Source organism: Pelmatolapia mariae, linkage group LG14, assembly GCF_036321145.2.
Source record: "Pelmatolapia mariae isolate MD_Pm_ZW linkage group LG14, Pm_UMD_F_2, whole genome shotgun sequence".
In the NCBI taxonomy this organism is placed as follows: Eukaryota; Metazoa; Chordata; class Actinopteri; order Cichliformes; family Cichlidae; genus Pelmatolapia; species Pelmatolapia mariae.
The window spans coordinates 22,926,071-23,070,249 of NC_086239.1; the positions used below are offsets into that span (position 1 = coordinate 22,926,071).

The 144,179-nt window shown below is 39.7% G+C and overlaps 5 protein-coding genes and 1 non-coding gene across 8 annotated transcripts; all 6 read right to left on the reverse strand.

Moving 5' to 3' along the window:
• Nucleotides 1-29,929: 29,929 nt before the first annotated feature.
• On the reverse strand, nucleotides 29,930-33,659 carry mrpl28 (mitochondrial ribosomal protein L28). Of its 2 annotated transcripts, XM_063493546.1 has the most exons (6): nucleotides 33,547-33,659; nucleotides 32,777-33,082; nucleotides 31,345-31,497; nucleotides 31,129-31,263; nucleotides 30,942-31,028; nucleotides 29,930-30,341 (listed from the first exon to the last, which is right to left on the reverse strand). In XM_063493546.1, the coding sequence occupies exons 2-6, from the start codon at nucleotides 33,059-33,061 to the stop codon at nucleotides 30,246-30,248; spliced, it is 756 nt and encodes a 251-aa protein (XP_063349616.1). In that variant the 5' UTR covers nucleotides 33,062-33,082; nucleotides 33,547-33,659; the 3' UTR covers nucleotides 29,930-30,245. The 2 variants fall into 2 exon arrangements, with proteins under 2 accessions (XP_063349616.1, XP_063349617.1); XM_063493547.1 differs by lacking the exon at nucleotides 30,942-31,028.
• Nucleotides 33,660-34,574: 915 nt separating this feature from the next.
• On the reverse strand, nucleotides 34,575-34,661 carry trnastop-uca (transfer RNA opal suppressor (anticodon UCA)). Its single transcript has one exon. It is a non-coding gene; the product is annotated as a tRNA-Sec (tRNA).
• An 842-nt stretch (nucleotides 34,662-35,503) lies between these two features.
• Nucleotides 35,504-44,682, reverse strand: LOC134641357 (uncharacterized). Of its 2 annotated transcripts, none has more exons than XM_063493744.1 (6): nucleotides 44,592-44,682; nucleotides 39,705-40,316; nucleotides 38,553-38,834; nucleotides 38,165-38,442; nucleotides 36,514-36,701; nucleotides 35,504-36,078 (listed from the first exon to the last, which is right to left on the reverse strand). In XM_063493744.1, exons 2-6 carry the CDS (start codon nucleotides 40,312-40,314, stop codon nucleotides 35,775-35,777), a joined length of 1,662 nt encoding a protein of 553 aa, XP_063349814.1. In that variant the 5' UTR covers nucleotides 40,315-40,316; nucleotides 44,592-44,682; the 3' UTR covers nucleotides 35,504-35,774. The 2 variants fall into 2 exon arrangements, with proteins under 2 accessions (XP_063349814.1, XP_063349813.1); XM_063493743.1 differs by lacking the exon at nucleotides 44,592-44,682 and adding an exon at nucleotides 41,736-41,838.
• Nucleotides 44,683-44,845: 163 nt separating this feature from the next.
• On the reverse strand, nucleotides 44,846-99,793 carry ppp1r37 (protein phosphatase 1, regulatory subunit 37). Its single transcript, XM_063492714.1, has 13 exons — nucleotides 98,011-99,793; nucleotides 77,221-77,318; nucleotides 71,547-71,592; nucleotides 71,265-71,365; nucleotides 64,973-65,092; nucleotides 59,813-59,963; nucleotides 59,474-59,629; nucleotides 57,362-57,474; nucleotides 54,515-54,656; nucleotides 54,246-54,412; nucleotides 52,076-53,723; nucleotides 51,883-51,960; nucleotides 44,846-49,038 (listed from the first exon to the last, which is right to left on the reverse strand). Exons 1-12 carry the CDS (start codon nucleotides 98,744-98,746, stop codon nucleotides 51,884-51,886), a joined length of 3,555 nt encoding a protein of 1,184 aa, XP_063348784.1. The 5' UTR covers nucleotides 98,747-99,793; the 3' UTR covers nucleotides 44,846-49,038; nucleotide 51,883.
• A 1,206-nt stretch (nucleotides 99,794-100,999) lies between these two features.
• Nucleotides 101,000-101,416, reverse strand: LOC134641205 (late histone H2A.2.2-like). The gene has a single exon (XM_063493495.1). The coding sequence runs from the start codon at nucleotides 101,414-101,416 to the stop codon at nucleotides 101,000-101,002; it is 417 nt and encodes a 138-aa protein (XP_063349565.1).
• Nucleotides 101,417-124,211: 22,795 nt separating this feature from the next.
• Nucleotides 124,212-131,987, reverse strand: bmp16 (bone morphogenetic protein 16). Its single transcript, XM_063493412.1, has 3 exons — nucleotides 131,503-131,987; nucleotides 126,378-126,739; nucleotides 124,212-125,474 (listed from the first exon to the last, which is right to left on the reverse strand). Exons 2-3 carry the CDS (start codon nucleotides 126,730-126,732, stop codon nucleotides 124,411-124,413), a joined length of 1,419 nt encoding a protein of 472 aa, XP_063349482.1. The 5' UTR covers nucleotides 126,733-126,739; nucleotides 131,503-131,987; the 3' UTR covers nucleotides 124,212-124,410.
• Nucleotides 131,988-144,179: the final 12,192 nt, after the last annotated feature.

The window sequence follows — 144,179 nt, forward strand, 5'->3', positions numbered from 1 at the left end:
TTAAAAAAAAAAAAAAAAAAAAAAAAAAAACACACACTTGCTTTTGTTCTAAATTTGTCTCTCTCCCCTCCTCTCTTAATTTCACTTTCTCTTTATTCATAAAAAAGCTTCATTGTTCTACTGGATGGCACAAGAAGCCGGAAGCTGTGTGATCAATTGTGGTTGTTGACAATACCAGGGTTACTTTTTCTGATCACTTTTTCTCAGTTCAGCCCTATAGTAATGCTGCACATGACAACATTGGCATTAAAACATGTTATTTTCACACCAGTTGCTACTAAAAATTTAGATGTCTGTATCCATCGAGAACAAAAAAAAAATATTCCGATATATGTAGGCTTGTTTACAACCTTTTTTAAGAGGTTTTGAGTAGCCACGCTTTCATGCGTCACCTGCATTTTCCATGACGTTGATCCTCGCAAGACAGACTACTTAACTGTCTCGAAGTATGATGACACATACTTCATTGTCGGTAAGCATGAAGAAATTTCGTTCACTGTCTGGATTTATCTGAGGAAGTAAGTCAGACAGAAACAACTCTTTCCAACATTCTGTTTTTTTAGTCCAATTGTTCAGTCATTTGTCTCTGTGGCATTATTCACAGCCTTTACTTTCGCTTCCTCCTACATTTTTTTTTTTTTACCTTATTTTCAGCAGGGTTTGTTATTGGCTAATTGTCTGCCTATGACAACAATTTTTTTACATTTAGTTGAACTTGAGTAACTTGCATCATGAAAGCCTTGTTATTACTGAAAAATAAATCGAGGATTTGGAAGAACTTGCTGCCGTGCAGATGTTTTTTTTTTTTTCCACGTTAGACAATGCCCAGTTATTCTTTATAATAGATTACATGGTAGTAAAAGAGTACAAAGCTGGCTCGAGAACTATCACAGACTGAAAATGCGTAGGGCACAGCAAAATCAAAAAAAAGGAGTACAAAGGTATATGCGTTCTTGTCCCAGTCTTTTAGAACTGTTCAAGGTTTATGATTTCAAAATGTGCGAAAATGGCACCATTTCTTATTTTGATATCATTTCCGATTTACATTGTTAGTTTAGTATCTTGTTGAAGTTCTTTGCTTTCACACTGATACACACAAGATACCAAAAAGCTCTAACTGTTATTGAAGTTGTATAGTTAAGATCACCCTGTGGTGCCATGTCACATCAATTAGTAACTAACAGATAAATTGGATAAATATCAAAACAAACATGGAGATGGTGTTACCTGAGGCACAGAACCAGTGAGGCTTTTGATTTCTCTCACAGCACTGACTTTCCTTTGGATTGTAACATGATGACCCACAGAGATGTGTGTTTGGTTCAGTGCTGTGGATGTACAAAGACGGGCAAAAATAAACACACAAACTGTCCACATCACATGAACAAAACCACAAAGTCGAACACAATTAATAGTTTTTTGTTTGTTTTTTTAAACAGCATAGACTAATGTATGGCGCACAAATGTAAAATATGTATAGAGATTTCATTTAATAAAGTCAAACCGGAATAAATGCAAAGTGGAATGGTCCTTTTGTTTTTCGTATAAGGAGTTTGTGTGCATAAGATGCACACCTATCTATAGAGGTATGTGATACATCTTATATATCTATATCTGAAACCTATCGCAGCTATCATAGAGGCAAGCTACACCCTGGACAGATTGCCAGCCTGACGCAGGGCTAACGCCGAGAGACAGACAACCATTTGCATTTACTCGTACGGCCAATTTGGAATCACCAATCAACCTAACCCCACTAACTGCATTTCTTTGGACTGTGGGAGGAAGCCAGAGTACCCGAAGAAAACCAACACAGGCAAGGGGAGAACATGACAGAGAGAGAGAACTATATAAACATATAGATATGGATGTAAGTTACATGAATATAAATTCCCCTCTTGCCCCTGCTTACCCCTTCTTCAAGCTTGGGTCCTCTGCTTGTCTGCCACTACTGTGTCCGGTTCATAGCCATCACCAGTTTGTCTGTCTGTATCTGGAAGTCCCACAGGCTCTTAGTTTGGTCATTTACAACCACCCTAGGGGTGTGTGTCCTGTTTTGACCTCAGGACTTCCAGGCCATACTCTGCACAGATGTTCCTGTATGCTATGCTGGCGACTTGGTTATGGCGTCCCATGTATGCCCTGCCTGTAGGCATCTTGCACCCTACTGTTATGTGGTGGATTGTCTCAGGGGCATCTTTACACAGCCTGCACCTGGGGTCTTGCCTGGTGTGGTAGACTCCAGCTTCTATGGATCTTTTGCTCAGGGCTTGTTCCTGTACTGCCATGATTAGTGTCTCTGTGTTGTCTTTGGGACTTCCAGATACAGATGGGCAAACTGGTGATAGCTTACCAACCAGACATAACAAAGGTGAATAAGCAGAGAACAGTGCCGTGGTGATACAATTAGCTATAAGAAGCAAGATTAGGAAGAAGGACGCTTGAGAAATGCCAAGGGCTGACAAAGAGCTAGAATAATTGCAAAAAGTTCCTTTAACCTACCAGTTGGGTTGAAGCTCTGTCATCTGTAAAATAAAATGGGATGTAAAAATATTGTTTAAGAAAGGACCAATACAAACGTTAAAAAAAAAATTAATACTTTTTTTTTTAACAGTGTGCTTACCTGTTTTTCCGCACCTGTGGACAAAAAGCATAAAGATTTTTTAAATAAGAAGGAAAGATGCTTAATTTCAGCTTATATTTCAGTATACTGAAAAAAAAAAAAAAAAAAAAACAATTTCCACTTGAAAGGCCTGTAGAGGGAAAGACAAAGTCAACATACAGGCTTCACTCACAGTAATTAGCATAAACTTCCTTTAAACATCCAAAGAAAAATGGAAAAAGGGAAATTTGCAACAAGCAAACTAATCAAAAGCTGATTATTTTTTTTAGGCAAATGTAACCATTCAGACGCCTCAGTTTGACATACCTAAAGACTGATATGTAAAGTTGGATTCAAACTACAAAAAATGTCATGAAATCCATTCAGCAAAGAATGACATGCTATTATGTCCTGAGCTGACCTGGAGTGAAGTTCTTGACACAGCAGGGTGAATTCTTTGGTTGTATCTCCAACTTCTCCTCATTTGAACAGCAGCATTGAGTCTCAGTGTCATACTGGCTGTGACCACAGCACTCATGGTGACGGGAATTCCTCACCAGAATTGTCTTATTATCAGCTGGACCACAACACAACTGCTTGTCCTTATCAAAAACATCTGTTGAAAAGATCATTGTCATTTTTTTAAATTTTACTTCAACTATAACTCAACTGAGAAGCTGCTCCAATATCCTCAAAACTAATGAATGGAGTACATTTCACAGAAAAGTAATTTATTCTTCTTTTCCATCAGTGTGTCTGCTCACCTTTACCACAGCATTCCGTCATTGGTCCAGGTTTTGATATGATGGTTGATTGACAACATATTTCATTGACTGGGTTGTACACCTTTAGGTCACAGCACTTGGACACCTTTTCACTCAGACCCTGAGTAACACTGGCTGTAAAAACACGACACAATCACTAGAACCACAGTCTAAAATATGTACCAGGAAGTCCACAAATTTAAAGAGAACAAAAAAGTTCAGTCTAGTGTGGTATTTTCATTTTCAGTTGAGCAGCACTGAGTCACTGGAAACCTAGAACAAAATATGTGCTGGATGAGCTTTGATGTACACTCAAAAAGACTGGGGAAAATTATAAAAAGGGAGAGGTATATCCAATTTTGACCTCAGGACTTCCAGGCCATAATCAGCACAAATGTTTCTGTATACGTACTATGCCGGCCACTTGGTTATGGCATTCCACATACGCCCTGCTTGCTAGCATCTTGCACCCTGTTATGTGCTGATGGCTCAGAGGCATCTTTGCATATTCTGCATGTCTGCACCTGGGGTCTTGCCTGGTGTGGTAGATCCCAACCTACCAGGTTGGGGTTTACAAGACGCTAGTAGGAAGGGCTAGCATCTTGGAATGCCATAACCAGGTGACTAGCATAGTATACATATACAGGGACATGCAGTGATAGATGTACAGTGTAGCTGTAACAAATGTTGACAACATCAGGAAGAAACATGAGAAACTTGAGAAATACCAAGTTCTGAAAGAGGAGAGAAGACATGGAACCAAAACCCAGTTTACATGTTCTCCGGAGAACATAAAAATTCCACACAGAAAGGCCCTAGCCAGATGTTGGATGTTGGACCTTCTTACTCTTAGACAACAGTGCTAAACACTGTGCTATTGTGCTTCCTTTCAGTCTAAATCGGTACAATTCAACTCCAATTTCAGTTATGTAGCTAGTTCACAAATTATTACCTGTGAGATTGTGTTTACAACAAGTGGCTGTTTCAAGATTGTAAGGCTCATTTCCACAACAAGACAAACTTGCACCTGGGTGAAGTTTGTTTCCACAGCAAGTAGCCTCTTGGATGTCATACACTGTTCCATCACAGTCTTTTCTGAAAAGCAAAGATAACCAAACCCAGGATATCAACACTGACAGTCATTTCCACAAACATAAAAGTACACATATATATTAACTATAATCATCACATCATCCGAACAGTCAAATCTGTACAGATTTTGCTTTATTATACTGCCCTCTGATGGAAAACATGTTAATGTCTACATACAACTAGACCATCGGTGTGCATGTAGATGCACTGCTTAGCTATAATATGACTGAAGGGATCACGCTTTAACATCTCCCTGTCTGTGATTGGCTGGTTTTGTGGCACAAATATAACGGTGTACAGAAAGAGTTAACCGCGCACAGGCAGAAATGTTGAGAGCGCAAGCAACACATTGCGAGCAAGCGCAAATGCAGAAACTGAGCGAGAGGGGCTGCTTCCACCACGATAAAAATCACATGCACAGCTCTCTCTCTCTCTCTCTCTCTCTCTGTATACTTCAAGAACAGTTTCCAGTCTAAAAATCTGTTTTCTTCATTATTCGCTTGCGCACAAGTCTACCGTTGTTTACAGCGCTGTCGGCCGCTGTTTTTTTCCTTTTACTTACTTCCGAAAAGAAAGCCTCATTTCTGTTGTTCAATAGGCTACTGAACAAATGTAAACTTTTTAAAATTATGCAAAATTGCAAAACGCTTAGCTGTGTCTCTAATAAAACTTCTGTAACTTTGCTTAGCTTCACTTCAGCAGCATCGGGTAATGTTCATATGTTGATTAATGGTTTTCTTTCGTTTTTGATCTACTGCAGAATATTTTTATAAAATCCCAGGCCAGGAAAGTCGCCTTCATGTTTTTCTGTGTTTTATCCTCAGCTACTTTGATACAAAGGCATCTGCTGTGATGCTTACACCTTTGATAAAGTCTCGCAAGTGTCAGCCTTCTTTTTATAGATATATAAATATGGAAATGTACTGATGCATGATCTGAATTATAATATTTCTGACTGTCTGAGGCAAAATTTCCCCAAATCGAATGTGTTAATGCAATCTTATTTTAATAAACAACACTGCCATATGCAAAACTGGGGTGGCACGAGATCATTTTAGAGTGGCACTTGCCACCCCATGCCACCTTTCTAGATCCTCCCCTGAGGAGGATCAATACCTACACCCTTCCATACAACTAGACCCAGTGGCGGTCCTAGCCTGTTTGGCGCCCTGGGCGAACACTCCCATTAATATTAAAATCTGTAACATAATGTATCTTTTGCTCGTTTCTCCTCCTCTTCTTTTCTATTTTTTTTCTAAACTGAGCACCTGATGGCTTTGAACTTTTCTTGTCCGTCTTCCATTGGTTTTAATTTTGCACTCCAGTATGAACACCCAGCCCCCAACTCGAGGATCACCACAACGTAACCTAATAGACCTACACCTTAGTTCACAGATTCACTTTGTCTAGGGTTTATTTCTGGGATTTCGCACAACCCAGGATTCAAATCATGAATACATAATGGGCTTGATTTGACAATATTATGAATCAAATGTGCTCTATTTGGAAGCAGCCTCCCCCCTCCCCTTTCGACGGGTTGTGTGTGAGACTTTAAATCATTAAACTGTAAACTATAAATTTTAAATTGCTTTACCCCTAGTCCTAAAGTCCATATTTATTTTTCTTACTCTTCTTATATTTATTGTTTGTTTACATGCACTGCTGTAACTGGAGCCTCGTCGTCTCGTCTCTCTATATACTGGACTGTATGTAGCAGAGATGACAATAAAGTTTACTTTGACTTTAGCAGCAAGTAGGCGCACCGAGGGCTCTCGCGCTCACTTTATAGGATTTCGAAAAAACATCGGTGCAAATTATAAGTCTGTATCATAATGTCTGCTGTTTTCGCGTTTTTTTTTTTAAATTTTGTTTTATTTTGCGAGTTGGTTATCAGATGCTGCTCCAGCCAACCAGAGAATTCCCCGCCGCCCCGTCCTCTCCTCCCTGTGCCGCAAGTAGCAGGCGCACCTCGCAAACGGAGGGCGCCCTTACTCCCAGAAAGCCGATCGGTGCCTGGCATGACGTCGGGGCAGCATGAGTACGACCAATTTTTTTTAATTTTTTTAAAAAAAAAATTTTTTTTGGCCGATGCCCGCCCCCCACCACGATGCCGCCCAGGGTCAAAAACCGCTACTGACTAGACCAGGGGTCGGCAACCAGCGGCTCTTTAGTCCTTATAGTGCGGCTCCGCGTAGTTTGGGGAAAATAAATTAGAAGTATTTAGCTGAAGTGTATTTTATTTATATTAGTTATTTTTTTTAAACTTGTAGTTCTAAATTGGAAGATTATTGTGATGTTGAAATATAAAAATAAAATTATATTCTATTATTTTTTTCACCGCTCAAAATAAGAGTCACACTAGCCGGTATACCCGCCGAAACGCCGTGCATTTATCGAGACTTTCAACCCCATGTAGGCCAATTATGGCTCTTCGGATCCACATTATGTCAGCAGCTATTCTCCATTCTCCACCGTGAACTATGTTAAAATCAAACACCGCTCACCCCTCACAGATGACAGTTTACAGTCCTGCGTAAAGATGAAAGTGACTTCGTACAGCCCCGATTTGCAGACGCTGTGGGCAGAGGTTCAGGAGCAGAAGTCTCATTGTAAACATATCACGGCAGACCCGACGATGTTTCTTTATAGACCACTTTTCACACACGGTTGCTGTACGCATACAACCGGCTGTAGCTTTTCTGCTCACTGCCCGACACATACCAACACAACAGCACAGATAGCACAGACTTTAAGGCGGCGAGGCGTGATTGCGGGTGTCGCTCAGGTGCGTCCGCCTCCCCTGCAGCGGCGCTGCAGACCACGCCCCGCCACACACATTAACCAGGTAAAATACATATTTAGGCAGAATTTTGCAAATATCTATTTTTCATTTTTTAGCAGCATAGTGCTTTTTTCCCAGTTATTTTTTAAAAGTCAGGTCAAGGCTCCAAAAGCACAAAGGCGGTATGAGTGTGGCGGCTCACAACAGTTTTTGTTTGCTACATGGATCATTTTTGTTCAGCTGGGTGTCTTTCCTTTTGTTATATTTTTTTAAGAGTTCAAAATACGTTAATTACATAAATAAAATGTAATTTTCTCTGTAGCACTTCATGGATTTCATAAGCAACACACCTTAGTTGTTCACACAAAGCATAAAAGTAAAAAACAATATATACAGTGTTATCTTCATTTTAGATGTCAAAAAGTATTTGCGGCTCCCAGTGTTTTCTTTTGCGTGGAACCGGGTCCAAATGGCTCTTTGGGTGTTAAAGGTTGCTGAACCCTGGACTAGACCATCGGTGTGCGTGTAGATGCACTGCTTAGCTACAATATGACTGAAGGGATCACGTTTTAACATCTCCCTGTACTCAAAAATATCACGATGTCAAGAGTTGAAAAGTAGATTCTTAATAAATTATCTGCTTAGATTGGAAAGTTTCCTTTCACTTTGGAGGTCTTCGCACATAAGGTGAGGAAAGTCTGTCTCACCGGTAACAGTCGTTTCTAGAGGCTGCATCAGTATCTCCTGTGGGCTCTGTCAACAAGCACATATTTCAAGTAGTAGTTTAATCAATAAGAACTGAGTCCGTTTAGAAGAGAGAATCAGTCACACTGCCAGATTTCATTTTTCAACAACAAAATTGATGAGTGGACACGCAAGGCATGCAATAAATCTGGAGTCTGGCTGACGACAAGTGTTAAATTGTCCACTGAAAAAAATTAATTAATTTTAATCCAAAAAAATAACAAATCTGGCAATGTGAAATGTAGCATGCACATCAGTTTTTAGAAGAAAAATTAAACCCTAGTCTACTTACCGCAAGCGAAAACCACCAAAGCTGAAAAATGAGCAAAAAACATGATTATTCAATTTTCTAAAATTTTAACTTAAATTATTCGAAATATATCCCACAATTAAAATAAAAAAAAATAAATTAAAAAAACATACCAAATTGTAGAACCCAAAATAGGAGCATTTTGGACCACTTTAATTGAATCTGATTGCCCTGAAAGTGAAGACAGTGCAGACGGATGAGCCTATATATATCAGCCACACCCACCTGTCCGGTGCCAAGAAGGTGGGGTGCACACACGACTAATGTGCTTGCCTAAAAGTGACAACAACATTGGTTTCTAAGACTTGCATTTGTCATGTGGAATGTAGATACCGATTTCCAGCATACCACAGCCTTCAAATGTTTTGCTCCATTCAGATGCAACGTCACAAGAACTTAAAGCTGGATCCGTAAATTCCAGCACTATTTTCATGCCTGGAATAGTTAGCTCCTACCGAGATGAAGATTATGAACAAGATCATGAACCTCGTCTTTCTTTTCTTATTGTTGGATTCAAGAGTGATGTAATTCTTATTTTTTGGCGGAACGCTTTTGTATTTGTGAAAAGATCGTTATTCATGCAACTTGGTACATGTTTTGGTATATTGCAATATTTTCTTTTAATATCTCAGATGATTTGTTATCTCCCGAGAACTACCCAAAGTCTTAACAAATGATGCAAGAATTGCACCTGACGCCTACGCAACCGTCTCGACAGAGTTGCTCAAGATAGACATAGATCACATGACGAAAAATAATTTAAGGAGAAATTTCCAGTTGCAGCTATGTGCGCTCCAGTAAAGCCTACTTGGCCGTGTTCATGCTGACACACTTTTCTCTGGGAAATAACTATTACTGAGTTAATTGCACCTAAGAAGGTGCGTCATAACACACGTCTTTACTCTAATAATGCAATTCATCATGAAACGCATTTAAGACAAAATATCGTTTTATACATTCAACATCTGTTTGGAGCAGTGAATCGGCTAAAAAAAAATCGAAACAAAACAAAACACCGAAGCAAAAACGCAACAACCAGGTTTACACGTTTGTCCTAAAAACACATTCCTTATTCACCGTTTGCTGTATATCTGTGTGTTTCTGTGTTTAAAACAGCCTGGCTGATTGGCGGTTGGTGAACACCTGGATGTTGAAAGAAAGTGAACGTCACAAGCTTTATCCACACTGCCATTATTCCGGGAAATCGCTAGACAAGTCCCGCAGCACTGGAGAACTCTAGGTTTTTGTTAGTTAGTTAGTTAGTTAGTTAGTTAGTTAGTTAGTTTGTTTGTTTGTTTGTTTGTTTGGGGGGGGGGGGGTAAATAAACATATGACCCCTCTATGAGCAAGCACTTTTAAAGCATGTTGTCTGTGTGACACACTACTAAAAATATAGAAAAGGTACTTGGAGACGTAATAGTTTAACAACAAAAATATAGATATTTTGTCGTATGTGCATGTGCCCAAGGTAATAACTAGCTAGCTAACTGGATGCCCATTAACCTTATAACTCCTGGTGTGTGTGTGTGTGTGTGTGTGTGTACAGAGAGACAGCCAGGTTCATAATGGATATAAGGAAGTTTTTGTTTTTTTAAAAAAAAAAAAAAAAAGGAGCCACATTCAGGTGAAAGTGTAAGATCAAATGATCCGTCAATCAAGAATAATGTTGGATCAGTGTTTCAATATTTATAGCTTTTATTGGATATTCCTGTGGTTTGGTTATTTGCGTTTTGGTTGAAAGTACACTGAGAGAGGACTTTTTATTAGTGATCTTAATAATATTTTTTTCATATTAATATCATTTTTTCATCTAATTGAATACAATCTATTTGTGTATGACTGTCAGTCCAAAAAGGGAGAGAGGAAAGAGGGGAACGTGAGAAAGTACAAGGTCAGGAAGAACCAGGTAAGAATAGTGACAGGCAAAACAGAAACTAGTCTAAGGAGCTTGGAAAGAAAAGCATACAATCTGGAAGTTGTGTTCTCCCTATGTTAAGCTGCTATACAGAATCTGCAAAACAAACTGGGTTGAAACATTTTTGACCCTCTTTAAGAACATTCCAACATGACATTATCATTAGGGAGAATAAAATTAATGATATATTTTTTGGGGTTCAGCCACAACTCTACTAAAACCTCATTCAATAATAGGTAGGCCAAATTTTGGACCATCTAGTTGTCTGTATGTCTGCTGCAGTATATGCACCACATTTGCATATCAGAAAGTGCCAAACGATGTCCTGGTGGAGTGAGAGCTGTAAAGAGAAGCAGAGTGCTCTGTTTTATTCTAAAAATGTTTTAAGCTAGCTTGTTTCAAAGATTCTGTACAGCAGCTTTAAATGTTTTCCAAAAGCACACATACACGTACCTTATCATTGTTTCTCAGACTTTTTACAGTGTGTACCACCTGGGAGAAAGCATGAAAAGTCATACATCTTGGGATACATCTTAGAACACTTACTCATACATCTTACAACACTTACTCATACATCTTACAACACAAAATTCCAATCTGTTACTAAAATGAAAAGTCACATAGGTTAAAATAAAAGAAAAAATCTGCAGAGCCATAGTAGTATCTGCAGTAAAGATCTTTTCATACATTGTATACACTGGACTATAGGCAAAGTTGCCTACGTTTTTATAAAAAAAAAATTATTCATATTTTGTACATTTGTACCTTTCAAGGACTCTTCTGTTTTTGGAGTGTATTTTTTATGTATCTGTATTATATTATACATACATGTTAAAAGTGAATCTCTGGCCAAAAAATGCACTCAGTTTACTTTTTACTCACTATGAGCATCATTCATTATTCTCCCCCAGTAATCAAGGTTAGGATATGTATTTTTTTTTATTCCAATCCATTCTTCCTTTCCAGCATTTAAATAACCTTTATCAGATTTGATGGTTTTGTTACAGACTTTTCAAAAAAGTGTTTTGCTTTTCTTTCACAAATGTAGGGATTAAATTGTGTTAAAATGTACAAAACAGTGATGTCATGTTTTGTGACGAGGACCCAGGCACAGAGAGACTTGATGAATTTAAGAATCTTATGATTTAATAAAGAAATTTGCAGACTTGCACAGAGATGGTAAAATTATGATGACTGATAATGGAGACGAAGACAACAGACGACGAGGACAGGGAGGAACAGGGGTTTAAATGCACCAAGGAGACAGTTTGAGAGAACTCAGGACAACTTGAGACATTTAGGAATGCAGGGACTGACAGAGACAGGGAAGAAGTCTCATCGTGATGAGTAAAGTTTCTTGCCTGGCTGGTCAGCTTTCTGGGTGGTCAGAACCCCCAAAGCTCTGATCCTAGAATCGCCCCTGATAACAGATATGATACAATGCAGAGAGGTCTATTAACACATAGTGAGTCAGCAAGGTGACTGGAATGGAAAAACTCAATGCATCATGGGAATCTCCAGCAACCTACGTCTATTGCAGCATAACTGAGAGAGGATTCAGGGTCACCTGGTCCAGCCCTAACTATATGCTTTAGCTAAAAGGAAAGTTTTAAGCCTAATCTTAAAAGTAGAGATAGTGTCTGTTTCCCGAATCCAAACTGGAAGCTGGTTCCACAAAAGAGGGGCCTGAAAACTGAAGGCTCTCCCTCCCATTCTACTTTTAAATACTCTAGAAACAACAAGTAAGCCTGCAGTGCGAGAGCGAAGTGCTCTAATAGGGTGATATGGTACTACAAGGTCATTAAGATAAGATGGGGCCTGATTATTTAAGACCTTGTATGTGAGGAGCAGGATTTTGAATTCAATTCTGGATTTAACAGGAAGCCAATGAAGGGAAGCCAATACAGGAGAACTATGCTCTCTCTTTCTAGTCCCTGTCAGTACTCTTGCTGCAGCATTTTGGATTAACTGAAGGATTTTCAGGGGGTTGTTAGGACATCCTGATAATAATGAATTGCAGTAGTCCAGCCTGGAAGTAATAAATGCATGAACTAGTTTTTCAGCGTCACTCTGAGACAGGATATTTCTAATTTTAGAGATGTTGCGCAAATGGAAATAAAATCTGTTCGGACCTTATAGTATCTTATCATCCCATTAGAGCACTTTACTCTTAGACTGTGAGCTTACTTGTGGTTCCTACAGTATTTAAAAGTAGAATGTGAGGCAGAGCCTTACAGTGGTATTATACAGTGTTATTGTCCCATCAGCCAGCCACCAAGAAGAGCAATATTACAACATTCAGGAGAAATTACGTTTAAAAAAAACGAGTGTTAAAACAGTGAAGTGTTGAGTCACTGCAGCCCCTGTCTGTACTTGAAATACTTTTTTTTTTTTTTATCAGTTATGCTTTTGTTCCTTGTTTTTTGTTTTTTTAATGTCCTATTTATGGTAAGTCCTGCTACCATAGCAGATGAGAATGCTTTTGTTTGTTTGTTTTTCATTGCAGTGATTGTGGAAATGTGTCTGTTGTCAGTGCTTTGGGTCTTGGGTTCAGCTTGTGTGAAATTAGTAGGAAGTTGTCAGACCAGTTCCTTTCCTATTATTTAAGCTGATGAGTGAACTGACTGGATATTGCCATACTTCTGCTTTTTGTTGTTTGTTTGTTTTTCCTATGGTTACGTTTTGGTTTTTTTAAATTTCTATTTCCACTACTGGATGGAGCCACATAATTCATGGGACAAAAATTGTTCCAGTCAAGACCCGACTTACTATGAGTAGTCAAAACACGTACATGAACTATTACGTTGGTATTAGTGCTTGTAGGGTAGGTGCGCAGTGGCTTGTAGCCTATATAACCATTTCGACCAAGAAATTATATTGATCTCTCAGTCCACAAGTGTGTCAGCCCACTGAACTTGTCCAGCCCCTGAATGTAACATTGTCCAACAGAGCTCAAGACACCGCCGTGTCTAATTGCTTTGTATTCTTATAAAGATATACTTTTTAGCTTACAAAATACATTAGTCTTATTAATGTCGGACCCTATAATCTGAAAAAAAAAAAGTTTTTCTAGATAATTAGTGATCATTTTGGAGAAATGGACTGACTTTCTCATTTTATTTGCAGCACCACTGCTGTGTTATGCTGTTATTTTTTTTATATTAATTAAATATATTTTATTCTCTGATAATGACTTTAATACTGTCTCTTAGTGTAGGTGATGCTCAACTGATCCATTTTCTGCAAAAGAAGAGTCATTTGATGAATCAAGTAATCGTTTTGAACATACAAGGAGCCTATAGCAGAATTAACATTAACAAAACTGATAATCACTGTCATAGTAGTCTAAGGAGCTTAGAAAGTTCCATACGAGCCTACTGCTTTGGCTCTCGGAGGAGGCGGACGCATCAAAGAGTCTCTCAGTCTTGTTCTCTAAAACCTAAAGAATTATGGATTTGATCAACCGGTCCCGTAACAAAATTGACACCTTCCTGGGCTTAGGAGAGCCCGATTGTCCTGCGGAGACGTTTGCTGCCGGATACTCAATGGTCGGTTGCGTCTTGTGTCTGGCGACACTCTCGATGGAGGTCACTGAACGACATCTACCAATTCGGAACCATGATGACAGAGTTCTGGCTGGTTGGAGCTGGCTCGGACTTGGCCTATCAAAGAACAAAAAGCGGGTTCAGCTGTTCAAAATCCCAAAAGGCTGGCCAACATGACAGTGGATGGGCAGGGCTATGAGTACTCAGACTGTGTTTTGAACGCAATATGGATAAGATCTTGAAGAAGAAGAACAGAAATTGAGAGAATTGGTGACCAGTGATGGACATTAGACCAACTGTAAAAATTGGATGCAGTTGTTTGCGCTAAACCCAAACATTCATCATCTTCACTCTTGCGGCTATCCCACTAGTGTCAGCCGAAGGCCTGCCAAGGTCGAAGGTGACTGGAACAACAAAAATTCTGGGACACACATCACCCTCCCTCCCCCGAATCCAATGCCTTCTCCCATGCATACCTCCCATCCAATGTGGACAGCTGGAGACGCGATCGAAGATTGCAGCGGTCCCAGATCCAGCTGTACACACTGGAATATTCTCCCATGTTGCTTGTCTGTTTTATTGTGTTATGGTGTGTTGATATCTGTGAAGATTTATATGCTTATGTGCTGAAGTGTTTTTTACTGTCCTCAAACTGTTCTCCTGGTTGAAGCACAGTCTGAGTGGAATCTTTTTTTCCCTCTTGTTCCCGATGTTGTGTATTTTCATTATTTTTCCAATGCTACCTATTCTGACCTGTCTCCCCCAATTTGATGTTTTTGTAATGTATGTTTGGTTGAATGGGTCCAATTTTCGCTGCAGGCAATGCAGTGACAAATAAAGGCTTCTCATCATAACCAAATGACGGAGAGTCCCAGGTATTTAAAACCTAGTGGGACAACCCTGTCCTTTAAGAGGGTTCTTGACCCACTATTATAGCCACGATGTGACAAAAAAAGCTGTGGCTCATCACCAGAGGTTTTGGATGAAACCAAAGCAAGATCTTGTCTCACTGTATCATGTGAACTACTGAGATCAACTGATGCAGGATGTAAGTGGGAGTCTAAGTGCCTGGGAAGGGATCTCAAAACTGCGTTGTGGGTGGCAGACAGTTGGACCCACACTTTTTTCACATCTTGGCTCATGTGATGAGACACATGAATAATAGTGGGTCAAGGCATGCCCATACCAGAGTTTAAATCCCTGATCTCTCCACCGTTTGGTTTTAGAAATGGAGAAGCCGCTCGGATGAGAGGTGGAATGTCTTTATGAAACTTAAAGAAGTCCAGTCGCTTTCTTTCCTTGTTCCTTAAACTAGTGTGACCTGGATGACTGAGAACCCAAACACTGTCATGATACCATTATTTCCATTTAGGTTTAAAGTTTTATCAAACCTGTTAATGCAAAGAAAGTCTGATAATGTCAGATTAGCTTCACAGTGTACCCCTCTGAGATCCTTATAATAGTGATGTGTCAGTCGCGAACGAAATGGCTCTTAGAGCCGGATCTTTGAAGTGAACGACGCGAGCCGGCTCCTTATCGCGAGCCGTGGGGTTTTATTTTCTTTCTCTCACCCTCTTTCTCGCACTTTTTTTCACTTCGATTCCTGATATTTGCCTCCATGACTGTCATTGCACACTTCTTCTTTGCAGAATCCCGAGTCTTTATTTATTCAGATTTCGGTAAACCGACCTTCAATGGTTTGTTGTTTTGTTTTGTTTTTTAACAGTTCCAGGAAAAAAAAAATCTAATTTACACTTTGGTTTGTGACATCCTATTGTGAAGCCACAGCCTGAACATTTTCATTTCTTCTTGGTTTTAAGATGTTATGGGTGGAAACAAATTACTTAAAACCAGCAAATACAGCAACCACACATGACAGTGACAATCCTGTCGTACAGAGAGTAATCAACAATAAAGGAGGCTCATAGACAGTATAAGATTGTATTTAGACAGAAATCTGGTTTCTGCACAACCCCATTTACAGTTTGCTGGTTACCCAGCTGGTTATATTTTTACCCATATCACAATGTTACTGACATTCCTCTCAGTCTTAAATTAGTATAACATCTGCCCTTGATTGATAAACTTGGTCATTTCAAATTTCTGAATCTCAAATGAAAAGCAACACAACACATTTCTTTTAGATTTTATTTGTATGTATTTAAAATTTTCTGACTTGTGTGTGAAACTGTATTTTTCCATTGGAGTCAGTGCTAATGAAACACTAGCTCTTGGCTTCCCACACTCAAATGTCAGCTAATCTTTTGGGGATGTCTGTGATGTGGTTTATTCAGACTACACAAGTTGGCATAGTGTTACATTTAGAGTGACTGAAGAATACAAAGCACATTTGTATTCAGTACAAAGGTTATCTGACTTCCTATCAATTATTTTACCATAGCAATTTCATAAACATTAGACAAGGATCAATTATATTGCATGATGGTCCAGGAAAAATGTCAGTTATTTGCACTGTGTGTGTGTGTTTAATGCCCTTTATACTTTTGTGGTAAAGTAAGGTTACTGTAATAAACTGGTGAGCATGCCAGAAAGGATGTGGTTTTCATTGTCTTTCTATTTCCTTTCTATTTCCTTGTTACAGTAAATTCATATATATATATATATATATATATATATATATATATATATATATATATATATATATATATATATATATATATATATATATATATATAATTTGGGAAATGAGACTAAAAGAACATCAGCATCATTATTGTAAACTTACTGTAACAAGGAAATAGAAAGACAATGAAAACCACATCCTTTCTGGCATGCTCACCAGTTTATTACAGTAACCTTACTTTACCGCAAAAGTATAAAGGGCATTAAACACACACACACACACACACACACACATATATATATATCTATATATATATATATATATATATAGATATAGTCTGTTAACTACTATATTTTATAAACATTTTGCTCTTACTATTTATTTTTTTTACATACTATACTGCTGAGTGACTGTCTGCTGCTCGTAAAATACGTTTCATTGCAATGTTGACCCTGTGCTAACTTGCGTATGACAAATAAAACTGAAACTGAAACTGAAAACTGAAACTGAAGTGAAAGTGATACCACAGGGGAAGTAAAACTCTGAAAACACCACACTCTTCAAACTAAAACAGTAAACATGGAGAGATGTAGACATGACAACACAAGCTAGACAATTAGAACATAGAACATGCGGGGAGAAATGCACAAGCACAACAAAGTAAAACACTGAAGACAAGACAGACCACATAGAGGATAGTAAAAGACTCATAATTAAGGAGACATAGAAGAACATACACTAGACTAAAACTCAAGGCAAACTAATAATAATGCTAAAACTTAACATCCTTACAATATAACATTAGAAATAAAATAAAAAATACTCAAAATGCTGGGTCACGAACCGAGCCCCTGACAGAGTATTTGTTTTAATTTGTAGTTTTTTCTCTGCAAACTAATTTCCTACTCAGAGAGACATTGGGCAAAATGTATTTCAAGCAGATTAACCTGTACCATGCCCTTCTTTTAGTACTCGAGTGTTGTATTCATCCTTGAGGAAATGATGAAAGACACCAACAAGCACAGAAAAAAAATAAACATAGTGAAAACTACTTGTAGCAGATGGCTCATGTGGTGGTAGACCCACCACATACTAGTCTTATTTTACAGACATTCGCTGTCTTGTGAAAAGTGCAGATATGTGCAGGAGGGCAGCAAAAAAGATTTGATTTTCTCAAAATTGTTTGACAAAGCCTGTATGCAAGCCTTCATTTACCTGCACAGACCACTTTTCTTATGTTAAGCAAGCATAAATCGCAAACTTGGCCCAAATCTACCTACATATACAACTTCTCTTGTGTTATTAATCTCTGAAACAACAAATCCACAGTTGTCTCTACTGTAAAAGCACTAATACTAATTTGAAAATACCTCTGTGTAAGGAATAGATCCACAACACTGTCCAACACCTCCAATCATGGCTGTCAGTGTTCTTGCACAACACTTCATCTTTGGGTCACTGATGTTAAAGGCTTTGACTCCACAGCAGTGATTGTTTCCTGCTTTGTTATGTCTGAGCAGAGAAAGATGAGTCTCAGAATAAGATAAAGAAGGATTATAAATATATTGCTGCTGTTATTAAAAAACGATAGTACTTTGACTTGAATATTCATATACTGTAATAGTTGAAACAGCCAACATAATTCACAATTCATACCAGACAATTTGTTTTTTCACCTGCAAACAAAATTACCTGTGTCCATTGCAGCACTTTAGGCCGACAGTGGTACCGTAAAGTTCAAACATGCAATGAAGAACAACTTACAGTCTATTTGAGTGTTCTCTATCGTTTTTATTCATTTATGAACATTACACTTCCTGTTTTCTGTTTTTGCAAAGCACAAAACTCTAAAATATAATAAGCAACATTGTTTCCATTCTAGTGCAAAAGTGAAGACAAATGTAAACATTTCCATGTTGTATACTTGACACACATCATGTGTCTGCTTTATGTTAGTCTTATCAGCAGCACTCATTCAGCGTCATTTCGTTTACAAGATCAACTGAATGATAACTTTTTCTGTGCCTGAGATGAAGGTATTTGGTCAGCTGTTTGCAACTGATATGAATCAGTGCTGGTGTTTACATGCCAAGATCTGTGCTGAATCAATACATCATGGATTCCAAAGAAATACATTAATGTGATTGCAATATATTTTCCAGTAACAGTAACGCAGTTACTGGAAAATATTCGGTAAACACACATTATAGTTACAGTTATGTTGTTGCAGAGATTCTTCAATTTTCTCCACAAAAGGTGGATAGAGTAAGAAAACATCAGACAGGCTTTTTTTCTTAATGCGCACTTTCAGGAGGATAAAGGTAGTGGAACTGTCTACAACTTTTGATGAGTGGGGATGTGGGTATTGAAGAAGAAGAGTGTGACGATAAATTCAGGACGGATCCAGGACGGAAATAGTATTTATTATACTGCTAAACCAGCATTGGCTCTTTGGAAGCATCTGCACAGACAGCTTGTTGACACAGAGCTATTCAATTTAACTTTTACTGCAGCAATTTAGGATTATTAGCTAAAAACAGTCAGACCTAACAGTATGTTGGCTCCACCTAGTCTATTTGTTATAGTTGTATGAAATCTGAAAACCCTGACCTTTAGTACTTATATAAGATTATAAATGGCGACCTTCAGAACATGACTGAAATGATTTGATTGGTAATATGCCATTTTTGTCGCAGCAGAACTGAACTCCGTGGGAAAAGTAATAAAGATAAAATTTTATCTCACAACTTAGACATTAACATTACTCACACTCTCATAACACATACATATAGGATCTTGGGGGTGGGCTCACAACACGGACTCCAAATTACCATCAGGGTGTGCACCTCACCCCTGGCGTCGTTGCCCACCTCTCAATTTTAAATACACGTAGACATTGAGGGCTATCAGGAGGGGCTATGCGCTTACCTGCTGCTCTCTGGCAGGTAGCTCCATGCCCTCCTGGGTTTTAATTGCACCTTAGAACACATATACATCAACACTACATATGAGCGGGTAGAGGGAGGTTTGGAGTCTTCTCACACCCCCGGTCTCTGCGGCCTGCTGGAGCGGGGGGGCTAGGAGGAGGAGTTGGCCATCCGACTGGGGTCTGGTGTGTGGGGCCTCCCTGCTGCTGCGGAGTCGGGGCAGTCTGCTTCTCCCCACTGCAGGGAAAAGGGTAACACCACCTGGGTCTGGGTGCAGTTTCCCCCTCCAGGGGCAAGGGTACCTAGACCCGGTTCTTAGAGTACGCTTGGGTAGTGTGATTGTGTGTACAGCGTCTCTTTATGTCTGTCTCCACGTTGGTTGAGTGTGGAGTAATTGCCTATGAGAGCATGAGGGTGGGAATGGATGTTTGTATTTGAGTGTGCCTGTATGTCTGTGTCTATATGTCAGGTTGGGTATCAGACGCCACCTCTCTGGGGACATCTCAGGCCCTCCAAGGTTTGGAGGCCTATCTCCCCCCACCACTTCCCCTGCCGGTGGCAGACGCCCTCAGACATCGGTGCGTTGGTGGTTCTTTGTGTCCGGGGGTGGGCGTCCGGGTACACACCGGCTCACTCCTTGGTGGCTGCTTATCGGGGCCTGGAACCTGGGGCTCGCTCGGGCCACTTCGGGGGTGGGGTGCCCTCGGCCTCTCGGCCTGGGGCTCGGTCACTCAGGCACAGCTGGCTGCCGGCGGAGCTCACGGGCACGTCACTGCAACCCCCCCTGGCTTCTGCTCCGCGGCTGCTGAGTGATCCCTCATCTGGGACTCTCCTCAGCTCTTTCTGGGACAGTGGCGCGGCTGCCCCTCTGTTGGTCTTCCTTGGTCTTTTGTGTTCTGGGGGCCTCTGGATGTCTGGAGTTTTGATCTCCTCCATACCTGCTTCATGCCCTGGAGGATGGGACTGTGGCCCCCCACACCCTCTAGCAGATCATTACACTAAGGAACCTTTTAAATACAAGCGCGCTCATGCTCACAGGTGTACACACAGGTGATCACACACACAAACTACACCCTTTTTGGCTCCTACCTCAAAGCACACTGTGCGCTGTCGATCTCACGTGCTGCACAATAATGTTTAATATTAAGTATTTAGTGTTATATTCCCATATATCATTGTGATGTTGTTTATTCTATTACTCTCGTTTTCTTCTGCTTGTTTTCTTTTTTCTTTCTCAACAGGTGATCCAGGTGATTGATATATGTATTTTTTGTCTGCTTATTTTGTTGGTTTTTGTTTTTTGCCCTTTATCCCCGTCCCTCTTCTCCGCTGTTTTTTTTTTTCCCCCCTCTTTCTTTCTCCCTTTTCTTTTCCCCTGTCCCGTATCTAGCAAGTAAAAATAAAAAAAATAAAATAAAATAAACAATAAAAGGTAAATCAAATGGACCATTACGGCAAGGCTGGGATGGTCCATTTGGTAAAGTAAATCCGTTGGGCATCTTTCTTCGCCTTTAGACAATAATTCTGATGGCAAAAGAACCAAACGGGACAGGTTTAAAAAGAAAAAAAAAAAGGAAAAGTAATAAAGACACTCGCTCTTTTAAAGAATGCAATTCATTGGGATTATTAAGTTAGAGACTTTTAAGCACTCATTTTTGATTCATTTGTTAGTAGATTTCAAGAATAACAGCCATTTCTTTTAATGTGTAATGGTTGTTTTACAGGAAATGACTTTTATTTGTTTATTAAATATTGTTTGTTATGTATACTTTATTCATTTTCATCAAAACGGTTCCTTTTTCCTATTAGTTTTTTTAAATGTCCAGCTCCACCTACTTATGCCACAACCCTTGCTCTTGCTGATAACAGGTTTAACTTTAACATGTGAGTCACAGCATATTTCACTGACTCGACTGTAGGCCTCCTTTCCACAGTAAGCCAGCACACGTTGTTATTGAGTAACCAAAGCAAAGTCATTTATTAAAATTATAAATATATATTTTAACTCAAAAGTAGTTTTTAAATTTAATGTTGCTGAAACAACAAAATAATAAAAAAATTAAATCTATCTGATCGAGAAATCCCTCATCTTTGGAAAAGAGAGTTTATTACAGAGAAATGGCTCTTTCCAAAATAAAAGCTATACTATAGCTTCGTCTGGGGTATATTCTCAGCAGCATATTAAACATATCAGGTCCCCATAAGGAGAATCATGTGCTAACGGCTGTCTAAATGACTCGGGTAAAGTTTGTAGCATGCGTGCTTGTTGTTTTTGTCTGCTTCCACTTGTCTTTGCACTAGGATGACGTCGGAGTAAATGTGCAGTCATATTCGTGTGTGTAAAAAAGATTTGTATGTGTAAAAAAGATTTGTATGTGTAAAAAGAATTTGTGTGTGCGTAAAAAAGATTTGTATGTGTAAAAAAGATTTGTATGTGCGTAAAAAAGATTTGTATGTGTAAAAAAGATTTGTGTGTGTGTAAAAAAGATTTGTGTGTGGACTTAGCCAAAAAACCCCCTGCAAGTTACAAGTACGCATTTTGACCCTATTTTTCTTCCTTTCATCTGATTGGTCAATGTCATGTCAATCACAAATGTAACAATCCAATCAGAGAACAGATGGGTTTGCCTGTCGGAGGGGGACTTTTTTTTAACTGCAGGTCTTTGAAGGGAATAAATGCCCTTTTACATGCCAACCCAGCGTTTCCCTTCATCACCACGAAGGAAAACAGTCTGTGGTCGTCCGAGTTTGGTGATTTTTGTGTCACAGGTCTACGTGTTTAATACAGGGACTTCCACAGCCTTTTCAACAGCGCTGCGGACCGAGGGGGGGGGGCAGTGTTTTGGAAATGACAGTCTTCATTACAAAGCTTTCTTCGTTATGAATTAGCATACAGGTTTTTATTGAACATTTGAAGAACTAGCAAAAAAACCCAGAAACTCTTGTAGAGGACATAAAGTCAGAGATAGAAACGACAAGGAGCAGGTGCATCTAGTACAGGTAGAGCTGCTGCAAAAACTCACAGAGCCCAGCAGCCAGCGCAACAAATTCTGGATCCTTTGCTTTTAGTTAGCAGTTAGCATTAGCAGCACATCCTGCGTCCGATGTGAAAGGACTTTTATGCTGCGCACTGTGACTCACAGCAATGGTCCCGGGTCAGCCCTGACTTTGTGTTAAACTAATCCTAAAGTAATGATGGTATTTCTAACCACTGACATACCACAACTTTATCCTTTCAACAGCTGCTGAAAGTTAGCGGACCTAGCTGCTATCGGATATTTATATAGAGATCCTCCAGCTTCAAACTGTATTACCCTTCAAGGACCTGCAGTTCAAAAAAGTGCCCCTCCGACAGCCAAACCCATCTGTTCTCTGATTGGATTGTTACATTTGTGATTGACATGACATTGACCAATCAGATGAAAGGAAGAAAAATAGGGTCAAAATGCGTACTTGTAACTTGCAGGGGTTTTTTGGCTAAGTCCACACACAAATCTTTTTTACGCACACACAAATCTTTTTTACACACACACAAATCTTTTTTACACACACAAATCTTTTTTACGCACACACAAATTCTTTTTACACATACAAATCTTTTTTACGCACACACAAATTCTTTTTACACACACAAATCTTTTTTACGCACACACAAATTCTTTTTACACATACAAATCTTTTTTACACACACACAAATCTTTTTTACACATACAAATCTTTTTTACGCACACACAAATTCTTTTTACACATACAAATCTTTTTTACGCACACACAAATTCTTTTTACACATACAAATCTTTTTTACGCACACACAAATTCTTTTTACACACACAAATCTTTTTTACGCACACACAAATTCTTTTTACACATACAAATCTTTTTTACACACACACAAATCTTTTTTACACATACAAATCTTTTTTACGCACACACAAATTCTTTTTACACATACAAATCTTTTTTACGCACACACAAATTCTTTTTACACATACAAATCCTGATTTACAAGTACAAAACTGATTTACAAGTACAAAATATTTATGACCACATTTTGAGCCCATAGGCACGCAGCAGGAGGGAGGCAAAGAAGCCTCCCAGCCAGGCTGAGAGGATCCACAGAGCCCCAGCAGCCACGGTCGATCACAGCCCCGGTGCAGAGGGCCCCCTCCGAGGAAACACTGGAGATATGACCTAATAAGAATATAAACAGGATAAAGAGATAAAATAAATAAGAGTGGGATACAATATAAATATAAGTATAAACAGAGTAAGAAGATAAAAAATGAATAAGAATAAAATCAATAAATATTAGGTAAAACCTAAATTAATAATATAAATAGAATTACAGGATAGAATAAATAAGCATAAAATAAATAAACGTTAGATAAAAGCTAAATTAAAAAGGTGGGTCTTGAGCCTGTGCTTAAAAACATGTATGTTCTCTGCAGCCCTGAGCTCCTCCAGCAGGCTGTTCCACAGTCGAGGACCACACCACTGAAAAGCTGCCTCTCCATGAGTATGTGTCCTGACTTTAGGGACAATCAAAAGGCCAGTACCAGAGGACCTCAGGGTCCGCGAGGGTTCATATGGTAAAAGCAGATCTGAAAGATAAGAAGGCCCAAGACCATTAAGACATTTAAAAACCAATAAAAGAACTTTAAAATCGATCCTGAAACACACGGGGAGCCAATGCAGCGATTGTAAAACCGGTGTAATGTGGGCCCGCCCTCTGGTCTTCGTCAGCACACGAGCTGCAGAGTTTTGCAAAAGTTGCAAAGGTGAAATATTCTTTTTGGGGAGACCAGAGAGCAGGGCATTACAGTAATCAATGCGACTGGTAATAAAAGCATGCATCAGCATTTCCGTGTTGGCCCGAGAGAGAATAGGGCGGACTCTGGCTATATTTTTTAGATGATAAAATCCAATTTTGGTTACGTGTTTAATATGTGGGATAAAACCAAGCTCATAGTCAAAAATAACACCCAGGTTTTTCACTTGTAGTGAAGGGCATAGTGAAAATGCCTGTAATTTAGACAAGAGTTTCTCTCTCTGAGCCTCAGGACCAATGATTAAAACTTCAGTCTTGTCCTGGTTAAGCTGTAAAATGTTTTCTGCCATCCAAGATCTTATATCTAAAATACAGTTAAAAAGGGCATCCATTGGTCTGGTGTCATCAGGAGACACGGAGATGTACAGCTGCGTGTCATCAGCGTAACTGTGGAAGTTCACTCCATGCCTCCTGATGACATCGCCAAGAGGGAGCATATACAAATTAAAAAGTACAGGGCCTAAAACCGACCCTTGAGGCACACCACATGTCATTTTATGGATCTTAGAGGAGCATGTATCCATACACACCATAAAAGTTCTGTCTGAGAGATAGGAAGTGAACCAGTTGTGTACAGCACCAGAGAGGCCCACCATGTGTTTCAATCTGTTTAAAAGTATAGCGTGGTCTACTGTATCAAAGGCTGCGCTTAGATCCAGTAGCACCAGGACTGAGAGCTTTTGGGAGTCCCAGTTACATCTAAGATCATTTAAAACCTTTAGGAGAGCAGTCTCTGTGCTGTGGTTCACCCTAAATCCAGACTGAAATATCTCTAGGATCTGTTTATCAATCAAAAAATCATTAATCTGAGTAAAAACAAGTTTTTCTAAAATTTTACTTAAAAATGGTAAGTTGGATACAGGTCTGTAGTTATTAAAATCATTACAATCCAAATTGCTCTTCTTCAGAAGGGGCCTCACCACCGCCGTTTTAAAGGCAGCAGGGAAGACACCCAACTGAAGAGAGCAATTCATCATGTATAAAAGCTCAACTTCAAAAAATCCATAAAGTGTTTTAAAAAGTGGAGAGGGGATTGGATCTAAAAGACATGTGGTGGGTCTCACTGTGGAGAAAACTTTCTTAAGGTACTCAGCATTAACCAGGACAAAGCTGTCCAGTGTCTCCTCAGGTACAATCGAGCCCTCAGATGTGTTTAAAATCATATCACGAGAAGATAAAATATCACATCTGATGGTGTTGATTTTTCCCCTGAAGTGGTCTGCAAACTGCTCGCAGAGTGAGTCTGTGGGGGGTCTTTGGGAGCTGTTAAAATCAGGGTTAAATAAATGATCTATGGTGGAGAAGAGGACCTTGGGATTATTTTTGTTATTACTGATTATTTTGGCAAAGTATGAATTTCTTGAATTCCTTAGTGTATTATTGTAAATTTTAAGTTGCTCGCAAAGTATTTGATGGTTGATTGCATTTTTATTTTTCCTCCATCTCCTTTCTGCTGCCCTGCAATTTCTTTTGAGTGTTTTGACTTCTTCGTTTCTCCAGGGTGATACACGTTTTACGTTAATCTTTTTGGTGGTGAGTGGAGCAACGGAGTCAAGGCTTTTCTTCAGTTTGAGGTTAAAATGATTAAAAATAAAATCACAGGGTGCAGGTAAAATCACAGGGGGGCATTCGTCTAAAACCCTGGTAAAATTTGCAGCCACTTCAGAGGTTAGCGCTTCCTCACAGTTCGCACCGAGGTCCAATGACACATCTGCTTACCTGTATCTTTTGCTCGTTTCTCCTCCTCTTCTTTTCTCTTTTTTCTAAACGGAGCACCTGATGGCTTTGAACTTTTCTTGTCCATCTTCCATTGGTTTTAATTTTGCACTCCAGTATGAACACCCAGCCCCCAACTCGAGGATCGCCACAACATAACCTAATAGACCTACACCTTAGTTCACAGATTCACTTTGTCTAAGGTTTATTTCTGGGATTTCGCACAACCCAGGAACAAATCATGAATCCATAATGGGCTTGGATTTACAACATTATGAATGAAATGTGCTCTATTTGGAAGAAGCCGGCCCCCCTCCCCTTTCAACAGGTTGTGTGTGAGACTTTAAATTATCAAACTGTAAATTATAAGTTTTAAATTATTATTGATCCCTTTACCCCTGGTCCTAAAGTGTATATTTATTTTCTTACTCTTCTTATATTTATTGTTTGTTTACTTGCACTGCTGTAACTGGAGCCTCGTCGTCTCGTCTCTCTATATACTGGACTGTATGTAGCAGAGATGACAATAAAGTTTACTTTGACTTTAGCAGCAGGCGCACCGAGGGCTCTCGCGCTCACTTTTCGTGTATAGAATTTCGAAAAAACAAAAGTGTAAATTATAAGTCTGTATCATGATGTCTGGTGTTTTCGTGTTTGTTGTTTTGTTTTTATTTTGTTTTATTTTGCGAGTTGGTTATCAGATGCCGCTCCAGCCAGTCAGTGAATCCCCCGCCGCCCCGCCCTCTCCTCCCCGTGCCGCAAGCAGCAGGCGCACCTCGCAAACGGAGGGCGCCCTTACTCCCAGCAAATGGGCGATAGAAAACCGATCGGTGCCTATGCCATTCCCAATATGCGCTGGCTGACGTCGGGGCAGCACGAGTGCGAGCAATTTTTTTTTTTTTTTGCCGATGCCTGTGATGCCGCCCCCCATCACGATGCCGCCCCGGGCAACCGCCCGTGTCGCCCCTATCAAAAACCGCTACTGAGGGTGGGGGAGGTTCAATTTCGGGTAGCGTTGAGGCAGTTGCCATGTTGCAACGAGCTTAACTTCTGTCTCACTAGCTTGCACACTGCGCTCAGTGGATCTGCGCTCGACAGTGCAGCCTAGGCGGAGTAGTCGAACGCAGATCCACTGAGCTCTCAACACAGCATCGTCAGAAGAAAAGTTGATAAAACAAATTGAAAATTTTGTATTGTTCAATACATATGCATACCGAACCGAAAGCACTGTATCCAACGGTTCAATATCGATACGAGTATTGTTGCACCCCTAATATATACATATATATATATATATATATATATATATATATATATATATATATATATATATATATATAGTTATACAGTTCTTCTGGATGTTTCCATGGAAATTCCAGTTGCTGGTTGGTGTCTGATTCAGAGTCCTAACAACCCTCCATGACTGCGGCATGGAACAGATGTGGGTGTGTCCACTCACCTACAATGCAGTTTTGAAATCCCTCCCAGATGCTTCAACCCCCACTCATACAGTAATGACCCACACCTTTTTCACCCGTTAGTTCATGTGATGAAGCACATGATTAATAATGGGTCAACGACCAACCCCTGAGGCACACCCATGAATGATGGGAATAATGAGACTCTCCAACTTTTGGTTTTAGAACCCATTTTGATAAGAGGTGAAATGTCTTTGACAAAGTCTAAGGAGCTTGGAAAGAAAAGCGTCTGGACTTCTTGTCCATGGTGGAGAGTCCCAGAGCCCTGTCGGAGTGTCCCACCAAGAGGGACAATAGACCTCCTGATCCTATATAATGATCCTATACCTATCCTATACAATCAGCCAAGGTTTCAGGTGAGGTAATTGTGAAACCTTGCCCCACCCTATCATGTGATTTCCTGAGGTCAGATGGCCCAGGATGTGAGTGTGCATTAAGGCGTCTGGGAAGGGATCTCAGAACTGGATTATAGATGGCAGACAGTAGGTGTCATAAGCCACCGCCTTTGTTCAAAGATGATCGCTCACAGTGGACATAAATGGCTTCTTCCACTCCTCTTTCAAACCATCTGTCCCCTCTGTCCAAAATGTGAACATTGGCATCCATGAAAGAGCAACCTTTGTTTTTTAGATGCAGATGGACAGCCGAGTCTTGTCCCATGGAGGTTGCTGGTCTATGTTGTGCCATGCGTTTATGAAGTGGCTGTTTGGTTTCTCCAAAGTAGAGGTACAGCTACACTGTACAGAATACACTACATTAAGTTTGTGTTTAGAGGTTTTGCCTTCGGGATGAACCAGTTTTTGTCTCAGTGTGTTGCTGAGTCTGAAGTATAGTGGGATGTCGTTTTTCCAATACACCACCTACATAGGGGATGACAATGTTGTTACGTTTGTCTTTCTGATCCTCCGTAGTTGGTGTCTACCCGCCCCTATTTTAGAAGAGGTTCACAACTTTGTGGACAAGTCTCAGTGGGCCCAACACTCTAAAGGAAAGGAAAGACAACGCAGAGAATTCCACACTTTGCTATCAAAAACATTCACTTCTCAGTCAGAACCTCAAATACCAATACAATCAGTATTTAAGGTTTAACTCTCATCATCCACTGGAGCATAAACTGGGTGTCATCAGGACGCTACAACACAGAGCGAACACCATCCCCACAGACACAGCGGCCAGGGAGGCAGAAGAACAGCACACCAAGAAGGCCCTGAGTAAATGTGGTTATCCCACCTGGACTTTTGTCAAAGCTGGGAAGGCGCTAAAAGAAAGCTCCAGCCGATCCAGGAGAGAAGGACAACCGCTGCCTAAGCGAAAACCTGTAGTGATCCCATATGTGTCAGGAGTATCGGAACAGTTGAGATGCATTTTTTCTACACACCGTGTCTCTGTGGCTTTTAGACCCCAAAACACGCTGCGCCAAAAATTGGTCCACCCCAAGGATCGGGTCCCCCGACACAAACAGAGTAACATAGTGTACGCTGTTAAGTGCCAGGAGGATTGCCAGGATTTATACATCGGGGAAACCAAACAACCTCTGGCGAAGCGGATGGCACAACACAGAAGAGCTACCTCGTCAGGCCAGGACTCTGCAGTCTATTTACACCTACAGGCCAGTGGACACTCTTTCAATGATGAGGATGTACACATCCTGGACAGGGAGGAACGCTGGTTGAGTGGGGAGTCAAGGAGGCCATTTATGTGAAAAGGGAAAAAACATCTCTGAATCGAGGAGGGGGCCTAAGGGTACATCTTTCGCCATCATACAATGCTGTGATTGCAGCCATTCCCCAACTCTCTGTGAATGGGACTTATGGCCATTGATCAGTGGGCTTTGATCAGTGGGTTTTGGTCAGTGGTTGTTGATCGATGGTCATGAGAATTTGCATAATTATGATGAAGGAACTGACCTCCCAGCCCGTTGTTCCTTCAGTGGGCTGGTTTCAGTCATTATTCAAATATATTGTTTATAAGACTAAGGAAACCTGCAGTCAGCTAAGACTGATGAAGTCACTTGGATGAGTGACGAAACGTTTCTCCCACAAAACGCTACGTCCAGATGAACAGAATCAACTTTTGGAGTTAGTAACATAAATACAAATTACAGTATGTTTTTTTTCTCCATTTGTAGGAGCATTACTTTAATTTGTGTTATGCTTTTATAATAACAATAGTCTTGAATTTTGAAATCAACACACAAACTGATTTTTTTGTCAGTTGGAAGGGAAAAAAAGATCGGTAAATTTCTCGATATCTTTGCATGCACGGTAATATTAATTAGCAGATAATTTTTTCACTCTGAATTTTGCTACCAGTCTTTGTGCTTCACTGCTGTAACACCTCTGCTGCGACACTGGTGGATATTGTTCATTCAATAATATTCCGACTTACTCAAGACCCACTGTCACAGCCATGTCGATATCAGCACAGGTGGATGTATTTCAGTGTGGACAATGTACAGTGACATCTGTGGATAAGTAACACCTTAACAGCATGTTAACTGAAGGAAAAGGTCCATTTAAACATATATTTATATGGTTTGATTATAGAAGAAACTGTGTTTCCAAATTGAAGTTATTTAAAAAATAAACTCATTAAATATTCTTTAGAAAACAAACAAACAGAATCAAGTTTTAAGAGAAAAGGAATCTTTTATTTTCTATACATGTGCCTCAGATCAGAGCTGCTCAGGGAATATTTACACCATTGGAGGTTTGTCCCTTAATTCCTGAACTTCCTTATGCAAGGCTGTTAAATGCAAAGAGGAATAATCCATAAGTGAAATAAGATAAATAAGTATTAAACCAGCATGGCTTAGTTTCTTCTATCACTTTCACCTTTGCGCTCTTCCCGGTTGCATTCAGAAACAAGGATGTGGTGATTCAAACTCTCACCCAGATCCAGAGAAGCTTCACAGTTCAACCTAATAATTTTTTCCAGTTACACAAATGGTTCAAGATATCACTTCTTCTCTATGACGTGTGGCTCCAACAGTTTCTTCATGTGCAGCTCCTCCACCAGCTTATCCACACAGACCTTAAACAGAGGTTCAGGCTCCTGAAAGACAAGAATATAAACACAATCAGGACCTGCAAGATGGGCGCGGTACCCGCACACAATGAAAGACGAAATAACTAAAAATGTTGGTCTCATGTGTACGTCAGCTGCCTAATTACTTAAATTTAAAAGTCTTAAAAAGGATGGAAATTGAAGTTTTCTGTATCTGTAAAATTTTCTGCAATGGCTTCACCAGCTCAAAAACAAACATACAGAAAGAGACAAAAGGCCTCCTATTAATTTATTACTGCAACATAGATGAATAACTTAAAAATGTCAAAAATGCTTTAAATGTAGCAAAGAGAGATTTATCAAAAGATGTATCTCATGACCTTTAAATGATACAGCTCATTTTAATATAAAACAAAGAATAACATTGTCAGCTTTCATCTCACATGGTCCTGGAAGCACCAATGTGGTTTTAATAGGAAAAACTAAGCGTTCAAATCCATCAGTAAAGAGGCCTGTGGATAAGTAGAAAACAGTCTTCCTCCTGCAGGGTTTCACTTTTCTCACAACCTTTTTCTGTAAATGTGATGTCATATACCGACATATAACTCACTCTAGACACTCCAATTTAAAACTTAAATGACTCATTACTTTGTGCTCCAGCTGCCGCTGTTTCTCCACAGCCTCCTCCAGACTTAGACCAACCCACTCTACCTCTTCTTCTGGGATCTCAAACTGCTGCTCACAGAGAAAAAAGTGGGAGAAATTTTTTTTTTTTTTTTTTCCTTGTTGACTTTACTCACCGGGTCCTCAGTTGACTCAGACATATTGGACATACCTTGTATTTCTCGTAAACCTTTTCTTGTTTAACGGGGTCATTAGGGTAAAGCTCTGTGTTTTTGCGTGCCAAACGAAGCAGCATTGCCCTCTTCAGGTCCATCCCCAGTTTGGAGTTGAGGTCCTCCTTTGGTGTCTACAACCAGTCATTAGTTAGAGACACATGGAAAACACAATAAGAAAAAGTTCATGTTGAACCGGGGTAGTTTTATCTTACTTTGAGGATATAATAGTCGAAGCCGTAAGCAGCATCGATGAGGTCCAGAGTGCGAGCTGTGACCGGGATGGTGAACTTGTGGTCAAGGATCTCGCTGTAAAGTTCTCTCTTGAACACTTGTGGTTTCCAAGTTTTCCTCAAACGAGTGGACATCTAAACAAAGACAGTTTAGACAACTTTTAAACTATTTCAAAAACAAAACAAAAAAAACCACACACACACACACACGAAAAAGTACATTTGAGGAAGTAAAACGAGCACTTTTTTAATTTTCTCAGGTTAAATAATAAATAATATCACATGAGGTGGTTCACCACAAGTATTCTCATTGGCAATAGTCAAATATATCACTGAAAATAATCAGCTGCTTCTCCAGTAAGTCTGTCATTATTAAATGAACTGTAGCTCCACTATTTTAAACTACTACTGCAAGACAGCAGCAGTCAGAGTTCATCCCACAGCTCGTGGAGAAAAACAAACTCCTCAGAGACTTGCTCTTAAAGAAGAAATAGTGGTTCTGATCAAGACAAAAGCCTCGTGTGACGTGAAAGAGGAGCTGGCACATAAATCTGTCTTGGTATGATTCAAATAAGGAATTATTATCATTATTATTATTTGTAAGGAGATGTGTCCTCTTTTGGTTTAGGTGGCGTTCTACTACAGAACTAGGGTGAAGAGGCGCCTCACCTATTTTTAACACCATCTCTCACCTGTCGAACAGAGATATATGTGCAGGTGGAGGAGGTGGTTTGTAGGCTCACACGGGCCCGTGAGCGATTTAGAGATTACCTCTTGAGGCAGAATTGTGAACTTTTTTTAGTTGTTTACACTCTCCCCAACCTTGCTTGGATCTGCTGGTTGTTGTATTTGTGGTGCTCCCAACCCATGTTGCCAACAGGGAAGCTGCAGAGTGTCCTCTATTGGACAAACTACGCAACATCAGCACTCATAATATAGCTGAAGGACATTTCTCCCATCATCTTCACTTTTCTGACTTTCATTTATCAGCTGTTATAAATCCTGATACTGATCATGTAGAATTTTTCTCTCAGATTGATATATGTAAACACTGAACTTTCACAGCCAATAATACAGCAGGTGATGTTCTTCTTTAGCAATACAGTACTTTGCCATTTTTACTAAGCAGCAGTAAAGCTTTTAATTTTCACCCAACTCATATTTTCAAGATCACCTTACTTTTCTGAATGGTTCTCTGTAAAGACACAATGGCTTGATGCAAATCAAATGGAGCAAACTCAGGAACACAACTTCTAATGCTCTGTTCTTCAGAAGCTGCCCCCTGCTTTCATACAAGCATTTTATATAATATAATAATATTCTTATAGGAAATGATCAAAAGAGGAAATCAAAAGCACACAACAGCAGCACAAAAAAAGACAAAAAAAACCAAACTATTCTTCTACAGACTAACTTTGTCATTGTTGGCATATCTGTAGCCCGATATCCAGCCCTCTCCTCCCCACAGGCCGTCCTGGGACTCTGGAGGGTAGTAGATTGGGACTGGGACATCCTGCACCCGTTCCTTCAGCCCTGTGTTGGGGTTGGCTCGGTACTGGACTCCCAGAGGCCTCCAGTGGACAGGTGTGGGTTCCTTCAGTTCAAGGGACTTGAGGTAGTGCTTCGGGAGACGAGCATAGATGCCCTGTTTCATTTTAAGGGCCTCCCAAACTTTGGGGGAGTACTTCAGAAGAGGCATCTTTGCTTTTGACAGTCAAATCTGCAGCACAGAGGAGGGATAAAAGAACAAAACTTAGTGTTGCTTGTGTAGACCAATCAAAAAAAAAATCAACAGTGTTCCAGTGTTTGCAGGTGTTACAGCTTTAATACATACAGAAAATAATCTGGTGCAGAAATAAAAGAGGAAAAACTTCCTGATTTTTCTGTGACAGGTTGCATTCTTAAAATAATGAAGCGAGAACTTTGATGAAGACTCAGAAAGTATTTTTTTTTTCTTTAGTTAATGCAAAATGCCAGAAATGCCTTATGTAATTACAAGCTGAACATATTTCTGAATCGTTTATTTGTTTTAATAAATAACTACTGGAATACAGAAACAGAATAAGTTTAATGATATTAGCTGATCATTAACCAATGCAGGTCAACAACACAGTTACACACCGGCTTATTTAATGAAACAAGCCCTCCATAAGTGTCTGTACCGGCACTATTAAAATGTCTCACCGCGTAATTAGAAAAAGCAACGCCGTCAAACACCAATGGAGATTTTAATCCACGTTTTCTCAACATCAAGCAAGCAAGGGCATCGTGAATCCTCCGCTACTGGCCGCAACTTCCGCGAACAGCAAAAAGCATCACATATGATTGGACGAGAGAAGACGTCACTCTGTCGCTTTTTCCGGGCAAACCGGATGTGCACCCACAGGCAGAAAATAAAAATGTACTTTAGACCAGAACAAACGAAAGACGTGTTCTTGTAAAATACTCATCATATATATATAAACGTGTTATGTTTGTGTTTCTTTATTCTTTTTGCACCAAAAGCTTCCTTTAAGAATCTAAGCGCTGTGTTTTGTTCATTATTCGGTAGAAGTATTCTTAAAATCCTTCACTACTTATAAGCAGCATTACACTTTTAATAAATGTACAAGAAATCTGTTTTTTAAACCCTAACATCAAGGTGTTTTTGTCTTTTAGTCAGTTAATCAGACTTCATTACACACTTAGCGTGCAGATAAATAGAATGAATTACTGGGGGGGGGAGAAGCTTAAAGAAGAAAAGAAATCCTTAAAGAGAACCTAAATCAGTAGTGCAAGAGATTCAACAAGAGATGATGATCTCTCCATAGCAGGGATTGTAGTTCATTGAACTGTGCAGGGAGTTTACTTAAAAAGAAATAATAAATTAAAAACAATCAATTTTTTTTTTTTTACATATATATGTTTTAAAAATTATATTTATATGCAGATGTGTCTATCTGTCACAAGACGGAGTGGAGACGGTGTACAGGTAGGACTAATTTGTTTGTGAAACCTTTCTGTTTAAAGTGCTCATGGTTTGGAGGACCATTACCATCTCCTGCATTGACGAGTTCAGATGTTATTTTGATATTGATGGACTTTTATTTTGGAGAGCAATGACGAAGGTTGACAGGAAGTGGCACAACAGGGTTTCATTCTTTAAGCGTTTATACAACACAAATCATTAATCGCTCAATTACTCATCATTTCAAAACTGTTCTTTGACGTTACGCCCGAAAGGTGGAATTGAACCACTCTGCCGCTAAGCAGCTACAGGTTTGAAGCCTGCACCCCGGACCACCGAGGCTCATCCGGGCACTTACTGACAGCCTCTTTACGCGTATAAATACCTCATACCATTAATATTCATCTGACTCACGGTGCTACATACAGTGACTGTTTTAAGCGTGGTTTAATCAAAGATGGGTCACAAAAACGATCGTCTACTGCATGACAGATAATCTATTCTTTCTTGTGCGAATAAATCACTGAAGAAAAGACATGTAATCAAGTCTGTGCTGTTATGCAAAGCAGACGTGCTTTGATTGGTTGTCTGAAAATATAAAGGAGGAGACACGGATTTCTCAAAGGTAAGCTGCATGATCACCGCTACAACAGAATCAAAACAGCCGACAGCTGATTAATGGTAGAATTGGCTTTGGGTGTGTTGTGCTGAATAGAAATATCATTATATAGCATTAAAATTATAAATAAAAGACTAAAAAAGAGAAATGCATAAAGCCTATTGATCAGATGATGTAAAGCGGTTTTAACAGCTGTAAACGGTTTCTACAGGCATCTCAGGCACACCTCACACATAGCTGAACTCACCTCCTGCTCTGCTCTTCTTGCTTCATGGGACTTCCACGTAAACACAAGATATTTTTCAAGATCACAAAGATGTTTAGCAGGGACAAGAAGGACTCACATGGTTTACACTTACAGGAAATATACACATAAATGTTTGTTATTGTATTCTAGATTAACTCCAACTTCTATAGACAGTATCAAACTCATGTAATATTGCAAATATAGCATTTCAGGATGAGTTATAGCTGTAGCCAATTTTAATCGTAGAATGATATTTGGAGTGAACAATCTGGAGCAGTGAATCATTTTTATTACTTATTACTCCTGTTTAAAAAAAAAACAGGAGATATTAGAATGAAGATTTCTTTTATTGTAAAACTTGGAAACACTAACAGAGTTTTCACGCACAAGTATGACGACATAAGGGATTACAAAAAAAAATCTAAACCATTTTACTACACACTGCATAAAATTTCTCGGAGTAGCACCACAAAACTCGAGACTGAGATTGAGCTTATTCGGGTCATTTTATTTCTCCACATTTCACCATCTTCACCTCTCCGTCATGAAATAAATGTGATGATTAATTTCTTTCCTCCGTGCTTATTCTTTGGTTATTGTCAGAGAAAAGTGTTCTCAATGATCAAAGTCTGAGGCTCTTCCTTTGTTTCTCCACTCGGTGGCGCCAGGAGGCTCTGGATCGCCTCCTCTGGAGGAGAACAGCACATACTCCTGGCACAGGCCTTTCCGCAGGAGAGACTGCACGCCAGGGGAGGGGGTGGTGAGGGGTCCTCTCTGTGGATAACAGGAGAAGCTCCGTCCTGGCTGCCTAAAGAGGCGGAATCAAACTCTGGTTGAACAGTGCAGCAGCTCACACCTGCGCTCCGCAGCACTTTAGTGACTCCCGACATCATTTCAGCACACCTGCATACATGTGAAATGAACCTACATCAATAAATTGTCGCATTTTGAATTTAGACAGATCATATTTATGATAACCACACAGCAGTGACAGTTAAAGTGAGACTGGTGTGCACATTTTGACCACCATGTTATTATTCTTTGACTCTGTAGAGTAACTTTCATTATGCAAAGTTCAAAATGATCCTTATTTAACATATATTGGGCTGGAGTGCAATCCCTCGCAGCTTGTTTCAGACAGTGGGTTTGCACCAAGACCTGGTACAAGATAAATAAGAATTGCACTGTGAATGTTGAAATGCTATTAGAGTAGAATGCTAGAATAAAAATGTTTAGTTAGATATGGGCACAGCAGCTCCTCTTTAAGTACATTCCCAATTAATTACTCAGTGCTGACTGTCAGAACACCACCGAAGAACAGAAACCTCTTCGTCTCACCTGTGCGCTGGAAATCCCGTGTAGCAGTGCACATGAACAGAGGCCACAACGAGGGATTCAGTTAACTGCCAGACGTGGAGGTCGTGCACAGCCTGCACTCCAGGCAAGCATGCAATCCTCCGCCCAAGATCAGTAACACAAATATGTGGTGGTGTGGCCTGTTGTAGCAGCAGCCCATACCTGTACAACTACAGAGGGAAGCAAGAGTGAAAACAGAGGCCTGTACTACGAAACAGACTTTGGATGTGCCAGAAAGTGATTGGCAGCATTTAAAGTGTTGTAAATAACTTGTTGACCTATAATATGTCAAACATATCTCTCATGAGTGATGTCAGAGAATATGGAAAAAGGAAATAGCTGCAATTTTTTTTTTTTAGGCAAAGTGACTTTTAAAACTCTTATCAATATATTTTAAATACACACACACACACACACACACACACACACATGCATTACTTAAAGGTAAGTAATGCAAAGTCATAAGGGTACTAGTAAACTAACAGTAACTACAGCTTATTTTTCAAAATAAATGAGAATATTAAACATAAAAACACAGAAACATTTACTCTTGCTTTGCTTATATATAATATATAATATATATAATATATAATATATATTATATATTATATATATTATATATAAACTCATTGCAAATCCTGTGGACTGCCCTCTATCAAAATATACATGGATATGGCACAAGAAAACGCATACAAATAACAATAATCAACATTCAGTCAGATCTTTGCGCAGAGAACCAGGATGGTCTAAAGTTTCTTTTTTGCTATTTGTGTTCATTTTTTCACAAAAAAGTTAAGGTTTTTCTGTTGAAAATCAGTAAAGAAAAATCTGTAAAAATAAAAATCAGTAAAGACTCTTAGATACAAATTTTGCCTTTTTTTCCCCCCAGTTGGCTGCAACCAATTTTATTGTTCTATAAACAAAAATATCTGACTCTGAAACAAAGCACCTGTTTGTGTCTGCTGACCTTATATAAAATTTATTAAGTCTACATTTGAAGTATGTTTTGATATGTATTCCTTACTTCCTTGCAGATATAATAAGATATAATATAATAGATATAATAGAAGCTGCTGATACTGGCTGCCAGCTCGGAGCGGCGCCGGAAGTATTTAAACCACCAGGACGGCAGCTGAAAACTGTATTTTACACATTAACTTATTCAAATACTTGATTTTAATCCATCAGAATCTCTTGTCCATTACTGCATTATTTCCTTCCTGACTTCAAATTGGCTAAAATTTACTAATGCACTAAGTCTATACCAGTCTTACTGATTAAGTGCTTAAAGCACAAGCATATTCTAACTGTACTTTTAATAATAAACTACTGTACACTGCTTTTCCTCTCACACACACTCATAGTGTGGATTTGCAGTTGTGTTGCTTTCAATCTGCAGTATGTGTTTAACCTCTTCACAGTTTTCCTGTAATATAATTTTATTCTTCTTTGTAAAATCAGTTGCTCTGCTGACAGTAAACTAAGTAGATAATAGTAAAATACTCTGCTTGAGATTAACTCACTTTGTAGTGCATCTATTTTGAATGCAGACTTGAGGCCTGCCTCCAGACTTTTCAAATGATTTCAACTTTAAGTGTGTAGTTTAGCATGACATGAGCACACAGAGCGTGACCTGTGGTGCAGTGGTGGCAATCAGTGTAATGACAGCCAGCAGAGAGAGGCCGGGATCCAGGTAAACCAGGAGGCTGCAGGCTCCAGAGCTGTCGATGACCTCCGGGAGGATCAGTAGCATCACCAGACTGTTGATCAGGCCCAGAAGAGACGTAAAAAGTCCCTGAGTGACAAAGATCAATGACAGGAGTCTGATGGGCCAGCGGTAGGTTGGAACCGGATTCTCAGTGTAAGGTAATGACTTGCAGACGTCAGAGATTTGAGACGTATTTTGACTCTCTGAAATAAGAGAAAAAGAGCGAAACAAATGTTTTTAAACTGTTGTTTGGGCTAACACACTGGAAACTGAACAGAGAAAAAGTGGACAGTCTACAGAGCTGAACTGTTACCACGATGTCCCGTGCAGGTGTTGTGTTCAGGATTCTCTGTGAAATCACTCTGACCCTTACAAGCCTTCGATTCTTCAGCGCTGCTCGCTACTTTAAATTCACGCAGGTGAATTTCTGGCTGTTGTTGCTGACTTTGGGCATCAGTGTCAGGGATGCTGGAGGTTACCGGATTGCAGAGGACGAGCACCTCGCTGTGGAGCATATCGTGCATAGCAGACTCAACTTTTGATACACTCCTATCTTCGAATTCCTCTTGGCCTATGGCTTGCTCCTTAGCCAGGACTGTGGGAGTGGAACACAGGAATGAAAAGCAAACATGGACACCATTTGATCTTCCTTACAGCTGAATATACACTGCGTAGCTACGTTAGAGTACACAGCTAATAATCCATTCCTGAAGTCTACATGCACTTGGCCTAATCTAGCCATTAATAAAAGCTTTCTACTCTCCTATAAATTGATGATCATCTATTGAAAATCAACTATTGTGGCAGCCTTACCAAGATGTTACAAATGCAACTAATTCTAGCAACCAAGGTTGCACCAATATATCTCTTTATCTGCTGAAGTAAAGTGAAATGTGTTGTCATCTACTGTGTCATTTGCAAGCAGCCACATTTAGTGTGAATGGGAACTTAGCCATGTCCAACCCCTTATTTCTTCTTCATTTTAAGCTAATACATGCTGGCTGTAGCTTTATGTTTATTATACCATCTAGTCATTTAATTCCTCTTATGTGATTCTTATTCTAGAAGTCTACTGAAGTACCTTTGCATGATTCACAGATCAAAATAATCTTTATTCCTCTTATATTGAAACTTCCCAGCAGCTCAGTTCATCTTCTGCATGAAACAAGCTGTTTTAGCTCTTTAATGCTTTAATACCTTTAAATCAGCAGCAAGTGGGCAGGGCGTCTGTGCTTGCAGCAGAGTACGGATATTAATATGTATGTGAGTATAAAATATATAAGAAAAGAATATAAGAAAAAACAAGACTGACTAAAAAAAACATATCTCAGATCTGCGGTTTGAAGCTATAAATCTGCAGGATTGGATCAATGCTTACCGTCCCTGATGGTACAATGAGCCAAAGAGTTGTGTGCAGGTAAATAAAATAGCCCTTTACCTTCTTTCATTATTTTTTGTGTGTTACCTTTTTGGTTAACTAGTAGGTGAGATCCAGTCTCTTCCTCACCCACCCCGGTCTTCTTATGTCGCAGACGATCACAGCTCAGCCCAAACACGAGCATCTTATAGAGCGTACTGACTACTCCAACCACCACAAGCAGCTGGGGTTGATGCACTGGGTGTGGCTTCAGGAAAAAGTGGATAATTTCCATGAAGTATGAAATACACAAGGAGACCAGTAGGAGGGTAGAAATGAAAACCCTCACAACCTTAACCCTGCTGTTGTGGTAAGACAGACCGCAGTTTAGAGCTGCAGGGGAAATCTTTGGGGAGAAGGGCTGATGAGGGTTGACCACTGATGGTGTCTCATGGTTAGGCTGAGCAGTGACTGTCTGGCTACCAGCTGGAGGTTCAATGGAGGAAGCATGTGGAGAAGTAGAGGGTTCCAAAGAGGAGAGTGATGTTTTAATTGTGCTTGCAGTCTGAGGAAGAGGAAGAGCCAGGTGCATGAGGATGAAGAGCGTGTGGAAACCATCCACCAGGGTGATGAGGGACTTACACAGCTGACTGATGGCGATCTCGCACATCAGCAGCAGAATGGTCACTCCCAGCATGCACCAGTGTAACACCCTCATTCCTGCAATTAAGAGTACAGAAACATTCAAAACACTTCGAATCTGAGACCCCATTGTTTGCACTGAGGTCTAACCTGAAGGGCCACAGTCACATAACAAATGAACAGGTGACTATAACCACATGTTCTGGCATAATAATAAATAATAAGTGATGACCATTCAACCTAAGTGGAGATGTTTTTTAAAAAACAGCATGTTAGCACTAACACCTGATACCAACTACCAAGCACGGTGGTGGGAGTGTAAGGATTTGGGTTTGTTGTGCAGCCAGAGGGCCGGTGCACCTTGCAGCCATGCAACATGAACGCTTCTGTATGCCAAAATATCTTAGAGTCAAATCTGAGGCCATCTGTCTGACAGCTAAAGCTCGGCTGAATGGGATCATGCAACAGGATAGTGATCCCAAGCTAAGCAGGAAATCTACAATAGAATGCCAAAAGACCCAAGGTGTTGTAATGACCAGGTCAAAGTCAGAACCTCATCTGACTGAAAGGCTGTGGTAAGACTTTCAAGGGAGCCCACAAATCTCAGCGAACTGAAGCAATGTAAAAGAGTGGACTAAAATTCCTCCAAAATAATGTGAGAGGATAAAGTCACGGGGATGGGATGTGTGTACTTTCTTACAGGCCTGGTTAGAGTCTTTTGAAAAACTTCTTTCTTAACAACATGTATGCAAACCATTTATGCATCCAATGGTTGAATGTGTTATTATTTTAAAATCAAGAAAAAAAGTAGTGAGAGAGTGAAATTCATTTAAAAAAACTAATAACTTCAAGAATGCACAAACTATTGAAATCCATCCATTCACTGATTTCCTCAACTGCTGATCCAGTTCAGGGCCATGGGAGAGCTGGAGCATATTTTTCAGCTATCATAGAGCAACAGGAGAGTTCATCATCCACCGCAGGAGCTATAAACGGGTCAAGTGTTTCACAAAAATGAACATTTCAGAGTTAAGAGCTGAAGACTATCCCTGAAGTCAGATTAAGTTTTGTCCTTGCCTGAAGAAACAAACTCAAAGAGCTACACTTTGTGTTGCGACGTTGCAAAAGCATCTGTTACACTCAAGGTCAGGATGTCAGCTGCATGAGCCCACACAATTCACACAATTCACCACATGCCTCTGTGCCGTCTGGTGCACTCATGACTTCTCGGCATACGCACACTGATGATTGAATAAGTAGAACTCTTATACATGAAATGAAGCATTGTACCTTTTGAGGGCTTTTTGTTTGGTACTTTAAAAGTCATGTAAAGCCTTTTATTTCTCTTGCAATTAAAACCTTGAGCTAAAGACGACTTTTTTATAACTGCAGCAGTCTTGGTTTCATAGAAACAACTTTTCAAACAAGAACATGTTTCAATCATGAAACCTACGACAAACTTTCCACAGCATGTCATATATTCTTAAGTTCATTTACCCCAGAAAAGTGGACGTCCCTCAGCCGGCACTAAAAGGTAAGTTGGACTCCTGGATGTGATCTGTGCAGCAGAAGCTGAAAAGTGTCATTCATGGTGCTCACCATCTCTCACTCTCTCTGTCCCACCACACTCCTCCTCTGCTGTAATCACAGTCATGTGAGCAGGGGAGGGTGTGGGTGGGATCATCCCTCGTTGGTGGGAGAAAATACGTTGAAAATACGTTCACACGGCCCACCCACTCTTCAGATACCCTCCAAGCAGATCAAGTGAAGCTTATTTGCACTAATTAAATCCCGATTGTGTTGTCAAGATTATATAATGCCATCATGAGGTGAGACCTTCTCAGCTCTGCCTTAAAGTATTTAGGATACTGGCATCCAGTCAATATTATAGCTCCATTACCAATGGACTTGCTGCCTTCAGCTGGCCTGTCTAATTATAGTGGGAAGATCAGGGTATAACACTCTATTATAATTTGGAATAAACTAAATACTAAACACTCTCTAAGCCCCCTACTGGTAATAAAATATTCATTCAGATATTCATTCAAGTATTTGCAGTATATGTACTGATTATTTCATCGTCTATTTCTTGAAATATTTATCAAAGGAGGCAGAAATATCATATTTACTGGGATTCGCATATTCTTATATGTATTCTATATATCTACATGCAATCTACAGCACATTTGTGGGGAGAAAAGTTCACGCTTCGATGTCAAATCTATGTGAGGCTGTATTTTTGCCAGAAGGTCAGCTTGTGTCAATGGGCCAAAATTTGATGAGTGAATTCCTCGTGCTTTGTTTCACAAGCAGAGGGGTCAACAAAAAGTCAATGTTCAGATCACACATAAGAAGGGGAGTACTTTAGTGTATTTGCAGTAATTTAAGTTTAATCAAGCATCGTTTTAAAATCTTTCCATTAAAAAAAAAAAAAAAATTCCTTAGCCCCTGTGAGCTCGGTGGATGTGCTGCACCCTCTCTGTCCCCCTCTCATGATCCCACAATGACGCTGCAGTCCCATCGGCCCCTGCTCCTTAGTGTCAGCGTGAGGGGGGTTGTTTCAGTCCACTGGACTGTGGATCAACAGGCCAGATAGGGGCTGACACCACAGATAAATCCCTACTGTTTCACCAGCATGCCAGCACATTCCTGAGGCACAGCTAAACCCAAGGAAAGACCCAGCGAGGAAGCATTTGATCACTTGTCACTGTCCCCAAACAGAAAGAGGGAGCCATAAAGTTTGAAGTATTGCCTGTTATACCAATTTCCCCCACCCCTGTTTTTTAATTCTGGGACTGTGAATCAGTGAATCAAAGCTTAAAATCTTTACACTGACCCTGCAGCCCCTCTAGAGGTTTTATCTCTTCCAGCAGTCTAAAAATAAAACTCTGACACATATTTGTATATAACTGCTTAAACATCAAAGAGTCATCAAGTAACCCTAAAGGACGTGCCGTTCTTTAAAACAGCTGTGCCTGTCTGTGTCTAAATGATTAATTATTCATTTCTAGTTGAGCTCATGTTAGTGGTGGGGAAACATGGTTTGGGTGTATTTTTTTTCTTCACAGAGGGTTGGCATCCTACTTAAGAAAGGATAAGGCACCCTCGTTAACTATCTCACATTAACAGTTAATCGAGATCACATGAGTCATTTAAATATGCTCAATAGCATTTCTGCACTCTGTGTGTTTCTGATCAAATACTGTGACTTTCTTTTGGCCCTCCTGACTACTTCTCGGGCCTGTTGCCTGAGAAAATCCAAGACTGTCCCATAAGTCCTTTGATTTTTGGCGAAAGTTGTACATAACTAAATGCGATGGCTAAAAAGACAAAAAAAAGAAGAAGCCACTTTTAACCTATGTGCAGCAATTACATGCTCACTAAATAAAATAGTCTGAATGGCAACTGAAATACTTCAGTCGGGAATGTTAAAGGAAATGCTTTAGTATTAGATCCAGTTCAGCTAGTTTTGGTTTAGCTTTAGCTCAAAGCTCACAACAAACTCCATAGATGCCAGCTAAAACAAGAAGCTTGTTCAAACATACAGATTCAAGAATTAATACATTTCAGTGGTGAACTTGGTATAATTATCAGATCAAACTGCATCTTATTTATTGATGAAAAATAAATATTTAGGTATCATTGCATTGCCTTCTGGCTATGAAGTTGTTGTTGTTTTTAGAGGGGTTTAGGTAATATCTGAGAGTTCATTGGATATAATACAAATACTGTGCTAGTACAAAAATATATCCATGAAAACTACATCCAGCTTTTTTTAGAGGTGGCCTTGACCAAAGAAATTCCTCTCATCTGCTAACTAACTAAATAAACAAATCAAATCCTGGATGGATGCCAACAGGAGAAAACCAAAACGGAGATGTACTCTTGAAATCACACTTCATTTTAATATTGATTAAGAGAACACTGAAAGAAAGGGGAAACTCACTGATCTGGCCCACTTAATATTAAAGTGAGCCATATGAGGCTCTCGATGTAAAAAGAATATGACAACAAGACTAAGCACAGTAAAAATCCAAATAACACAAATGAGCTCTGTATGATAGACAAATTTTGACCAAAGAATTACATAAAGAATTTTAACATCACTACCCTACCTACGATATATAGCTGACACTCAGAAAATTATTCATGCTTTTATTTCCTCTTAGATTTCGGTAAAGGCCTTGTATGTCAAAAAAAGTCATAGCTTCCAAGTGAGCAGCTGCTGTCTCAAGAATTTAGCTCTCTCTGTTTAATCCAGCGTCCCTGTGTGCACACGAAAAGCAATTTCCTTTGAATCGTTCTTCACTAGAACAAAATCTGTGTCCAGTTAACATTTATTAAACCACATACCTGGTCCTGCTCCTTGCTGTGGGCAGTTATCAGCTTTTTCTGCTTGAGGAAATTAAACGTCGGTGGAGAGATTCAAGAAAACTTCACACTGATGAACTTTTCAGCCATGTGCCCCGAGGTCCACAATCACATGCCTCGTACCAGCGTGGAGATAAACAAGCCTCGGGTGCTTTTCAAGCCATATGATAAGTCACAAAAGAAGAAAACGCAGGAGGCCAACAGAACATTAGGAAATGTTTTATTTCAACGAGAATTTTTCCACAGATGCAATAAAACCAAAACTCTGTGCAGCAACAGTGTCACACAGTTTGTGTCCCGAGAGGTAAGAGTCCAGACTGAGAAGAAAATCCTCCAAATCTACACCGAACGTGATTACACTACACTGACTGCAGGGCAGGTTTGGGTGGGTCATTACAGGCACTGATGACAGGAAGGATGTTTTGTGGCAGTCGCTCAGAAATAACTGTTGCAATCGGTGAATACAGAAGAAAACTGAAGATTGAATGAATGTAGGCCTGTGGTTCCAAACTTGAGGGCTAACATTAAAATATGTTTCTTTTCTTCTTAAAAAATCGAGTAGTTTGGTGTCTGGCCTCTGGAAAATTATACCAATAAAAATGAATTAATAATAACAAATCAGCTGAGTGGTCAGAGCATTTCTGGTACTTTCTTCAGCATTTCAAGACTCATAATGTAAATTTGAAAAAAACAAACAAACAAACAAAGAAACTATGTGCCATTTACTTGAAACTTGCACCACTTTGGGGCCACTTGCTAGGGTTTTAAGGACTTCTAGTTTTCTCTCACTCTTATATAATTGGGCGGGGTGGATTTGTGTGGTCAAGAATTTGTATAGTAAAACATACAGAGCAGAGCTCCCATCGTTCTCCACACCTTCACCCCAGGACAGCCTACGCAGTGGAGGAGAGGGGTGAGGCGGTTCACACGAATAGTTTCAGGAGAGGGAAGTGTTTCTCCTGGAATCTCTGTGGTGTTCTAATAATAACACCATGACTTCTTTTTGTTTTATACTTAATTTCAAAGGCATGAAATAGAAATGACCATAGGACAGGAGGGAGAGAGAAACAAGGATCTTAAGGAACAAAAGAAGGTAGCTAAAACATGTTTTTCTCCTTTTTCTGAAGCCAACTTTTAATTTAAAGGCTGTGAAACCCTGGTGCAGAGAAATGGGACACTTGTTTAATTTCCATCAGCCTGCTATGAAATTTCACTGACGATAAATCCAAACGAGTCCTCTGGTGCCAGTTGGTAAATGCTAGGAAACAGCCTCATTATTCACAAAATGAAACATGCAAATATTTAGCAAACAATAAAAATAAATGAATAAATGTTGAACACGTGGACAGAGAATAAAGATTTTCACAGACTCTGAATTATTGATGTCTTCATGGAGTATTTGTAATGCTACTTTTAGCAACTTCCTTACTGACAATCGGTCACCACAGCAGGCAGCACGTTTGATTTGATAGATTTACTTATTTAGGTGCCAGATGCACTTCTTGACATCACCACAGAGGGATTTGTATCTCCTCCCCAGGATCCTTCTCCATTGTGAAGCAAATGAATAAACCACTGCAGTATTGAGCCACCGGAAATACGACGATAAAGTCAGCTTTCAAAAAACATCTTAATTTCAAATCTTTTCTTACGATTGAGATAATATGGGAAGACCTGAAACTAACAGTATACTCTCATTATATCAGCCAAACAACATGTCCTATAAAGAGTAAAATGCATGGATGTGTCAGTGTGTTTGGTCACACAGTATTTTAGTCCTGGTGAAGTTCTTAACATGGGGATCTTTGCTCAATAAGTTGCTATGGTCTACTGTAAAATCATCGTCTTATCTGAAAACAAATAAATTAAGCATCCAAAGCAAAAAGCAGAGGACTGTCTTAAGATCTTTCATTTTTGGAGTGTCCTCAGGTTGGGTATCACTGGTCTAAAGTGACTCAAATGTAGAGATGTCTCATGTATAAGTCCGATTTCTGTTAGTTAGAGCAAAAGATGCGTGTGTGTGTTGGTGGTTGTTAATCAGAATTTGAGAACAGCCTGACAAGCTTGAAAAGTGTGTGCATGCAACTTGAAACTATGTGTAAAAAAAAAAAAAAAACCTTTAAAATGAAAAAATAAAACACATTAATGACACAGCATCCGACGTTCAAGTAACATCGTTATCAGTGTCAGGCTTTGGTTTAACGTGCCTGCGAGGAGCAGCTCAGCAGTGCGGAAAACAAACCAAAAAGAACAAAAGAGCAACAGCACATTTCGCTCCTTTCAGAGGAGCCGTAATCATGTCGGTGCTGCTTGCTGCACTTCTTATCACCATTTTAATTGCCGGTACTGCAACATATTGAGCCTGGTCTGTTATTACATTATTTGTAACCCAAAACTTCATCCAAATCATTATTCCTGTCATTCATGCATTTGTGTGCAGCTCCGAGTGGAGTATTTTCCATTGAAACATACATTCAGTCATATTATTAGTTATTACATGCATTTATTTGAGGAACAAATTTCGCCATACATAACTTTGTGATTACCAGCACAGTTTAATTAAGTTAACAAATTATTCTTTAAAAAAAAATCTAAAATTAAAGCATTACAAACAGTGGGAGCAAACTATCTTTTGGGTGTAGAAGAGCAGGAAGGTTGAATGCTGCTCCGTCGACAGGAAAAGAAATCCAACCTGCCGGTATCCGCTTCAGGGAGGAATTATCAAAGCGGAGATACCGTCTAACTGCCCTGCTCTGAAAAACTATGGTCAGGAGTTGGATTTTCACAGACATCAGCACGTGATTCTGCTCGGACTGTGATCTCCTTTGGGCCTGTGGGGAAACAGCCATCACTGCCCCCTTGTGGCCACAGCTTCACACAGCAGAGCAGCTCTAAAATATGTTGCCTCTTATGTCCACCGCTTCTTTGTTTTGCTGTTACCGTTTCTAATCATTCAATCTTATTTACCCTTCCTCACATTTTTATTAGAGCCCCTCCCCCCTCAAAAAACAAAAGAAAAACTAAATATTTCCCCTAGTGTGATATGATATATACATCAAAAACTTTAAAGCAAACCCCTAATCAGAAGAAAGGAAAGGAAAAAGGGGGGGTGGGGGTCAAAAATAAATCAGAGGGCTCATAAAATAAATATAAAGTAATTGATTTCTCAAAGCAGCCAAACAAAAAACCTGGACACCCTCCCCCTTAGGAAAAAAATCACAACAACACTGAATCTGAAGTGGTGAGACTGAAGGCAACATGATGAGGAGCGAGAACATAGGGGAGAGATGGCACGAAGTACCAGTGGAAGACTAAGGGACCGGAGGAAAGGAGAGGGGAGATGATGACTGAGACCAGGCTGTTTTTCCTTACACTTTCACACAACAAAGATCAATCGAATAAAGCAATCACTGAGCTGCAGAGAATAAAGGAAAAACTGATTTTTGCCCCGTATCGCCCAGAAATAAATCAACCAAAATCAGACGTATAAATTTCTGATATTCACTAAAGTTTTCTTTTCTTTTCAGCGGGGAACAAATCACCGACTCGGTGAACTCTAAAAAGCATTTTTATTGTAGCAGAAGCGAGCGGGAGACGGTTGCAGCTCCTCCGCGTCAGATCTGAAAGGTCTGAGCGGTGGTGGGAACGCCGATTCCTGAGGGGCCAAAGTGAGTACAGGAGGAGAAAACAAACAGGAGAGGTCACTTTGGCAGAAGTCCCTTAGAGTTTAAAGGAGGGAGTGGGGGAGACACACACACAGAAAATGTTGACACTTAAACAGACACGTTAACAACTTCAGCTTCCGTGGATATAAAAGCCTTAAAGAGCGACCTACTCCAACCTCAAGTGTTTAAGCCAGCAGGTCTGATCGGCAGGGTCTGCCACTGTTCTTTTGTCTTCGGTCACTTCACATCATCTGTTATTGTCTTTGTGTATGTATGTTACAAAAAATCCTTTTAATTACTATTTTTTTTTTATCATTGTGGAGACCTACAGAAGAGCGCAAGGAGCTGTGAGAAAGGTCCGTCTTTGGTTAGTGTTTCATCCTCTCTCTTTTGTCCCCACACCTCACTTCTCTTCATGTAAAGATTGTGGCTGACAAAATGTAGTGACAACAGGTTGAACTTTATTTCTCTCCCCCTCATTTCGCATATTCAATGTGCATATGCATGTGTGTTTCAGTGGTTGGGTGTAGTGTGGATGTGGAGGGTCTCCTTATGTCACAACTGAGCTCCACAGGCAAATCTTGTCCTTCAAGTCTTTTCCATTATTTGTTTGTATCATCCTGTACAGAGCTGTGAGTGTAACACTGGGTCTTCTGTCCTTTATGAGAATGCTGTGTTGAAGGTTATGACAAAAACTTTGAAGGGCAACCAGTCACGTAGCAAAGCCAGACAACTTATGCTGTTTTCACCTGTCCTGACAGTCCCTGTGGAAGCAGGAGAGAGGAGATAAACGTTTTAGAAACTGAACTTGGATCAGAACCACGTTTAAATATATCATTAACCACACCATGAAGCTGCATTCATGTACACACCAGAAAATGGTCCATTTCACATGCATTTGCACTACAGAATATACTCTTTGTGGTTCAGTAGAGGAAATGTGAGCAAGATATACTTGAGGCCCAAATCCTACCAGTAATCAATGTAGCGGGCACTTGGCCTTCACATATCAACACAATCCAGCACCACACACACACACACACACACACACACACACACACACACACACACACACACACACACACACACACTACCAGTGAGCTGGCAGGCTAATGTCCGACTACAGAGCCGCACCTCTGTTACGCAAGTGTTTGAAAAGCTGCAGAGCATGTATGAAAACAGCTTAACACTTCTCTTTGATATAAGCATTGCAACGAGTATGTATCATTTGTTTCTAGGCTATATGGATGATGAAATTTAACACCTATTGTTTGCCCTATATAAGATCTGATTTATGATTGGATGTTATTGGTCATATGAGATTTAAGATTGTGCTGTTTCATTGTATGATGAAGAGCAGACACTTGTGTTTTGCATCATTAATGTCATTATCTGCACATTTGGTCATTTTATTGTGTTTTAAGTTGTGAGAAATGAACTGTAAACTGAAATATTAAAAGAGCAGAAGCAGAAAACACAAAGTGCCTTTTCTGTCATTTACATGCCGTTTTTCTACCAGAAGGAGAATGTGCATAAAACGTGCTACATATTAGCACCAGCTTAACACTTTCCAGAAGCAGGTTCTGTAGCATTTTCTGCAAAGGGTTCTCACGTTAGGGTTGGTCTTCATCAGTTGCATATTTTAGAGAATAAGGCTCGAACATGTACACAAATATTTGTTTTCTAGCCACTAGAGCCGGATGAAGTCTCATGAAGGGCAGCTTTGAAATCTGGCCAATCAGAACTGACTGGGCTCTTTAGGTTTAAAGTAACTGAGGCTGACATGAGGGGCTGTTAGAGGGCAGGCAGAGACTCGTGTTTATTTGCTGATTAGCACAAACCGGAATTTGTAATTTATGTTTTGTTTTTTTGTTTTTTACTTATAATGCAACAAAGTACAGGGCGGGCCATTTATATGGATACACCGTAATAACATGGGAATGGTTGGTGATATTAAAGTCCTGTTTGTGGCACATTAGTATATGTGAGGGGGCAAACTCCTCAAGATGGGTGGTGACCATGGTGGCCATTTAGAAGTCGGCCATCTTGGATACAACTTTTGTTTTTTTTCAATAGGAAGAGGGTCATGTGACACATCAAACTTATTGGTAATGTCACAAGAAAAATAATGGTGTGCTTGGTTTCAACGTAACTTTATTCTTTCATGAGTTATTTACAAGTTTCTCTTTGTTCACAGCCATTGACATGTCGAAGAGGTTAACACGTGAGGAATCGAAATCGTGTTGATATCTGGTGAACGCAGTAACCGGGTCATTGCAGCAGATTTCAATGCAAGACACCCTACGAGACCACCCATCTCCCATGCTACAGTTAGCAAACTGCTTGCTAAGTTTCGTGAAACTGGTTCAGTGTTGGATTTGCCAAAATGTGGACGCAAGAAAACTGTCACTAATGAAGAAACATCAGTGGCTGTCCTAGCTTCATTCAGCAAGAGCCCACAGCGTAGCACTCGCCGCATGTCACTGGAGAGTGGCATTAGTCGAACATCCCTTCGGCGGATATTAGCTACTCACAAATGGCACCCTTACAAACTCCAGCTACTGCAGCATCTCAACGAGGATGACCCAGATCGGCGCACAGAATTTGCAGAATGGGCAAAACAAAAATTGGAACAGGACCCTCAGTTCATGCAGAAGATTTTGTTCAGTGATGAGGCAAACTATTATGTGAATGGTGAAGTTAACAAACTAAACCACCGCTATTGGTCTGACACTAACCCACATTGGATGGATCCCTCCAAGACTGTTGGAACAACAAAAGTGATGGTTTGGTGTGGTATATGGGGTACAATGATAGTGGGTCCATTCTTCATCAATGGAAACCTCAAGGCCACTGGATATTTGAAATTGCTACATGATGATGTGTTTCCCTCTTTGTGCACTGAAGCTGGCACGTTCCCTGAGTTTTTCCAGCAAGATGGTGCACCACCACATTATGGGTGCCAGGTCCGAGCATTCCTAGATGAACAGTTTCCTGGAAAGTGGATTGGTCGTTGTGGGCCAGTTGAATGGCCCCCAAGGTCTCCCGATCTGACCCCCTTAGACTTTTATCTTTGGGGTCATCTGAAGGCAATTGTCTATGGTGTGAAGATACGAGATGTGCAGCACCTGAAACTACGGATACTGGATGCCTGTGCTGGCATTTGTCCTGTGGTGTTGCTATCAGTGTGTGCAGAGTGGGAGAAGAGGGTTGCATTGCCAATCCAACACAATGGGCAGCACATTGAACACATTTTATAAGTGGTCAGAAACTTGTAAATAACTCATGAAAGAATAAAGTTACGTTGAAACCAAGCACACCATTGTTTTTCTTGTGACATTACCAATAAGTTTGATGTGTCACATGGCCCTCTTCCTATTGAAAAAACAAAAGTTGTACCCAAGATGGCCGACTTCTAAATGGCCACCATGGTCACCACCCATCTTGAGGAGTTTGCCCCCTCACATATACTAATGTGACACAAACAGGACTTTAATATCACCAACCATTCCCATTTTATTACGGTGTATCCATATAAATGGCCCGCTCTGTAGTATTGCTTCAAGCACACTCTGCAGCAGATTAATAGTGTGATAAATGCTCTATACCTCACGGTGCATCTCTCCCAGTCTCCAAACTGGCTTCCAGCAGCAGTTCCTCCAGGTCCTGTCCACAGCTGACACTCACTACACAAGTGACACATAAGAGACTTTAAAACAACCTTTCCACAACAACAAAAAAAAAATCTACTGAATGCGACCTGATTTAAAAAACATGACATCAGTGTTCACACATTCTCACCGTGCTCCATCACACAGCTGCCAGGCTTGGGGCTTTCAGTGTCGAGAAGATGGAGGGAGAACTCAGGTTTCAGGCCATTGGGCAGAGCAGCACCGACCACCTCCCCTTCTAGAGCCTCAGCAAAACTCTCTCCCTCGTCTGCAGAGCTCTCGTCAGCCGATTCCTCCCTTTCAACCGGTGGATTTATTTGAGTGATAGCTTCAGGCCAAGATGAGGTGGGGTTGGGACTTTGTGTTGCATCTCCTGTTTGAGGATTTGACTCCTGTGCTCCACCCTGAGTGACAGCTGGTGCCTGCAGATCAGTGTGGACAGAGGGGAAAGACTCTGCTTCCTGTTCATGTGCCTCTGGTTGTTGCTTTGGCCTTGGCTCCTCTTGGTTTGGCTGTTCTGTCTCTGCTAAACTGAGTTTTTCATTTTCTGGTAAGCTGACTAATATTTCCTGCTTCTCTTTCTGTAGAAGTGTCTCCTGTGTTTGGTGTGGTAAGCAGGCCTCCTCTGCCGTAGTTACTACATCATTTGGTAGCTGCTGCAGTCCAGATGTTAACAGTTCCTGCTGTGGAGGTAAGCTAGTCTGGGGTGGATTCAGTTCCTCTGACTGTTCACGCTCTCGGGGTATCACCTGCCAATCATTTCCTACAGGAACTTTCGCCTCCTCCTCTTCCTTTTTGTTTCCTTCTAAACAAAGAGGCTCAGGTTGGGGGCTTTTAGGGCTCTCGGTTACCTGGTCTGATGAGGAATTTAAAGGCGGGGCTGGTGACTGTAGACTTGGATCTGTGTTTTCAGTTGTAGACTGTGGCTCTAGTTTGCAGGTCTGTGGAGTATTTAGTGCTAAAGGACTCTGCTCTGTCATTTTAGAGTCTGTCAAAAGAGCAGGTGAGTTCTCCTTCATTTCCTCCTGTGTCAGTTGGGTTTGTGTAGGTGTCTGAATTGCACACGGGGGTTGTGTCTGCTGTGTTGTGTCTGCAGGAGTCTTTGAGGGCTCTTTAGACTGGCTGGGAACAGCAGGTACACTTAACTGGAGCTGATGCTGCTCAGGGGGGCTCTCCACCCGGGTCACCATGAAAATCTTATGACCCCTCCCAGGGCTTGAGACGGATATGCAACGTCCAGGAGATGGAGGTGTGCCCGGAGGAGCTGCAGATTCTGTGACGGTGACAGAAATTACGCTTGACCCTTTAGACAGTGAGGCTGAGGATGTATGTGAGGCACTGAGTTGAGACTGTGCAACCCCTGGATGGGTATGAGTAGCAGTCTGGTTTGAGAGAGTGGAGGAGTTTGAAGTGGAAGATTTTGTTACCACCTCGCTTTCCTCCTCATCCTCAGTGTCAGAGTCAGACTCCAGATGAGTCTGAGGAACATCTGAGTCAGAGCTCGCTCCTGACTGCCTGCTTGTCTGCGTTTCATTTCCTGCCGTTTCATCGTCTTTATCCTCTACGTCACCTCTCTCCTCTGATGCTGATTCATGCTCCTCCTCCTCCTCCTCCTCTTCTTGCTCTTGCTCTTCCTCTGTGGCAATTTCAGCCATAGAGGCAGACTGCTTCATCTTCTGCTCATTATCCTCTTTTTCTTTAGCAAGGATGAAATTCCTCTTACAACCATTCTGGATCTCAGCCAGTAGGGCACGCTGTGTCTCAATAAAGCTCTTTACCTAAGAGACAAAAAATAAATAAACAAAAAACATATTTCTAATATGCAAAACAGTCACTGTAACAGGGCGTTACTTCTTTCATTTGTTTTAGCAAGAAGTATGTTCTTTCACAACACAATCTTTTTTTAAATGATGGCATCGTGCTGGCATAACAGGTGGAGAAGATCATAAGTACCTCTCCCCAGAAAAAAGACGATTGTACATTTGTTGGGGATTAACTAACAACTGAGATCTGTTGCCTATTGGGAATTTATCAGAGCAGTGCACATATCATATCATAATATCAGCATGGCTCATCAATTTGTTTTACAGTTTTTGGACAGGAGAAGTATTTGGCACCATCCAACAAGCCACACTAAGCTGTACCTAAACTGTAAATACCTGTATTAGGTTTTGGTCTTCTCACTGGAATTGTTGAAAATGAGTCATTTTATATACACTGAAAGCATCACCTTTGGACTATATTCAACCATCTCCTTCCTCTCCTCTCTATCCTTTACCATTTCTTATTCGCATACTCACAGTTTCTTTCTTGGGCTCCCGGTCAAGGTCGAGACGCAGCAGAGAGGTGTTAACCTTCAGGGCAAGAGACAGGGCCATGAGGCCACCTGTTTTAATCTCATTCTCTCGAAGGTCCAGGCGCAGCAGTCTGGGGCTCTCAGCAATGAATTCGGCCACAGCCACAGCTCCTAGAGCACACAACAACAGGAGGCCAGTCAAAAATGCCAAAATCCAACACACGCACACACCAGAAAAAACTACAGCTGAGGAACAAATACATCATTTCCTACCTTCACAGGACAGCTTGGTGGAAGCAAGGCCCAGCCTGAGCACAGAGCGGTTGGCGATCAGCCCGTCTTTCAGCTTGTGGACTCCTTCGTTACCCACCGAATTATGGCCGAGGTTCAGAGTCTCCAGACTCTGTGTGCATGGCTGAGAGGAACAATATTTAAATTACAAGTGGAAATAATAATGAATAACATAATCACAGTGTTTTGCTGTGTTTGTTAACAGTACAGGAATAAGTACAGAAGTACAGTACAGAAACAGTACAGAATACAGTTCAGACTGTATTCTTATTTAATACACTTAATGTACAGAATTCACCTGCTTGCTGCATACATGCTACTACAGCACATTCACCTAATGTATATAATATATAATGTTCTTCCTCTCTCCCCCCTTTTGCACAAGTTGAGGAGCGTGTCAGGTTACATTTCACAGTGTGTTATACTTGTATAACTACGCATGTGATGAATAAAGAACCTTGAACTTGAATAAGCTTTGTACATCTAGTGTAATTTTAGAAATGTCAAAAAATGAGCAACGTTGTACTTTATGCAGGATTCAATGCCTACATGATGTGTTTACAGAAAGTCGTTCTCTTTAAAAGAAATCTCAGTGATACTTAAAGGTCTCATCCCCAAGTAGGCAGTTTTGATATTACTTACTATTTACTTATCCATTAAGAGTATTTATTAAGATCATTCCTGTTAGCTAGTGCTAAAACGTCAAATGCCCATTTAAATGAGTGAGCTCCAAGACGTGCTGCTTTTACATTTTTGGGCAACATTATCATTTCATAACATTTTAGCAGCCAAGTAAACTGTGGTCAAATCCAGAGTTGTGAATAATTAGCCAAAACAGTCAAAGGTTCTTTTTTATCTGTGAGAATTGAAATTTTAGGACATTTTGTTTGAACAAAACAAACAAACAAAAACAAAAACCAACAGACACATTTATTGGAAAATCTCAGAAATACTGGTTTAAGTAATCGAAAGGCAAAGACCACCACAGGTTATAAAAATAAGTGAATTCCTCTTATAATTATTAACATGTGTGGTTTAAGCATAGTTATCTACCACATTGGGTTTGATGATAAATTTTTAACCCATTTTACATTATTGCATTGCCTTTTCATGTAGCTTAAAGTAAATCCTGTTTTTATCTAAAAAAGTTTGCTTACACTAACAATTTGTTGAAAAGTTGTCTCACGATGCAATCACATTGAACCTAAGAATCAAATAAAAACCGATGGCTTTATGTACAAGATACAGGTATGGGCCTATGTAACAAATACAGTAACTGTGATATATACAAATCAGGGCCATTGCACCTCCTGTGGGCCCACGTTCCAAAATTCCAGACTTCAGAAAATGTAGCCAGTTGGCCAATGACACCACTGGTCCAAGAAGCTTTAAACAGAGCTGCACACTCTACTGTATGCAATGGAAAACAGCACTTGTCTCCAATAAGATGTCCTTATTTTGGACTTATCAAACAGTGTCATGTAATGCAAGTTGCCTTTATGTCCACATAGCAAACACGTCCACTTTAAAGACCATTAACCTCAGTTTGATAAAGCATGAAACCTTGATTTTGTCATTCTGATGCTGCCAGTTACGTGGGTACAGAAGGAAGCGTCTCTATGGCTACAGTAGCTTTTATGTATCACATGATGGGAGCTGGAAATGAAATTCAAAAACTACATCATAGGTTAAAAATGACAAACAGTGAAGCGTAACTGCAGCCTTGCCAATAATGAACATAATTACACCAAGTCAAGGAAATTAACCAAATCTCATTAATCATCATCAATAAACTGGAAATAATGAGATCAACAAATGTACTGCAGTGGCTTCATGCAGTCATTTATGTTGTTAGCTTTTTCTTTTTTTTAATATATCCAATGGTTTGCAACAAGACCTCTGACCACTAAATACAAACAGAAAAAAGGCAGTTATCTTTCCTTGACAAGGCTGAAGATGGAATGACTCATCAGAGTCTGTAGTACTAACACAATAAAAAGATGGAAGGAAAAGACACTGAGAGGAGCAGATAATGACATTCAATCCCTCAATGACAGATATGTGACTTCAGCAATGGATTATCTGTAACTAACCACTATGAATTTATTCCAGGTTGAACTGGAATTGGCACGACCAGGACATGAGATCACATTATTCACTTAGTGAGATACGTCAACACAAAATGTCAGGTGTATTAATGACAAGTTTACGCGGAAATGTCCAGTCAAATCAGACGTCATAGCACCTGTTTGCACAGCACACTAATCCACCAGCTACACACCTGTCTAAAGTAACTGAATAGCAGTTGCCAAAAGGATATGCAAGTATGAATGCCCATGAGGAAAATAAACAGAGTTCTAAGTCTTATTTGTCCAGACATTAAGGAGTGTGAAACATAGTCTGTGCAACCTGAGGAGAAACTGGAAACCCCCAGCCTTGGTATGTCTGCTTCAAGCAGGGTCCTGGATGTGACTCAACATTATTCCAGTAAAGATGACATGCTTTATGGGTAAAATGTATTACAATAATTAAATTACAGTCATAAACATTGACTGAGGTAGAATTAAAATGTGCACATGTGCAAGAAAGTGAGCCCTAGCTGGGGGTGGAATGCCCTAGCAGGATATTAAGAAAACTAAGAAATACATAGCAGACTTCTATTCGGATCACTTATCTCACAGAGTTTAAAAAACAAACAAACAAAATTGCCTTCTGGGTGCCTTTTTTCCCTTCTTTTTCTAAATTTACATACATAGGCTCTCAAAACCTTCAATAAATGTCCCTGGCTTCACTGTCACCAAGTGTGTGTATCTGTTTGTGTGTGTGTACCAGTGCAGCAGCAAGGTAGCCCATGCCATTATGCGTGAGCTGGTTGTTCCATAGCACCAACGTGACGAGGCCTTTCCTCTGTTCTTTTAGTCCCTCACACACATAGGCCAGACCTGCACAGAAACACACACAGACCGAGTTCTGATGAGCATCTAGAAGATTACTGTAATGTTGATGAAGTGCAGTGGAAAAAACTTTAGCAACTGTAAACTGTAAAGCCCATATTAATATCCCCATGCATTGTCACAATTTCTATTGATATGAAGATACATTTGAGGATTTTTAGGACCCCTTTAATGCCACTTTAAATGAAATCTAAAAGTGAACATGCAACAGAAATACAAAATATATTTCTTCTGCATAAATACATTTGCTTTAGCTTAAAATGAACAGTAAGGCAAATGGTTAAGTAAAAAACAAGCCAAAAAACCCCTAAACCATTTAGCCAGAAAATGAAATCGGCAGCATCAACATGGTATGATTTTTAATTTGAGAAGTAGATAAAAATGAAATGGTTATGAAAAATAATATTCCAGTGTCTCCTCAATCTGTGGGCCAGTGCCAGGACAAAGCAACAGGAATTATTATTAACAGTAAACAGTAATAACAACATATTATTATTATTATTATTATCATCACTACTACTACTACTATTGTTGTTCCTATTGTTAATATTATCATTCCTTAATTTTTTTTTTCTAAAGACAGAAGTGACAACTATTAAACTTGCCAACATATCTAATTAGCCTATTGTTACCATTAACCACTAAGATACATGTAATTATTGCCTTGAAGGCCTGAAGCGTTAGTCAGACTACAAGGGAAAAATAGGGTTCATTATGTTATGACTAACGAGTGGTTCAGCTAATATCTGCCCCCTTAAGTTATTATTATAGTAGACTTAATCATCAATCGCTGTATGAACACCAACTGCAACAACAGTGATTCAGTGCTCCCAAAAATACTGCAGTCTTAAAGTATGCAGTAGCATCATGGTGCCTAAATGTGTAGCAGGAGTAAAAATAACATTTTTTGCACAGTGCTGTAACTAAAACATTTAAAGTAACTGAAGGTCCTTAGGCCACCCTGTGTGTGAGACCATGTACTTCTTATAGCTTTCATGGCAAGGTTTTTCCTTAATAAAATCAATCTCGCCAGCCACTAAAGACATTTTGTCTTATCCGAAAGGACACTCACCAGGATTGTTTCTTTAAGTGGAGTTTCATTTAATCAGGCTAAAATCAGTATATATATATATATATATATATATATATATATATATATATATATATTAAAAACAACAACAACAAAATAAACAAAAAAAAACCCCAAAAAAACGGGGAAACATCATTGCTCTAAATACATTTAGACCGTTCGTGCTAACATGCCTAGTCACACCCTAAAGGTCCATCTTGAGCAGGGAAAAACCATCACTTATGGGTCAGACCACATCCATCTTTGAACAAATACATCCTTTTGATCTAAATTACACACCAAATCAGGTTTCACAATGGACAACAACAACAAAAAAAACTTAGGTTACCTCAGTGGTAGCTAGTAGATGAGAGTAGATGACACTGACACACAACACAACCACTCATGCTGTAACAGGTAGTAATTACAGCAGCATAAAAATCTGTTTAAAGACATTTAAATTTAACTATTTAACTGGGTAAAGCTTAAAACTAACTAGTTAATGTTTAACTTATGTTTAACATTGAGAACAGATGTTAAAGCTCGCAGCTGCCTTGATATGAAGATACTTCTGTTCAATACCTAATGTTATTTTACTGGTTTGTGTATTAGCTTTCACTTGTTTGCACTGCTTTAATTTTGTATTATTTAGCATTTTGTGTTTGCCTGCTTTTGGTTTTACTGCTCGTTATACAAATTTTTAATATCTGAATATGATCTACTTCTTTTATCTTGCCCCTTTGCTGAGACTGAAGGATTTTTAGAAAAAAGTTTCAGTGAAACAATATTATGGTACATAGAGCTAACAAATCTAACAACAAATACCACCCTGATGAAACAAAACTGTAAATAAATAAATAAATAAATAAATAATGATGGTACTTGTTACTGTGTCAGAGGACTATTACTGCTTCTTACCAGAGTCCAGTATGTGATTATTACGTAGGTCCAGGATCTGAATGTTGTAGTTAAACTTGAGCAAATTGCCAAGTTGCGCTGAGTCCTGCAGGCCATTGAGCTTGTTGTCAGCAAGGTACAACTCCCGGAGGTTCATATTCATCTTCAGAGCTGTAGCTGTATCAGTGATATGAAAAACAAAAGAAAAGTGAGGGAAGAAAAGGTGAAGAGGTTAAGGAAAACAGTAAAAGGAATAATAATTTTATGTTTAATCAGATAAAAAGCTTCTCTGAAGGTGAAATAAAGCTCCACTTGCTATTGTACATCCTCTGTCACGCCCTAGTACTTTGGCTGACTTACCCAATAACATGAGTGGTCTGCCAGAGAGGCCAGCGTTCTCCAGATGGAGGACTGCCAGGCTGCCACTGATCCTGAGCGCTCGCGCTACAAAGGGAGCCGAGTGGTCCAGTAGGGGAGTGTTACGGGCATCAAGATACTGCAGAGAGCTCGTCTGAGGGGGAAACACCAACAGAGGTGCAAATTATTGGCTATACAACATAAACATCCCCAAGCCCAAAACAACCCACATTACTGTGATGAAAACAATCACAGCATGCCTCTTGGAATGAAATAAAATCCTAGTGCAAAGGCCAAGCAGGATAAATATGTAAGTGACTGAGTAAAATAGCAAAACACACAGAAACATGCATACATACTTTTAGTGGAACTGCTTTGATTTTAATTGAAGCCAAGATAAAGGCAATGAGAAGTAGTGTTGTTATTTATGTAACCCGAGGCAGATCTTAGGGATTCAAGGACATGCACTTGTCGAAGCATTTGTTAATTAGATTCCATTTACTTCATTGAAATGAGTTATGAGTTTTCATTGATAATGTTCAAGCTGAAATATCTGTGCAGCATTGCTTCATAAATCAGACGGTCATTGCTCAGAGACAGGGAATGCCTTTTGGTCCAAGCACTGATCAAATGCCAAAGAAGTTTCCCACACATAGTTTTGATTACAGTAAGACCGTTGTACACAGTTACCACATAATCACTGACTGTGATTAAGAATGTGGTGTTTTTCCCCTCTAGGATTAAATTAATGACCCAAATGGAAAATAAAAGCAAATGAGTAGGCCACAATAATAATAAAGAGTGCAAAGTAATTTGTTACTCTGCAGACAGTTTGCATACGCCATCGCCATGGCCCTCCACTCTGTGATGAGCCACCTGGAGCAGCAGCAAAGCTACATCCGAATGCTCTTAGTGGATTACAGCTCAGCTTTTAATACAATCATTCTGGATATCCTCATCACAAAACTGGTCACTCTTGGCCTCCTCCCTCTCACATGTGCCTGGATAAAGGACTTTCTCACTAACTGGCCCCAGACTGTAAGACTCGGCCCTCATCTCTCCTCCACTCGCATGCTGGGCACTGGCTCCCCACAGGGCTGTGTGCTGAGCCCCCTCCTGTATTGCCTCTGGACCCAGGACTGCAGTTCGACCCACAACAGAAACCTCATCATCAAGTTTGCTGATGACACCACGGTAGCCGGACTCATCTCAAAGGGAGACGAGGCAGCCTACAGAGAGGAAGTCCTGAAGTTGGCAGCATGGTGTTCAGAGAACAACCTGGCAGTGAACACCAAGAAAGCCAAAAGGTCACTGTCGACTTCAGGAGGCACAGCACTGACTTAGCTCCCCTATACATAGAAGGTGAGTGTGTGGGGGGGGTCCACACCTTACGGTTTTCAGAGTCCTCATCTCCACTGACATCTCCTGGACAGACAACATCACAGCGGCTGTCAAGAAGGCAGCAGCTGCACTTCCTGATGGTCCTCAGGAAGTACAAACTGGACTCCAACCTGCTGCTGACCTACCGCTCGTCCATTGAGAGTCTGCTGACATACTGCATCACAGTATGATACGGTAGCTGCACTAAGGTGAATAGAGTGAGGTTTCAGAGTGTAGTCAAGGCAGCACAGAAGATCACAGGCTGCCCTCTCCCCTCCCTGATGGACATTTATTTCTCACGCTTCCTCAGCAGAGCAACAAACATCATCAAGGGCAGTTCCCACCCTGGTTCTGACCTGTTCAACCTGCTTCCCTCAGGGAAGCGCTACAGGTGCATAAGCACAAAGACTGTCAGACTCAAGAATACTTTCTTCCCAAAACTCCCTCAACTCACACATGCACTGACAACACAGTTCCACCACCCAATCCAAGGACTTCACTCTATACACAGACTACATAACTACCATTACCAATACTTAATTTTTGTGCAATACTCCAGACTGTAAATATATCACACTATTTTTTTCCCCGATTTGTATATTTTATATGTTTGAATACTGCTCACATGTATACAGTGCTGCAGAACCCCCCTTTCTTTTCCCACATGTCTGCACTGAGTAGGAGATGCTCAGTATCTTATTGTACATGTGTATAGTGACAATAAAATGCATTATATTATGTCCTATTAGTGCTGTTCACCGCAGTACACCGAGCCAACCTAACACACAAAAATCTCTGCTTTTTCATAAAAGTGTTTGAATAGTTTGGGAGGTTTTTTTTGGTTATGAGTCACAAAAAAAAAAAAAAAAAAAAAAAAAAACAGTAACCAGTAACTCCACATAGTTTGCTTTGATTAAACAACAGCTGTTCACATCAATGTGTTTTCTCACATGTGCTGCTGTCATCCTTATATATCAGTGTGTTTAGCCGTTAGTGATTTGAATTCTTAATAGTAATAAGTGATGACTGACGTCAAAGGGTGACTTATGTTTGCAGCAGCACTGACGATGAAAGGTCAGAGATAAGAAACAATACAGAATCTTGGTCTTTTCCCCCTAGACACAAAGCAATGACTAACACAACACAAGTAAGCCACAGTTTGAGCTTCAGCCTGAAGAATTTTCTCACTAAAAACAAAGCCTTGTTACATTTTTCAATCACTTGTGTATATTGTCTTCAGTGACTTTTCTGAGGACAGATCTTTTTTCTTTCAGTCATTCCATCATCTTCTGTCACAGTTCAACTATTGTTTTACTACTTGTTTTTTTCATGTGCAAAACAAAAGCACATCCTCTTGATTTTAAGGTTTTCTCAATCAGCACATAACAGAAAACTGGTCCTAGTGGGACTATTAAAAAAAAAAAAAAAAAAAAATTATATATCTATCTATCTATCTATCTATATAAACTAGAGATGGACCGATCCGATATTACGTATCGGTCCGATACTGACCTAAATTACTGGATCGGATATCGGCGAGAAATAAAAAATGTAATCCGATCCATTAAATATCAAAAAAGCACCTCACAAAACTTGCGACACGGCGTAACTCGGCTCATAACCGTAGCACGTCGGAGCAGTATGCGTCACGTGATAGAGCGGCTGTGTGTATTAGTAGCGGCTACCAAACCAGCATTTAATCTCCGTGGAAGTTATTCCAGTGAGAAGTAAAGCAAGTGTGTAAGTTCATCTCTGAATGTTTGTAAAACGTTCCCATGTTAAGCTTAACAACCGATATATGGAGCGAGTGCCTCTCTCTCTCGCTCTCCTGCTGCTACTTCAATCGTGAAACTGCTTAATGATCAGCTGATCGGCTTTTCTGTCGCGAGTCCGTCTCTCTTCTTTGTTTTTGGCCCACTTTGCACCAGAAAGAGGAAACCAGCGGCTGAACAACAGCAGCAGGTTTAAGCTTGATAAGCTGTTGTTAGAATGTATTTAATATTACTTTCTACACCAGGATCTTTTTCTACTCAGTTGACGGCTGGTAACTGTGCAGGGGCGGATCTAGCAAAGTTTAGCCAGGGGGGCCGATAGGGCATGAACAGGGAAAAGGGGGCACAAAGACATACTTTTCTTTCTTATTCTCATTTAAACTATCTAGCTTTTAATAAATAATTATCTGAATCTTACACCCAAAGTTTTAATCTGATGTAAAATGTATAGAAATGTATAGAAGTCCTGTTAAGAAGACTTAACAGTTACGGTATAACTGTTAAGTCTAATATACCCTAGTAAGCTATAGTACTTTTTCCTTTGGGAAAGTACCATCTGTGCAGTCTGCAATTCTGTAGAAGGAAGATGTTGAATATATTTAATTATTCTTGAAAAATAATTTATTTCTGTGCATTTTTTTCACACTGCATCAAATTAAAGTTGATTACATCGATTAAGCATCATGAGGTGGAGGGTGGGGGTGGTTCCCTATTTTTATTTTTTTTTGCTGGGAGTTTGCAACCCTATTAGTTAGGTTGCTTAATATTTCTGCTAAGTACTCTTTAAAATACCAGAATAGGGAGGATGTAGTAGGTTTAAGTTAGGTTTTAAGTTAGGTAAGGTTTATTAGATTGATCAGTATTGCTGAACTATGAAATATTTTGGGCGCAGTGTATTTTTTACACACAGGTATAACAGAATAGCTTTAGTGTTGTTGTTTATTTAAACTTAAGTATGAACTTATACAAAATGCAGCAAGATATTAAAAAAACAGTTTTATTGATTAAAAAACACACAATATCGGATTCATATCGGTATCGGCAGATATCCAAATTTATGATATCGGTATCGGACATAAAAAAGTGGTATCGTGCCATCTCTAATATAAACTCAGATGAATAACAACAGATGACATATACAATGTCATTATTTATTTAAGAAAAAAAAACACTAAAAAATATAGAAGGAGAGAAATGATTCAATAGCTTGCAAAAGCCTCTTTAGCATCACGCTAAAGAGTTGCTCACATCATTGTGAAGAAATTCTGGGACACTCTGTTCTATTCAGTTCATTGAGATTTGCAAGGATTTATTCATGTACAGCTCTTTTAAGGACCAGTGACAGCGTTTCATTCAGGGTTGACATTCACCTTGATTCTTTTATTTTTCAGCATTTCTGTTGTAGACCTGCTGCTGTGCTTGAGATCCTGTTGCATGACGCAATTTCAGACACGCTTCAGCTGTCAGACAGATGGCCTCACATTTGACTCCTTGGTACTTTGGTATAAAGACGAGCTGACAAACAACTCCATAACTGCAAGATTCCCAGGTCATGTGCCCGCAAAACAAGCCTCGCTTTGCAGATCCTAACTGATACTTACCCCAATTTATTTTACTAAATACCAAGAATGTCTTTCATTTTTCATACACTGCTTTGACACTATGTCCCAATGCACTTCATTTAGTGTGTTTACTTTTATAATCTCACTTTTTTAAATCATCTGTTATTTTAGAATGATGAATGTTTAACCGACTTTCTTTTTTTTAAATTTAGTGACAGTCCTTTTCATTTATTTAACTTTAAATTTATTTACTAGTTGTTATTGTGCCAGGTTAGCTCCTACTATTGCAGTTTGCATTACTAGGAGCCTGATGACCACTTTTTCCTGAAGGGTAGCTATATGGGCAGAAACAACCCTCCTGGTCTTTCAAGGGTTAAGAGTTCAACTCTGCTCAACACCATGGCCTTTGCACACTGTAGTTTTTGGTGTATGGGAGGACGATGTCTCACCTTTCGCATCATGTGAGCTGCGGCCTGCCATCCTCGTGTGCCAATGTGCTTGTTGAAGGAGATGTTGAGATGTGTGGCCGACTCATAGTACTCTATCATGTCAAAGAGAGCTGAGGCACCCTGAGGGGGAGGAAGAGGGAGAGAATAGGAGAAACATTAACCAACAGATTAAAATCTAACAACTTAAAGAACTCTCACAGTTGGTTCATAGTGTTACAACACAGGAAGAGATGTTGTAATGCAGCTTGGAGAAGTTGTAGTTGCCAGGGTAACAATCACTCAAGGCAGGTGAGAAGTGCTGAGGTGTTTCCATAGGGGCCTCAGGTGTATGTACAGATACTACAGCTTGAAGGACAAGTTCATATGCTTGTGCAACTGTTTACTGTTGTAAAGCAAAATATTAAGATTCAGTAGTATTCAAAATACCTGAGAACCAGTGTTGGGACTAACGCGTTATTAAGTAACGCGTTACAGTAACTACGTTATTATTGTGGTAACGAGCACGTAACTAGTTATTATGCCAAAATCAGGAACCCGTTAATCGTTACTGGGATTTAGATAGGGTCGTTATTCGTTACTTCTTGTGGTGGCTATCGCGGAGCTTCCACAGATTCAGTAACATTAGCAAGTGGTGGAGGCCATTAGCAAGTGGATGAGGGAAAGGGGAGGCAAGAGGAGAGACCCGAGGTGGCCGCCGGTCCGAGTGTCAGGTGAACTGAACTTCAGGTAAGAAGTTATGACCTGCAGTCTATCTGGGTCAGATATAAACCAAGTTTAGGTGGAGATTATTTTCGTTGTGCTGACTTTTTCGTACTGGGTACTAGCTAGCATGACGGAGTTTCTATACAGCTGGGTGGGTGCTATGATGTTACTGATGTTGAACTTTATTTTGTTCATAAGGTTAATTATTAGAGTTGCCAACCGTCCCCTAAAAAACGGAATCGTCTCGTATTCAGAGAAAATATTACGCGTTTCGTATTGAGGTGAAAAGGAACGCAGTTTGTCCCGTACTTCAGCTACAATGAAAAAGACACAAAGCTGGAGTTATTCTGTCGTTACGCTGCACAGCTGCCTCTTCTTCTCTCATTCTCTCCCCTCCCTCTCCTGTTGCTACTTCAATCATGAAACTGATCAATGATCAGCTGTTCGGCTTTTCTCTCTTGTTTGTTTATCGCTCACTTTGCACCAGAAATCAGAAACCAGCAGCTAACAACAGCAGCACGTTTAAACTTCATCAGCTGTTGTTAGAATTTATTTAATATTACTTTCTAGTATCAGCTGATGTTTGCTGGAGCCACAGCTGTAAAAGCTGCTGGTCATGATATCGGTTTGGATATGTGGTGAGAGGGAAACATGAAGATGAAATCAGGAGATGTCCTTACTGAATCATCAGAGCTGAACAGGTGATGGAGAAACAGGTTTACCTTTTAGGAGACATGAATGAGTTGAAGGGAAATTATGAACTGTTTCTGAGAGACAAATAACACCAGGATCCTTTTTTTACGTAGCTGACAGCTGGTAACTGTGTGGTCTAGCAAAGTTTTGCCAGGGGGGCCAGGTAGGGCATTAAGAGGGAAAGGGGGGCACAAAGAAGTACTTTCTTTCCTATTCTCATTTAAAATATCAAGCTTTTATTGAATAATTATCTGAATCTTACAACAAACGATTGATAGATTGATTCATATATACCATCAAAACAGTGTACATCACTGTCACAACAGCGTTTGTTTTCATTCAAAGCCTTTATGGTTTCTCCTATAATGGCGGGCCGGTCTCTAGTCAAAATGCCCGGGCCGATTTTTTGTCCCAGTCCAGCCCTGTATGCAGCTCATCTGCAGTCTGGTGTTACCTACATCTTCCTATTCGGAAGGCAGAATTTCTGAGTTCTGAGTACAATCAAAGGACCACGACTGCAGTTTTTATTTTGGATGTAAAAAGTGCACGTGACACTGTGACGTAGGCTAGAATCATGGCGGAGGTCAACGACGGTCGAGGCGTGGGATTTCTCTCGTGGAAATATGCACATTATTTTTTCCTTTCTATTGGTAGGTGGCACAGTGCACTTGTGGCAAGTAAGCAAGCTAGAAGACTGGCAATCTTGCTGGGTATCCAGTTACGGAAGCAACACATTAACAAGAGAATTCTGAGTAAAACCAAAGTTACTTCCCTAGTAACTAGTTACTCTGAAAGTAACGAGTAACTTGAAGTAACTGAGTTACTTTTGATAGAAGTAACTAGTAATGTAACTAAGTTACTAATTTAAAGTAACTTACCCAACACTGCTGAGAACTGACTCTTTTTTTCAGATTAGGGCTCCAACGTGTAGTAAAATAACCACTAAGTCTGAGTCTTATTAAAATACACCAAAATGATACACTGCGAAATGAGAGCCACTGGACCACTGATTTTGCACTTAAACCCATCTGAGCAGCTTGCAGAGTTCACAATGATTGGATCTGTCGGACAAGGTTCAGTCCAAAAATTCTGACAACTTGTAATTCACTTATGCATGGTACAATCATCAGATTCTAAATAAAACCAGCCTCACCAAAAGCTGTCATCACTGGTGACATGGTCATGCACTGTGAAATCATCCCTAACAGTGAGACTGTGAATAATGAGCTCGATTTTAACTCCCTGAGCTGTCAGAATTTGTGTTTGGGGTGAGTACCTGAACTGTGGTTAAACTACTGTTCTTCTACACCCAGCACACTTAAACACTGAGGATTTTGGCACTGACCTCTCATTCTACTTAGCGGATTTGGCTTCCTGCAACTTTGTCCTTTTAAACAACACAAAGTTCATGTAGAAGAGTCGCTGTTTTGACACATTGAAGGAGGTCTGGTGCACTTTGTGATCACACATGAAACTGTGAAAAAGAAGCTGAAAAGGTTCACACGCTTTGAATGGAACTGTGTAAAGGCTCTTTTGGTTGAAAAGTAAAGTACAAAATGCTTTATTAACTTGATGTCCAACAAGCAACATCATCATGTTGTTTCTGAAATATTCCAGAGTACTGCAAAAACCAAAGTGCTGTGTGATTGTAAGACTCCAAATGTGCGTGGTAAGAATCAGAGGCAGGACTAAAATTAAATATCAGGTGATCAAGGATAACATAAGTGCACTCCTGATCAGTGTTTTAATCTGGCTTTAATAATGATGTCAGGGGGGCAACTCAGTATATCAGTAATTCCTGACAAACTACATAAAGATGATGGCACTGTAGTGAGGATGGATGTCTGGTTCTTTTGCTTTTTCTATTTTCCAAATATAACTCATAGCTGAGCATATCAGCTTGCTGCTGCAACACTAGATCTCATGACTGGATTCTGTGCTTCTCATCTGTTTCAATGGAAAAAATAAATATATAAACATACAATAATATCGAAATAAATAAATAAACTGACCCCACAACTGACCAACCAACTGCAGGAGGTGATCCAGATTAAATGTGAGATTATCCTTTTCTGATGCTGATAAAAACTAACAAAGTCAGACAGGCTATGCTACTGCATTGTATCTCCTAACCTTTCCACTTTGCATTCGTTTATACTGGAAGACATTACCGAGTATACAGCAATGTGTGTTTATCTACAGGGTGGAGGAAGATGAGTCATTCAGTCCAATAAAAGCCATCCTGTAACTCTGCTTCCCGTGCTTGCGCCTTCACAGGCTTCTTAAAACATCTCATTCTAACCATTTTTCTCCTTTCATCTTCCCATTTCATTCCCAACAAGACGCCACTGCTGCACAGTCGAGTCAAGTACGAGCCAAATCAAGCCATCTACTGTATACCTCTCACACCCACTCAAAAATGAACCCATCCTCTTCCCGAGTCGATTTATTTTCTATGCCAGCTTCCTCTAATCCCAGCTCATCCGGCAACACTACTTCAGTATTTTCTCCTTTCAGAGCTTCATTTCATCTCAGCCCAAGGCGAGACACTTGCCTGAGACTGAAAAACTGCTCTCTGGTGACTCAGTCACTGACTCATTCTGCCACTTTATTCACATTTCTGGGGTAATGTTGCATGTTGGGTGAAATTTAAAAAAGAAACAAAAAACAACAACAACAAAAAAAAAAACATCACTCTACACTGTTACTTAGTTATATATATTTTTTAGATTGTATGGTTTTTTGGACTGAAATAAAATGACACATAATGTTTCTCCAATTTAATTAGTAGAAGAACTTTTGAGATGGAATGAGGTGATACAATTTTTGCGGTATCGATGCTCCGGAGCTGATAATGCACTCTTTAAGCCCTACACAAAACATCTGCCAATATTTGTGCAGAAGCCCTTCAGCACTGGTATAAAAATGTTATCCATTTGGTTGCCTGGATATGTTTATCTAGTGCATGAAAACTGATCCATGGCTCACTGCATTTACACCTAGTATTAAAATGTGTTTTTCCATCTGGACTGTGCGAACATTGTGACTGGATCACAATAGGCAAATTAGTTAGAGCTGGCAGACTTGTTACTGGTTAACTGAAGCAGGTCTGTAAATGGATGTATAAACTTTTGTTAGGTTTGAAACTGTGACGCAAGACCCACTGGTGGGGGTAGTGCCATTACAGGTAGGGCGTGGATGACCAGGGGAAACTATGAAGTGAAACTAATTTGAATGAATGGGATTTTTGTTGGGGAAGTAAACAAGAATTTGCTGGTGCTTTTATGGTGACCTCTATTTATCTAAAAATAACGTTTTTGTTATCTGTGGTCTATAAATATTCTGGCATGTATGGTTTTTTACTCTGAAGAGGTTCTTTTACAAACACCAGGAAAGAACCACTGTTTAAACTAGTTCTGTGCAATTTTTCTTTTTCCCATAAGTATCAATGGTGTTTACATCTGCTGAGATCACTACTCATCTGTCCTTGCTCACTGAATCACATGCATAGTCTCGCAACCCGGGGGCCACTTGCAGCCCACATCACCCCTACTTGCGGCCTGTATAGAATTAGCATTAGAATTCAACTTTAATGTCATTGCACATGTCGTAAGTACAAGGCAACGAAATGCAGTTTGCATCCACGCAGAAGTGATTTAGCAATAATATTAATATTATTATATTAATATTATATTAATTGTATATTGATTGAAGAAATATAATGCAATTTGGTCCTCGAAATTACTTTTTTTCTTAGAGAGGATTTGTTTGTTGTTGAGTGCAATGTTAAAATAAGTTCTTTAAAACCAAAAAATTATTTAATATGAAGGTAATATGAGCAGAGAGTACAAATATGTTGAGCTATTGGCTGTGTTAGTTCAGTGAGAGAGTTATTCATAAAGAAAACATTTTTCACTAGAAGTCAAAAACTAATGTGCACACTTATGTCTGCATTTTTATTTTGTGCACAAAATTATAGCAGAAGTCCTGCCACGTGTCTGGCCAGAAAGAGAGTACCAACTTGTTTATTTGGTAGTTCAATGAAAGGCTTCAGTTAGTTAAGAGTGAGAAAAAAAATGCATTCACATTTGCAGTTTGGTTTTCATATACAATATTTGAAATTAAAAAACAAACATCAAAACACTGCATTCTAGGAAATACTGGTAGGTTTTTTTCTTGTTTGTTTGTTTGTACTACTTGAACATTAAAGTGGCCCTCCAATGAGATGGCAGTGCCTGCAGGGGCTCACAGCTCATTTAAGTTTGAGACCCCTGCTCTAAACAATAACATAAAACACTGATGCATATTTTAATATTTAAAGACATCGAGTTATTTTTTTCAGTGACCTTAAAGAAAAAGTATTTCGGCATTATTAACTAACCATGATTAAATAAAGTGAAAGCTGCCCAGAACCATCAGGTTTCCAAGACCTCAGGGACTGCAAGTTAACTAACAGACTCTGCAAGCGTGCTGTTAACAGCAGGTGACAGGGAGCTAAATTAATTCTGCAGTTAAAGAGTGAAAGTACTGACACAGTTTTGACAGACAGGAATTACGTAATGAGCAGTAATTAAACCTTCTGGTCCAAAGCAAACTTCTTCCTGTATGACTCTGGCAACAGAGTATGTGTGTTTTGGAGGGTGTGTGACAGGAAGTGGTCAGTGTCCATGTGTTCCACACTACGACACTGTCTGTCTGTGCATGTCTGCAGCCCAAACATTTTAATGGTGTTTACACAAGTAGACATCTGGGGTAATCAGAAAACTCGTGACCACATACTTTATGTCCTGCTAGTCCTGTAATCGTGGAAAAGTTAATGAGAGTGTAACTGAAAGCATGAATCAAACATGAAAGAAGATGAGAAAAGGGGGAGAAGCAGATATTTAAAGCATCTTACATCTTCATCCAGGTTGGTTTGCTCCAGGTCCACCAATTTAAACTGGACCCTCTTCAAAATCTCTTCCAGAGACTCGCATGCCTTGTAGTCCAGCTTTTCACCTAAAATATATCCACATACACTTGGTCAATTAACCATTCAGCCATGCAGTATTAGATGCTGTTTATAAATTAAAGTTAGAAAAACTGCAATTACTGTTTTCCACATGTTACACTGTTAATTGTACTGTATCGTTTGTGACTGTTGTAGTGGGGTTTTTGTTTTTTTTGGTCTGGTACTTACCTTTTAAATCTAAGCACTCATTTCGCTGTGTCAGGTCTTTCAGTTCCTACAGAAACAAAAACAAGTAGTGTCAGGAAGGGTTTCCCCATTGAAGCAATCTTTTCTTTTCACATGTTCAAGTCTTCACGTGATTCAGCAGGCAGTTCACGAAATGGCAGACAACACATAAATCAAGACAAACAATTGCTGCTAAAAAAAGCATCTGCAGCATACATTAGCTCCAGGCTCCCTTAGAGTATTTGTCTTCTGGTTTTGTTTTAGGATGCACTGAAAGGGAATGCTGAGTCACCCCCAATGATGACAACTTCGGCTGTATGGGATAGTGTGTTACAGAAAGTGTTACAGTTAATACAAAGTCTTGCAACATGGATGGGAACTGAGTCCCAAAGTAAAAACCTAAAGGCATGTAAAAGTGAAACTAAACTCTAAACCCAAATGATTCATTTGGAAACTACAAATCACTGAAAAACTGACACATACACCCACAAAATGTAGAAACAAGCAATATTTCCTGTATCAGTGCCAGTTAACGGCCTGTTTGAGGGCACGAGACGATCATGAGTTTGTCTGTGTGAGTTGGTAGAAACGTTTGTATTCACAGTTAAACGGGCCACAGCATCAAATGATCTTTTAAAACCAAACATGCTAGTGACTTAAAGGTGAAAACTTTTACCTCTTGCGCCAGTAGAAGACCTAACCACCCACAGAAACATTAAAAACATACAGGGTGCTGCCCTCAACACTATGTACAGGCAAATCCCCCCTCTCCGGTTGACTGCCCAACCAATTCAGCATGAACTTCATAACCCCGGCCCTCCTGTCTCACTGTCATTACTAATGTGTATTGCTGAAGGTGATCACACTGGTTTATTTGTATTGGGAATTCATTGCCTAACATATAAATTATGAGTTCCCTAACACACACACAAATATCACATGACAATTGCTCAAAATATTGCACTATTAATACAAGCAGCAGGAAATGCAGTGAAATTAAATAATGCTGGAGAGCTGAGAGTCACTGAGCTGTGACATAAAAGTAAATGTATTGATAAATGTCACATTATCATTAGTTTTAATATCTTTTAGCACCCATAAGATGTTGACTATATAAACACAGGCAGGCAAACATTTCTGGCAGTTTAACAGCAAGCACATTTTCACTAACAATTAACATGAGCACCTGTCAGTGAGAGTGATTTCAGCAGTGCAAATTCCTTTCAGGCAGAATTGCCAGAACCAAAAATAGTGCATGACGCAGAGTGTGCCTCTGCACGAGTGGTTGCATGGGTGTGCATCTTTGTGTCGTGGGAAGACTATATCACGCCATGTTTCAGTTTAACATCTTGTTCGTTAAATGCTTTTACTCTTGCTTTACAGTCCCCACAAGCCATCTATTCCATAGATCACACAGTCACCTAGTATAAGGATTTTCTGCCCAATATCAAGAGAGATATATAGCATCCAAGTACTCATAGCCAAAATACCGAGGTGATGTATGACAAAATCCTCCACTTTTTTCCTATTAAATATGACTGTTACAAGGTCCTTGTTGTGTAGTACACACTGGTAACATCATTCCACAAAAACAATCAAATAAACAGTAATACTTGTCAATCAAGTTTTGCCAATTAAAGTAAGGACAAACAATTAAACTGAACATTTAGCATGTAGTCTAACAGTGAAGAATTGATTTTAATGACTAATCTTTCCACACAATTTCTCTTCACTGAGGTTAAATGTATATTTAAAGATATACTAACATTTTATTAGTTTATGCAAGGTGTCCATTATTTGCACCTTGCAACTATTTTAATTATCCACAGAGAGTAGTCTATAAACTTATTAAATTATAAAAGAAATTACCCATATATGCCCCATCATGTGATATTTTCAGAGTTTATATCACTCCAGTTTACAGTTATATGGTCAGAAAGATGACGTGATACCAAAGTGGCCGGATCTATTCCCCGATTTGGGATAAAGCTGCTTCCACAGCACATGCAGATGTACAAGCGGTGCAGAACATTTTGCAGAGAATTTCCTGGAGTTCTTGTGGATTGTGAGATCCTCATTTCAGACACCTATGCATACATAAGAAGCAAGCGTGCATGATGGCTACATGTAAGACACTGTGCTCTTCAAGGAACTGCAGCAGCAGAAATGTGACACAAGGCTACGTATCCAGGTTTTAACAGTGTGGTCAGAGTTAATGCAGTAACAGGCATTCAGCATATAGCTGCTTAATGGTGACACCCCCCCCCCCCCCCCCCCCCAAAAAAAAAAAAAAACCCACCTCAAAACTACATAAACAACTAGCCTGAAATTCACACAAAAGTGCATGAAGTAGGGCCAATGGAAAAGTGCCACGTGTACTTAAACTTAATAAAGAAAGCCTTAAGAGTGAATGAGGAAAAACAGTAAACGACTAATCATCTCTTGCTAACCCCCTCCTCTTACTGGCCAAACATCTGGTATGTTTATGGGCAGCTAAGGGTGACTAAGCAGAAATGAGAAGAGAAGGGCAGGAGTGGACTAACAGCGGTGGAGAAGTACAGTGGGAGGGCAGACATGAGCAATCAAAATACGAGTGGAGGGAGATGAGGCACTTCTGTGATGACGAGACATCCCCGTACTGTCAACCAGTCAGCCAGTGGAAATGTACCCAGACTAAAAGACTAAGTGGAGCTCACAGAGGCAGCTTAGCACATTGACGTGCATTTCCACAAGTAACTGTAATGTTAGCCTGGCCTCTTTCAGCTGACCAGACATGTGATGAGCCCCTTGAATCACAAATGTGTTTCCATCTTGAGACCAACTTTCCTTCAACTTCATCACTCTCACAAACCAGCAGGTACAAATGTGCAAATACTTGAGAGGCCCACTGAAGGGTTTACAGTTTATGTTCTACAGTAACTGAACAAACAGAAGTAAGTGCTAATTCTCTGCTGCTGCCAACTCCCATCTCCTGTTAGTCTGATAATAAGGGAGTTGGCTTGGTGATGAGATGCTCCTACAGAAATAAAAAGTGGGAGACAGGTACTTAATAATAATATAAACACAGTTCTAAAGTATTACAATTATCAGACCCACTATTACATTTCCACTGATGACTGGGGCCTTTATCTAAACAGAAGAAAGTCAATATAAGAGACAGGCCATTACTTGTACAAACAATTATCCCTTCTGACGCATTTGCATGAGACACACTGAACTGTCACTATTGGTAGAAAACATTTTAGAACAGTAGTATAAGTTTTCCTCCTGTAATACAATAGAAACAATTAAATGCACAGCTTTCTCTCTTGATGCAGGACAATTCAACCTCACCTCATTTGTCATTAAATTACACCAAAATAAGGATCTTTACACTTTAAGTATATATTAAGTATAACAAATATGTGTCCATTTTTCAATATCAGGTTTCCAGCATAATCATCATTAAGACTGATTTACCAACGTAAAGTTATGCGTGTCTTCTTAACAAAGAGGTTTGTAAAAAATTGATTTTCTTTTTGATTTTCTCTGCATGCGTGTGTACTAACTCACATACAAAGGCACAAGGTTGGCAAACTATAAAAACTAACAGCCTCGAGGCTTCCCCACTGGATCTGAAGAACTGCTTATATTAGAGGGATTATGAGACACATGACTGAGCAGGCTAACCCACAGGAGAAGGCCAAAAAACACCCGCGTGCCTGACGGGAGTAACAACCACTCTTACGGAAAAAACCCTATATCTACAGGATACCATCACAGCACTTGTCCAAAGTCATGCAATGAAGGATCACACCATGCCCTCAAACCACATTAACAGGCCTTTGAAGTGTTTTCATGACAAAAACAAAAACCTTCAGGATGTAATTTTTGGAACAAAATTTTGTTTGACCTCACAAAAGGATTTTTGGGTGCCGTCCAAATGTTTAACTGTTGGATGTTTGTCCACCTCTTGGTTGTTGAGTGGAGCCCAGAGCTGCCATAATTTGAACAGTTTCAGTTGTTGTATAGTATACATGTCCTGTATCCTTCTTATTGAACAGTCCTTTGGCTAATGGTTTCACAGTATTTCTCAAAGAATTAGTTCCTAGGGAAACCTGAGCTGGGATTGTGCGAGCTGGTCAGCAGCAACTGACCTTTCAAAATAAGAGTACTGGGACTGTTCATTATATCTGGATGGTTTGGTTCTCTTTCATAAACAATGAAATAAAAGAAAAATAAACACTGCAGCTTGACAAGGCAAAATGCATTAAAAAAATTAATATTGTATACCAAGGCGATAGCTAAAAATAATACCGATTAAAAGTTTCATAAATCTGTGAATAAAAATATCATACATTAAACTAAAGTTCTCGACATCTAAGCTTTAAATAACACAAAATACCTGAGCAGCTTGAATTAAAGATGATATGAAAAACAAGGATAACAGAAGTAAGGAAAAAAATGTATACAAATCCCCCAAAAATTAACATTATCAGTATTAAAAAAACAAAACAATAACAACAACAATTCTGATTGAATCTATGCTTTGTTATACATGACACCAACATGATTTTGTATTTTTGGGTGGATTTCTTTTAGGTGGCAACAACTTTTTTTTCTCCACATATTTATGCAGAGACCTTTCATGGTTAGCACTAACATTGAACCATTGCTCATAAAGCAATTACCATCTAAAAAGCAGCAATATCTACAGTAACAGTGAGAAGGAGGATTGGCCACATTAAACTGAGCTTAAAAATGATGGAGAAAGCGGCAGTTCTGTGGTTGCAATGGTTTTATTGCATGTCAAGACATTTAGGACCAAGGTCCACAGGAGGCCAATATGGTTGTTATTAACAAAAAATAAATAAATAAATATAACAAAATAAAACATTCATTATGTTATTATGTGCAGTTGAAAACTGGAAGAATTATTAAGTGTTTTTCCTCCTCTAGGTAAATTAACATTTGTGGGAAGCTCATCCTGTTTTTTGCCCAGAACACAACTACTATATGGATCAAAATAATGAGCCAAGACAATTTGTTGCTGCTGTTCATACCCACAGTGTTTGTATTTAACTTTTCAGTTAAAAATATTGCTCTTGTTTCTTCATACTAAACTGGATTGTTAGCTAGTAACATTAAGTATTAAAACCACCTCTATGAAAAATGCATAGATACACAGCTAAATAAGCCGAGAGCTTGAAAGCTCCTAATGTTGCACAGACAGTAGACCGCATCTGGTTAGCTGATACACTGCAACTATATCTGTATGTAGAGACACCATTGTAAACAAAGGACCTGCGTCACACACAGGTTAGTCACATTGCCGTTATCCCTATGGGCATAGGCTCAGTCGGTTACAACACTCTCAGTCGATCTACTGAAATCGACTGAGACTGAAATGGGGATGTTCAAATGGTAGTTTCAACCTCTAAGCCCTAAAAGTCTCAAGGTGGACAGGGCTTTGTAATTTATCACCCTTCCTGTGGCATTATTTTTATAACTTTGTCACTAAAAAATAACTTTTTTTCCCCCAACAACAGACAAAAAATCCAAAGCTTGTGCAATACAGTCTTTAAAACAAAAAAACAAACAAACAAAAAAAGACTTTATCACTAGTGGGCTGGCAACATCACGGACTTAATCTGTCAGTTGTGTGTCAACTGTGTTTTTGTATTATGTTGAGCCTTACCTGTATCTGTTTCAGCACTTTGGGTATAGGTTTACAGCTGAGTTTTTGACAGGCTTGTTTATAGGATGAGAGGATCTCCTCCACCGTCACATTCTGAGCTGCAAAACAGAATACAGTCAAAAAGGTTAGGGTCGCTTTTATTGGTATGTTTCTTCATACATAGTTCTTGAAATTGAAGTGAATCAAAAACTCACTGCACTGAATGTGGCTCATGTTTGTGGGGCAAAAAAAGATTCTCCAGACATAGTGTCAGCATTTATATTAGAAGGCTTAAAAAAAAATAAAAAAAAAAGTCCAACATTGAATTTCATGCACACAGCTTTCTGGGCAAAAATGCCATTTTGATGTCATAGGAGATTGGCCAGACTGCTTTGTTGAGTTGAGAGGAATGTCACAGTGACTCAAATAACAACTTGTTACAAGCACGGTATGCAGAAAAGTATCTCTGAATGCACAACATATCAAAGTAAAAATGCGCTACAGCTGCAGAAGACCTCACTGGCGACCTAGTTAAGATTCTGCTTTGTATTAATTAACAATTCAGGCTGCTGCTGGTGGCAGTAGCAAAGGAACATTGTTAAAATGCAACAGTCTGAGTATTGTTATGTCATTCATTTCTAATCATAGTGTACCCATCTTCTAATATTTGCTTTCACCAGGATAATGCACCATGTTACAAAGTTCAAACCATCTCAAACTCTTGTCTTGAAAATGGCAATGTTGTACTCAAATGGCCTCTGCAGACCCCATTTCTAAGTCCAATAGAGCACCTTTGAAATGTGGTTGAATCGGAGATTCACATCATGGATGTGCAGATGACAAATTTGCAGCAAGTGTAATGCTTTCATGTCAATCTGGAACAAAATCTTTGTGGAATGTTTTTAGCCTCCTTTTGATCTATGCCACAAGAATTAACCCAGTACTAGCAAGCTGTAACTACTGGTCAGTAAGTGCAAAGCACTAACAAATGGCCGAATCTTCTTTGATCCATCAGAACAACTCAGGACTCTCCATGACTCAAAAAAAATGAACATAATAAAATCTAAGACACAGAGACTTAGAAAATATTCTTTTTTCATGTGAGCTGTTTGTGTTTCTGCCTTAGGGAGCACTCTCTTGACAGAGAGAATCAGAGATTGCAACCCCTTTAAGTACTCCCCTACTTAAGTCAGCAAAAAGGAGGTATTGTTCTTGGTCTGCGTGTGGGTCAGCCGCCGTTGCCATCCCAGACGGTTGTGGGGGCTAACTCCAGTCAGATGACTGGGCAGCATTCAAACCCGCTGTTCCGCCTGAGAGACTCAGCAGAGAAATGAAGTGAAGCACTTATGCAAAAGAAGAATACAGAAAAGTACTAATAGAACGTGAGATGAAAAACAGAGTGTATAGAAGGAGGTTTGAAAGATCAGAACAGTAAATTACATTGGCAGAAAAACAATGACATCCATTCTATTTCCAACCAGTGTATCTACCCTGCAGAAAGCAAAGCTGTAACACACTGGCTGTTCTGTCTGTCTCTGTGTGTGTTATTGACTTTTGCTGCCGTCAGCATTTTGATTTGTCTTGCCAAGGTGAGAACTTGTCCACTTCACTGTTGGCTCCATCTCTAATCTCCTTCATCTCACACAATGTCCCCCATCACTTTAACTTACACCCTCTCAAATTCATTAATCACACCTGACGGAAAGGCTTCAAGCACCAGGAGTATTTAACAAGCTACAGTTCCACACACCAACACAAATCCCTAGCCTAATGAGGACACACACATGATCTTTCTCTTCATATTTAGCTAAAACACAAAGCAAAGATGAAATCCAGCACAAAGAGACTTCAGCCATCGCCACAGTGATTTGACTTTAGAAACATGAAGAGGTAGAAACGAACTGCTCATCACTCTCTTTGTTACCTGTGAAAGATCAGAGTCTGGATGCTGCGCTGGGGTTGGCATTCATTCAGCTTTAACATCACTCTGGGTTCTTGGCTAGCTTAGTGTTAACATGCGGTCTATGTAGGTGCTTGCAAAGAGCCCAAATTGTGTTAGCAGTATAAACTGGTTGTTTCTGTCCTCAATATAGTTTGCACTTTATCACTGTGCCCTTTTGTGTAATAAAAATAAAACTAATGTCCATATCAACGATGTGGGCTGTGCCACTATTTACCTTCTCCAACACATACAGAAATCAGCTGATTGTCATGTAAGTGGAACCGATAAACAGGATTGATAGGCAAGCAGACTAACAATTCCAAGGAATTGAACTACTGGGAACTGTGAAAGGCCAGTGACAGGTGATGTGAGATTTGTGTAATTTTAATGCAGAATTACTTGCACAACATTTCCAATAGGACACATTAATCAGCTTGTTTGTCATCCAAGAGCTATTATAATTTTCAGACTACTTAGTATTTTAAAATTTGTTTTTAGATAATATCATTTTACACATCTCATTATAATATTTCACTGGGTATATGAATTGTCTTTTCAGCAGTATTTCAGCATCCATTCTAAATACTTTTAGCACCTGCAACATGAATGCAAAAGCAGGCATACAATCCAATCCAAATGACAGAAGTTGATTTGTCAGTGCGTTATTATTTTTAGTAATTCCTAAGTAAATCAAATGGCGTAATTATAAATAATCTGCGTCATAGATGCAAAGAAAGTAGTGTAAGTAGTTAAATGATTTTTGGTCCAGAAAAGCACAAATCTGCTCAAGTACTCTGCGTCAGACAAAAAACACAACAACAAAAAAACATAAATCACGTCACAATTTTGTTAACATTATTTTGTTTTATAATCGTCGGCCACTGGCAAACTGCATGCACCAGCCTTGAACGGTTAACCATAAAAGGTCAAAAACTAGCAATTTCGTTGACTGTGTATTCTCTTTAGTCACGTTAAAAGAAAACAAACAAAAAAAAGAAGTAAACAACAAAAAGCTGAACTGCCAGTGTTCAGTGTTCAGCTATGGATGCGCATGTTTCACCGACTAAACAATTGAAGCTTATTAAGTTATCCCCACTGGTTGGCACCAACAACACTAGCTGGTTACAATAAGCATTATTTTACTCCGATTTCCAACAGCTGTTAACTCTGGAGTTATGTGGGAACCTTCATTAGCTTTGGTTCCAGCCTGGACAGCTCATGAAGAACTGCAGCCCCAACAGACAATAGCCCCTTCTCTGCTCTCAGGGGTCCAACAAATATGAATCACTGTTGAAGCAGCAAGGAAAAGAGCCCTCATCTGGCTTCAGAAGTGCACGTTTGTTGACAAGTTGACCGTCTTAAATGTCGGCCTTTAAGATGGGGATGGGAGCTTCAGTCCTGCTGAAGTCATGTGCCCTCAAAAAAGAATTAATTCTAATTACTGCTGTAAAATATAGCCACCAACCACACTCTCCACTAGACTGCTGTTAAAAACTGACTAGAGCCCATGACTGGATGAGGATGCCCTTTCATTACAGTCCTGTCTTCACTTCAGTCATAATAGTACTCCATCCAAATCTTGATACTTCTGTAAAGCTGTATCTGGATATTCGACGACTCTATTTTTCATCTCATTCAACATTTTTAACTCAAATTTAGCAATTATTTCATTTCAGCTCAAAATATTCAGTTATCAGCATTCACACTGCAGTTTCTTCAGAAAATGCATTTTCTAGTTTACATTTGTGCTTCACCTACAGAAAGTATCAGGATCTGAATTTGTTAATTCCTCCTGGATGTCACTTCCACCACTGTGTAAGAAAGCAGTCTTGTAAATTTCTACAGTACATTATGTGCGCTCCAATGAACACTGTGTCCTTGGAAAAGAGTTATTGTGCAGAGTCGCAGTGGAGCAAGTGTGTGTAAACATTTCCTGAGGGAAGGTGGGGTCTGAGGGTAGAGAGGGTCTCATGCTTACTACTAGTGCTGGGCGATATGGAAAAAATATTTATCACGATATGAATTATTTTATATCACGATAACGATATATATCACGATATACCACCTGACCTGTGGTCATCTGGAAAGTATGCAGTCTTTAAACAGCGAGTGGAGAGGGTGCAGTCTTTGTTTTGAATTACTGTAAAGCATGTCGCAAATCCGGGTGCACGTAAAGCAGCACCATGTTGCAAAACCACAAGACAGAGTTTCTTTGCGAAAAATATCATTTTTTAATACTTTATTTTCTCTTGTTAAGAGTATGTATAGTGAGAAGACAACACTAATATATTTGCACAGGCTATTTAACCCTTTAAGACCTACCATAGAACCAAGTCCGCCAGAGCTTATCTTTACATTTATTTATTTTGAGTGTCTTCTTAGTTTTATTTTTGAGACACACAATTTTTTATATACTACAGGAAAAATAAAAATAAATAAATGCAAATTTGCAAAAACACAGCATGTGCATCAAAATAAACTATTTACAACAGTGTAATTTGACTTCTAAGCATCCCAGAAACGATACAGAAGAACATAAAGTCAAACATGACTTTTAAAAACACCAACATAGGCTTTGAAGCTTAAAAAACTACATTTTCCGCGAAAATGACGTCACTTCCGGTTTTGGGCAGGTAATGGCGGACATGCGAGAGTTCGGGCTGACTTATATACAAACTAGGAAGTGTTATGAACAGCTGATTGGATCGGCAAAGCCTGTTTCTGGAATATTATGTTTTTGTTGCTGGAAGTGCTTTTTATGCAATTTTTGCAAAGCTATATGTGGAAGAAAACCGTGACCTAGGGCAAGCTAATGGAATAAGATGTAAGTACAACTCTTACGGTTTCATATGCAAAAAAACCCATTATTGCGCTACCTTACGTGGTTACAGTTCTACAGGGATTTAAAAATAGTTAGGCAAAACGGAGTGTGCCTGCTCCGACCGGTTGTAAAGGGTTAATGATATATTTTATGTAATAATTTGTAAAATTCGGGCTAGAAACGATAGAAACGATAGAAGACAAATGGCACGATAGACACTTTTCTATCGTCCACACGATATATATCGTCATATCGCCCAGCACTACTTACTACATAGTATTTTCACACATTCATTAGAGACAGAGAAGGGATGAGAGAGATTGAGATAATTTAGCACTAGTGTACAAAATAAAAAAGAAAGTTGTGCAAGGAGATTTACATCAAACACCTCAAAAACAAGCAAACAGACAAGAAAAGTACACAAAAACTTAAAAGGAAATACATAAGCAATAACACAAAGAGACAAATGCAGAAGAGACATTTGAGTATCAGAGCTACAGCTGTTGCCTCTGTTTCTGCATGCCGTGGTCTTTATTTTATAGCACTCCCTCCAGTGCTGCTGGTACATGTATGGAGGGAGTGGTGATGAGGAGGTGCACAGGAATAAGAAGTAGGGAGGGGAAAGGACTGCTCCAAACAACATCGTTGGAAGCCAGATTAAAAGTTACTGGTATGCAGAAGTTAATGGTGGGCAAAGAACAAAACACACACACGAGGGGAAAAGCACACAAACAATAAGAGAAATGCTCTCCGTGTCTAGAAACACAGCAAAAACAAAAATGCATACAAATAAGGAAAAACATGTGAAAACAAGTGCTCCCGGATACTGTGTGGGAGCAATGGACTTCATTAGATAAGCAAGAACATTACAGATAGACAAGCACAAACTTGTTTTGACCCTTAAAAAAACATTTTGTTAAATGTGCATACTGTATCAAGTATGCACAGTCGTGTGTTGATTTCCCAGTTCAACGCCCGACTGGCTGGACCTTTGCTGCATGTCATTGCTCTGTTTCCTAATATTTCCAATCCATTTCCACCTTGAATACAAATTAAAAAATTACTATGCAGCATTTATCTAGATCCTGGGAATAGAGCAGGGCAATATGACCAAAAATATTTATCACGATATACATTTAAAAAATTTGCGATAACAATATAACTGACGATATAATTGACAATATAATTGACACTAGACAAAATACTTTACAACTCCACAACTTTATTAGTGCAAAAAAAACAAACAAACCCATCCATGTATTTTCACTTAAACAAGCGGCTGTTTTTTTTTTTATGTGCATTAAAGTTATATAAAAATTTTACAGTGCAAATGCAAATTCCTTGCTGAAAGTTTAACCAAAAGGCATTTCCAGTGGAAACTGGCCGACACATCCTCAGCATAACCATGTATAATATCCACAAAACTTAAAAAGAGGTTATACACACACAATACGGTAATATTATGTTGAAGCACAGTACGTATCACTCCGCGAGGCTCCAGCCTACGATAGCCGTAATGCTCCGACAATCCATCAAGCGGTGCGGCTTCGTAGCTTAGCAAAGTCGTACTAAAGCATTTGACAGATTTTCGAGCGCCGTGTGCCAAATAAAATTGTTTCGAGGTCAGTAAACACAACCAGAATTCATACATAAGGCACACGGGATTATAAGGGGCACTGTCGATTTTCAGAAAAATCAAAGGATTGATTTTAAGTGTGCTGTATTTTCCAAAAAACACGGTAATAACGACGGCCTGCTAGCATGCTCTACCAAAAATAGTGCTTTGTTGTGTATCTGACGGACGAAAGCTAAACCAGTTCCACACCACTGAAGTTGCAGCATTTTTACAAACCAATTCTGATTCATCTGTTTCATTCAACAATCCGCTCTCGCCCTCCTCATTCTCCGTCGCCGCCATGCTTTTTCCGCCATGTGCGTATGAAAACAAAGACACTGCACATGCGCGTTTTACCCATATTATATCGCGATATTTCATTTTCTTATCATTGCCCAACATTATACCGGTATTACCGTGAACGGTATAATATGGCCCAGCACTACCTGGGAATTCTAATATTCTGTTTAAACCCTTGCTGAAATGGTGGTTATCTCAGCAGCTAACAGATCCAAAGATGATAGATGAGGGGCAAAGACATTTAGCTACCTTGATATTTCAGGTTTCAAGACAGGACAGAGAAATGATCTCTGCTCTGACTTAGCAAATCTGCTCAACCAAGCAATCAAGCAGCACGTCCCTCACACTTAATCACTGATTGCTGCCATAGATAAGGTTGTGAGCAAAATCAAAGGGAAAAAAAAGCACCCAGGTTACTAACTAATATCAACAGAGGTGAATTAAAAGCTGCAGGATTTATGATTAAAAAAATGTCGTGCTATAAAAGACAAGGCTGCGGGTAGAGATTTACTCCTTATTAAACATGGTGAACACCATCATCAACATCAAGTAGGAGTAAAGAAAAGCCAAATATATCCTCTACAGAATTTGGTCACTGATGTTTACAAGATGACATGTAAGCCATCTTTTAAAAAACTTTTACTCTCAAATTATTTTCTTTATTTCTAATCGTCACACGGATGCTTATCCCAAGACATAATTTAAACTGAACCAGATGTAGTCAACAGGAAATGAATCCAAACCAGTTGACCTCTTTTGTTAAATAAGTTCATGATAATGTGGTTCCTTAGGGCATACCACTGTTAAAGCCAAGTGCAACACCAGTATGCCAAAAATATACAGGGAATTCAGCTTTATCTTTACCAAGTTCTTCAATAAACTGTCTGTTTTGACAAAGCAATACAGCTGAATGCTTAAGCTAGTGTGGAAGAGCAGAGTACAACATCCCTATCCCCCTACTCCCCTAACCAATAAGTCATTATAGTCTCAATCACTAAATTCAGGCCCTCTGTTAAGTGTCATGGTTGGCATTTTGGAGATTAGGACATTGTCAACAAGACCTGAAGGCTTAAAAAAAGCTTTTTGGGTCCATTGTGTTGCTGCTAATTGACAGCTGAGGTTGACAGTTTAGTCTGCTCCTGCTTTCTCCTGGTGCTAGACTTGCTCTGTCTCAGGCTTTCAACACATTTGTTTGAGTAAACAGTGATTTCTGTGATCCAGACAAGCCATTCTACCGTGCTTGTCAGTAATTTAAAAAAAAAAACTGACAGGAAATTATCACAGTATTTAGGTAAGGTTAATGTTTGCACTTGATTACAACAACTGCCTTTTTTTAGTACAAAGTAACCAGAATAAGTTCTGCCCTGTTACTTCTGTTCTACAGTGCACAGCCAGCAGGGTATCTTGGAACAAGAAAAACTGCAGGAAATTCTAAATCAATTGCTTAACCTGAACAACTGGAAGAATTGCAACAGGTACAGGCACAGAACTCTCTAGAGGGAGAGTACACCACTTAGATGAATTCAAAGCCTTCTTCACTCAGGCACTGAATGTGAGGACTATTCAATAACAAAAACCTGCTACTTCACTTCCACACCTCAACTGTCTTGGAGCTACAAACAACAAAGGAAGAGCAGACAATTTTCAGAGCCGGCACTTCAAATAACATACTTGAGGCACAAGGAATTATTTTGCCCTCAGTATACTGCAATTTAATGCAACTACAAAAACATCCATTACTTTTAAACTCAGTTAAAAAAAAATCTAGCAACTTTCGATTCAAGCTTCAGGCAACTGAAACCTCAACCAGCATGCGATAGGAAGGGTTTCCTTGGTACAGGTTACCAGTCAATAAGCTAGTACATTCAAAACACAAAGTTTAGCCACCTTTCTACTGATGAGAGAGACTCACAAGCCCTTTTCACAAGTCTTGGCAATATCTTTTTTGTATTTTTTTTAAACTACATGTGCAACACCATGAAAGTCTCCCAGAAATAAGGAGAATTTTATTGATACTACCCCTAGTACTCTTTTTGTGATTGCTTATAAAGGTTTTTAGCATGAAGTCAAACATTTTCCTAATTTCTAAGTCTGAAAACATTTCTTTACAATCTAGACTTGCACAACTCCAAAACTTGCAAAACTTATTAATTACTTTAACTGATTTCCATGAGAGTTTTGAAGTGGAAAAATATGAGTGTCTCGACAAAATGTTTACATAATCTGCCTTTTTATTGTTGCTAACTTCGTGTATTTTTGTGGCCCTTAAGCAACTTTTTTTCTGAAAACAAAGAAACTACTGACTACTGTTTTTGAGACATGTGTGTACAAGATGGACATACCTTCGGTGTCTGAAAAGTTAAGCCAAGGCAAAAGTGCCTTAAGCTTGAATTTTTGTCTAATGGCCAGCAAGGCATGACTGAACTGGTTGCAAAAGGAAGTCCAGTTGTATGTAGGCCTACAGGAAAATGACCTCCCTTCTTCTGGAAACTTAAAACTCAGGAATCAAGGACAACCCAGGTTAATCTTTAGGGCAGGCCTACATATGAATGGCTTTACTATATTTAAACTCAAATGAGGGCCTGAAGAACAGTTACACATAACAGACCCTGTATAAAAGAGCACGACCCCAAAAGAGCTGTTTGCACAAGCGCAGTTTGGTGGTTTGTTACCGACCACACTGTGCAACATGTGAAACAAAAAATAAAGGCATCCTGCTGCTTCTAACTGTTTTCCGCCAGTCTCCTCAACTTACACAACTCAAACCAGACACATTTTTCTTCACCAAGTCACATCTAGTGCACATCCAATTTCTGTTACTTGTCAGCCTCCTGCAACTTAAGTATGAAAACTTATCAGAAATTACATCATTATTAATAAATGCAGCATCTAAAAATACAGGAGATCTATTCTCATTTGTAGCTGCACAACATAACATTGCTGCAGTCAAAGCCTCTACCACCACCCACAAAAGGTCAGAACGGATCGACCCACAGAGAGCCCACAATATGAGCGTGGGCTTTAGTACCAGACTTAGTTTGAGCTACTCTTACTGGGACAAATGAACAACCTGAATAACTATCATGAACATGGCATGCTATTATATAAGACGTAAACCAAGAATTTTTAATTTCTTTCCACGCAGAGCAGCTGTGTTTCTAAGGCAAGGTGAGAAGCTTTTTGTTACACCAGATAAAGGAATAGTTCACTTACATAAGGAACATCCAATACAATAACTGATGTTATCAATTACAGCTACCTCTGGTCGAGAGAGAAATCAGCCAGATTTAAGAGCTCTCATTTTTTTTTGCAGTTTATTTTCTGTCTGATCAACAAATCTCTGATAAATTGTTCATGTTTCTTACTGGCCATCTTGCAATTACAAGAAGAGTCTGTTTCACTCTTACAGCTGTATGCATCTCGTCTGCTGCATAGGACTGTGATGAGTGTGAGGTTAAGAATTTATAGGGGACTTAGAGCTCTGATAATTTCTTTCCCATGTATTCACACCTGGACAGCCACTGTACAAGCCCTACAGACAGTGCATTTGGTGTTGTAAAATGAGCTGGGTAATTAATGGCCGTCCCATTCTTCAAGCTTTTGGACAGACCTTACTAATTTCACGTGAAGCTGTGTAAAATCACTTGATGTTGAAGCCAAGCCTTGAGTGCCTGCACACACATGTAATTATCATCTTTTAATACGATTAAAAGGCTTTCTCACCTACTTAGAAGCAGCTGTCGTATAAAAGTCCTGACTAACATAATGCAACAATCATACAAAGTAATCCAATTATTGACTTTACTGCACATTCTTTAACAAAATGTTGGTTCAGAGCCAATGCAACCTGCACATAATCTATAACTTTTGAGTAGGCCTGCAAATTTTTTAGAAGATACTTAAGTCCAGCCCAATATCATACACATCAAAATCCATCAATTCTCAGCCTTCCCAACAATCTGACGTAAAACAAAGTACAAACAAATTGGCTACAGACACTGTGCTTTCTCGCCTAACTCCAGCAGCAAAGAGGAAACAGGAAAAGACAAGTGTTTGCGTGTGTGCAGAAGAAGAAACGACACTGTTTGCAGAGACAGAGACACAGCAGATTTGGCACACAGAGAGGATTCCACTGAAACTCCTCTGACCCACATAGTGTGTTGAATTTCACCTGTCTAACTTGTTTACACATACTAGCTTTGCTTGCAAAGACTGACACAGCAACTTCAGCATAACAGCAGCATAAAGAAATGCTTTAGATTTGATATAGAAAAAGGCAAAAACTGTATAAGACAAGCTACTGAAGATAAACCTACCACCTATATGCATATCTGGTTTCTGCAGAGAATGTTTGTAACAAAGAAAATAAGACAAGACTAATCAAAAAACAAAGGTTATTCTACCTTTTAGCTGACTTGTTGTTATATTGTGGACATTGCTACCCTACAACAACCTAGAACTACCTCTCTTGGTGGAAGGCTAAATAAAAAAACCTTTGGAAAAGATCTAGAGTTGATCACTCAGCCAGCATTTATTAAGCTAAATGCGAAAGTTAAAAACCGGGAAACCAGTGCTGACAGGTTACATGCTTTAGAGGAAATTATTCCCAGCTAGCAGCTAAAAATAAAGCTGTGCCAGTAAAGAAGATTGGATACAGAGAGTGGAACACATGGAAGCCAGATGTCCAACAAGCGGTGCAGAGAATAAAATCCATATTATTTCAGGTGTAAGCCCAACACCTTCACTAGTCTTTGGATGATTTATTTTCTGATTGACCAAATCAATTCAAGCCTGAGAGTTCTTTATAGTTAGTCAGTTATGTTGCTGTTTGCATATTTCTGCACCACATAAAACTGGATAGGTGCAAATGTTAAGAGATGGAACACAGACGTACTGCCAGTTCCTACCTAACATCCAAGTGCCACTGTTCAAAATAGCACCCCGCCCCCAATTCTCCAGGTCCATTGGTTGCTATTTCACAGTGCTGTGTTGTAGACAGTGGTAGTAGCGTCATTCACACATGACAACTGGCTGCCTTGTACGTCAGAGGTGCGGCAAAAAGGCACAGCCTGAGGCACTCCTCCAGTTTGCTTGCACAAGTCTGCATGACGAGACGGTGATTGTGCATGTACAAAAGAGATACAAGTCTGACACTCCCACCTGAGCCTGCGTCTTAAATTTTAAAAAATAGACAAGTCCAAAGGTTTAAAATGCCACCCAAACCCTTTTTAGGCAACCTAAAGGTCCAGTACAAGATCAGATAGAAAAAGTGAGTGAGTTATAATCTGTGTACTCACTTTGGAACCGAGATAAGTATGCAATACAAGCATACCTGGTCTTAGCCCACAACTGATGTGCCATCATACACATACGGTGCAATGAAAGTGGACATATTTGAAAGTGGCCACTGCAACAAGGCCTGAGCAAGTAATCTAAGATAACCAAAACCAATCAGGACCTATAATCTATCAGTGTCGATTATTCTTTTTTTGTTGTTGTTGGTTTGCTTTTTCTGTTAATACTACCTTTAGTCTGTGTTCATGTACTATCCCCATTAAACAAAAAACAAAAAAAAAAACATAGTAAGTGTGTACCGTGACTGCCCTGTCCAGCCTGCAACATAGAAGCATTACAGAAGACAACCCAAACACTAAGAAGACTGCACAAATGCTGTACCAAAGAAAAATACTGTGCTGTTAGTCACAATCATCACGATCTGATACCCTACAACTTCTTCTTGCCCAAATAAATGTTTATTTCATAGGCTGCTGTTTTGACAGAGTCAAGGAGACTCCCCATGCATTGCAAATGTGCATCAGCAGGATTGGTCAGAACAGCCCTTTAGGGAGTGACCTAAAAACTGCAGGAGTGTTGTGCACTGTTTGTTTTTTTACTAAGTATGTGTTCTTACTTTTTGATTGTGCCAAATACCGTAGTTTTCAGGTCATAAGCTGCTACTTTTTTCCCCACGCTGTGAACACTGCGGCTTATACTGACGTGCGGCTAATGCATATTTTTTTTCATGCAGCCAAAAACATTTTGCCTGATAACAGTAGACCAATAAAATTGATAAGTAGTATATATACGGTATATATTTTTACCGGTTGTTAAGAGACGTTGTAATGTTGTTTGTGCACTGTTCCGTAAAAAAACCATAAGCAAAGTAATTTGTGAGTTACCGATACGTACGTATACTTAAAGGTAGCCGTGTTACAGGCGCTGTTCGAGGAAAAAAAGCATTTGCAGTATGTATTTTTGTATGTTACCTAGAGCTGGGCGATAGAACGATAACGATATGTATTGCGAAATAACTTTTTCTCGATAGAAAAGAACAGCCAATCCAAATTAAGTAGCGCAGAGCCTAACCAATCACAGCCGCAGCGTCACGTCACGTGACTTGTTACGTACAGCACAAGTGCCAAGGCGCACGTGTATTTGTTTTTGCAGCCGGGCCGCCCGGGTAATGAAGGAAATGAGTTTGCCGACTAGAGAAAAATCAACCGAGAGCGTGAGCGAAGGTTACCGAAGAAAAAAACAATGATGGTTCCAATGCCGGAGAGACTGTCGAACGGAAGGGCCATAGAAGTTCCGTAGTGTGAAGGTATTTCGGCTATTTCAAGTCTGACAAAAAACAGAGTAGCGCGCACTGTAAATTGTGCCGAAAGTAAGTCTGGAAATACAATAAACTGGTGCATGCTCAATCTCTGACTGAAAGCGCTAATTCGTCATTCGGCTTTTGTCAGACTAAAGTAACTGATTAAAACTGTTTGAAAAGCTAAGCTATACAACAAGGAGAGATTGAGAATTTCCTTTTAGTTCTCAGTGTATTTGATATTGACAAAAGTTAGTCAATTTTGTCTGTTCTTCTGTAAAACGAACTAAGATTTATTTTTAGAATTAAAATTTTGTTTCTAAGTGGAATTGACAATTTAGTAGTCTGTTTTGTTTGTTCTATTTTGAAACAAACGCTTTAGCAGCTGCGTTTTGTGTAGTTTGCAATATTTGCCTTTATTTATCTGAAACTGAAGTTTCATGTTCCTTAAGTACATCTACCCTGTTAAACTTATTATGGGAAATAAATATTTAAATTAAAACAAGCTGCTAATTATTTCACATTTTACTTGTGAGCAACGGCACATTTCAATCTTACAAATATAGTTATTTGGCTTATATCGTGATATATATCGTTATCGCCAGAAATGAAAAAAACATATCGTGATATGAAAAAATCTTATATCGCCCAGCTCTAATGTTACCATAACGTTTATGTTACCATGTTTATGTTACCTTACGGATTAAATTAAACGTTAAAAATCCTCACGTGTAATATTTCTGTGTAAATATCTCATATTACAAGTGAAACGCATACGGCTTTAAATCCGGTGCAGCCTGTACAAGTACAAAATTGATGTTCTTTCTAAAATTAGAGCATGCGGCTTTTAATCAGGTGCGCTCTCTAGTCCGGGATTTACGGTACTTGAATCTCTAGAGGCCTGATATACATGTTCACCTATTCTGGAAATTATCACATTATACAACCGTTTCTTTACCAGCTCTCTCTGTGAACTTGTCATTTGGAGTTCTGCTCTGTCCCAGGTTCTAACTTCCCCTGGCCAAAGACTTTTCTGTGGAAAACCTGCAATGGATTCCTAAAAAACACAAATAATCCACACAATACCTGTGCTCACATTTCACATCACTGCAGTACAAAGACCTTGAGTGTGTTAGGATTTCTTGAACATTACTACAGTCTATGCAACTCTGTAACTGCTGCTAGAATACAGTAGAATATAAAAAATCTTATAGAATTGTTCAACACTGAGATCCAAATGGAAAAAAATAAATTAAAAAAACGTAAATTAAACTAAATCTGCCAGACTTTTTGGGAGAGAGCAGCATGTGCTGAAAGGCAAAACAAAGGGATTAGAATGAAACACAATGATCATTTTATGTTTGTTTCCTCTTTTAATACTAGACAACAAATTTGGAATTCATTTATGACCTTTCACTACATGCAGATTCCACGCCTTTAGCAATACATGCCCATCAACAGCAGCCCTTCTCTTAATCTTTTCGGTATGACACCACAAAAACAAAACAACAACAAAACAGTGAAGCCATTCTAAACTCACACCCAGATGACAAAGGATTGAGCCTGCCAGAGAGAAAGCTGCTGAACCAGATGGACAGTTATGAGGGAATGACAGTTGTATGATCCAGTTTTCTATGAGGCAGCATTTTGTGCATTTGTGTACAGACAGAGTAAGCAATACTTCCATTCCAGCCTCCTCGTGTGTTAAGAGAAACGGCATTAGGGAGGGAAGGGCAAGGAATTCCTGTTTGATGAGGACGGAAAGTCTTACGTAGACGATTGGTGAGGATCAGAAAACAACACCACTCGAACCAGTATGCCATTTCTGCCATTTCTAAGCAATCATCTGTTGTTTTTTTCTTTAAGACACAGTGCAGATTGGCAGAGTGTCAAAGGCCAGGATTCAGCACAAAACAAACACAGACAAGCACACTTACATAGCATAGACAGAATAAATGCATAATAGATGAATGTACAAACTAAAGACAGCCTAAAGGGCTGACTTTATCAGGTGTTGTCTTATCACATCACACATAAAGATCTGTGTAATGGGAGCTGGAAAAAAAAAAACACTGCAGAAAAAAAGCATTAATTTTGAACCAATGTGATTGTTACATAGATTTATTAAGGTGTCCAGTCTGCTGATATGTAAACGTACCAAATTCTTCTGTGAATAGCAAATTCTGCACCCATGTTGTCATTCTAACATCGCAAATGCCCAAGATGTGCATTCACATGCACAAGCTTCAAGGATAGTAGAATTTAAATGGTTTCAAACAATTTATGCAATGATGCTGTTCATTTTTCATTTAGTGAATCTGCATCTTAAAATAACTGCAATGACTTTCCATGCATGCTAAAAAGCTAAACCAGTGTTTTCAGCTTTAAGTCTGTTCCTTGTTGTTTTTGTTTTTTAAATTAATATTTATTCTTTCTCCAAATAATAGTCCTGAATTCACTATGTATCTTACGATTTTATGAGAAACTGGATGTTAATGACACCTACTAAACCAGATTTAATGATGTCAACTCGACTGATTTAACACCTAAATTTTCACAGCTATTTGCTTCCAACAGAATGAAAAAGTACATCTGCACACCTAACTAAACAAATTTGGCACATCACAAGATATAAAAACACTGTTATCACACAGTCCAATTATTACAAAGTGTTACGTTTGGATCAGAAAAAAAATTCAGTTGTTAAACTTCAGCTCTGCTGCTCATGTAAACTGAACTAACTTGCAGGTTTCCAGAGCCTTTGTTCATGCTCTACACTGAAAGCTCTGCTTATCAGTTTGTAACTTGGTCTAGAGCCACAACAAATAACATTTCATGGGTCACAGAGCCTCTAATAATTTGGTGCCAAGTGGGCCTTGGGTCTGACACCGAACAACACGTAGGCCAAAGAGTTTAATTGCTTCCAGGATAATCAATTGTACATTAACTGCATTGTTTATTGACTGTATTGCAATTAGCAAGCTTTAACTTATTTTTACAGCTGAATTATAATAAGGCTGTTACAAATTTCCGTTGTGGTAGCCAGTCTAGAACTGTACCTCTACAGTTGTGCTGTAATAGTAAGAGTTAAAATTTAGAATTTGTTTAGTAATATCGCAAGTCACAGCGACTGAACCATCTTAGACCATATGCTTCCAATGTGACCTAGTACTTTGTGTTCACAATGCATTGCTGAAAAGGCCGCCTGCACTTAAGCTAATCTAGCTAGTCAAAAAAGAGAATAAATAGACAGGCAGAAATGGAGGAAGGTGGGGAAGCGATGCATCATGCTGGGAAGTTCAGAAATCTCAAGATATGATGTAGTATTTGCTCAGGCCTTAATGGAGAGTACAAACATCCCTCGGGTCTCAACTGAGCAAGACAAAAAGGGGAAAAAAAACAGTTCTAGGAATATTACTCAACTCAGAACAAAATGATAATTATATATTTTACAACTTCCTTTATTTTGTTTCAGACACTGTCAACAAAATGAAGTTTCTAAGTAGACATGTTTACAGTAAAACTCATAATGACTATATTTTACTTTTAAAACATCACAGCTTTGTTGTCCCTCAGCAAACTCCTTGAAATCAAAGTGTTTCCAAGAAGCTAATTTAGTTTTACTCTCCTGTCTTGGCTTGAAATAGACCAGTCACAGCCTGGCGGGAAGTGACTTTGGGCTTTGAGGGAAGGATGGAGGTGTGTCGCCATAATGGAAAGAGGTGGCAAAATAAGAGAATCATCGCACACACAAAAAAAATTAATAAATACCGAAGACACGGAAGCCTTCATTGAAAATATGAGTCACGCACAGCCCTATTTTAGCACTATATCACAGCATTAGCTCTAAATGGTGAATGTCAATACTTTTGGGTTAATTCTTTTTTTTTCCTTTTTTTTTCTCCTTTTGGGTTAATTCTAAAAGCTGAAGTGCCACAAGAAAGTGAGATGTGACATCAGCCCTTGAGAACCCCAAGAGCACATTTCACATTGACTGCATGATGTTCACTCCTTTCACAAGTTTACTTTCTGGCAGCAGTAAACCAGATATCAGTTCCTTTTGTAATATTCAACACCAACCTCAAATGTCCTTCCCTCTGCTTTTACAGCCGTAACTCTCACTGCTTACAGAATGAAGCTCCAGGCTCTGTGAGCTCATTTCACTTTTATCTTTATGACAGACGAAATAAGACAGGAACCCAGTGAACCTGACACTAGATCTGTAGAAGGGTCCGGACGGACAGTGGCTCTATTGTGACACTGTGCACGCTACTAACAGTGCCTTAGGAGCCTTTGTTGACATTCAGATAAGATACCTCAGGAAGATATGAGAAGCAGGACTAAAGCTTAAAAAAAATATTCATTAAACTGAATACTGGCAGGCTTTTTGGCAATAACGAAGAAAAATAGTGTGAAAATATTTTAAGAGGGTGACTTTCTGGTAATTTACTTGTATTTGCTCCCAGCTTCAGTTCAATGAGTAAAAGGAGATCATTTAGTCTGGCTGGGCCACATTTCACTACCTGCCTTTTCTGAAACAACGATACATTTCAAAGTCTATCTTTTTGTTTTTATGTCCTTCATGCACTTTATGTTATTACATTCTGCAAATTTTTTCCTTTAGAATTTGCTTTCCTAACTCTAGTTATTTCCTGCTGTCACACAGTAAGAGCTCCATACGTATACACTGTTGTGTAAATAAAATTAGGGGGGTTGTCAGGTTACTTGTAGTGTGGGAACACCACAAGTATGTAGACCATTCAGCAGTAAACCCACAAGTCGCTCCTGCTGCTGCCTCTTACACATAATCTCAGCCTTAACATGTGGGGAGTAGCTAGGAGGTTATTACATGGTCAATTTTCATTAGCTTTGGAAGAATGAACAGAAATCTCCTCCATGAAATCAGAGTGTGTTACAGCACCCTCTTCATAACACTAAAATACAGAAGGCCAACGGTTACACAAATTATTGCCAAAAGGCAATAATTTGATGAATATATTTCTGGGGTGCACTAACACCATATGGCAGATAAATGAAAAAGAACATAAGTGCAACCAATGTAAAAGTTACTCCAGCACCCTTCTGAGTGCTCATCACGGTAACTCTTCAAAATCACCAGGTGTTCACTATCACTACCAGCATCAACATCACTGTGCAGTAGTGTCTGTCACATCAACCAAAGAAAATGGGCAGATCTAAAAGCTTGCCGTCTTGTGAGTTGACTTACAACCACAATCCTCAAAGTGTGCCCTGTGGGTCTTGAGCAGGATAATGCATCCACAGCTCATGTCACACTGGGACAGCAGAATGTGTCTAAGGCAGCATTTTCATAAATTTAAACTGCTCTTTATATTAACTAAACTACTGTAACATTGACAAATTTATGTGCTAGCATGAAATAATGCCCCCTATGGCTAAAACAACAGGACAAAATTAACAAAAACAAACCATTTCTGTACAGAAACTTCACAAAAACTAAAAGTAAAAAAATGTGGTTTATATCTACGAAAGCCACTGAGAATTGATTCATTTTTAATTATTGTTTTGCTGACTGCTTTCTCAGTCCTGCTCAAATGTCCTTCAAATGTCATAAAACGTGACACTAAAATTTAAACTTCCCAAAAGTGCGGGTTGATGCGTGCTGTTGTATATGGCATGTATGAAAAATGAAAATAATAAAATCCACATGTGACAGTCTTAAACAATATTTCAGTCTTTTTCGACTGCAATTATATACAAGATAATTATCATTATCACTGCTTATCACATTTTGTTTAAGAGTCTACTGCTCCAACTCTTCAGTCCAATCACTCCAACAGGACTTCACTAACCTCGAGTGCTTGTCCATGTCTAAATCAAAAGCACAATCAGCTGGACCTTTGGAACCTACCTAAAGTACATGATAACTGTCTTTGATAAAAAGTCAACCCCACACTACAGTGATCTAGATACTTTACTGTGCATCATATGTTTCATAAAGGTACAAAAAACTTGGCTAACTGGGTGAGACTTTGCCCTGATGGAGTCCAGCATAAGATATTCATGACCAGTTAACAATCAGCATGACTGCCTGGCAAAAAGGAGGAAAAAGAAAGAAATTATCTTAAAAAAAAAAATATCAACACATCTAAATTAAACCTGCCATGGAAATGGGTGCAAGAAATCTGCAATTTGTTTTAAACTGATAAAATCAATGGTAACATTGGGACATGAATGTTGTGATAGAAAACGGACTTTCTGGGTGGCTTCCTGATAAATTGCAACCGGGGTGTTAATAAAACAATTAAAATACAGCTGACCATGAGACAGTAATGTTTGTGCTCAGTAAGCTTCCTGTTTTTGTGTTTTTGTTACCCCCCCTCCCTTCTCGGATCACCAACCGTTGCTTGGTCTGGCCTACATTTTTGCAGGGAAAAATAAATAGGATAGTCACCAGCTTAGCCTTTAAGTATATGTGAATATGGCACAAACAAACTGAGATCGTAAGGCTGGTAGTAAGCTTAACACAATTTGTCATCTTCTAAGGAGGCAGTCACCTGTGTAACTATGCCAAATGCCGTCACAGTGCTGGGAGCAAACACCAGCTTGTAGGTCTGTTTATTAAACGGCATCCTTTGTCCACAGCAGATGAAAAAGTGTGTGAGTCATGGTTAGTTCATGATAGAATTTTTTTTTTTTTTTTTTAAATGAAAAGAGGAAAAAAAAACTGCACTGTACAAAAATGTATAAAAAGAACTAGACTGCAAATTAGACCTGGTAATACTGGAACAGTTAACAGCAATAAATTGAAACTAGTACTTCAGTTAAAATAAATTAGCATAACATTACATTTATTGTATATTACATTATATATCCATATCACATATGGACAATAAAAAGTGAAAACATATTTCCTTGTAACTTTCAACACTAAAATATTTAAAGGTGGTGCAATAGGTGGCGTCGTGTCCTTCATTAGCTTCCCTAAACATGTTTTCACTGGGTAAACAGGAACCTGCTGTGGTAAAAATGGCACACCTCAAGGTGTGGTGGGACTCCATCACAATAGTGCATACAGTACATACCCTGGTCTATACTGTATATGGTATGCCTCTGTGGGGGTAAAGCCAGATAAAACTGTTTAGTTATACAAGTAATTAAAGTACTGATCTTCTAGTTTGAAAATGGGGCGGGAGTGCAGGTGTTGCCTAAGCACTAAACAGACAGCAGTGTGAACCTGCAAGAGTTGTCAGGCTTTGAAGAAAGGAACAAAAGAACATTCCTCTCTAAGACCGGTGCTCTGGCACACCTTACATACATCAGTGTCAACATCTACTCGATAATGTTGAAGAATATGTGGGAAATTTAGCAGCATGACAGGACATGTGGACAGAGTCAACTGCTCCATATGGAGCTAAGGGACAAATTCTGTTAAAAAGCCTTCTAAGAATAAATTCCAGCAAACCACAGTATGCTGACATGTTCATGCAGGCGCAACAGACACGCAGAAATAACTCAATCACACATTCAAACATGTAGAAAAAAAAATAAACAAGAATTACCGTGTCTCCAGGGGTCCTTTGGCTCCACTGCTCCAGAGATGATATCCTCATCAGAGGGAAATGTCACCCTTTTGCCACTTTTGTGTTTAGTGTCCCCCTCTTGCACTGAGGGATACAATCCAGCTGGATCTGTGGCAGAAGCTTCTATGCTGCATGTCTGGCTTGCATCAGCCTGGCTTTCTGTCGTGCTGCCAGCTGGGACATCCTGAGGAGTGGACACTGAGTCTAAATTACTGTCTGACAGTGATCTAACATTTACAGATTCAGCCTCCAGCACCCCACTCTCATCGAGACTCAGATCCACACCTATGTCCATGTCCCCACCATCATCCCCTTCTTCAAGAACAAGCTTTGCAGGATTATTGTCCTTATCTTCCTTCATTTTCTCCTCGTGCTGCTCACTATTAGAAAAGATAAAATCAGTCGGGTTCACGACCGCTGGTGGGTCCTGGACACTATTCTTTCCATTTCCATTGACCTCATCAATTTCCACTGTGTTTTGTGCCTGCTGGTTGTTCTCCTCTGCTGCCTGAAGGTTGTCAGTGAACTGAGGCATCAGGTAAGTTTCAGAGGCCTCCGTGGGAACAATGCTTTGTTTTTCTGTGTTGCTGTCAGTCATCAATTCGGAGATCCGAGGGATAACCCCTTCTGTATTGTTAGTAGTGTTGTGATCATCGTCCACATTGTTTTTCATCTTGACATTGCACAAATCTAGACACTGCTCTTCGATATTCATGCTTTCATTTCCAGTAAAACTCAGTCTTTAACTGTGCCGAACAGCTGGGATCACGGGTTAAACAGTGACTAGGAACCAAATGACATGGATAAGGCTGTCTTTGCCCTGGCTCATAACAATACACGCAGATAAATACCTATCTTGACGTTTTATTTACCAACTTCTATACAAGTGCTGATTTTTTACATCAGGGGGTGATTGAATTATAGATGTCGATAAACCCCAATTCAAAGGTGGCTACAGTGCATACTTAAAAATCGGCCAAATAAAGTGCAATTTCACACAACTATCAATAATAGAAATGTGCTATACCTGCGTGAAATAGGTACTGTTACAGTAATAATTCATAATCGTAGAGAACTTCGCTCAACTATGACTCGGGCAGGTATTCACCATTCAATAATTCTTACCAACCGTGTCCTATTATTCGACGAAAGGCTCCCCGGTCTTCAACACATTGCCAGTAGTATTTAAGAAGAGCAGGACAATCAATTGAAACAAACAAGTCACTCAGGGTGCCTCCATTACGCTAGCAAAGTGAGATTACTGCCCGACAACAAACCCAATTCATCTGCATGAATTAAAGCAAGCTAACGTTCGCTAGCGGGCTAAAGTTGTTGACCAACAATGACATCCAGGCCCGTGTGCGGTCGCATGCCCGCTTTTTTGCGTGACCCCGTCTGTTTCTCCCCGAGAAAGTCCATTTTCCGTGTCAAGACGAATATAATCCGACTGTAGCACCGTCTCACCCTCTGCCGTGCAGCAACTCTGCTCGCATCACAGCCCTCGACCAGCGGCAGCCAGGAAAAAAACAGGCGTCACACTCCGAGCAGCAATGAGCATGTTTGTGTTGCTAACATTAGCACGAGGGAACTGTGCCGGGTTACACGTGCCGGTACCAACGCTGTTAGTTATTAGGAGTTAATGTATAAAATATTCCGACCGCCCGGATTTCGTAAGCGTCTCTCTCTCCGTGAAAAGGCAGGCTCAACCTGTTCTCCTCTAGCGTTATCCTTCGCTAGCTTGTTGAAGTCCAACAACTGTTTGTTGTTCACACGTCTTACGTCAGCACGTCGTTAGGGTACATTCAACGTTACAAGAGCAGACATACACGTGTATAACGTCTATAGAGGGCTGCAAAACGACAATATTTTAAAGTTTGAGTGGAAAATCCTCACATCTTGTTAACGAGTGTTTTGCTTAAAAATTCCCATCCAAATAGAATGTTTGATTTTTTTTAATAGTGCATATATTTTTTTCCCTTCCATTTGAAACTATACAAATGCAAGGATTCCTTGAAGTTAGTAGACAGGAAAAACTCAAGGATACTGAGAATCTTGATTCAAGGGAACGTGGGAGTACTTTGTTTTATGTCAGCCAGCCCAGACAGGCTGACATACTATCTGCAATCAACAAGGATGTCGACAGGCAGTCAGTTTTTTGTATTTTTTAAGGTGAGTTTAGTTTCTGGGGCAAGAATTTAGCCTACAACACGTACAGCACAAACACACCAAACTGCATCAAGAAACCGAATCATTTAGGAATACCATCGTCCAGCAGATGCACCAATGACTTAGTCTATCACCATTCTGGTTATTTCTAGTTTAACTACAATGAACTGGAGTGAGGCTTGAACCCCAGTTCTTAGCAGGAAGCAATTATGAAATAATTCATCCCCACTCACTTCATGTGTAGTCATCAAGGCTAATTTTACACACCAGGTTTCTAATTTAGATGATTTATTCCAACCTTCAACTGGATTTGTAAACTAGGTAGGTGTCCCTTTTGACATACCCCACCCCACCATGAAAAGATGCTGGGTAAAACTGTCATGGTTGTCTGAATATGTCACAAAACTTGAGTAGTGTTAAGCTAAAAGACATCCAAGAATGTAGTGTTGAAACTTATTTTGCAAGACTTCCAGAGGGCCTGTGGAGGAGCTAAATCAGTACCCTGTACACGGCAGAGTACGAGTAAGGTCCCTTTTGTTTAGAGGATGAACCTTTCTTGGCTACGGGAAGTAGGAAATGAAGCACACTTCCTTAGCATTCAGAGAAATTTGCACTACTCTATCCAGCTGCCATCAAGACATCTGGTTCCCTGGCTGTCAAGGTTTTAACAAAAAAAACAAAACCACCCCACACAACCAGTACTACTTCCAGTTGGATAGCTCAAAAAGTTTGAAGACAAGCATAATTTTGAAACTCACTTTATTATCATTAAAACCCTTTCTAAAAGTAGTACCATTTATAATTAGAACTCTTGTGACTGGACATCTTTAGCAGAGTTGTCATCCTTTGGTGTTTTTGTCTTCTTCGGCAGGAGGCTTGCATGGATATTTGGGATCACACCACCATCTGAGATTGTGACCCCTGCCAGCAGCTTGTTGAGTTCGTCATCATTTTTCACTGCCAGCAAGATGTGCCGGGGAGCAATGCGTGACTTCTTGTTGTCACGGCTGGCGTTTCCCGCCAGCTCCAGGATTTCAGCACAGAGATACTCCAGGACAGACGACATATACACAGAGGCGCCAACTCCAATCCGCTCAGCGTAGTTGCCTTTCCTGAGCAACCTGTGAATGCGGCCCACTGGGAAAGTAATTCCAGCTCTGGAAGACCGGGAAACTGCAGATTTTGGTTTGGGTGCAGCCTTCTTTCCCCGGCCAGACATCCTGAACCCCAGTTTGAAGAAGACCAGTAACTAAAATGACCAAGAAGAGAATTCAGTGAGTTTTAAGTCAAATTAATATTCAGCAGTGGTACATGAGATGCTGTTTGAAACAAAGGTAGCAACATGTGTGGATACTAGAGTTACTATAATCTTCAAATTAGATTATCCCACTTGAGAGGGGGCGAGGAGGAGCCCAAACACCAACATTTAATTCACAGCTAAACACTCACCAGTACTTGTAAAACAGCAGCTGTCCACTGAGTACACAGGATACTCCTTTTATAGGAGCAGGGAAGGGATTGGTGATTAATGGCACCTGGGTACTCTTTTTCACCTGTGTGAGCTGATTGTTAGGGTCAAATGATGGCAACATAAAAATACTGCTTAATCTACAGTTAGGGCATAGGACTGGTGGTGAAGTTAGCAGAACATGTTGATATGTAACATTTAAATTGGTAGTAGTGAGTGAGTGAGTGGGGGAAGGGGGCCTTGCAAAAAAAAAAAAAAAATTAAGTTAAGCTTCAGGTGCAGTGAATGAGCATACCTCCAACCAAAAGTTGTATAAAACAGGCAGTGCTGGTGTGCTGGTAAAAAAAACAACAAAACATTATGCAGTTTCACCAAACAGACCATGAGCTTGAAGTATTTAGATATTTACGAAACTTGTGTGATTGCTGCATTATAATTCATCCAGTATTTCAGTACTGAGGACTATTAATTATGAGCAGAAACATTCAATATGCCTAACATAGCTTTTACATTTTCTGACTTACTAATGCACAAAACTATTCCCTGAACAAAATGCTCATGAACCACTCTCACTCTTGCTGATTTTATTTATTCATTTTTGTAGAGCACTTACATTTTGCACAGTAGGATGCTTGTGCTTGATGCATAATGGAAGTCACATGTGCCAGAAGTTAAAAACAGTTACAGTTTGCAAATAGTTGTACAGAACGTTTGCTAATGATGTGATGATACAAATACACACCCACTGGTCACTTTGTTAGGTACTGTTGGTTAATACTGGGTTAGACTCCCTTTTTCCTTTAGATATGCCTTAATTCTTCATGGCATTGTTTATCAGTGTGCTGCAAACATGATAGCATTGCACAGATGCTCAAGAATGTTTAGCTGTGAATATTCCATTCCTTCACATCCCAAAGGTGCTAAACTAGACTGGGATCTGATGACTGTGGAGGTTATTTAAGTATAGTGAACTCATTATCATGTTCACAAAACCAGTTTAAGATGATGTGACATGGTGGACAAAGCCATCAAAAGATACACCTTCATCACAAAACCATGGACCTGGTACTAAGGGGCCCCAAGTGTAACAAGAAAATATCCCCAACACCATTAACCTATACCTACCACTTTAAACTATTAATACAGGTTATGATGAATCCATGCTTTCACATTTTTTATGCCATATTCTGACCCTACCATACAAATTTTGCAGCAGAAAAGATTGAGACCAGGAAATGTTTTTCCAACCTCCTATTTTCCAATCTTAGTGAACCTTTGTGAACTGCAACCTCAGTTTCCTGTTTTAAGGAGTGGCATCCAGTGTGGTCCTAAAGGTTCAACGTGCTGTGTATTCAGAGACGATCTTCTCCATACCTTGGTTGTAGCAAATAATTATTTGAGCTACTGGCATTCTGGCCATTCTCATCTGACCTCTGACATCAGCAAGGCATGTTCCCAGAGAACTTCTGTTCACTGGATATTTTCCCTTTTTTGGACCTTTCTCTGTAAACCCTAGAGATGGCTGTATGGGAAAATCCCAGCAGAATGTGAGTTTCTGAAGTACTCAGACCTATCTGGCATCAGAAAACATATCAAAGTGACACTGATCATTTCTGATCTTTATTCCCTATTATGATGCTCAGTTTGAATTTCATCAGGTTGAGTTGCTGACAAGTGACTAGTTGACTAGATATTTGTGCTAACGAGCAGTTAAACAGGTGTACCTTACAAAGTGGCCAGTAAACGCAGGTCATATTCATTTTGTAACCCCTGTGTTTTTGTAGACTTGCCAGAAATGGTGACATGAGAGTGGCAGGACTGATTTTGTTTGCTTTGAATTTCTGGAGTTAAATGTCCTGAACGCTGTTTTATGTTGCTCAATATGCTGTTAAATTCATTGGCTGTGTGTTTGAACAGGAAAGGTTTGATTCTAATCGTTTGGTGCTTCAAGAGAATCCGGTTTTTTAGAATGTGGTGTGAAAATTAAGTTTTGCGGTTCCATTTTTCAGCTGTAATTAATAAACTGACTGACTTGAGAAAAAGATTATTCTGCATGTGTCATCAATAGGATGCAAGAGCTTAGGAAGAAATCAACAGCAGATGGCAGCACAGACTTCATTTAACTTGGAGCCTCTGATAGAATATCGTGAGGCTTTGTCAGTGAGGGAACACTTATTCACACTTATTGGTGTCATGAGCCTCCACTTTATGATTAGGTGCTTGGTGTGTCTGATTCCCAGAGTGCCTGATGTACTTATTAACTGCTTGTGAAGGAGTGATGACTCATCTTGTACCTAAAATACAAGGATTTCATTACAGCGTTCTTGGAATCCAAGATAAAGTTTAAGGTTTGAAGAAGTCAACTCATTGCTGGTCACTCAGCTTTAAAGGCCAATGTTTTATATCAGTATTTATGATGACATCTCTTTTTGTAGTTGGAAGAAACATATGATTCATTCCTTTTACAAGATTTTCCAACAATATTCCATGGTCCTGTAGTAGCTTCTTACATTACATTATAGGGTTTTTTTTTTAGCATATCAATTCTTTATAGCTATTAAGATGCATTTAAGGCGATCACTTTTTATGTTTTAGTTTTTATGGCTGCAAAGTTTCGTTTGTAAAAGAGAGTTGAGCTCAGTTTTACTTCAGAGAAAAATAAAGTGCAAACTGAAAAACATATATAGATAAACTGTTCCATCAGAATGGAAGAGTTCTTCATCTGTGATATGGCCAAAAGCTCAAGAAAATCCATACACACTTTGTTAATGTGACTGTGATACTAATTTATTGTTTTCTTTTTTCTTATCTGATAGAGAACTACAGATCAGTTGTTAAAATGATTGTTTACCTCACCAAATAAGCTTTTTATTTGCCTGCTGCACACATTTAGCAAAATGGAAAAAGAAAACTTTGTCATGTTAATTAAAAGTATTTAAATGCATGAGAAATTTCCTTTGATTGAATAATGGGCTGCTTTGTCATTGTCAGCATTTTCACTGCCAAATTGAAAGGCAACACGCTTCATCCTTTGTACTGTTTGCCTTCTACTCAGTGTAGAAGGAGTGAGGGGTGAAAGAGAGAGAGACATTTTGACTGTTAGAATTAACTTTAAAGTATGGCAAAGGGCCAATCAACAGAGCAGTGGGAAGACAAATTAAGCAGGGACCTTCTCAGCAGGTCGTCCTTGGACAGATTGGATGCGATTCTGTTTAACCTCTCAACATCCTCCCTACACAGGGAGGACAGAACTCGACTCACAGGCCGTCACAGAGCAGTTCACAATACATACCTCTGCAGCCCGACTTTCAAGTGAAGTATGTTGACAGCACACACATTGAGCTGTTTCTTACCACAATTCATTTGCGTTCAGTCGAGACCTAAGCACTGTATAAGACTGTAAACTTTAGCGTTTTATCATGCGAGTTGTCATCATTGAGAGTAGCCATTTGTTTTTGTGAGGTTCTCCTGAGGATCTTTGTCTGGATGAAGGCTACAGGCCCTCTGTATTTATTAGCAACAGTAGCTACTAACACTGAAGTTTGCAGTCTGCTGCCGAGAGAAGAGGAGAGATGAAAGAAAGAGCAGAGGAAGCCGAGAAATGATCCAAACATACCATTAAACTCAGAGATTGACGGCAAAACCAGACACCAAAGCTCCTAACAAGATTCCTTTTGTGTTTGCTAACTGCCAGTAATTTAAATAACACAGCTTATCATTCCCTTGTATGCCATTTTTCAAAAACCTTACTTTACCGTTATGTCTTAGCCTCTCCCTTTGCACAAGGGGCAGGTGGATAGGTAAATAGTTAAGACAGCCTAACTCTTTTTAGCTGACACATAGAAGCCTGTTTCTCTTTTCCTGGAGCTGCAATAAATCTGTAGATGTGGCTTTTAGGAGGATTGTGCTGTTACCCCTACTTTTTCCTCAGCTTTATGGAGATGTCAGTGGAGCCTGTGCCTCATCTTTGTACAGCAATCAATCTTCTACAACAAACTCAAAGGGTCAGTGACTTCTTTTGTACGTGCAGACACGCTCATATGATTATATACCCACGAATGAGTGGTGTGATGTCTGAATCACTGCTGGTTTTGAAAGGGCAATAACCCACAGAAAATGACCAAATGTTGGAAATTTTTCATTGTGACTGCTCACCTCTTTCAGCAGATAATAGCCTATTCATCATTAACTACTTTTCTCTCATTTATATAGTCCCACATGACAGCGACATTAGCAACATACTCTGTCTTGACAGCAGAAAAAAAGGTGGTGGATCCATCTGGCCCTTCCAGTAATTTGAAGTTAATAATGGGACAATTAATGTGAGGTTTCCTTAGTAACCGGACAGTGAGTCACTCTCTGGATCCACGTTAATTATGAAACCTTTTGGACACACACATACAGCCGGGTGTTCAGAGGTCCCAGGATCCTCAGGCGCTTAAAGTCTGTCGCTTCTTGAAAAAAACTTGCCTACAAAGCTTTGATTGTTTTTCCATAACTGTTTCAGCAACAGTCTGGGCTCACTCCTGTTAAATAAAAGAGAAACCGCTGCAGGAGACAGTTATTTCCTGAGTTAAATCCTGGCATTCTGTGTTCATGTATTTTATGTGTATTATTTATGTGATGATTATTACCCATACTGTTTCAAAGTGTGTGTGGGGGGGTGTAGTTTATTGTACGAGAATGACTAGAAACTGGGGGCAAGAGGCTTATCTGAACATGCATAAATGAGCAGGTATGAGTGGAGGGCCACAGGCTTGTTGTTTCCTACTATTTTCAGTTTTTATATACAGCTAAGATCTTAATATTTACAACACAATTGAGAGCAGTTTTGATCTTCTCATGTAAATCTCACAAGAAAATCATTATGCGTCGTTTACTTCCTTTAAATATAATAGAAGTAGAGTGATACAGCAGTAAATGTGGTTGAAGAAACAGGAGAAGACATGCTGGAGCTGACCTTTATATACATGATGTACTATAAACAGCTGAGAACAAGAAAAGACCACTAAGTTATATTCACACGGTCCACTGAAACAACAGCCTGGTTTAAAGCTTTTAAAAATTCTTACATTATTAAGGTACACTATGAATCTGTAGTGTTTCATAGATGAAGCATTACAGTAATGCTAAATGTGTTTAATTTGCAAGATTCTGCATTTTCCTATTAATGTCTAATCAATACATCAGTGTTTATTCATTTGTTTATTTGTTTGCGATCAGGTTAATCTGTACTCTGTGTGTGTTCTTAATATAAAGCATGATAAAGCAAGTGTGTGTGCGTGGACATATATGTCTTACTGAATTTTCTGTATAACCTTGTAACAAATACATTTGCTATGATAATATCAGTAAAATAACCACTAATAGTCAGTAATGAGCAAATTTGATGTTTAATGACGAGGTCTGATATCCTTTAGTAAATGCAGACACATGCTGACTAACCTTGACTTTCTTGTAGTGGGATAAGAACTTCCACTTCACTGCATATAGTTTTTTGGGGGGTGATTTCAGACAAAAATAATAAACAAAAAAGTTGACTGTAGAACATTAATGTGTTCATCTCCATACATGAGCAACAGCAGTTGTGTGTGAAATCAAAGCCATCAGTTTTGGAATAAAAAGACTTCATGTGTTACTGGCCCTGCAGTAGTAGCAGAGCCAACATGAAGCCCTCCTGTACCATCCTCTCCTCTGCCCTCCACCTTCTCATTGCTTGCATAATTTTACATCCTCCTCATGTCCTAAGCCTGCTGTGATGGCTACCATATGTCCACACTGGTTTCCCAATAAAAAAAATACCATTTCCCTTTTTAAACATTATAAAAACACAGGATGGACCTCGGGAGATATAAAATCGGGGTAGGATTTGGCGCTGAACACCCATGTGTGGGGACTGACCAGCAGAAGACAGGCACCGCAAATCCACTGCCACGTCATTAGAAGATGGGGGAAGAACGAAGGACAAAGAGATTTTTCATCATCTACCCAACCACCCATCCATCCATCCCACCTGTGCAAAACTCCCATTCCTCCCCACTTTTAATTCCTCCATCTGTTTTTCTCTCTTTCCTTTCTGCCTTTTTTTCTTTTCAGCCATAACTTGTTTTGGCTCTCTGTCACAATATTCTCCACAGTATTGCTATTTTTTTAATGCAGTTCTCTTCCTGTTCTCTCTCTCTCTCCTCCATACACCCTTGGTACCTCATCATCCAACACACACACACACACATACACACACACAGGCATTCACACACTTCATTTCTTTAAATATTCATTTCCGTCTGTCTGTGATGTGTTTAATGGAGTTTCCTGTTCCCAGCCCTCCCACTTCCCTGAGAACCGCCATGTAGGAAGTGGCAGTCCTGGCAATGGTTCCTCCTGCCCCCTCTGACTGGTCACATTCCCACCTTATAGAAACAGACATCGATGGGGAAGAGAGATGGACCTATGCCATAGAGGTTACTGTCCATTTAATATTAGTGCTTTCTGGATTCCATCACAAAAAATAATGTTTGCAATAGCATTTTCCCACACAATATACAAATCTTTTCTGGACAACCTGCATAACTCTGGTCTCTAATAAACTTAGCATATTACTCTGTTTCACAGCTGGTGGTTTCCCAGAATTTCTCTAATTCTTTTGACAGAAACAATTCCCAGGTTGTCACTGAGGAAGTTATGGCATGTTTTTCCTGAACATAAACATGTGAACTTGAATCTGTAAAGTTTGTTTCACACTGTAAAGTATGATCCTTCATCTGGCAGGGAAAAGAATAATTACCTGTGACAGATGAGTAACATTTCCAGAGTCCCTTCGGGTGGTCTGGAGTAATGTGCTACTGAGAGGTGAAAGGGAAAAATGATTAGAGTTAGTGTTATAAGGTTTGGTTACACTGAAAAGTCACGAGCTAAATTAATTTATATCTTTGGGAAAAATCCGGGGAAATGCTCTAGGAAATGGGCAGTAGTTAGGGACTGGTTTTGTCTGTCACAATTGCTGTGAGCCAGTGGCTGTGATGGGGTTGGATTAATTGGCAGGTGTATTTGATTGCAATGACACTCAGGTCTACTTAAAGCCCACACTACAAACAGGCCTGGGCTTACTATATGCCACAGCACAAAGGCAGAGTTGGTTTGCTGAGGTCGGGGTGACTGCCGGCCTTCTATTTACAGCGTGGTGGTTCTTGGAGGACAATTGCTGTTCCCTGTTGAAGCTGTCAGCATGTAAAGTGTAACAGACTCGCAGTATAGCTGGCTCTGGCCTTGGACTGTGTGTTTTATCCACTTTTACAAGTGGGACACTAGACTGTTTTAACCCTTTATTTTTATGGTCATTGCACTAATTACCTTTTAGAATTTTATTGGTTGTCATCTTTTGCCCATGGCTGAGACAGCTGCTCAGACCTAGAATCTGTGTGTTGCATTGTTTCCATACAGTATAAAAGACATGGATGTAAGAGTGGAGTGCTCATTTATCATTTAAAACTTGATAGCCTGGTTAGTTAGCTGTATTTACAGTAAACTGTTGGAGTGGAACCCATGGACTTGTATAACAGCTACATAGTCCTAAGTAATGGAGTAAAACACTAGAATCACTCACCAAAGCTCAAGCACAAACATCTATATATATACATATATATATATACATATATATATATATATATATATATATATATATATATATATATATATATATATATATATATATATATATATACATATATACATATACACATATATGTAATTTTAGTCATATCCTGTAAAATGCTCCAAAAGACACCAACAGCACACTGTGGACAAGTCACAAAGTGGACACTTGAGGAACTGCAGTTTTGTGCATTGGCTTCAAGTGACAGCTGTGGTCACTGGCATTAACACAGCTTCTTGTTCAGAACAATAAAGGGATGTGGAACTTGCATTTTATCTGAAGGCCACCAGATGGTGATAAATGTGGTTGGAAACAGAATTCTAGTCTATAGGAAGCAGCTCTCTGTTTTGACTTCTGTAAACACTTTCCCGATGAGTTTATGGGCTCAGTCGCTCATTTCTGGGTCATACTAAATCTTCGTCATAATAGGTTTCAAAATGGATGATTGTCCTCGTTCATGTATGTGACCCCACACTCACTGTCCCTAGCCAATCAGCATGGATTTTACAGTCAGATCTGGTCAACCTCATCAGATCTGTTGTTTTGCAACCAAAATGGTGACAGAAGAAGTGCTCATTTCAGGTTTCAAAACGGGGCCTCAGAAACCAGTTGGCGATACTGTGAAAGATGCATCCATCATTGTTATACTGCCTGTGCTCTGGAGCTTGTCATTGGGCTGTTCTCTGTTGCTACCACAGCATTGTGCAGTGCCATGCAATACCCTCTGGTATACGTCTAGTTGGTCAGGGGTTCATCCTACAGCGAGATAATGACCCAAAACATAAGTCCAAGCTATGCCAGAACTACCTCAGGAAAAAAACACACGAGGTGGTAAGCTTGAAAACATGGAGTGGCCAGCACAGTCTCCAGACTTAAACCTCATGTAGCTATTTTGGGATGAACTGGACAGAGGAGTGAAAGAAAAGTACCCTACAAGTGCCACAAATTTATGGGAACCTCTGCAACAGATATGGGAACTTTCTGAAGAATATTTGATTTTTGTTGTAGAAATAATGCCACGGGTGTGTTCAGTTGTTATATCTGCTAAAGGTGGCTACTTTGATGAGTCAAAAGTTTAGTTTAGTGTATAAATTGATTCCATGATTTCTTTTTTTCACTCCAATTGCTTATTTGTAATATGCTTTCATTTCGGAGTGCAATGAGACATTAAACTGCATAACTTTCAGTAAAAAATTGAAAAATTGGTTTGTTCTAAAACTTTCGACTGGTAGTGTATATGGGAGTTATCACCAAGGTTTAAATAAACAAGAAAAATCTTGTATTTTTGATCTAAATGAGCAAATTCTGTAGATTCTGACATTTTATATGGTGTATGTCTGTGATATGGTTAACTCTGCTACACGATTATGCAAGAAGCTGTATTTTGGAATATCTCATTCATCATCAGGGCCTGTTTTTATTTTTTGGTTTTTTGGGTTTTTTTTTTTCCATCTTTCCTGTTCTTGGTCAGATTTGGTTCTGTCTTTTACCGCTTTACCACAATTTCATTCTTTCCTCCCATCTGAACCACACAACGCCTCAGGGTCCCTCCCTGTCTGATACAAAAATAATCTGCTGTATGTTTTAAGTCCCTGTGATGACAGCTCAAGGACGTTCTCACATTTGTGTTTATTTGTGTGCATGTCTGTGTATGTTTGTGTGTTTTTGAGGGAAGACGCAATGCTCTTGGACAGCTCCAGGCTTGGTTTTCTCATTCTGGCTCCAAACAGACCTGTTATTCAGGTTATGGTGTAAGACTGGAAGAGGGTTAGGGAGACGGATCCAAACATCAAGACCCCAGGACAGAAGAAAGCGATTGCTTAATTGTGGCTTGTCATGAACTTGATGTTGATCTTTGGTTTACACTTGATCATTGCTGATCAATAAGCCAATATAAATCTAGTATTAGACTATATATATGTTTATTAATAAATGCGCAATGCTTTCAGTTCAGCCAGATTTAAGAGTTTTCAAGCATGAATCATGCCAACACCTCTGGTCTAGGGCACTCCAAAAGCATTATTTTGTCTTATTTAGGCATTTAGAGATGGACTTGCTGTTTTGTTTTGGATCATTATCATGCTGCATAATTCAAGTATGCTTCAGCATCAGACCAAAAACTGATGGCCGGACAGTTAGTAGAGAGCAGAATTAATTGTTCCGTCAATTATGGCAAGTCATCCATCACACTACTACCGCCATATTTGATTGATTGTATGATGTTCTTTTTATGAAATGCTGTTAGTTTTACACCAGATCTAGTGACACTCAGACCTTCCAAAAAGTTCAGCTTTTGTCTAGTCAGTCCACAGAATATTTTCCCAAAATTCTCACATCTAGGGGTACATCTAGTTGTTTTTTGCTAAATGTGAGATGAGTCTTTTTGCTTGTTTTGGTCAGCAGTAGTTTTCTCCTGGGAACTCTCTCATTTTTGCCCAGTCTCTTTCTTATTGTTGAATCATGAACTCTGACTTAACTCAGCCAAATGAGGCCTGCAGTTCTTTAGATGGGTTCCTCTGTGACCTACTTGATGAGTCATCGACATGCATATTTTGGTAGGCTGGCCACTCCCAGGAAGCTTCACCACTGTTTTAAGTCTCTAGGGTCTCGGGTGTCTGTCTCAGCTGTTTCAGGCAGGTGGGAGACAGTTCACACCTGGGACATATCGCTAGTAGATGACACTTATTTATGTTGGTGAAATATACCTTCTCAAAGATAACTGCAGTGTATTAGTTATTTAAAAGCAAAGATATGCTTCAATAAGAGCAAAAGATTTACGACTTACTCTGTAAGGCTCTCATTAATAAGGTACCAGTGGCACAGACATCCGAGGCATGTATATGCATGAGAACATCTAACAAGCAGTAAACAGAAAGGATTCAGGAATCACTGTGAATCAGATCTATACTGATTTAGAAAATGAAATAGCCATCAAGATGCTGCTGTTATGAAATATATAGTTATTTAAAATAATATGCCCAGGTTGGGCGGTAATGATTGAATGTATGGGTTTACTGACCCTGAAGTTATACTCATAGCAGCAAAACCCCTGAGGAATCAGGAGCATTCAATGATGCTTTAAATGATTTATTGTACCCTACAGACTCTGGCTGTTTCAAACATTTTATTTGCTTTAAATTGTCTTATTTTTAAAAATCTTAACATTGATCTTTTGCAGCTGCAAAGGAGTTTTGTCAGGTTGTGAGTGATGCATGGTTTTCTTAACATTTTTGCTGTTCTGCCTATATGTTGATATAATGGATATACTCACACTTCCTCCAGCTTTTGTTACCATTGTGGGTGATTTTATAGAGTCAGCCCTCCCAGCCTTCAGTTCCTGAACAGCTTCCTAAATAAATGAATTCAAATGGAGTGTGAAGGATGTTTATAAGATGTGTTTTTAGCGTTTCCATTCCATGACCACACCACAATCAGGATGTCTCTTTCTCTTCCTCCAAGTGAAACCTAATACCATTTCATATTAGCTAAAAATTTTGAAGTGATTTTCACTCAGTTCTATTGTCGGTGATCTTCAGAATAATATGGACACCTGTTATAGTGCTCACTGGTATTACAACAGGCTTTGTTGATGTCCCGTAAGCGCTCAGATGGAACTGCTCCATGGCCTCTTGGCTGGCTTCTCCTTTCTTCCTTCCTACTAGCTTTTGTTGCAATCTGCCAAGCACACACATGCACACATACACACACCTGATCTTGACTCAGACCAGGTTTTTCAGAATCTGCAGGACCATGTGGCGGCTTGTTTTTATTTAAAGAGGGTACATGTTTCCAGTAATCTCAGTTGGACATCTGGTCAATGGTGAAAAGCTGGATTTTAAATTAAAAAAAAAGTTTGTGTTTTACTAGAGCCAGAAAAAGATAAAAACAGAGAAGGGGACATACAACTGCTAAATAAATAAGAGGAGCTTATAGCAGGCCATGAAGAATATTGTGTTTCAATGAAGACATTATTTTTAGAGTATCCAGCCACAAACAGCTTGTCATACCTGGCAAATGTAGATATAATAAGTAGGGCAGGATTCCACATGTAAATATGACACATGCTCACTTTGACACATAAACCTAGCTTTGGAGAGCCTGTTTACATCCCCCAAAGTTTAAATATATACAGAATTCTGTTAATGAACCTTGATTGGTCAGTCCAGGATTCACAACAGGACATCCTTCCTCGATGGCACCTGTACAGCACATGTTAACATCAAAACCTTACATGTGTCTATATGAAGCATTTGGCTTTTATGATCAGTGCTGACTGTTTTTAGGTGGCTGCTGCTGCTGCATCCACTCATCCAGTTTCTTAACCACTTATCAGATTCAGGATCTGGACAGGGGGCCGGAGCTAACAAAGAGAAACACACATCCATTCATGATCACCTTTAAATCTAACATGCATGTCTTTGTGGGAGGAAGCTGGAGTAGCTGGAGAGAACCCGAGCACGTACAGGGAGAACATGCAAACTCCACACAAAAAGGTTGCCTGGTTTTAAAAATGGGCATCCTTGTTGTCATCTACTGTACCACTGTAGCACTGTGCTTCCTGATTTGTGTTACATGTTACATTCAGGTCCATCAGAAACATTAACAAATGTTTTAACAATGTAACTACAGCTATTGCCTTGACCACTTTTACAAAAAACATATCTTCTTGCTGTGAAAATGATCAGGAAACCCATGGATGTTACTTTTTTGAAGCAAACAGCCATCCAGCCATCTGTGTCAGTTTCTGACACAAACAACTGATTTGTGCTTTGTCAGTTACACAGATGTTCTTGTTTCCCACAGATGACAGGATAATAGCAACTCAAATGTCCTATGTCTTTAAAAAATACTCCAAATTGACAATGAGATCTGGTCAGATCTGTAATGGATATATTCTTTTCGTAGATACTTACCACAGAGGCACGTTCAAAGGGCTGGGTATTGCTTGTTATTTAGTGGCAGATTAGATTTTTCAAAGTCGTTGGGTGTGTCAGTGAGCTTTTCTAGAGATATCATGCAGTTTATTTAAGAATACATGAAATCCAAATATGTGGTTTTGGATTAGCATTCCTGTGGTCCCTCAAGAGTCTCGGCTCATCTCTTCATTATCTGACAAAATAATTGAGTCTCCACCAGCCCACCAATGAAGATTAGAGGATATCAGTCTTTCCATCGCTTTGCCTTGATACTGTTCCCACCCTTCCTCCCTTTGGAGTTGCAGCTTATGCGGCTGGAAGCAAACTCTCAGCTACAGGGGAAAGGAATGGAGGAAACCCTTTTCCTCCATACCCGGCCAATGCTTTCTTCCCAAAGGGTACATAATGGCGATGTGAACAGTGGAGGCATGCTGTCCCTGGCCTTCACTTGCAGGGCTGGACGAGGGTGTTTAATGTAACACACATTATCAAGCCTTAAAACCTCAATCCTCTGGGTAGGTGGAAATGTTGATGCTAAATTGGTCAAATAGCAAATTTCTGTATTGTGTATACTAAGTGTAACATAGTTAAATTGCAAAAACTGGAGCTTTAATGAAGCAGTCACATCACTCTGGATTAACTACCAAAATTGGTTTTTGCACTTCCTACATTATAACAAAGAGAAGAAAGAAAGAATACAGACGCTCCAGTGCTATAGGTGGGGAAGCCAGCCGCCCACTGATGAAGCACTGGGAGTAGTCTGTGAAAAGTATTATAAAATGTTAATAACACTACTAAAATAAAACACCGCTGTAGAAACTGTGGAAACAGAAACTATGTGACCATCCAAAGTGAGTGAACTCCCTGCACCAAACCTGCAAGTGTAGGCTGACACCAGCCACTGGGACAGGATTAAACCCTTAGACTAAAACAACTCCAGTTTGATACCAAAGTAAAATCTGACTAAAATAAAGTGCAGTCAGTGCTCTTCCTCAGTGTAACAAACTGTTACAAGTCAGCTTCGAGGTAACATAATTTGTAGTGTCTATAAAACCTTAAAATTAACACATCACAAACAGTTATTGAGTTCTTTGTTTTCCATTTAAAGAAAAAGTTATTAGGAACCCACAAATTATTTTAGTAGCACCGTATTTAAATATAAAGACACAATAAATGATGAAGAATTTAGGTTTTGCTACATATTCATTCTTTATGAAGCATTATTTCATGTCTCATTCCACACTCAAAAGAAAAATTCTAAATACGTCAGTAGGGTGCCAGGACATGATCTGTTAGAGATGCAGCAAACCGCATGATTACTAAACTTGCCACTGTATAACGTCAATTCAAGGAGGATTTACTTGCTTTTCCTTTTCATCATATCGCAAAACTGAATGTCAAATTTCCATGATTCTGAAGACCTTTAAGATTTTCTCTTCAGCTTTGGGTTAAAAGCTTAGCTTTACAGGTTCATTCTTGACTTATTATTTATTAATTGTTTATTCTCATAGATCATGGAAAGGTCAATCTAAAAACAACCAAAGAATAAAAAAGCACCCAGTATTGATGGGGTGAAGAGGAACGGGACCAGGTATAGGACTCCAAAAAAGTGTGTTAATGCAAAGCCCACAATATGTGGGCACAGACAGTTTTTTGTAGGTTAAGCATGACCATGCCATGACAACAAAAGACATTTAAATCTTAATTAAAAAAAAAATACCATGGAAGTCTTTGATTTTAACCTTACACCTCTGGTAACCACTGGTCATGAGGGAAAATGTAAATAAAGTTTAACACATGTGCCCTTGGTTGTACTGTTTTAAATGGTATTACCTCATTTATAAGCCATAAATTAAACTGCTGCTATCGTTATAATGGATTAGTGACAGACAAAAAGGTTGTGTGAAGAGTAATGAGAAGTGGAGAGCAAGGGTGGGAAGGTGGAGGGAAAGAAAATGTGAAATCTGGCTCATATCTGTGGGGGAGCGGTAGCTAGAGCCGGACGAGTTAACAGATGTTTTAAAGTGCTAATCTAATCTTTATGCCAGGCCTCCCCCCTCCTCGCTCTCTCTTTTTTTCTCTTTCCCCTCTCCCGTCTCATTTTTTTCTTCTTTACTCCTTCTACTTATTCTAGAGGGATGCTGGAAAGACTCCAGTCTGTGTTAATGCATCTCAGGAGCATCATGTACTGCCGCTGTGCTGATCCATGGTTATTCATGCATCTGTTATCAACTCTGATTTCAGACTAAGACACATGTGCAATAGCAATGAAGGAGTCTGCAGTAGAGAAAAAGTACACTGAAAAATAAACTTGCTTTGTGAAGATGCCTAGGAATGAAAGGAAGGATTAAAGCAAGGTAAAGATTAGGGTATGTCTTTACAATTCTCACTCTGGCACCTTTTTGTTTTGTTGACTTTGCCGTTTATTTACACGCCACCAAAAAGTGTGTTGCGATGGTATTATATGGCTCTGATGCAGGATGAAGGGGGATTACACTGACCTTTTATGTTAGTGGACCTAATAAATTTGAGGCTTAGTCTGAGTTTTAACTCATTTCCTCCTCTTGTCACTCTGTTCCTTGAATTTCCCTTTTGCTTTTCCTGCCTTCCTCCCCCTTGCTGCCTGATAGGAGGGAGGCTTTGTGTCAGACAGTACCTGCATTGAAATATACTGACAGCTCCCTCAGATTTAGCGGATGTACTTGCACAGGAGTTAATGTGACTCCACACAATTTAGCAGCTAACCCAAATCCTGTGGTTAAAACCTCACGCTAGACAAGAAACAAAGAGGCATTGCCAGCAAAATCCACAGGTCACAAAACCTGGAAACCAAGCCAGAGATTAGAGGTACATGCTGAAGCCTGGGAAGAAATAAAGCCCTAATATTTATGGTGACATAAGCTGTTAATCACTTATAGGTCCACAGATCATTTCAACGGTTTGATTTTCACATTATTTATTTTGCCTTCACGTTTTTTGTCATTATATATTTTCTTGCATCTCAGGTAAATTTAAGGGAATCAGTGAATGTGGTTTAATGCTGGTTGTTTCTTCTCCTATGACATGTCCTAATGCCGATTCCTGCTTTGACAGCCATGCAGCACGTTGAATGTGCAAGTCATAAAATACACTATGATGAGTTCACCCTGGCAACAAGTACCGGAGCTCCGGCAACTCACATCCTTCTGCTGTGCTCGCTCCCTTTTCCTCTGTGTACTACTAACCATCTGGAGAAGAGTGATATCGTCAAGGTAAACACACCAACAGCTGTCAGCCAGGCTTCGCTCTCTCCTGTTGCCATCTCTTGCTTCCTTCATTGCTTGATTCCACCTTATATGTCCTGTTTCAGTCATTCTGCCCCTTCCTTTCTGTTTGTTTCTTGTCTGTTGGCTCATCAGTGGGTAAGCACAGTTGATGGATACATTCGTGCTGCTTTTCCCTTCTGGTGTGGGCCCTGTGAAGTGAGTGATGGAGGACACCAAGGACACAGACTGAGTGATGGGTTCGGTTAATGGCAGATACGTCTGACTTCATTAAAACAACAAAAGATGCAACTTGAGTCTTAATTTTGCATTTTTGGCTTTGCTTTAAATATTTACTAACATTGTACTCTAAACCTTAGAGTGCAAGCTTGGAATATGGCAATGTTATGTAAGTCTGAAGGGTGTGAAAACATAATGAGTAAGGTTTTAAACGAGGATTTATGAGGTATAACTTCACAGAGTGGTTGAGCACTGTTACATGCAGTAGTGCAGAGTGCAGGGTCATGTTTTGCATCCATTGATAGCTTGTTCTGATTAGTGAAACATGCCAAAACAAGTTCAAGGAAATCTTTTTATGACACAATTTAACTGGTTCCACGTAACCAAGTACAATTACAAGGAATACCCAAGGCATACTACATGACAATTTTCACGGAGACTTTCTGGTTCTACTTTAAATGGAAGTCCTGTATGAACTGTATACCAGATTTTTATGTTTATAAAGCTATTGTGGCCAAATTTTCAGGCTCACCTTTAGTTTTCCTTCAACTGTGAAGTGGTTTTAATATTAAGTCTGGACAGTTGGCTTATTTGCAGCCTTTTTCAGGGGGGAATTAAGAATAAGAAATAAGAACATCTCCTTCCTTCTCTCTACTTCAGTGGTGCAGTACATTTCCCTGAACACATGCCTTGAGTGTTAAAAACAAATCAGTGGTGGTGAGAGAAAGAAGGAATAGCAAAAAGGATGGAAAGAATGAATGCAATTTCCATTTGAGCAAGGTCAGCATCTGCATTGCAAGACACCTGTAAAAACATAATTTTTCATCCTTCAGCTGTAAGGGAATTGGAAGAGGTAAGGTGGAGGTGGAGTGGAGAAGGCCTGGAGAGATGGACACGGGGTCAAAGAAGAGGGAAAAAATGTTTGATTAACACATCATGCCTACAGATATTTTCACTCAGGAAGGACCGACAAAGAGGAATTTTTAAACAACAGCTGGAGCACATGTACCTCTGCGTCTCCACATCAAGCCCGCATGCACACAAGGTTGGAGAACGGCTGGCGAATGCAGCGGCCCTTCCTGACTTCAGGGGTCAGTGTTCTGGCTTGTGGCTCGCCTGCTTCCGGCCAGCCCACCTGGTGTTTTGACTTGCTGCACCTGCCTTACTCTGTGACCCAGAGGTCTAGTTCTTCTCATTCATTTTCAGCATGAGTCTTGCCTTTGAAGCTCAGAGGTGAAACCCAAAACCTTCGCTATCTGTTTTATGTGTTCCAGACTGAAACCACCAACAGCACCAGCACCAGCAGCAGCAGCAACACACAACTGGTATATACATCCACATCTGCTATAGTAATTTCAGACACTATGATTTTATTGTATGACACACTATATGTATCTAAATGCAATTTAGTGTACTTAAGGGGTTAGCATGATTGAAAACTGTTTCTGATGTCCAAAAGGGATTTTTTGTGGCCATTAAGGGTCTTTGACCCCAGCAGTATAAAGCAATGCCCTGAATCTCCTCTTGCTGGTATATCACTGTCATCTTGGCTTTTATTTATTACAGCTGTTTGAAAAACCTGCAGGCCCAGAATATATGTTGCTGGGTCTTCTTGCCAAATCCATAGGCTTTAACAAATACAGCTGATATTCCTTTAGAAATATGTGAAATCAAAAGAGCACATTTATAGCCATCAGAGTTATTAAATTCCTAAGATTTATTGTCTCACTGTGGCTTATTATTTGTTTACACAGACTAATTTATTCAGGCATTATAATAAAGTTTAAAAATGTAAACTCTTAGGCATAATCATTCAAACTATGCCTTAGACAGATATTCATACAGGTTTCATATGTACAGTGGGTGGGCTGTACAGTTGACTTAGCAGTGGTTTTTGTGGACCAGGTTAGGGAACAGGGGACACCAGGGATCTCCATCTGTGTCTCCCCTTGGCTCTGTTGGTGTGTGTGGAAATAAGCCAGTCATCATGAACTCAGCCTGCACTGTAGTAAACCAGGAAGCAATCCCCACGCCTCAATGACATTGCTTATATTTGACGGCTGGTATATGATACAGAAGAACTCTGATGTGGTCCGAAGTTCAGCTGCAGCACTGATTACTGACACAGTTCACATTTACATTTCTAATGACACTGACTAGGAGTAGATTTTTCAAAGGTGATGTTTTATATATAATGTATAATATTTTATTTTTGTTCCCATAAAAACTAGAGGATCACATTAAACATTCTCTAAGTATGGATGGAAAGTAAAAAGTGAGTGGTTGATATGTATCCTGTGTTAGACTTGTAGCCTGTCTGCACCAGGGTGCACCTCGCCTCTAACTTATGGTCAGCTGGGATAGTCACCAGCCTCCTCCTGCAACCCTGAACTGGAAACAGAGATAAGAAAATGGATGGATGTTCCTGATAGGTCATAATTTAAAGTATCAAAAACTATCAGTGGATTAGGGGCACTTTTATCTACATCTACAGCTACCTTTAACCTGATGTCTTTATACTTCTGTGCAAAATCTGAGTTGAATTGCATGGGGACTTGTGAACATGAAGGGTTGCCTGTCTCGCTGTATTGGTGACCTGGTGACCTGACTAGGGTGTACCCCACATCTCATGCTACGACAGCTAGGATAGCTTCCAGCACTCTCTGTGACTCTTGGATGAATGGTTAAGGAAATGAATAGCTGGATTAGCTATATAACTAATCAGGATTTGAATATAAATAACGATTTTTTGTGGTGATTTCAAAAACTATAGTCAGTATCTTGATTCATGCTCAATCATCCAGGTAAGTAAATTCCAAAAGGTTGATTCTTTTCATCAATAATCAATCATGATCAATTCTCTTTGATGGGCTTTGATTAGTGGCTGTTGATCAATGGTCATGACAATTTGCAAATTAATGATCAAAGAACTGACCTCACAGCCTGTTGTTCAAAAGAAAATTGTCGTCTGGTTTTAATAATCTTGAGAGACCAGTGCCCCACATTATGAAATAACATGGGTCATTTCTACCCTCTTCTACTGACCTGTCTGGAATATATTTTAAAAAATCCAGACAACTGCTCACAAGTGTGGCAATGCTGCCCTGTAACTGGGAGTAATCCTCCACCGCACCTCTCGAGTCCTCGAGCATTGATTTATGGACTGGAGAAGATGATCCTCTGGTGTGACTGGGTCAAGGCTGCTGCTGCTACCTAGCTTTAAACTGCACACACCTGACAAGATAAGAGTCATCATATCCTGTCTTTATCCTCTACAATTTCACCCTTACGGATTTGTAATCAGAACAACTATGATAGAAAGGAAAAGAAAAGGTGTTACCTGGCTTTTGGCCTCACTGCAGAATTATTAACACATAATGAGGACAGTTGAGTATGCTGCATTTAAAGCAATCACATTTTTTTATGTTCTTAGTTATTATACAACATTTTCCAGCTTGTTCTTATGAAGACTTATTTCAGTCCTTTAGTTGTGAGGAACAAATGTATGATTTAACAACGAGTTTGAGTCAAGTACTTGGAGAAGTTTAGGGGTCAGGCTGGCAAGCAAAAACTGTGGCAGCTTGGGCAGCTGACTGAAAAAAATCAGGTGAGGAAAAAGTGAACTTGATTAATGTGTAATTTGCAAAGGGGATGCTGAAGGATCAGAGTGATAAATGAGGCAGTGGGAGGGGTTGTAGGTGAAAGAGTGAGTAAGGGTCATGAAATAAAAAAGGCCAGAGGTTATCGTCCAACCACTGCATGAACGATGACGTGTTACAGCACATGCTGAAATGTACTGGCAGTAACCCAGAGTGTTATTTGGTAGAATGCACATACTCTATGTGAACATGAGATCATAAAACACATGTGAGGTGCACATCTTCAGCTGCTTATTTTCATGGCCCTATTTATCTCATCTCTCTCCCTTCCTCTCTCTCTCTCTCACTCTCATGCGCGCACGCACACACACACACACACACACACACACACACACACACACACACACACACACACACACACACACACATGTCTGGTTTGCTATCTTCGTGGGGACATCCCATTGACATAATGCTTTCCCTAGCCCCTTACCCTAACCCTAACCATTAAAAATGAATGCCTAACCCTAACCCTTACCCTAAACCTAACCATAACCTAATTGTAACCCTGACAGTAAAACCGCATTTTGAGTGTGAAAATTGCTTTCAACCCCGAGGGGACCTGGATTTTGGTCCCCACGGTGCAGAAAGTCCCCACCAGGATAGTAAAAGTCAGATTTTGGTCCCCACCAGGATAGTACGAACCCGTACACACATACACACACACACACACACACACACACACACACACACACACACACACACACACACACACACACACACACACACCTACTTGTGCACTCCTGACAGGTGTTGAAAGATGAAATATAAAGGGGAAATGGGTTTATAGAGTTCCAGCTGTATGCTCTGGACAGTTACCACCAATGCACTGCAGCAGGGCTGCTTCACACCCAGTATGCATGTGCAAAATTGGTAAGGTAGTCCAGATATCTGGGACTTCTTTTTGACGCCTCAACACACTTATTTAATACACATATTGCCATGCCTGCGCACATATCTACTTCTAAAGATGTAATGCATACATCGGTAGTGGTATTTGGTAATGGAATGTTTTAAATGCACAGGAAATCAGCACAACCTGAAATCTCATCCTGTTCTCTTCTGTGGAGGCAGGCCTGTGAAAATTAAGGATATTACATCTGAGAGCCTGGATTGCTGTAGGAGATATTGACAGGAGTAGGCACAGATTTTTATATTTCTGTTATCAAGAAATGGATCAAAGAGGAAATACTTATATCAAGGCAATGAAAACGTGAAAAGAGATCTAAAAACAAAAGGTAAAGGAACCATTTATACATTCAACTAGCTTAATGGGGATGCGTTCTTTTAAGGCAGGGTCCTCCAGTTAAAAACACAGGAATGCTGTTCAGTTAGTCTGACCCCCTCCATTCAATCCTTACTCATTCTCGCGATCTCTATTGATACATGTGATCAAAAGCATGTGTGTGGTGTTCTTGTTTTCCTGAAACAGTCAGAAGAAATTTCCTCTTCTGTTTAAATTTGAAACCAGTCACAGTGTCATATTGTGCTCTCTGTGGGTTTCCTCTTTCTGCTCCAAGTGACTGAAGAAGAATGTATATATTAAAGATATTTCATGCATTTGGGCTCCAGAAAAGGAAAAAAGAAAAGTCTCCCAACAGTTGTGCTGTTTGCTCTGTTTATTAGAGGTATATTGTCAAACATTTTACAAGCTCTTGCTTAAATGTTTCCATTTAGAGAGAAGAATGCAACACTGAAACATTTACCAAGCTCAGCAGAGAACACACTTATAGCCCCTGTTTGAAAGGCACTAAAGTCCCTGTTTTAATATCAGTCATCCTTTTTTAAAAAACATCTTGACACATGCAGACACAACTAGCTAAGACACCTGTTGTTACACACGTCAGTAGCTACAATACACAGAGCTTACAATTGGCTTGTTAGTTGAGCTTTTGTAGGCCACACCACTTACGTCTGCTATTGTGTGTTGTACACTTAAAAGTGTTCAATGATAACATGAGAAGTAACACAGACTGTTAATTCAATACACTGAACATTTGCATGGATGTAAAGCTACCTTAAGTCACTTCATTTGGATCGCAGACTTTTAATATGCTGTATGCTCTATTGAGTGCAGGTATCTTAAATATGTTAAAGATTAAATACACCATATTGCAGCTATTTAAATAGATAACGTGTCTTTTAAGTTAGAATCAGGATTCAGTGGATTTATATATAATCACAAGACAACTATCACTGGATTTCCTCAGTCTGCAAAATAAATTTACAAAAAAAGTCTCTTTTATTTAAATAATAATGTTAATAGTACATTCAAATAATAGCATAATAGTTCCTCAGCATTATTGTTGTGGTTTTTAAATAGCTTGATGAAGGAGTGTTTGTGAAGGGGTGTATTATTTTATTACCTTTCATAAAAACATATGAACCCTTCTTCCCAGTTCAAATACTGCAGAAACAACGCCGTCTCAAAGTCTGGATGCCACACTGGTGCCATCGTCATATTGCTAATGCTGCCGATCATCAGTAAGTCCATCAGAACAGTAAAGAACTGTGTAAACCCTGCTCTAAATAAAGCTAAGCACATATGCATGTGCCTGTCAGACAGTTTTTGTCAAAGCTAGATGTGTAGCAAACATGAATATACACTTCTGCTGTAATAGCAACCAGTCGGTTGATGATGTGCACTGTTGCATTGTAGCTAAATGGGAGAAATTAAATGACAGGGCAGTTTGACCATATTTCTGCTAACACTTGTTCCTCTCCTGTTTTCTAATTACTTTTTAATTATATATATATATATATATATATATATATATATATATATATATATATATATATATATATATATATATATATATATATATATATAATAAGGGTCTGTCTGTTTCTCTCTCATCCCTTTCCCAATCTCTCACTCATCCTTGGTATGTTGCTACATTTGTCTCTGTCACTCAGTCTGAAATTAGTTGGCTTCTAGAGTCTCTTCTTGCCTTCTCTCATCTGCATTTTCATGCTTCTGTTGCTTCTGTTTTCCCACCGACCACGTGAGTTTGTCACTCGGTCCGAGTTCTGTAGCTCACTACCGGCAGCCGCAGCCCTCCACAACCATGTCCTGATAATTTTTCAGCACAACTCGGTCTTGAGAGTCCAGGTAGAGCAGGGCGATGGGACTTAGAGAGGTTGGGACGCAGCAGGCCCGGGGCACTGCTCCATTCACAGAGTTTACCAGAGTTTGCACCATGGCGTGGCTTGAGGAGTTCATGTGGTCAGCCAAAGGAAAGCGACACTCACCCAGGCAGAAGAAGGCGTCGTAGCCACTGGGTGCAATGATCCACTTTTCCCAGCCCACGTCATTGAAATCTACATATAGTGGATGGCGGCGGCACCTGTTGCGGGAAAGGCGTTTCAGTTTTGCAGAACGACCACCGTTTCTTTTCACCCTTCCACGTTCGCTCCAACTGATTCCTCCTTTGTCATCTGCCCAGCTCTGCACAGTATACCCCATTTTTTTGTCCCTTCCCCAGATTTGGTTTCTATTGAGACCCTTGTTTTTATTTTTGACCCTCGCCTTTGCTCCTTTTCTCCTCTGGCCATTACCAGGGTTTCTTCTGCCATGTTTGACTAAAGGCTGTCCACGGCCATCATGACTGTAAGTAACCAAGAGGGGTCTCTCTTGGGCCCAGCTGTGATCGTCTTGTCCCACAGATCTGCATACCCTCAGGTGTGCCTCTTTTGATTTCTCTGTCCCCTCACTTGCAGCAGAAGAGAGGTTCTGCTCAGGAAGTGAGGTGGTGTTGTTTTCAGGTCTGACCTCCAGGAGGAATCCTAGACTGCCAGTCCCAGCATGGGCCTTATGTAGGAGTTCTGCACTAAGACTAAAAGCCTCCCAGAAACCACTTGTTTTATAACTACGGAGGCCATTGGTGAGTAACCTTGTTTCCAGCAGAGTGGGCTCAAGGTCCTCATGGTGCTCAGAGAGGTATAGGTTTAGTCTGTGGGGTCCAGGACCCAGAGCTGCTCCGTCACTGCGACGGAGGCGAAGCTCAGCAGAGAGCACACTCTCATCTTGAGGGATGGAAGAGATATTGAAGGAAATGTGCACTCTGGTATGATCCTCTGCACCAAGACTGTCTCCAAGGGGCTCTAAGTGGAAGAGTGACAAAGCAATATAACAGTTTAGTAAGACTTTATTTGAGCAATAGCAGGAAAAATGTCCGACTGTATAGCGTAGTCAGCAAATAATTTAACATTGTTGTTTTTTTTAAAGAAACTTAATTAAAAAAAGTGAAATCTATATCAGATAGATTTTTTTAAAGAAATTTGCATTACATTTACATTATACATTAACCTATAACACTAAAAGCCTTATAGTTACAGCACGTGGGTTAGTTCCTTTATGGATTTTCCTCACAAAAATGCAACATTAACTAATGTCATCCTCTATTATCTATTATAATTATTATCAAATAATTGTACTGGCAAAAGTTGGGAATTCCTTCAGTGGTGCTACAGGATTACCTGAGCCTTGGGATTAGATTAAATGACTGTGTGTGCTCCTCCTTTGTCATTTTCTTAGTTTGGAACAAACATGTCTGACAGGAATATGCAGTGTTAACTCACTGATGGTTCACTGATAATGAACCATTATCGCAGGTCTGCATTTATTCTAGCTTGTTTGTGCTGAAATAAGGGCAACTGGGAGGCAAATGTGGTGGCCAGGATAGGCCCAAAAGCAAATGTTTCCCTGGTGAACAGGTTAATCCAGCTATGATGAGAAGAGTCCAGAGTCTATATTTTCTCTTAGTCTAAATCTGATCTCATACATGTTTTGAAAAAAAAAAGGATCCACTTATCTCATTTGATAGTGTAGTATCTTATTTTGACTGTTAAAAACTGACATACAAAGACTTGCAAAGGTGTGTTACTGCCATAAAAGTTCAAAGCTAGAATCAGCTCAAACAGATATAATTCATATATCATGAATCTAGTTTGACATCAAGAGGAATCAGCTGACTACGTGCCATCTAATTGTGTAAGTAAGCTTACCATTGTGGTGGAAGCTGCGTATAGTGTTGGCCTCCTGGATGTGCTGACTGGGGAAACTAAATGAAGGGTCCTCTACTAGATGGTACTGCTGCTGGTGGAAATGGTAAAGATCCAGGAGGTACCGTGGCACTGGCACTCCAGGCCTTGGGTCAGGCTGAGACTGCAGCCCCAGTCGGCTCAAAAGGAGACTCTGGATGGTCTGAGCCAGACCGGGATCCCGGAGTGACGGTGACAAAGCGGAAGGTGTGGGGTGCACCCTGCCATGATCGATCTCGCTGGTGTCTCCACCCTGGCGACCAGACGAGGCATGAGGTAGCAGCAGGACCATGAGGAGCAGGAGGTTAGGAGGGAACATGGTGGACCTGGAGGGAGATGCGCAGGTGAGGAGAGGTAATAAAGTAGATAACAGAACAGGAAGAGGAAGTGGAAAAAGAAAGGAACGCATACAAAGTAACCTAAACATCAAAGAAAATAATTGCGACTTCAGGTCATGCACCACTCTATCCTTCCTTCTGTGTGTTTTAAATAAGAATTTAAATCATATGACATAATGACACAATATAAAGTATTGCTTGAAATCTGCAAAAGAGATAGCCCCAGAGAGATGCTTCTGGACTCTGTATATTATGCTTATGTCTTCTCCTTCCTGGACACACTAGTTTCTCATCAGTCTTCAGCCTTCATGTGGCATATGTTCAAGAAATTTACCATTCACATGTCCATAAGAAGTTGTTTGCTTGCTACTCCTGGTTGTAGAAACAGTGCTACTTTGTTTTTTCTTTGTTAATTTATTGCAGGCTTCTTCCCCTAGAGATCCATTTATCTCACAGGACACCTAAGCAGCAGTAATTAAACAGTCTCGATCTGTAATTTAATCATGCTGTATGTTTGTGTGTGCTCTACTCTAGTAGTGCTGTTTGTGTGTGTGTGGATGCCTGTGATGTGTTTGGTATTTACACAGACCTGATAGAGTGACATGTAACCAGATTTTTTTCTTCCTTTTTTTCTCAAATGACTTGAGAAAATACTTATTCAAGAATTAAGTAGCTTTTTAAAAATATTTTTTATTTGAGGTCTAATTTAATTAACCCCTTAATTATAGGAAGATTAAAGATATAGCTCAGGCATCAAATAGCAGACCTAAACGCTGAATGCTGAAAATGCTCAGTTTAGTCTGATGTCAGGGTAAATTCTGGTATTTAGTGCCGCAATAATTGCTCACTGACTGTAAGCCAGCTGAATAATTGGACTTCATGTCTTCTACAGTGATGTGATCAAAACAAATGAAAGCTTTTAATGTCACAGTTTTGAAAAATATGAGCTTTGGGGCAGCATTACTAGTAATGCCACTGCAAATCAATCAAAACAAATCTGCATTAGTTAAATCATGAATTCAAGGCTGCCGTCATGCACAGAGGTATCCACCACACAATTACAATTGTGTTGTTTTATTTTGCAAATAAAACGAAAAGAAAAGAAATACAAGAAATGGGACATCCGTAATCTCACTAGAGTTTAGATGTGCATGCACTGGCATGCTCTGCTCACCACACACGCTGTATTCCCTCCGTTGGGTCATCCACAGTTAGATTCATTTGCACCTGCACAGCCCAGTTGCCTGTAACCTCCCTATTTCTTTCATATTCCTGCCTGCTTCATTCACTTACTGCACATACAAATGAGTGAAAAGATTATATTCGCAGTCATTAATTTGACTTGAAACCCACAGATGCTGCAAGAGCACTCTTTTAGCTACACTTGTGTTGGCAGAGCATTCAGTGCTGGAACGCGATCACAGACAGAGGTCACACAAATACTACTGTGACCCGGCCAACACCCTACATCTCTGTAGTATGAGTGTTAATAAGTGAGTGAATAATTGCAAAGCAGCAAGGTAATGGCTAGCTTGACCTGAAAAGGAGCTGAGATGTTAAAGGGTCAGCGCAAAGGTGCAAAACTTGTTTACCAGGCAGAAAAAAAAAATCAGCACTGCAAATCAGATGAACTGCTGCACAGTAAAGAAGAACAGAACAATAAACCCCATCTGCATCTAAATTTATGTCTTTTGCAGGACTTTAAGTTTGGCTTTATCTTTTTTCTCGTCCAAGTGCTCACCTATCTCTCGCTCATTCTCGCTTCTATCTCTTTATCTCTCGCCTGTAAGGGACAGAGAATCGATTAGGGCCTCTACAGCGAGATAACAGAGGAGTTTATGACTGAGTAAACACATAATGACGCTGTAATGACAGCTAATCTTACCACGCTGTCAGAAAAAAGGTTAAAAGGAGGTCACAGGTGTGAAGGTGTGTATTTTTTATGTATATGTGACTGTGGGTATGTGTACTGTGTGTGGTACGTGGCTCAAAGGGCAAGCCTGGGAAAATAAGCCACCTCTAGCGTGGGATTGTTGCTAGCTGGCCATTAAACACCACACCCAGTGCTGTTTCACCTGAGGCAATGCAGCAGAGGACAATTACAGATTAGGAACTGCCGGACAACCTCTCCCATATATTGTGGAGGCTTGTAAAGCAGATTAAGGACAACAACACCACATCTCTCCTGTACTTTCCTCACCTACAAAACCACCCAGGTGACTCTGAGGTACAAAGGTTAGGTTGTCACACAGAAGGGTGTGTCACAGCTGCAGCGAGGAAGAGGAACAGGGACAAAAACAGAGAAAGAAGTTTGGAAACAGTGTCCTACACTGCTTTGTCAGGCTCTTTGTTTCCTCCCTGGGTGTCTGCCTTATGAATGGTTCAATCCACTTTCAAGGGAGGGCAAAGAGGATCCACACTTAATTTAGATGTTTTATGTGTTATGTGCATCTGAGTGGGTGGCACCCAGATGTCAGCTCATTCAAGTTGGCTAGAGAAACTGACATTTTTATGATTACATTCCCCAGTTCCTTATTTTATCTCTGACTTGTTTATACCTTTCCTCTGGCTTAAACAATGAAATGTTCTGGAGGGATAAATTAGGAGAGCCGTATAATGAATGGGGTCAGGGATAAGGCGAAATGAAAGGTATGGAGTTCAACAGCCGTGTTTGTGTGTCTTTCCCCTCTGTGCTCAGCCTATGAGACTTATTATATGTGACCTGACCTCATGAGCAGACAGCTGAGTGACCCTGGCATGCGGCGGACGAGTGCGGCTGCTGGTCTGCCCCGCGTCTTTCTGAACTCACTGATTAAAACCTCTGACCTCTGACATCCGTTTCTCTTTCTGCCCCTCTTTTTATCTGTTTATTTCAAACTCTGCTCCCTTTCCCCTTCCTCCTTCCTCCTTGCATTCCTTGAACTTTGTCCTTTTGTTGTCATACACCACCGTATATAACCCTATTTTACTTTTCTTTAAGCACAGTCCCTCATGTCCCCTTCAAACCATCTTTTTTTCCTTTATTCTCTTACATCTTTTGTTCTTCTCTGTTAAAATGTCACTTTTCATGCTTTTCTGCATCACCTTCCCGTTTTCCTATGAACTTTCTCCCACTCCATCTCCCCCATTAGTTCTGCTCTTTTTTCCTAGGTCTTAAAATGAATGGTGTTTTTGCGGAAGAGTGCGGCAGACTGTTGCCGGGCCAGGGGGCCGGAGTGTCACCACAGCCGGCTGATTTATCCACTGCCGCTGTCTTCATGTTACGCCTGGTCCCTCAACTTTCCCTTCCTGTTGTTCTTCCCGTGTTTCTTTTCCTAAATTCCTCCTCTCACTCTCCCTGATTTCTCTCCCCCCCTTCCAAGCTCTCATTTTTCTGTGCTGCCGTCCCATTCTTTCAGAACACGATACGTGCAGCGTACATGCCACAGGGTTCATTTTCAGGCTCTGAGCTAACTCATTTTCTTGAAACTGTGCCATGTCGGATAGCCTCATGAGTCCAGATATGATGTGCAGTGTGCATATACACACCTGGGATCACTTCTGAGGATACATCTGTACTGGCTAACACTTTTTCCCCCCATTAAAATGTATAAAGTGAACATGCAGTCACTATAATTAAATGTGAGGTTAAGCCTGTACCATACTCCCCATACTTAACTCATCATTAATGGTTGACTCTAGGCTGTGGAGTTAATATATAATGGGGGTGGGGTGAAACATGTCCAAAACAGTTGCAGTTGTGGCTCTACTTTCTGAGGCGTAACAGATGAAATCATTAGAACAATATTCCAGGTAGGCTGCTGTAGAGTTTTATTGGAGTCTATTAGAACAGCACTCTAATTCATCCCAGCTGGACTGATTAGTTGGTTAATGACCCAGGCGTCCATTTCTGCTCTACACATACAGAACATACACGCACTTGGATACAAATGTGTCCAAGCACAGAGCACTACAGAGCTTAAACACAGGCTAACAGCCAGGCAGAGTGAACCTAACACGGAAAAAAACTTGTAACAGTGAAGGGTTGTAAAAATGTGAGACAACTTTGATATAGATTTAGAGTTAGCTTGAAAACACACTGTTTCCACAGCTTAACTGTAAATTGCTTTTTCTGGCTGGTCACATCTACACGCACACACCTACGTGCACTGTTTTTTTGGCTTAAGTCTCAATTGTGAGGTAGAACAGAGCATCAGTAGTTCGGCATGTATTCACAGCTTGTCTCTTTCATCCTCTGTTCCTCAGCCCGGGATGCTGCACAGAGATCTCACAAGTGCATTGTGGTTAACAGGAGGCCCTACTGAGGCACAACACTGTAACAGCATCAATGGAAATACTGACATATCTAACCCATGACTGCTGAAAGCTCAGAGACTGCCCTCGTTGTGCGTCTGACAGCTAAACCGATGTGAAATACAGAACAAAAACACACCTCTGCTTTTCACATTAAAGCTGCTGAGCAATAACACTGAGGGCCAATTCATACTTCGCATGTTGCACAGCGTTGGCGAGTTACGTTATGCTCTTTGAACCCATAATGGGCACATTATTCTCAGACAAGTTGCTTACCTGACAAGAGGTAGATTGAGCAATACAGTGGGCCAGCAGTGTATTCATATGCACGAGTGTGTTTTTCCCAGCGGAGACTAATGGTTTCAGCAGTGCAGTTCCTGTGGCCTGTGGTTTGACAGACAGATCTGTGCATGTGTGTGTGAGAGACAGAGACAGAGGGACAGGGATGTAGTACTCACGTCCAGGTGTAGTGGGATGTATGCAGAGTCCATGGTTTATCCTTGAGCTCCAGTGTTACGATCCCTCGGCTCTCACTCCCGCTCCTTTGGACAGAATGGACAAAGTGGACTGTTTACCTCTGTCTCTTTACCTCTCTCAGAGAAGCCAGTGCATATCTTTCCTATGTCTCTTATGCAAATGTACTGTAGGTAAAGTTGCTTGCTCCATGCTTCTCTCCCTGTCTACTCCCTCGCTCAGCTCCTCATCCTGTTGTCAGTGTCAGATAAGCAAACTCTTAAAAAACATCCACTAGCTTCCCCTCTGCCTGCCTGACCTCTGCTAGTAGGCAACTCCCTTTTCTCTGTCGCCTACACTTCCACCCTTAGTTGTTTAAGACAGACTGGTACCGCTGCTAGAAGTTGCAAGAGGAAAATGAATGTCTGTCTGTCTGTCTGTCTGTCTGTCTGTACTGTATCACAGGCAACAACTCCTTCTTGTTCCTAAACCTTACTATGTCTCTCTCCTTTCCTCTCCACTCTGTTCCTCCCTTTTGTATCTCCTCCCCCTTCCCTCTCTCTCTTTTCTTGCTCACATACATACACCTACACACTCTCTCTCTCTCTCTCTGTCTCTCTCACACACACGCACACACACTTTTTCCTTCTAGTGTCCAGCTGGTAAACCCAATTTAACTCTAAATGACTTTCCTGACCACTCAGATTCTCTCAAATAGTGATGTCACTAAGATCGGCCCTAGTACATTTACAGGCTGTTATCTCTCTCTCTCATACACACACAGAAACACGCACACACATACACACCCATACACACACACAAACACATGAGGATGAAAACTTAGAGATATGATAATGTGCACGCCATCACAGTAAATAACATCAAAACAAACATACACATTTAAATGCACAAAACACACACAAATAAATAAATGAAACATGTTCAAGAGGGACTTTAAAGTCAGCACACACATGCAGACTAACTGTTTTCCTCCTTTACCAAACTCACCTGCGGCGTTTCGTTGGCAACATTTTAATTTTTCCGCCAACATGCTCGCAGACAGTCTCTCCATCATTATAAATACGAGGCCTCATTACTCTGAATGAGAGCGAACGGATTCAGTTACAAGACAAAAAGCTATGAATGGATGACTCATAAGAGCTTTCATGAAGTCACCAGAGCTGAGTGCCGTGATTGGATGAAAGTAAACATCGAGGGGAAAAAAAAGAAAAAGAAAGAGGCTGCACTTCTACACTACGCAAGGTGCATTCGTCCTTCCAGCACAGAGCGGGTGGCGGGTTGAATTTGTATTCATGGGGTGGACCCATGAGAAAACGTCTCTTTAGGATGCACCGTCTCACATATTAGATCTCATCTGGAGAATCACTTGCCCACGTTCCTGTGCTCCTCCTCTCTGTACCCTCCACTTGCTCTTCTAGTCCATTCTCGTACACCCCCCCCCCCCCCCCCCCCAAAAAAAAAAGACTCATTCACAGAGCTCAATCATCCCAAGGCTGTGTGACTGTCTCTGTTGCACTGTTGCTTTTCTCTTGCAATACACACTGCTGTGATTGGAGCATTCAGTCAAAGTTTTTTGAGGTTCGGGATGGTTTGCAGTCAAAGAATCTATGACCTGTGAAAGAAGAGATTACATAATGTGAGAGATATATTTATGTCCTGTTTGGTGCTTCTCACTACCTCTATGCTCCTATTAGAAGCTGGAATGAAAACATTTGTATAAGCAGATCTTCCGTGGTTAAGTTCTTCTAACTCAACATGACCTCTGACCTCCATGAGGAGTGGTTTAATTGGTTTGATTGTGGATACAAAGGAACTTTTTGGCCTTTGCCACCTCTAAACAAATGTCAACTTCACTATCAGTCAGTATGTAATTTCTTAGACTGACACAATTTCCTTGTCACTTGGTTCTTGGGTCTGTTGTAGCAAAAAGATATTTGAGGGCACATTGGCTCAGATCCATGTTAACCTTATTGCCCTTTCACCATATCACGCAGAAAATGAAATGTGTCTGTTTTACATGAAAAAATGCTACAGCTGGGAAAGGTTACCGTAGCTTAGCATTAACATCGTAACACAGAGAAAACAGCTAAGCTATAAGTGTTCACCAAGAGGATAGTAAACAATGATAGTGGTGTGGATTAGAAGACAGAATATTTCACATTAATATGGTTTAGAGGTGTTGGTTAGAAACATTTAAAATTTTGGACAATGCTCAGCTAGTCATTCTCTTCCACTTCTACTAGCTAACTAGCTACATAACTAACGGACAGCTGCACTCAAAAGCCTGGCTCTAGGCTCAAAATCATTTGTTATTTTTAAATAATTTGTTAAAATTGTTAAGAATTTTTAGTTTGAAACATTAAAAAGTGAACAAATTATAATTGCATAACATCTAATGATTGTGGTGCATATATTGATGAAGACGATGTTAGCATGTTAGCCACTTAGCTTCAGCCATTCCCTGAATGCAATTCAAGACTGTATTTTTTATATAAAATTTATCAAAAGAAAAGACTAATACTGATGAAAAGAACTGCCTATAACATGATTGACATTTTGGCAATCATGGCTATAGTCATTATATTGAATATTAACAACAATAAGAGGTCAAGTAACCACTGGACAGATTCAAGGTGTTACCTCCTTATAGCACACCATTTATGGCATTCCTTAGTCAACTGTAGTTCTGTATATATACTATATTTCTTCTCTCTTGAATAGTTTATGTTCCATTTATTCATTCCTGTTCTCTCCAGTCTGCTGTTGTAACAACTTATCTTATCTTATCTTATCTTATCTTATCTTATCTTATCTTATCTTATCTTATCTGATCTTGTCTTACCCCTTGGTCGCTGGCATCAGGTGAAATGTGTTTATTGGCAGATCATTTATATTTTGTTGGTCCGAGAAACCACAAAGTCCTCTTGATCAATCTGTTATCCTCTTGTATGCTATTCTATTTCACCCCACCTAAATCCTTATCTGCTATTCCAGTTACTTTACCTGTTGGTACTGATTGGTAAGCCAGTCTAATATTAAAACTGATGACCTACCTTACAAACAGCTGTTGTTTCTACTTAATTCAAGGTAAAATATGACAGTTATATCCTAATACTTATAACTCCTAAGTGCTATGTCTTGAAAAGTCTTCTTTTTTGGTGTACTTAGGAAGACTCTTAATCTGGTACTTGAGATTAATAAAACATGTTGCAGTTGCGGCATATTGTCCCGGAGATCAAACTCAGAAGAAAAACAGAAAGAAAACATAAAGCACAGATTCACGGACCCTTAAATGCACCACTAGGGAGAGTCTCTTAAACCTTGCTGACCCACAGATGGGCCTCTCATTGCAGACTCTATAATTCAGGACAGGTTAAATTTAGGAGGAATGTGTATAAATGATGGAAAGGATATCAAGAATATCACCCATTAAAGAAAATACCACAGCAGTGAGTGTTCACTTCATCTGTGGTAGGTGTCATTTAGCTCAAGCTAATCAAGAATGTAAACAGGATCTTCTATATATAGGACACTTTAAGACAGAAAGGTGGCTTTAAAGACAATTTTTCAACATTAAAGTAATAGTTAGCCACAGCTCTGGCTTCACTGAGCGCCTTCCTGAAATGAGCAGTAATCCCAGCCTCCAGCTTTCCCATCCTCTGGAAAAGCTGTCGGCTGCCTGTCCCGCTGACTTCCGACGGGGGTGGAGAGAAACTTTTAAAGTAATACCTCACCGCCCTCTTAACAAGCCATCCATCCGTCCCTCATCCCAGTGTTCCCACCTCCATACTGCTCCATCCCTCCATGGACACAGAGTTTGAGGCCTCGTCAGGAGAGGAGGGGGGAAGCGGGTATCTGGATTAATTCCCTGTTCAGCCACCCCTTCTCTTCTTCTCTTTTCTTTCACCAAATTGTCCAACATAATAACTTGTTGATTGGCATGATCATCGGTCCTTGGGTGGAAAGGAGAGCCTGGATAGAAAAGTTAACTTGGCGTCATAGTAATAGCAGTAAAAGCTGTAGACACACACATTTGTTTGTTTGTTTGTTTGTGTGTGTTTTTTTCCATCCATCCATACAGTCTCTTTCGCTTATCCTTATCAAGGATGCTGGAACCTATTGCAGCTACTATAGGGCGAGAGGTGGAGTACACCCTGAGAGAGACAGACAATCATTCACACCTATGGGCAATTTAGAATCACCAATTAACCTAAGCTCACTGCATGTCTTTGGACTGTGGGAGGAAGCTGGAGCACTTGGAGAGAAACCAAGCAGACACGGGGAGAACATGCAAACTCCACACAGAAAGGCCCCGGCCAGATGGTGGAGTCAAACTCAGGACCTTATTGCTGTGAGGAAACTGCTCACCACCATGCCACTGTGCTGTGTGGTTTTTTTTTTTTTTTGCATAGTAAATACTTCCCAGTTGATAACATGGGAATTTATGAGTCCTGTTATCCCATCAATAAAAGTCACGACAATCCACATTATCTGCTCAGCTAAACATCTGCTTGTTGAAGTTTTAAGGAAACTGACTGTTGATTTTCAAATTTTTTCCACAACTGGATTATTTTTCACTTTTAATTGTTAATTTAATTGCCTAATTGTTGAGTTTACTATATAAAATTGTTAATTTTACATATTAAAATGAACAATTATTAATGTCCACAGCTTTTATGATGTTATTGCTGCTGTAACTTCATGTAGTCAGGATGATATTATTACATTAAACACCCTCAACGTCTTGTCGTTGTCATAAAACTTGAAATCTGAGCTCAGATGTTTTTGTTGAAATGAGAAAATCTGTTTTATATGAAACAATTTAAACATGATCAAAGTTTCAGTTAAATATGTTGTGAACTTGAATCGTCAACAGCAATCCCAGTCTAATTAGGTGTGTATTCAAATGCATGACTCACTGGCAGAAGGAAGAATAAAAGCATATGTCGTTTATTGGATTATTGAACCAAATAATGATTGGGTGACAAAAGTCCAAATAGAAATGAGCAGGTGAGAAGCATTAAGCCAAGCAGAAACTTAAATTAAATTAAATTTCCCATACAGTGGAGGAAATAATTATTTTATCCTCTGCTGAATTTGTTTGCTCATTTACAAGGAAACAGTCTTTAATTTTTATGGTACTTTCATTTTAATGGAGAGAGACAGGACATTAATCATTACATAAAAGTTATAATTGATTTTCATGTCATTGATTGAAACAAAAAACAACAAACAAAAACAAACTATTTGATCCGCTACAACCCACCCAGAATTCTGGCTCCCAGTCAGTCAATTATAGAGCCTCCAGATCTCAAGTCGTTATGTGTATAAAGCACACCCACCCACAGAATCAGTGTCTTCCATTTAAACCTCTCCAGCACCATGTGCAAGACCAAAGAGCCATCAGAGGATGTCAGTTGTCGACTTGCACAATTCTGGAATCGACTGCACGGCCATCAGCAAAAAGCTTGGTGAGAAGGTGACAGCTGTTGGTGTGGTTATTTGGACATAGATGAAATATAAAATCACTATCAGTTGCCCTCAGTCTTAAGCTCCAAATCTTGCATCATGGAAGTTAACTTAAATACAAAAATACAGTGGAAATGCAGTAAGTCCCCCCAAAAGTCCCCAGTTCCTGGGAAAAGCTCCTTTGCTGAAATGCAGCTAATGCCATCTACTAGCTATCTACTCTACTGATAGTCATTATTTTTTCATCAATACTGGGCCAAATCTCCTTGTATAATGTAAAAACAATTGCTTTGGTTAAAATGATCAAGAGACCCACGCTGGTCTTTCTCTTCAGCATCAAGTGGACAAATGAAGTAACCTAAATGTTGTTTGTTGCATGGAAAAGCAAATTTATCAAGAAATCTACTAGAGAATTTGGTTTACTTGTGAGGGATTGTGAGTTTTAGGAAATAGGTTTGAAGAAAGGATTAGAAAAGTAATGCAGATTTACAGCTGTGGGAACAAGTCTTTTATTCTGGGCTTTGTTTAAAGCTTTGGACCTTGCACATGTTGATAAAACATATTAATCTACTTTAGCTGAAATTAATAAAATCATTTTTATCTGGGACAGCAGAACACATTTTCTGCAGCTGGGAACTGTTGGAAAGTCACACATTCCTCTGAGTAATCAATCCAGGCTATTAAATCCCCCCAATATAAACCTGTGTGAAAAGGAAAATCACTTTATTTTGAACCATGGAAACAGTTTAAAGGAACGAGTCTGACAGTTTACGGTATTGTACGTAAATGTTTTGTTGTGGTGCAGATGATGTGGAAAGCAGTTATAAAACTAAGCTGTTGTAAAAGTGAAAGCGGTGAAGTGACACTGACAAACATCAAATTAATGTGAATTGTTGTTTATAGAAATTATGCAACAAACTCAGCTTTATTACTTAGTCATCTGGAGACTTTTTCCAAAATCCTTTGAAGAGCGGTGCTTTGAACAGAGTGAGGAATTAGGAAAAAAAATATTCTTTTGGGAGATCTAACAGCCTCAAATTAAGATGCACATTTGGTTTGAATGACATGATTTTATTATAAATAACCTTTCTGACTTTTAAAACTATGCCGTTGAGTTTACATGGCTTTCTCTACTTAAATTTCAGACACAAACACACATTACAATACTGAAATAGCTTTCAGTATTGTAATGTGTATAGGAGTTTTCCTACTTTTCTTAAAGCTTCCTTACTTCCAAAACACCAAAAATATGGAAGCTAAAAGTCGATGGAGATTGGTGAGTATCTCAACTTGAAACTGCTTTGCATGATGAAATAAAGCTGTCTGACCAAACATAAATTTAGTCGCAATGCTTACTGTGATTTACCAGTGATAATAATGATAATGATCATCATAAAGGACAACAGCTGGATTCCTCTGAAGATCAGCTTGGATATCGTCTCAGATGTTGATGATATTAAGCAGTGTCTTCCCCGGTATATAAGAAGTTTTCTGCCATGTTGTGTTTGTCATGAACAGAAACCAGTTTTCAGACACTGAATGCTTCCAAACACCGCTGCTTCTGTGTTGGACAGATCCAATGGACATATGAAACACAGGCCTTTGGGCCCAAGGTGTGAGATGAGCTGGTCCTATCCTAGAAATAGGATATCTGCGTCTGTCATAACTGATCCTTCCCACTCAAACCAGTGCTTGAGATTCCACCGGATGCACTCAGAAATATCTTAGAAGTGGATATCCACTATTTTAAGCTAAACGAACATGTCTAGTCTATTTCTGATGAAAGCCATGCCCCCAGCACAGAGCAGGAGATGAGCAGGATGGGGAGACAGGCACAGAAACAGAGAACATCCAGGGAATTTTCAAAATAAAAGACCCAATGTCTTTAGAGTAGAGTAAACGTTACTGCTTCTGTATCCAGTTTCCAGAGTTACATCTGCCACAAGAGATACAAAAAAGGCAAAATAGCACATAGAAGAGCTGTATAATGAAACACAGTGAGACACAGGATGGCTACGAATAGAAAAGAAAGGAACAAATTGTGATATAAGCTAAAACAAAGATATGCAAAAATTGCCAACAAGTTGAATGCTGAATATCAACCCCAAGTGAGTAGGTGACGAGTGTTTCACTTGCACCGTCACACACTGCAGTTTGTCATAATGAGACAGGCATATAAAAGGTATAAACAGGTATGGCGTGTAAACCTGTTCGAACTTCAGCAATAAGTGTACAAACTCGACAACACGATTAGAAGTGTTTAGATTGATAGTTTGATGTATCCAGTAAATCCTTAAGCACACTTCAGTGTTTTTAGATGCTGAGTGTGTTTTAGAGGGGAATGACCAAAAAAAACAGGATGATTTGTGAGTACTGCATGCTGGAAAGGACAAATGGATGTCAGGAAAAGAAGTGACGAGAAAGAGCATGGGGGACGAAGATGAGATTTCATTACCAGCTCATACGAAGGAATCCACTCAGCTGAAATGAGCACACATCCTGCCCGAATGTACACAGTCGCACACTGACAGACTATACACAGACACTGTCGCAAAAACAGAGTCTGACTCTTTTCATTCACCAGTAAAGAATTCCAATGTGCGATAAGATTTCATTCTTTTGTTCTGAGCTCAGTGTTTTTAGTTAGACAGTGGGCCAGACGTGTGTGTGTGTGTGTGTGTGTGTGTGGACGGGTATTAACATCTTCATGGGGACCAAAAATTGGTAGTTTACTATACTTGTGGGGACAAACAGCCCTTGTGGGGACCAAAATCCCGGTCCCCACGAGTTTGAAGGCATTTTTGAGCCTCAAAATGTGGTTTTAGTGTCAGGGTTACAATTAGGTTATGGTTAGGTTTAGGGTAAGGGTCAGGGTTAGGCATTCATTTTTGATGGTTAGGGTTAGGGTAAGGGGCTAGGGAAAGCATTGTGTCAATGAAATGTCCCCACAAGGATATAAATACACACACATGTGTGTGTGTGTGTGTGTGTGTGTGTGTGTGTGTGTGTGTGTGTGTGTGTGTGTGTGTGTGTGTGTGTGTCTGCACACCTTGTGTCATGTCTCCTGCCCACACTGAGTTAGTCAGACATACTCAGACTTCACCAGTAAAGACAACAGTGTTGCTAAAGGGGAAATCTGGACTTCACTAATTGTAAATCCAAGATTAAAAGCTGACTCAAAGATTCTGTAAAGTTGGTTTAGGAGATTAGGGTGGCAGACAGCAGCAGTGGAGGAAGGTCTTAAATACTCATAATACTCATATACAACATATCGTACCTTTTCTGGAACAATACCTGCAACTGAGAACCTGGTCAGTTTTGCTTTTTATGCATTTTCACTGTTACTGTGCTAAATCCTTAGTACAATATATATTTTTATTTAGGCAGTATATTTTAATACTATAAATGTGTTTCTAACTAAAGGTCTCATCTGCTACAGATTTACAGAGTGAATTTTGCTCTATTAACTTTGTACATCCCTGAAATCATTTATATTATAACAGCATTCATCCATCTGCAACAGACTGGTGACCCATTTAGGGTCCCACCTTTCAACATATGGCAGCTGTGATATGCTACAGCTCATTTGTGACAATGAAATGAAAAATCAGAGCAAAATCCATCCATCCATCCTTTCATCCATCCTTCCATCCATCCATCCATCCATGTATCATGATGAAGAGCTTCGAGAGGCTCGTCATGAGGCACATTAAGACCCGGCTGCCACCTACACTGGACCCACTGCAGTTCGCCTATTAACTGGTCAACACATGACGCCATCACCACCACCCTACATCTTTTTCTCACCCACCTGGACAATAAAGACAGATATGTACGAATGCTGCTCATAGACTTCAGTTCAGCATTCAACACAATCATTCCTCAGCACCTGATTGTAAAACTGAGCCTGCTGGGCCTGAACACCTCCCTCTGCAACTGGATCCTGGACTTTCTGACGGAGAGACCTCAGACAGTCCGGATCGGTAACAGCATCTCCAACACCACCACACTGAGCACTGGAGCCCCTCAGGGCTGTGTTCTCGGCCCACTGCTGTTCACGCTGCTGACTCACAACTGTGCAGACTCACAACAAGTTCGCTGATGACACGACTGTGGTGGGTCTCATCAGCAAGAACAACGAGTCAGCATACAGAGAGGAAGTTCAACAGCTAATAGACTGGTGTAGAGTCAACAACCTGTCTCTAAAAGTTGACAAAACAAAAGAGATAATTGTTGACTTCAGGAAAGGAGGTGCGATCACTGTCCACTTAACATCAATGGTTCTGTCTTGTGTTGAACTGTCGCTGTTTTGGGTTTTTTGCAATTTTTGCACACTTACACTTTATGTAGTCCTGTGTTGATTGTCTGTTTTATGCTATATGTAGCACCATGGTCTTGGAGGAGTATTGTCTTGCTTCACTGTGTACTGTACTATTGCACATGGTTGAAATTTCAATAAAGCCACTTGACTTGACTTGAGATACCCAGACCTCTGACTCCCTAGCCACTTCACCCCCTGCTCTTCTGGTGTTGGCTCTGGTGCCGTAGCACAACAACCAACTAAAGAAATAATATTCTTACTGTGAACATGTGATTGTGTCATTGTGAGTAGGACTGTGTATCTTGATTATCTTTTGATAAAGAAGTATTTTAGCTCATTAGTTGGCTTCTTGGACATTTTATAATTCCAACTTTTATAAATAAAGTTATTAAAGTTAATTTTGACTTGTTGGGCTAGTCTCCTTGTAACTTTCTTTACCTTCCATTAACTTTAGCCAATAAAAATCTTAATACCAAACTTTAAATTATTCTTTCCTTCCATTGACCCACCTTACTGGACTATAAAACGTAGTCTATGATAGAAAAAAAAAAGTAGCTACAACCCATACTGTTATTACAGTAAACTCTCCCTATTTTGGGAATTATATGGAAAAGTGTATATTTGCAATTAGGATATCCTAAAGATAATTTATGTCAGGTCTGCTGAATATGCAAAAATGTCAAATTTGTCTACAGGGATATCTACATCTAAGCATAGGTTAAGTTTCCAGTAATAAAGCGAATGTGAAATAAATTATAATTAATAGTTAATTACATTGTCTTTCCAAGAAAAATATTAGTAGGAAATTATTTGCAATTTGTGGGCTCTTAAAAATAAAACTTTACCAGGTTGTGGATTGAAACAGATACATCATAGCAAGGGCATATCAGTAAATCAGAGACATAAAATGAGAACAAGCTTGAGTGATCCATTTGATTCCTCTGAAATGGAAACAGGAAGTCTGGTGGCCACACTCCTCCTCCACAGAACATTCAAACCAAGGTTAATGTAGAGGCAAAGATGGATTTAGTGTGTGTGTGTGTGTGTGTGTGTGTGTGTGTGTGTGTGTGTGTGTGTGTGTGTGTGTGTGTGTGTGTGTGTGTGTGTGTGTAAGAGCGAGCGATAGAGAGAAAGAGAAGGAGAGAGAGACAGGCAAGCAATCCTATGAGCTAGTATGCATTCATTATCTTGCTCAAGGGCAAACACCAACCTACTTACTCCACAAACGACCACTATTGCTGCACAAATTCATTCACAAAGACACACACACACACACACACACACACACACACACACACACACACACACACACACACACACATTGAGAGAAAGCGAGAGAAAGACAGACTAGATCCCTTATAAACTAACTTTCTTGCCGACTGATAAAGAGCTCCTTGTTTATCTAAGGTCAATTACATCACATTTAGTTTCATATTTCATTCTGTGGTTAGTTTTTACAGTTCCAAGAGGAAGATTTACCATAAAAAGTTTTAACTATATTATGGAGTGGACTTTATTACAGCTGCTGTTTGCATGCCTTTATATGACAGTTGGATTTTGTCTAGATGGCTAATCAGACTCTGGTATCAGAGATAAGATGGTGGCATAATTGTCTTTAACATAAAGTGTAAATCTAATGATCTCTTGTGTCTGTTTCAAATAGAATTGCTGTTTAAATAATAACAAATATTTTTTTTTGTTTGTCAAACAAGAGTAAAGTACTTTCAGTACTCATCAAAATGAACTGGGGTGCCAAAAATCTTAATCTAGGTTATTTAAGGTCAGTCATTGATCTGAGTTGCAGCAAGACACTATTAAAAATTGTTAATTTAAAAGATAAGCAGTTGTGAGGACAGATGTTTGCAGATGTTTCAGTTTCTACAGCTGTATATATGGCCTTGCTCGCTGTAGAAAGCAGATAAGCACACGCACAGCACATGTCTGTTTGGTTGTTGCATGCTGCTGCTTAATTACAGATACAGTATATTACAGGTTTGTATATACATACATGTGTGTGTGTGGTCAGTAATAACAGGAAGCTGGCCCTCCATGTTGACACAAAGCTGCCCAGGTGATTGGCCGTTTAAAATAAATAAACAAACACACACACGAGTGACCCACTCAAACCACAAGCTACAGAGTTCTCCACGAGACTAAAAATACGAAATGACGAGTGCTCCACGCCATCAAACCCAAACAGGAACACCTGCAGCTCACCCCTCAGCCCGGCCTTGTTGCCGGGACAACCAGCTACACTGCGTAAAAACAGTTTATAGTAGGATAAGGAGGGGTGGGAGGGATTTTACAGATGCCAGAGGATTCAGGTGACGATTACTGGAACACAGTTTGTAGACTTACAGCAAAGTTTGAATAAAGTCAAGGAGAGTGAAGAATGAGGAGACAGTCATAGTGTTGGGAGAGAGGTGATAAAATAGAAATATTAAAGAAAAAAAGATCCAAACTGAGAGAGTCTGGGATGTGGTTTGAGTGGGAGCTGGTGCTGTTTTTAGAGCCAGCAGGTGGCTGTGGAGCACCAAGGCCACAAGACTCACAGAAGAAGGTATGAATATGACTGCGGTAAATCGTGCCATAGCCTTCCCAGTGCAGTTGAGAAGTAAAAAAAAAAATCAGTGTGAACAAACAAAACCAACTTTTGACCAGAAGTCTGGACTCTGACTCACATCTGGAACCATTTTTAAGTTTCACTTTCAGTCACTGTTTACTTTGGTTTTCACACACTGTTTGGTTTAGGTTTAAGCATCAAAACTGCTTGGTCAAAATAAAGGCTGATGGTTTGGGTGTCAACATGTCAAAAAACCGCCAATGTGTTAATGTCTCACAGTAAGCAGGTGTATCTACGTAAAATTTACC

Excerpts from the sequence above, each read along its gene's own strand:
- mrpl28 (XM_063493546.1), bottom strand. The coding sequence starts at position 33,061 with ATGCCTCTTCTGAAGTACTCCCCCAAAGTTTGGGAGGCCCTTAAAATG. Across the intron at positions 31,264-31,344 it reads TCGACTATTATATCCTCAAA|ACACCAAAGGAGGACCTCAA; the intron begins GTAAGATAAAAC and ends GACTGGTTGTAG. Across the intron at positions 30,342-30,941 it reads AGCGGCAGCTGGAGCACAAA|GAGCCTGAACCTCTGTTTAA; the intron begins GTAATGAGTCAT and ends CTTGTCTTTCAG.
- LOC134641357 (XM_063493744.1), bottom strand. The coding sequence starts at position 40,314 with ATGAGGGTGTTACACTGGTGCATGCTGGGAGTGACCATTCTGCTGCTG. Across the intron at positions 38,835-39,704 it reads CCTACTAGTTAACCAAAAAG|TCCTGGCTAAGGAGCAAGCC; the intron begins GTAACACACAAA and ends CCACTCCCACAG. Across the intron at positions 38,443-38,552 it reads CACCTGCACGGGACATCGTG|AGAGTCAAAATACGTCTCAA; the intron begins GTAACAGTTCAG and ends CTCTTATTTCAG.
- ppp1r37 (XM_063492714.1), bottom strand. The coding sequence starts at position 98,746 with ATGAATATCGAAGAGCAGTGTCTAGATTTGTGCAATGTCAAGATGAAA. Across the intron at positions 77,319-98,010 it reads AAAGGACCCCTGGAGACACG|CTCAGAATGTGACGGTGGAG; the intron begins GTAATTCTTGTT and ends TCTGTTTTGCAG. Across the intron at positions 53,724-54,245 it reads GGGAGCCCAAGAAAGAAACT|GTAAAGAGCTTTATTGAGAC; the intron begins GTGAGTATGCGA and ends TTTGTCTCTTAG.
- LOC134641205 (XM_063493495.1), bottom strand. The coding sequence starts at position 101,416 with ATGTCTGGCCGGGGAAAGAAGGCTGCACCCAAACCAAAATCTGCAGTT.
- bmp16 (XM_063493412.1), bottom strand. The coding sequence starts at position 126,732 with ATGTTCCCTCCTAACCTCCTGCTCCTCATGGTCCTGCTGCTACCTCAT. Across the intron at positions 125,475-126,377 it reads ACGCAGCTTCCACCACAATG|AGCCCCTTGGAGACAGTCTT; the intron begins GTAAGCTTACTT and ends TCTTCCACTTAG.